At 43.9% G+C, this 144,179-nt stretch overlaps 1 pseudogene; it reads right to left on the bottom strand.

The window, feature by feature from the left end:
• Positions 1 to 57,241: 57,241 nt before the first annotated feature.
• LOC127328763 (uncharacterized) lies at positions 57,242 to 138,200 on the bottom strand (annotated as a pseudogene).
• Between the last annotated feature and the right edge of the window lie 5,979 nt (positions 138,201 to 144,179).

Here is a 144,179-nt window from a genome sequence, read left to right as displayed (position 1 = left end):
AGCCAAAAAAATAGGATCTTTGTTTTTGGCTTCCAAAATCCAAAATCCAAAAAAGCACCTATTTAGGTGCTTTTTGGCTTTTGCCAAAGCCAAAAAGCCAAAAAAAGCCACAACAAAAGGGCCCTAAAAAAGGTGACGCTGAAAGTTTCATTGTCTATGTTTTCACACGCAGTACACCTTATATGATGGCCAAAAATGGGATATGAAGATTTTCTCGAAATATCAAAAAAAAAAATAGATTGATGTTTGACATATGTGTGATGTTACTCAAAATTGAACTACATGTTACGAATGGACGGTCGGCAATTTTGAAGGAAGAAAATGAATTTTAAAATATTGAAATACTTTGAGTGTCTCTGTGTGAAGCCTTGCACTAAGATCATAGAAATTTCCATTACCCTTGTACGGATGGTGTCAACACCCGGATTTTTAAGTCCAGATGCCTATTATGCCGTACATCGCAATCCCAGGAATAATGTTTTTGCGAGACATAATAGTAAGTAGCATAGAGTCATCATTTATTACAACACATATTGTCTTACAACCATAGATCACATGATCCAATATTACACGAATATATTGTTCAACATCACAAATAGTAGCGGAAGCGAAGTAGTAGTGGACGATCTATTCCACAGGCAACGCTTGACGTTAGAAGACGATCCTAGTTATCGTAGACGTCCTGTTGTCCGTCATCCTGATACTGGTGCTCTCCTTCATAGTCTGGCATTTGAATAGCCAGGGCAAAGCCATGAGTACTTTTTAAAGTACTCGCAAACTAACTCTAAGATAAATACTCATTAAGTGAAAGGGGGTGCTAAGCTCTAGGTTTGTTTGCATAAAGCCAAGTTTTAGTTTCATAAATCTTTGGTAAAGCCTTATCATGTCCTAGACTAACTCAAGTGGGAACATTAGTGTCATTCCCACAACTCATTATGGATCACCCTAATGTCACCTTTCAAACCACCATTCATTTCTAGAATCAAAACATTTTAATGATAACGGAGATAGTATGGCCTTTCCAATCGTCCGTAACCGTGGACACGGCTATTCGAATAGGTTTAACACTCTGCAGAGGTTGTACTCTTGTGCCACAACTTTTGATTACATCCGTCGAGGGTAACCTCGAATCATCGTAACACAGTACGCGGATCATCAATCGAAACCTTTCACTTATATATGCTAGTATGAGCACCTCTCCCCATGAGCTTGGCCTCCCGGTGGAAACCGCAGTTAACCCGGGAACTGCACAGGGCTTGGGCCGTACATTCACCTCATTTCAACCTCAATCCACAAGTAACGGAGGCAGCCGCAGCGTAACCCCTATGATGTTTGTTCAGAGGGAACCCATACTAAAATACACAAGTTTCTAGTTAAGCCCTACCCATAATCAGGTATTGTGGGGTTACTTGTATAATTGGAAGGGTATCGCATTCAAACTCAATCATCTATTTTATCAAAAATCACCATCTCCTCAAGGTCACATTCACCTTCAAAATCTTTCACTTTAGTTCATTTCACAAATGTTCCCATCTAGAGTAGTCAATTTTAGTTCTTAGCGATAGCAACTAGTCATGAGGGGGTGCTATCTAGCTTTATTTGCTTAGGCTAACTTTGATACTCTTGTTCTATTCCAGACAAGTAAATCATAAATCAAAAAGTACTTTGAAATAAATAAGCAAAAGCAAATGTAAGTAAAAACATGGGATAGGTAATATATAAAAGTAAAGGGTAAAGATGCCTTTGCTCTTGTAGAGCTAAGCACTTGTTTTCAGCAAGGGTTAGCTTGCCTTGAGCTGGGTAGTTATCGAAGTTCTCTTCTTCTTCCTGAGAGTAGCCCTCCTCCTCTTGGTACTCCTCGTTACTAGCGTCTATATACGAATACGAGGTATAAATACTAAACCAAGCTCACATACTAAACTAGAGGCACTCAAAATAGTTCACACACTAGTCCTATCATCAATCAAACATGGCATGGTGGATTATTGGATTTGTCTTTATTTGAAAGAAAAATAATTTCCTCTCATCATTCCTCAAAGTTAAATTTGGTAGGTAGGTCTTTAAAAGAAATCATTTCTTTTCACTACCTCTTATTAAGATTTAATCTCTTCATATAATAATAAGGTATGAAATATAGGTTGACCCAAAGTCAACATTTCATATCTATTATATGTGAGTTCAATTTAATTGAAGTGCTATACTTCACATAGTTTTAAAACTTAACATTTAAATGAATTAAAATCTCTAAGTAGTAATTCTCAAGGGTTCATTAGCCTAAGTCATTCCCCCTGGTTATTAGTACTTAGGATCAAAATTTAAATGAGAGGTAATTCTCATATTAGGGTTGAGTTTGAATTCCACTTTAAAAAGCTCTAGAAATGACTACATAGCCATTTTATTTGATCTAGTCCATGATCATACAAACAAAAGGGCTATGTTATTGCATAATCAATTAGAGGACATCATTTGTGATTTATTAGAATTGGAATTACTTAAAAATCTATTCTGGTTGAATTTTAAATAAAGTTTGAATGTGCAAAAGTCCCTATCTTGTCTTTTTTGTCAAATTAAATCTACAAGGAAAATGGAGATGGGGCCAGTGGCATTGGATAGATAAATTCATGGGCTTTCCAACGGTATAAAGTTTGCTAGATTTGGTTTGGTAGAATTCAAATTATTCAAATTTTACTAAACATTCAGCAGAGCAATTTGAATAAAGAATAAACTAGATTTGAATTTGTGGGCTTAGGCGGGAAGAGTTATTGGGCCGAAACGAAATTCAACAGCACTTCGCAGCCCAACACGCGTCTGGCACGCTCGGGCCACGCTGACAGGGTGGGGGCCACCTGTCGGTGCCTCTTTAAACGCCGAAGCGGTATTTTCTATCTCGACCGTATGATTAGAAAGAGGATCGACGGCGGGTGAGCGTCGTCGTCACCGACGGGATTCCGACGAGGTCACGGCGGCAGTAGGGGGTCGGAGAGCCTACCAGGCCGATGCAGGTCTCAGGCAGTATGCGTGGTGAAGGTGTAGTAGATGGGGAAGAGCTTGGGAGCAGCGGCGGCGCTCGGGGTGGCGCCAATCGTCGACGGTGAGCTGCGTCCCCCGGCGGCTTCGATCTTGAAATTGCTTCTCCTCCGGCGGCAATCGAACGAGCTATGGTGGTGAGGAAGATCAGTAGTGAGAGGGGAGTCGATTGGTGTGAGGAGAGCTTGCGGGGAGGGCCTCTATTTATAGTGTCGAGGGGTGCCGCGGGGTGCTGCAAGGGCGCGGCCATGGCGTGGCGTTTCCGGCGAGCGAAAGGGCAAGCGAAGGACGGCAGCGTGTAGGCCTTGTCCTGGCGATGCTCGAGGAGTAGCTGGCGCAGAAAAAGGGAGATGGGATCGATCGGGCGCGTGTGATGAGTGTGGCGGTACCCGCGGTACTTCGCCGGCGAGGACGACGGCGACAAGGCTTCTGCGCGTGCTTGAGCATGTCTAGCGTGTAGAGGGCGTAGAGGCGGTTCTCGTTCCAGGCGTAGGGATGCAGGGCGAGGACGGTAGCGGTCGAGTCCGTGGCGTCCTGGCGCGTCCAGGGCGTGATCACCACGCCGGCTGGCACGTCCTGGCACGTTTTGGACGCGCTGCTGCTGGCCAATGCCAAGCCTTGGCGAGCTGGGGCTGCGTACCGTTGGCGTCCTTGTGCTGCAGGGATGCTCGAGGACATGGAGAAACGACGAGGGAGAGGCCAGGGAGAGGAGTGCCAAAGGTGGCCGGCATGGCATTGTTTGGCATGTTTTAGGGTTTCTCCACGACTTTAATCGACCATGCAAGTACTGGGCTAGAGGCAGGGGGTGTAGGGGAGGCTGATGATCACATTGCAAAAGTGGTTTAGGCTCAAATCTGCTGGACAATAGCATGTAACACAAATTCCAGATGCTGCCTGCCACCTGTTCGACAAAATGCCCGCATGAAACTTTCTTTTGAATTTTGAAAATCTCTTTGGTGAATCTCATTTATATAATTATTGTGATGTATTGGTGGTGGTGGCACTCAATTTGGAAGTGATTTGCAACATTTCAAATTTGAGGTGATCTTCTTCTCTCTCTCGGGTTCCCTCTTTGCCCTCTTATTTTGGTCAACCTAGTCAACTTTAGGGAGGGTGGTCAACATCAAAGTTACTCACCTTGACATGTTCTTGGATGACCTGGCTTTAGTTGACCTTGCTTAGTTTAAGATTTGAGAAATACAGAGGGGTAAAGTAGTGAAGAAAATAATTTTGGGTTAAGTGACCATTATCACATGTATGATGAAATCTTGATTTCTTTTGATTTGATTCTTGATCCAAGGATGCAAAAGTGTTAGTTTATCACATTGAAGCATTTTAGAAGCAATGGGGCAAGCAATCTTGGCCTTGGTTGAGGATTTGCTAAAATGCATATTGTGTATGTGAGTGAGAAATGAGTTTTTCTCATTTTCTCCATTTCCCCTCAAATTAGGGTTTAGTGATCTTGCTTAGGGTTCACATAACAATATTTAATCATACTAACACTCATCATGGCAATTGCACAAAAGAATATCACTCAAATGCATATATCTATATGTGGCACTATATGCATGGAAAAAGTTTTTGTTAATTGCAAATTTTGGGTTTGGGGAATTTCTCTTTCTTGTTTATTAAGGTTGAAACTTGGGATGTTACAAACCCTTCCCCCTTACAAAAGATCTCGTCCCGAGATCTGAGAAAACTAGGTACTAAAGAGATCTGGGTACTCAGTCCTCATAAAGTCTTCTCTCTCCCAAGTGGCTTCTTCTTCGGTGTGATTACTCCATTGGATCTTCAGAAACTTGATACTTCGAGTACGGGTGGTTCTGAAAGCTTCCTCCAAGATGCGAATAGGTACTTCGCGGTATGTCAGATCTGAGTTGATATCGACAGCTCGATGGTCGATGTTCTTGAAAACTTCGGTCTTCTCAGGCACTTCTAAACACTTCCGGAGTAGCGAGATGTGAAACACATTGTGCACCGCTGACATTTCTTCCGGTAGCTCCAGCTGATAGGATACTTCTCCTCGGCGACTCAGGACCTTGAAAGGTCCGAGATATCGGGGTGCGAGCTTTCCTCTAAGCTGGAATCTCTGCATTCCCTTAAGAGGGGACACTTTGAGATATACGAAATCTCCGATTTCGAAGGTCATCTCTCGGCATCTCTTGTCGGCGTAGCTCTTCTGTCTTGATTGGGCTGTCTTGAGGTACTCACGAATCTTGTGAACCTTCTCTTCGGCTTCTCAGAGAATATCTGGTCCAAAGATTTGACTCTCTCCTACTTCCGACCAATTCAGAGGGGTACGGCACTTCCTTCCATACAGTGCTTCGAAGGGGGCCATCTACAAGCTGGCTTGGTAGCTGTTGTTGTACGAGAATTCTGCGTACGGCAAGCAGTCTTCCCACTTAGATCCATACTCTAGCACACATGCTCTCAACATATCTTCTAATATTTGGTTGACTCTTTCTGTCTGTCCATCTGTCTGCGGGTGATAGGCTGTGCTGAAATTCAGGCGAGTTCCGAGTCCTTCATGGACTTTCTGCCAGAATCGGGAGGTGAATTGGGATCCTCTGTCGGATACTATCGACTTCGGGGTTCCGTGAAGGCTGACTATCCTTGAGATATATAGCTCTGCGAGTCTCGGTCCTTGATAGGTGGTCTTGACGGGGATGAAGTGGGCGACTTTGGTCAGTCTGTCGACCACTACCCAGATGGAATCATTTCCTTTATTAGACTTGGGCAGTCCGGTGATGAAGTCCATTCCTACGGAATCCCACTTCCATTCAGGAATCTGTAGGGGTTGCAACAGTCCTGCGGGGCGTTGGTGTTCTGCTTTGACTCTTTGACAGATGTCACACTTGGCGATGTAGCTTCCAATTTCTCTCTTCATTCCATGCCACCAGAATTGTTCCTTCAAATCCTGGTACATCTTGGTTCCTCCGGGGTGAATGGAGTATAGGGTGTCGTGAGCTTCTTTCAGGATAACTTGCTTCAATTCTGAGTCTGACGGTACGCAAAAGCGCTTGTTATACCATAGCACTCCTTCTTCATCTACGGTGAATCCTGGTGCTTTTCCGGCGGCTATTTGGTTCTTGATTCCGTCAATGCTAGCATTTCCTTTCTGAGCTTCTTTGATCTGACTAATCAGGGTGGGTTGGAGTTCAATGCTGGCGAGGTATCCTTCGCTAACCAGTTCAAGTCTAAACTGTTCAAACTCTTCAAACAGGCTAGGTTGCTCAATTGCTAACAGGGAGTTCAACTGACACGGCAGTCTACTCAGAGCATCCGCTACCACATTGGCCTTGCCGGGGTGATAGTGGATTTCCATGTCGTAATCCTTGATTAACTCTATCCATCTGCGCTGTCTCATATTCAGCTCCTTCTGGGTGAAGATATACTTCAGGCTCTTGTGATCCGAGTAAACCTCGCATCGATTACCCATGAGGTAATGACGCCATACTTTCAGCGCTAACACCACCGCTGCTAGCTCTAAATCATGGGTTGGGTAGTTCTGTTCATGTGGCTTCAGCTGTCTTGATAGGTAAGATATCACTTTGCCTTCTTGCATCAGCACACATCCAAGACCAATCTTGGAGGCGTCACAGTACACATCAAAGGGCTTGGTAATATCCGGCATCACCAATATTGGGGCTGTTGTCAATCTTAACTTGAGCTGTTGAAAGCTCTCTTCACACTTGTCGGTCCATTCGAACTTCCGGTCCTTCTTCAACAATTGGGTCATCGGTCTTGCTATACTCGAGAACCCTTCAACGAATCGGCGGTAATATCCCGCCAATCCAAGAAAAGCACGGACTTCGGTCTGAGTGGTTGGGGCTTTCCATTCTTCAACAGTCTTGATTTTTGCGGGGTCAACGGCAATTCCTCCGGCTGACAAGATGTGACCCAAGAATCCTACTTCTTTCAACCAGAATTCACACTTGCTGAACTTGGCATACAACTGATGTTCCCGAAGGGTATCTAGGACCACTTCCAAATGTTGCTCATGTTCTTCCTCGGACTTGGAGTATATGAGGATGTCGTCGATGAAAACAACGACAAACTTGTCCAGGAAGTTCATAAAGATCTTATTCATGAGATTCATGAAGTAAGCGGGGGCATTGGTCAATCCAAATGACATGACATTGTACTCATACAATCCATATCTGGTGGTAAAGGCAGTTTTGGGGATATCGGTGGCACGAATCTTCAACTGATGGTATCCTGTCCGCAGATCAATCTTTGAGAATACTCGGGCTCCGGTCAGCTGGTCAAACAGATCTTCTATCTTGGGCAATGGATACTTGTTCTTAATGGTGACATCGTTAAGCTTACGATAGTCCGTAACCAAACGAGTGGCACCGTCCTTTTTATCCACAAACAAAACTGGCGATCTCCAGGGTGACGCACTTGGTTGAATCAGACCTTTGAATAGCATATCATCCAGCTGCTTCTTCAGTTCCACTAACTCTGCCGGGTTCATGCTGTAGGCTCTCTGGGCTATAGGTCCGGTTCCGGGGATTAACTCGATGATAAACTCGATATCCCGATCTGGGGGCATACCGGGTAGATCATCCGGGAACACATCAGGATATCGACAAACGACCCTGATCTGATCCAAGGTGGGTTTGGCTAGGCTTTGGTTACAGATAAATTTTCGGGGCATCTTTTCGGATATGTGTTCGACTATTATTCCGGTGCTACTAGTCATGGTGATGGCCTTCTTGGCACAATCAATCAGTCCATGATGTTTCGCCATCCAGTCCATTCCCAGGACTACTTCCAAACCTTTGGCTCCCAGAACAATCAAATTTGCATAGAATTCTATTTCATGTATTCTGATTGGCACATCTTTGCAAATTTTTCTAGCTTTAGTTGTTGATCCAGGTATTTGAACTATCATGACATGCTTCAAACTGATGGGTTGAATCTTACTAGTGCATGCAAAATCTTCGGTAATGAATGAATGCGATGCTCCAGAATCAAACAGCACTCTTGCGGGTATTGAGTTAACGAGAGAACATACCCGGCACAACGTCGGGGCTTCCTGAGCTTCTTCGCATTCATGTGGTAGAGGCGGCCGTTGCGGTTGTTCGGGTTGTTGGGGGCGAACTTCTTGTTGGTGGTGACACGACGCTGCTGCTGCGCAGGGCCTGAGGTGTTGGCGGCAGTCTTGGCGAGCTTCTTGGGGCACTCATAGGAGAAGTGTCCAGCCACTCCGCACTCGTAGCAGTTGTAGGTTGACTTGTCCTTGGGGGTGATGGGAACAGCGTTGCTCCCAGTCCTTGGAGCAGTGTTGGAGTTATTGTTGGGGGCGCGAGGTGGGGCGCGGTTGAAGTTGCTGTTGTTGTTGTTGTAGTTGTTGTGTCCTCCTGACCTGGGGTTTCCTCCACTCCGGTCCTGATAACTCGGACGTGGATTCTGCATCGGGGGCTTGTTGTTTCTTGGGGCAAACCCTCCACCTGAGTTGGGGCGATACTTGTGGTTGTTGCTGGGCCCACTCTGGTTCATCATACGGCGCTTGCGGTTCTCATTGGCTTGGTGTATCTTCCCCTCCATCTGAATGGCGGAGTCAACAAGGGCTTCTAAGTCAGCAAAGGGGATGTTGATCAGTACAGTCTGCATCTCATCATGCAGTCCATTCAGAAACCTCTCCTTCCTCTTCTCGACGGTGTCCATCTCATCCGGGGCGTACCTTGACAAAGTGAGGAACTTGTCGCGGTATTCTACCACGGTCATTCTGCCTTGCTTCAGTTCCCTGAACTCATCCCTCATCTTTTTAATCAAACCCGGGGGCACATGATACTTGCTAAACTTGAGTTTGAAGTCCTCCCAAGTCATCAGGTTCCCCGCATGTAAGGCGCGGGTACTTGTCCACCAGGCACGTGCAGGTCCAGCCAGATAGTGGGTGGCGAACAACACCTTCTCGTTGTCCTCCACTCCGGCAACCTCGAGATTGTTCTCCATAGTCTGGAGCCAATCATCAGCATCGAGGGGTTCCTCTGTCTTGTTGAACACAGGTGGGTTAGTGTTCTGGAAGTTTTTCAGCTTTGACCCTGGGTGGTCGTGGTTTCCGTGGCCTTGATTGCCCTGAGCAAGTTGTTGAAGTGCAGCTAGGTTGGCTTGCCGTTCAGCTCTCTCAACTTCTCTATCAGCCAACATCTGTTGCAACATCTGCAGCATTGCCTCCTGAGTCATGTTGCGAGTTGGGGGTGCCATCTGAGCAGTGATAGGGATCATGAGATAAGAGGGAAATGTCTATGGCTCATTTTGGGATAAAATACAACTTAAACTTGATTCATAATAATAATAATATTACACACACACAAACATAGTCATGGAGGTAGCACATATTACAAGCCAAATGTTCAGGAGGGTTTTAAGAACCCTTTCAACAAACTACGATACATGGGGCGGGTACAAAGGACCAATACATAACACGGGGCGCAAGTGCTCAGACGGGACTACTCGCCATCGACGTTGATAGGGTAGACATTGTCTACCCCGGCATCGAGGTGCTCGTGGCCATCCTCGTAAGGGTGGAACTCCAGGTCGTCGTCTTCCTCCTCCTCGTAGTCGTCGTCGTTGCTGACGTAGGAGTAGCCGTCCCCCTGGATGTTCTCCCCTTCACCTTCGCCTTCCAGCTCCTGGATCTGCTCAGCTTGTGCAGCGATGGTCGCCTTCAGAGTGGCGATCCTGGCCTTCAGGCGGTTGATGGCGTGATCCTTCTTCTGGTTGGCACGGCGGAGTGCCCTGCGTTCTCCGGCGATGACCTTGATGGTCTCCGCCTGCTGCGCCAACTGGATGTGAGTGTGGTTGGCGTATTCGCGGGAGTTGTCGAGGTCGATGCGGGTCTCACTCAGCATGAAGTCAAGATGATCAACATGGTGGCGAAGCTGCGGGTGTGACGGCAGGTTCATTGGCACTCCGAGTGAGTTGTGCCTTGCATAGTGCACAAAGCGACTGTCGGTGAAGTCCATGAAGTTTTGCCCGCACAGACGTGCGAGTCCTTCCTGAAGTCCCCTTGCGAGACCATCCGCCCAGTTGTTCTCCCTGAAGGAGAACTGGATCCTTGCGCTCATTGGGAGCGTGAACCTTCCACGAAGGTCCACCATGATCACCCACTGAAGTTGACCACCGGGTTGGTCATTCAGCATTCCGCCAAAGACTTCCGGTGGTGGGCGCCCGAGGAACTCTGAGAGGGAGAAGAGGTCCCTCTCGAAGATGATCTCTCCATCGTTCCCCAACTGATAGAACTCAGTCTGGAGAAAGGGCTGCGCGTCCACGACGTGATCCATCTGTAGAGAGATGAGATGATTAAGTTAGATAAGTGCAAGTGTTCCAAATTTTTAATTCTCTTAGAAGAAGGGCATGAATTTAAAGTTTGTAAAAGACTCTTCAAGGTAAGGAGGTGAATAAGATTTTCATAACTAGTCAACTCATGAAATTTGAAACTAAGTTTTTGAGCGTCCATTCTAACTAGGGTCTCCTAAGGTCAAACCTGGCTCTGATACCAACTTGTCAACACCCGGATTTTTAAGTCCAGATGCCTATTATGCCGTACATCGCAATCCCAGGAATAATGTTTTTGCGAGACATAATAGTAAGTAGCATAGAGTCATCATTTATTACAACACATATTGTCTTACAACCATAGATCACATGATCCAATATTACACGAATATATTGTTCAACATCACAAATAGTAGCGGAAGCGAAGTAGTAGTGGACGATCTATTCCACAGGCAACGCTTGACGTTAGAAGACGATCCTAGTTATCGTAGACGTCCTGTTGTCCGTCATCCTGATACTGGTGCTCTCCTTCATAGTCTGGCATTTGAATAGCCAGGGCAAAGCCATGAGTACTTTTTAAAGTACTCGCAAACTAACTCTAAGATAAATACTCATTAAGTGAAAGGGGGTGCTAAGCTCTAGGTTTGTTTGCATAAAGCCAAGTTTTAGTTTCATAAATCTTTGGTAAAGCCTTATCATGTGCTAGACTAACTCAAGTGGGAACATTAGTGTCATTCCCACAACTCATTATGGATCACCCTAATGTCACCTTTCAAACCACCATTCATTTCTAGAATCAAAACATTTTAATGATAACGGAGATAGTATGGCCTTTCCAATCGTCCGTAACCGTGGACACGGCTATTCGAATAGGTTTAACACTCTGCAGAGGTTGTACTCTTGTGCCACAACTTTTTGATTACATCCGTCGAGGGTAACCTCGAATCATCGTAACACGACGCGGATCATCAATCGAAACCTTTCACTTATATATGCTAGTATGAGCACCTCTCCCCATGAGCTTGGCCTCCCGGTGGAAACCGCAGTTAACCCGGGAACTGCACAGGGCTTGGGCCGTACATTCACCTCATTTCAACCTCAATCCACAAGTAACGGAGGCAGCCGCAGCGTAACCCCTATGATGTTTGTTCAGAGGGAACCCATACTAAAATACACAAGTTTCTAGTTAAGCCCTACCCATAATCAGGTATTGTGGGGGTACTTGTATAATTGGAAGGGTATCGCATTCAAACTCAATCATCTATTTTATCAAAATTCACCATCTCCTCAAGGTCACATTCACCTTCAAAATCTTTCACTTTAGTTCATTTCACAAATGTTCCCATCTAGAGTAGTCAATTTTAGTTCTTAGCGATAGCAACTAGTCATGAGGGGGTGCTATCTAGCTTTATTTGCTTAGGCTAACTTTGATACTCTTGTTCTATTCCAGACAAGTAAATCATAAATCAAAAAGTACTTTGAAATAAATAAGCAAAAGCAAATGTAAGTAAAAACATGGGATAGGTAATATATAAAAGTAAAGGGTAAAGATGCCTTTGCTCTTGTAGAGCTAAGCACTTGTTTTCAGCAAGGGTTAGCTTGCCTTGAGCTGGGTAGTTATCGAAGTTCTCTTCTTCTTCCTGAGAGTAGCCCTCCTCCTCTTGGTACTCCTCGTTACTAGCGTCTATATACGAATACGAGGTATAAATACTAAACCAAGCTCACATACTAAACTAGAGGCACTCAAAATAGTTCACACACTAGTCCTATCATCAATCAAACATGGCATGGTGGATTATTGGATTTGTCTTTATTTGAAAGAAAAATAATTTCCTCTCATCATTCCTCAAAGTTAAATTTGGTAGGTAGGTCTTTAAAAGAAATCATTTCTTTTCACTACCTCTTATTAAGATTTAATCTCTTCATATAATAATAAGGTATGAAATATAGGTTGACCCAAAGTCAACATTTCATATCTATTATATGTGAGTTCAATTTAATTGAAGTGCTATACTTCACATAGTTTTAAAACTTAACATTTAAATGAATTAAAATCTCTAAGTAGTAATTCTCAAGGGTTCATTAGCCTAAGTCATTCCCCCTGGTTATTAGTACTTAGGATCAAAATTTAAATGAGAGGTAATTCTCATAATAGGGTTGAGTTTGAATTCCACTTTAAAAAGCTCTAGAAATGACTACATAGCCATTTTATTTGATCTAGTCCATGATCATACAAACAACAGGGCTATGTTATTGCATAATCAATTAGAGGACATCATTTGTGATTTATTAGAATTGGAATTACTTAAAAATCTATTCTGGTTGAATTTTAAATAAAGTTTGAATGTGCAAAAGTCCCTGTCTTGTCTTTTTTGTCAAATTAAATCTACAAGGAAAATGGAGATGGGGCCAGTGGCATTGGATAGATAAATTCATGGGCTTTCCAACGGTATAAAGTTTGCTAGATTTGGTTTGGTAGAATTCAAATTATTCAAATTTTACTAAACATTCAGCAGAGCAATTTGAATAAAGAATAAACTGGATTTGAATTTGTGGGCTTAGGCGGGAAGAGTTATTGGGCCGAAACGAAATTCAACAGCACTTCGCAGCCCAACACGCGTCTGGCGCGCTCGGGCCGCGCTGACAGGGTGGGGGCCACCTGTCGGCGCCTCTTTAAACGCCGAAGCGGTATTTTCTATCTCGACCGTAGGATTAGAAAGAGGATCGACGGCGGGTGAGCGTCGTCGTCACCGACGGGATTCCGACGAGGTCACGGCGGCAGTAGGGGGTCGGAGAGCCTACCAGGCCGATGCAGGTCTCAGGCAGTATGCGTGGTGAAGGTGTAGTAGAGGGGGAAGAGCTTGGGAGCAGCGGCGGCGCTCGGGGTGGCGCCAATCGTCGACGGTGAGCTGCGTCCCCCGGCGGCTCCGATCTTGAAATTGCTTCTCCTCCGGCGGCAATCGAACGAGCTATGGTGGTGAGGAAGATCAGTGGTGAGAGGGGAGTCGATTGGTGTGAGGAGAGCTTGCGGGGAGGGCCTCTATTTATAGTGTCGAGGGGTGCCGCGGGGTGCTGCAAGGGCGCGGCCATGGCGTGGCGTTTCCGGCGAGCGAAAGGGCAAGCGAAGGACGGCAGCGTGTAGGCCTTGTCCTGGCGATGCTCGAGGAGTAGCTGGCGCAGAAAAAGGGAGATGGGATCGATCGGGCGCGTGTGATGAGTGTGGCGGTACCCGCGGTACTTCGCCGGCGAGGACGACGGCGACAAGGCTTCTGCACGTGCTTGAGCATGTCTAGCGTGTAGAGGGCGTAGAGGCGGTTCTCGTTCCAGGCGTAGGGATGCAGGGCGAGGACGGTAGCGGTCGAGTCCGTGGCGTCCTGGCGCGTCCAGGGCGTGATCACCACGCCGGCTGGCACGTCCTGGCACGTTTTGGACGCACTGCTGCTAGCCAATGCCAAGCCTTGGCGAGCTGGGGCTGCGTACCGTTGGCGTCCTTGTGCTGCAGGGATGCTCGAGGACATGGAGAAACGACGAGGGAGAGGCCAGGGAGAGGAGTGCCAAAGGTGGCCGGCATGGCATTGTTTGGCATGTTTTAGGGTTTCTCCTCGACTTTAATCGACCATGCAAGTACTGGGCTAGAGGCAGGGGGTGTAGGGGAGGCTGATGATCACATTGCAAAAGTGGTTTAGGCTCAAATCTGCTGGACAATAGCATGTAACACAAATTCCAGATGCTGCCTACCACCTGTTCGACAAAATGCCCGCATGAAACTTTCTTTTGAATTTTGAAAATCTCTTTGGTGAATCTCATTTATATAATTATTGTGATGTATTGGTGGTGGTGGCACTCAATTTGGAAGTGATTTGCAACATTTCAAATTTGAGGTGATCCTCTTCTCTCTCTCGGGTTCCCTCTTTGCCCTCTTATTCTGGTCAACCTAGTCAACTTTAGGGAGGGTGGTCAACATCAAAGTTACTCACCTTGACATGTTCTTGGATGACCTGGCTTTAGTTGACCTTGCTTAGTTTAAGATTTGAGAAATACAGAGGGGTAAAGTAGTGAAGAAAATAATTTTGGGTTAAGTGACCATTATCACATGTATGATGAAATCTTGATTTCTTTTGATTTGATTCTTGATCCAAGGATGCAAAAGTGTTAGTTTATCACATTGAAGCATTTTAGAAGCAATGGGGCAAGCAATCTTGGCCTTGGTTGAGGATTTGCTAAAATGCATATTGTGTATGTGAGTGAGAAATGAGTTTTTCTCATTTTCTCCATTTCCCCTCAAATTAGGGTTTAGTGATCTTGCTTAGGGTTCACATAACAATATTTAATCATACTAACACTCATCATGGCAATTGCACAAAAGAATATCACTCAAATGCATATATCTATATGTGGCACTATATGCATGGAAAAAGTTTTTGTTAATTGCAAATTTTGGGTTTGGGGAATTTCTCTTTCTTGTTTATTAAGGTTGAAACTTGGGATGTTACAGATGGTGGGTCCTAAAAGTTGAAGTAATTTGAGTGCAACAAAAAGAACTTCAATGAAATTAAAAATGTGGACTAGCTTGTGTCGTCATATGAGATATATATGGTATAAAAATAACAAACTACAATCCTAAGAGTGATTTATATAAATCAAGTTTGATTTCTTGCTTTCATGTATGAGTTAATTTATTAACATGGCTTTCTACCCCACCCCCACCCCCCCCACACACACTCTCTCTCTCTCTCTCTCAAATGGGGGTGAGAGGAGAAGAAGGATGTTCGTAAATCATGCCTCACCATCCTACCAGACTTTGGTCGATGCCCAAGACATTCATGACCTAAAAAGGTGACGTTGACTATTTCATAGTCTACATTTTCACAAGCATTATACAATGTATATTGGCCAAAATGTGATGTGTAGATTTTCTCGAATTGTACCTTATTTGGATTCATGTTTGATGTATGAGCGATTTTACTCAAAATTCAACTACATGTTCAAATTGCCAGGTCGGAAAATTTGAATGAAGAAAATATAGTTTAAATATTGAAATAAGTGAGCATATGTGTGTGCGTGTGTGTGTGTGTGTGTGTGTGTGTGTGTGTGCGTCTTTTGTGCACTACGATACGTAAAATTGGCACTACCATTTTACGAATGTGGTGGGTCCTAGAATATTGAAGCAAATTCAAAAAAAAAATGTGCTAGCTTGAGTCATCGTATGAGATAAAATTGCTATACAAATAACAAACTTACAACCTTAAGGTAATTTAAGAAAGATTTATTTTCTTGCTTACACATGTGTAGTCATGTTGATTGCATTGTATATTAGTATGAACTTACTAATAATTATCCCAAATATTGGCAGCAATGTGCATCTTACCATTCACATATATTTTATTCAACTTCATTTCACACAAAAATACATTCTACTTTATTAGTGTAAAATAAGAGCTTTATGTGAGCTTTATTGTGAAGTGGCTGCCTGAGAGAAGGGCCAAATTTTCAACGTAACAATTTCGAAACATGGCATACTTCATAAGATGACCATTTAGGTGATATATATGTTGATTATTTCTCGAGTTTGTAATATATGTGGACTTATGTTGAGTTTTAACCAATTTTAGTCAATTTAAAATTGCATGTTCTTTAAAGTTCGGCACGAGTTTTGGTAGAAAATATGCAGATTTTACCATGGTAAGGTGTTATGCTTCATGCATGAAAAAACTACAAAGAAAAGATGAACAATTTGTACGAATGGTGAAGCCGGTGAATTTGAAGCAAATTGAATGCAACCAAAGAAATTCATTAAAACTAAAAAAAGATGAAGAGTTCACGAGGAAATGGTATGGCGATTTGAAAAGAAAATGAATCACTACATATGTGAATCTGGTCATAGTAAACGAAAATGCCAAGTAGAGTTTCCAATTTTGTTCATAAAAATAGATCAAATTTGAACTAGATTTGTGATGTAGATTGGTCATAGAAACCGCTATAAGCCATCGCAATGTGCGGAAGTGAATAATTCTAGGCATCCATATTTTAATTACTTCATGTAATGTAATTGAACAAGCTAGATTGGGTATTGCCCCATGAAATTGTACCACACATGCCAACAATAGTAAACCTGATTGCTTACAAGTACGCCAACATTATGTGGCTTGATTAAATGTGCATTAAACTTAAAATGCCTATTTATTTATTTTGTTTTAGTAGTCGTATGACAGTGAAGGATCCAGAGCATGGACGGACCCAGCATCCCTCTTGCCTGGGCACTTGCCCGGGCTTAAGTGTTGGTTCCCTTGGGAAAATATGGCCTCGTTTCTTGCCTTTTCCTTAGAATCTGACTGCAGTTTGTTCTGTGCCCAGGCTTCAAAATAATTCTGGGTCCACCTTTGATCCAGAGTTGCATTAATCGGCGAATTGGGTTACATATTACATAGACTAATTCATGGTAAACATAAAATACATCCAATCCCTCAACATTTTTAGATAAAGGTCTAAGTAGTCCTTCCCCACCGAAGTAGATGACCACCTCCAACACTACGGCCGTCCTGACAAGAACCATCAGCAAAACGTCTCTTTTAGTCCTTGTACTGAGTACTTTGAAGCAGGAAGCCCCATACACACCCTTCCTTTTACGGTGATGAAGCAATATAAACATCAAAAGAAGAGGCAGAACAAGATCTCCTACTCAGGGACACTTGGTGGACGCCGAGATATAGGTCGCTAGCTGTGCACGGAGATCCTCTTCTCCTTGCTAATCGCCCTGTCACAAGAAAAACAAATTAATTCAGCATTACTTAAATCCGCATTAGCATCGTCCCAGTAAGATTGAGGGTAGTGTTATGTTCACTCACTCCTTATCGATGCGCAAATAGATAGTCAGCTGCTTCGATGATTCATTGCCGCACAGGTACCGCGGCGGCACCGAGAGGAAGGAAGTGACATCTCCCAAAGAAACTGTGCCCGGAGTCGGGCTGCTCGTCGGCTCTAATACCGCCTTCACCACGTCAAACAAGTGTTCCCCGGTAAGCTTACGCGGCCCCAGCATCGGTGGGCCGTTCGCCCACATTGTCACCCTATACCTGGGCAAGTTGCACACCGCCGGCCTGACGCACATGAAGGATACCGCGGTGTCCATGCCGCAAGGGTGGATGTGCAAGGCGAACACTGCGCCATCCGTCCCGTAGCCGATGAGCTGTCGTTTTGGCGAGCCCGGTGCCGGCACCTTCAGATGAACAAATCCGAAGTCCTCGTCGTACGGGAACCTATCCACAGCGGTCAAGTGGGCTTCTCTGAGGTGTAGGATGAACGGTACCTTCGAATCGGAGAATTCGCAGCCGGGGTGCGTGTAGAAGCAAGAGCCGTGCGGGCACGCCATCATGTGCTTGTCTTCCTCGTTGTAAGGGATCTCCCTCCCGCACCAGTCGTTGATACACTGGATCGTCGGCTTCAGAGGGTGCTTCTTCGGCACAGGCAACTCCATAGTCTAAGGTCTGATGAGGGATCGAAAAGGGGCCCGGGGGGTTGTGGCGGCGGTGGCGCGAGCGAGGGGGGAGCAGTGAGAAGCTGGGAACTGAGAAGGGAGATTGATGTTTATGGAGATTGATGTTTCTTTATAATAATATAGAGGGCTCTTCTTTTAACGGGAGCCTCTAGACTGGTGGACACATGACCTGTGCTCACTGAAGTGTGGGACCTCACGCATGGGAACCACACGTAAGTGACAGACCAGTTGGTGTACTCGGGTGATTATTATAATGTATTAGTACCCCATAGTTTCCTATAGATCCAAGGGTAGGAAAGCCAAGTTATCTCATTTACAAGACATTATTTTTTCCATGAAGCCAAGTTAACTCATCAATCAATTGGTATATTTTGGTTATATTCAAACTTTTACTTGAAACTAGTTGGTCATGCCATTCTACTACTCGCCTAAAACTTTTACTGGGGGGGGGTGATGCTACCCTGAATTTGTGGGACCCAAAAAAAACTCGGAAATACGAGCTAGCGATGCATCAAAAAGAAACACATTCATCCCCCTCCCCCAGTGATTTGACCTAGATTTGAAATCAAGGCACACGTGATTCAAAAAAGGCAATCTAAAAACATGGAGTATTCATCATTTTGTAGTACATATATCTAGGGAAAATACCAAACATGCCATACCAGTGTTTTAGAGAAGAACCCTCAAGTAGATTGGCACCATGTTGGAGTCCGTCCAGCTAAATTTCCTCCCACATGCATGTGAGCTTGGTACCACTACACAAGAACCATGCCAAACTTTTGAATCATGGCCCAATTTTATGTATATATTTGCAACTTTTCATCATGCACGCATGAATACTTTGCAAAATATGTGCATTTTGGGTTGTCGCCCATAAATGTGTTTTTGCTTGTCTGCCACCAATCAAGTTTTCATTCGCGGGGAAACATGCATGACAGGATGACCATTTCCAAGGTTTCATGAATTATCTCAATGTGCATCCATATATATACAATTTCTTGGGCTAAATCCGATAAAATGCAAATTTGACACAGTGTGTAGATGAAGTACAGATCAAACAAATAATTTAAAAAATACATGGGTGTGTGGCCTGAATGTGTGGATCGAGCCAAGTACATTTTATATAATAATGGCCAAACACATGCACGCACCCTCTTACTAGAACAAATTAAAACAAGCAGGGTGAGAGCATCGTGAGATTGCTCGACCTAGCTAAATTTTAAAACAAGCCAAATTAATAAGTTATTGTGGGGATTGATAGAAAAGATCGAAACAAAGCATGCATAGTCATATCATTTGTGGTTTACATAATACCTCTATGAACAGTACCAAATAAACATGGCATATATACACTTCTATGTTTAGACAAGAACCCTGCATATTTTTTTGCACCATGTGTTTGAGGCCTCGCTTCCCTAGAAGTGTGTGTGAGAGCATTTTGCATGCTACGAGAAAACAATGCCAAACATTTGAATCGCATGACTCATTTTTTGGTAGTGATATATAGGTTTATGGTTTATATATATACAAGGTTTAGTGTTAGGGTCTAGGGGTTTAATATAATTAGGGTTTAGGGTTTATAGAGATTCACATCATCTGTTTCATTTCACATTTGTGATGTACAATACTACATACCTAAGTAAAATCGATCCTTCTTAGTCACTCCAAAATGGAGCTCGTGGCCGGCGGGAGGTTTTTGGAATTTCCATGTTTGAAACCCAATACCACTTCTCTTCATGCTTGACTTCATAATTAAGACAGAGTTTAGGGTTAGGGGTAGATACATGATTTTTCTGGTTTGAATATGTCTAGATCGAGCTTTGTACGTTTATTATCAACTTTTGAATGCTTACTGTATAACATAAGAAGGCAATGTGCTTTGGTTTTTCATTTTTCATTTTTTGAATTTTTATGCCCATATGAATTTTGGTCAAATCCTAGGTTAATTTGACCAAGAGTAAACCAAGTTTAAAAACATGAATATGAAAAAGTAAGCTTGTATCCTTCTTAATCACTCCAAAATGAAGCTCTTGTGAGGTTTTTATGCCCATATGAATTTTGGTCAAATCCTAGGTTAACAGAAAAATGAAAAACCAAAGCACATAGTCTTCTTATGTCTATAGTTAGCATTAAAGTTGATAAACAGGTCTAGACATATTCAAACTAGAAAATCATGTATATATCTACACCCCTAACCCTAAACTCTGTCTTATGAAGTCAAGCATGCATGAAGAGAAGTGGGTTTTTTTTGTTTCAAACATGGAAATTTCAAAAACCCTCCCAAGAGCTACAGTTTGGGGTGACTAAGAAGGATAGATGCTTATTTTTTCATATTCATGATTTAAACTTGTTTAAACCATGGTCAAACCTAGGATTTGACCAAGATTCAAATGAGCATCAAAATTGAAAAAAAATCAGCAAAAAGAAAAACCAAAGCAAATAGTTTTCTTATGTTATATAGTAAGCATTAAAGTTGATAAACAAGGTCTATACATATTCAAACCAGACAAATCATGTATCTATACCCCCTAACCCCTAAACTCCATCTTATGAAGTCAAGCATGAAGAGAAGTGGTTTTGGGTTTCAAACATGGAAATTTCAAAAACCTCCCAAAAGCCCCTTTTCAAATATTTCAAACTTATTCAAATTTGGTTCAAATTTGAAAGACATACAAGTTATAGCACACATATTGCATACATTTTCACACAAACTGCACTAGATGCTAACCCTATAATTTGAGGCCATTTGGATGAGGTCGAAAAAATTCTTGGATTAGAATCGTGTTGTTCGAACCCCGTAGTTGGATTTTTTTTTTGAACCCTTGATCTGTAGAACTGGGCAAAACCCGAGTTTAACCTATTTAATTATAGATTCGTATATCGATTTTTCTACTACCTTTTTATTATTACTATGCAGCACATGGGTGTTTGCCCGTCGAGTGAAACTCGGAGGAAGAGGGATCACTCGGAAGGAGAGAAGAAGGGAGAGCATTATGGTGTCTCCCCTTTTTCGGGTGATGATGTTGACTTTTGTGCAGGGTTTGTCAGTGAGCAGGAGGTGCGAGCGAGCGAGCGAGCGAGCGAGTCGAGCGAGGCCGAGAATGAGAGAGATTTGTTTTTTTTGTGAGAGGGACAACCGAAGGATCCAGAAGGACCCACAGACTTCCAATACGCATCCTGATGCGTCTTCTCTTGACAAAGAAGATGGCTGGGAGTTTGCGTATCTATTGCACGTGACTTGTGCTCACTGAAGTGTGGGACCTCAAGCGTGGGCACCACACGTAAGTGACAGACCTGTTGGTGTAAAAACTCGATTGATTATTATAGTGCATTAGAACAAAGTTTCCTATGGATTCAAGGGTATGAAATCCAAGTTAACTCATTTACATGTTAAACTTGTCTAAATCTTGGTCAAACCTAGGATTTAACCAAGATTCAAATGGGCAGAAAAATAAAAAAAACAGAAAAATGAAAAACCAAATCACATAGTCTTCTTATGTCATATAGTAAGCATTAAAGTTGATAAACAAGGTCTAGACATATCAAACCATACAAATCATGTATCTATCCCCTAACCCCTAAACTCTGTCTTATGAAGTCAAGCATGAAGAGAAGTGGTTTTGGGTTTCAAACATGGAAATTTCAAAATCCTCCCAAAAGCCCCTTTTCAAATATTTCAAACTTATTCAAATTTGGTTCAAATTTGAAAGACATACAAGTTATAGCACACACAGTGCATACATTTTCACACAAACTGCACTACATGCTAACCCTATAGCTTGAGTCCATTTGGATGAGGTCGAAAAAATTCTTGGATTAGAATCGTGTTGTTCGAACCCCGTAGTTGGATTTTTTTGAACCCTTGATCTGTAGAACTGGGCAAAACCCGAGTTTAGAGTGACTAAGAAGGATACATGCTTCCCTTTTCATTTTCATGTTTTAAACTTGTTTAAATTATCTTGGTCAAACCTAGGATTAGACAAGATTCAAATGGGCATCAAAATTGAAAAAAAAATTAGCAAAAAGAAAAACCAAAGCAAATAGTTTTCTTATGTCATATAGTAAGCATTAAAGTTGATAAACAAGGTCTAGACATATTCAAACCAGACAAATCATGTAGCTATACCCCCTAACCCCTAAACTCTGTCTTATGAAGTCAAGCATGTGAAGAGAAGTGGTTTTGGGTTTCAAACATGGAAATTTCAAAAACCTCCCAAAAGCTTCATTTTAGAGTGACTAAGAAGGATCCATGCTTCCCTTTTCATTTTCATGTTTTAAACTTGTTTAAATTATCTTGGTCGTCAAACCTAGGATTTGACAAGATTCAAATGGGCATCAAAATTGAAAAAAAAAATCAGAAAAAATAAAAACCAAAGCAAATAGTTTTCTTATGTCATATAGTAAGCATTGAAGTTGATAAACAAGGTCCATACATATTCAAACCACACAAATCATGTATCTATACCCCCTAACCCCTAAATTAATTAACTATGTCTTATGAAGTCAAGCATGTGAAGAGAAGTGGTTTTGGGTTTCAAACATGGAAATTTCAAAAACCTCCCAAAAGCTTCATTTTAGAGTGACTAAGAAGGATCCATGCTTACATTTGCATTTTCATATTTTAAACTTGTTTAAATCATTATCAAACCTAGGATTTGACCAAGAGACAAATGGGTGGGCACAAAATTCAAAAAAATCAGAAAAATGAAAAACAAAAGCACATAGTCTTCTTATATATGTCATATCGTAAGCATTCGAGTTGATAAACGAGGTCTAGGTATATCCAAACCAGACAAATCATGTATCTACCCCCCGTCGATCTTATGAAGTCTAGCATGAAGAGAAGTCATTTTGGGTTCCAAACATGGAAATTTCAAGAACATCCCAAAAGCTTCATTTTAGAGTTACTAAGAAGGATACGTGCTTACCTTTTAATTTTCATGTTTTAAACTTGTTTAAATCTTGGTTGAACCTAGGATTTGACCAAGATTCAAATATATGGGCATAAAATTAAAAAAAAAACAGAAAAATGAAAAACCAAAGCACATAGTCTTCTTATGTCTATAGTTAGCATTAAAGTTGATAAACAGGTCTAGACATATTCAAACTAGAAAATCATGTATATATCTACACCCCTAACCCTAAACTCTGTCTTATGAAGTCAAGCATGCATGAAGAGAAGTGGTTTTTTTGTTTCAAACATGGAAATTTCAAAAACTCTCCCAAGAGCTACATTTTGGGGTGACTAAGAAGGATAGATGCTTATTTTTTCATATTCATGATTTAAACTTGTTTAAACCATGGTCAAACCTAGGATTTGACCAAGATTCAAATGGGCATCAAAATTGAAAAAAAAATCACCAAAAAGAAAAACCAAAGCAAATAGTTTTCTTATGTCATATAGTAAGCATTAAAGTTGATAAACAAGGTCTAGACATATTCAAACCAGACAAATCATGTAGCTATACCCCCTAACCCCTAAACTCTGTCTTATGAAGTCAAGCATGTGAAGAGAAGTGGTTTTGGGTTTCAAACATGGAAATTTCAAAAACCTCCCAAAAGCTTCATTTTAGAGTGACTAAGAAGGATCCATGCTTCCCTTTTCATTTTCATGTTTTAAACTTGTTTAAATTATCTTGGTCGTCAAACCTAGGATTTGACAAGATTCAAATGGGCATCAAAATTGAAAAAAAAATCAGAAAAAATAAAAACCAAAGCAAATAGTTTTCTTATGTCATATAGTAAGCATTGAAGTTGATAAACAAGGTCCATACATATTCAAACCACACAAATCATGTATCTATACCCCCTAACCCCTAAATTAATTAACTATGTCTTATGAAGTCAAGCATGTGAAGAGAAGTGGTTTTGGGTTTCAAACATGGAAATTTCAAAAACCTCCCAAAAGCTTCATTTTAGAGTGACTAAGAAGGATCCATGCTTACATTTGCATTTTCATATTTTAAACTTGTTTAAATCATTATCAAACCTAGGATTTGACCAAGAGACAAATGGGTGGGCACAAAATTCAAAAAAATCAGAAAAATGAAAAACAAAAGCACATAGTCTTCTTATATATGTCATATCGTAAGCATTCGAGTTGATAAACGAGGTCTAGGTATATCCAAACCAGACAAATCATGTATCTACCCCCCGTCGATCTTATGAAGTCTAGCATGAAGAGAAGTCGTTTTGGGTTCCAAACATGGAAATTTCAAGAACATCCCAAAAGCTTCATTTTAGAGTTACTAAGAAGGATACATGCTTACCTTTTAATTTTCATGTTTTAAACTTGTTTAAATCTTGGTTGAACCTAGGATTTGACCAAGATTCAAATATATGGGCATAAAATTAAAAAAAAAACAGAAAAATGAAAAACCAAAGCACATAGTCTTCTTATGTCTATAGTTAGCATTAAAGTTGATAAACAGGTCTAGACATATTCAAACTAGAAAATCATGTATATATCTACACCCCTAGCCCTAAACTCTGTCTTATGAAGTCAAGCATGCATGAAGAGAAGTGGTTTTTTTGTTTCAAACATGGAAATTTCAAAACTCTCCCAAGAGCTACATTTTGGGGTGACTAAGAAGGATAGATGCTTATTTTTTCATATTCATGATTTAAACTTGTTTAAACCATGGTCAAACCTAGGATTTGACCAAGATTCAAATGGGCATCAAAATTGAAAAAAAATCACCAAAAAGAAAAACCAAAGCAAATAGTTTTCTTATGTCATATAGTAAGCATTAAAGTTGATAAACAAGCTCTAGACATATTCAAACCAGACAAATCATGTAGCTATACCCCCTAACCCCTAAACTCTGTCTTATGAAGTCAAGCATGTGAAGAGAAGTGGTTTTGGGTTTCAAACATGGAAATTTCAAAAACCTCCCAAAAGCTTCATTTTAGAGTGACTAAGAAGGATCCATGCTTACATTTGCATTTTCATATTTTAAACTTGTTTAAATCATTATCAAACCTAGGATTTGACCTAGATACAAATGGGTGGGCACAAAATTCAAAAAAATCAAAAAAATGAAAAACAATAGCACATAGTCTTCTTATATATGTCATATCGTAAGCATTCGAGTTGATAAACGAGGTCTAGGTATATCCAAACCAGACAAATCATGTATCTACCCCCCGTCGATCTTATGAAGTCTAGCATGAAGAGAAGTCGTTTTGGGTTTCAAACATGGAAATTTCAAGAACATCCCAAAAGCTTCATTTTAGAGTGACTAAGAAGGATACATGCTTACCTTTTAATTTTCATGTTTTAAACTTGTTTAAATCTTGGTTGAACCTAGGATTTGACCAAGATTCAAATATATGGGCATAAAATTCAAAAAAAAAAGAAACATGAAAAACCAAAGCACATAGTCTTCTTATGTCTATAGTTAGCATTAAAGTTGATAAACAGGTCTAGACATATTCAAACTAGAAAACCATGTATATATCTACACCCCTAACCCTAAACTCTGTCTTATGAAGTCAAGCATGCATGAAGAGAAGTGGTTTTTTTGTTTCAAACATGGAAATTTCTAAAACCCTCCCAAGAGCTACATTTTGGGGTGACTAAGAAGGATAGATGCTTATTTTTTCATATTCATGATTTAAACTTGTTTAAACCATGGTCAAACCTAGGATTTGACCAAGATTCAAATGGGCATCAAAATTGAAAAAAAATCAGCAAAAAGAAAAACCAAAGCAAATAGTTTTCTTATGTTATATAGTAAGCATTAAAGTTGATAAACAAGGTCTAGACATATTCAAACCAGACAAATCATGTATCTATACCCCCTAACCCCTAAACTCCGTCTTATGAAGTTAAGCATGAAGAGAAGTGGTTTTGGGTTTCAAACATGGAAATTTCAAAAACCTCCCAAAAGCCCCTTTTCAAATATTTCAAACTTATTCAAATTTGGTTCAAATTTGAAAGACATACAAGTTATAGCACACATATTGCATACATTTTCACACAAACTGCACTAGATGCTAACCCTATAATTTGAGGCCATTTGGATGAGGTCGAAAAAATTCTTGGATTACAATCGTGTTGTTCGAACCCCGTAGTTGGATTTTTTTTGAACCCTTGATCTGTAGAACTGGCAAAACCCGAGTTTAACCTATTTAATTATAGATTCGTATATCGATTTTTCTACTACCTTTTTATTATTACTATGCAGCACATGGGTGTTTGCCCGTCGAGTGAAACTCGGAGGAAGAGGGATCACTCGGAAGGAGAGAAGAAGGGAGAGCATTATGGTGTCTCCCCTTTTTCGGGTGATGATGTTGACTTTTGTGCAGGGTTTGTCAGTGAGCAGGAGGTGCGAGCGAGCGAGTCGAGCGAGGCCGAGAATGAGAGAGATTTGTTTTTTTTGTGAGAGGGACAACCGAAGGATCCAGAAGGACCCACAGACTTCCAATACGCATCCTGATGTGTCTTCTCTTGACAAAGAAGATGGCTGGGAGTTTGCGTACCTATTGCACGTGACTTGTGCTCACTGAAGTGTGGGACCTCAAGCATGGGCACCACACGTAAGTGACAGACCTGTTGGTGTAAAAACTCGATTGATTATTATAGTGCATTAGAACAAAGTTTCCTATGGATTCAAGGGTAGGAAATCCAAGTTAACTCATTTACGTGTTAAACTTGTCTAAATCTTGGTCAAACCTAGGATTTGACCAAGATTCAAATGGGTAGAAAAATAAAAAAAATAGAAAAATGAAAAACCAAATCACATAGTCTTCTTATGTCATATAGTAAGCATTAAAGTTGATAAACAAGGTCTAGACATATCAAACCATACAAATCATGTATCTACCCCCTAACCCCTAAACTCTGTCTTATGAAGTCAAGCATGAAGAGAAGTTGTTTTGGGTTTCAAACATGGAAATTTCAAAATCCTCCCAAAAGCCCCTTTTCAAATATTTCAAACTTATTCAAATTTGGTTCAAATTTGAAAGACATACAAGTTATAGCACATACAGTGCATACATTTTCACACAAACTGCACTACATGCTAACCCTATAGCTTGAGGCCATTTGGATGAGGTCGAAAAAATTCTTGGATTAGAATCGTGTTGTTCGAACCCCGTAGTTGGATTTTTTTGAACCCTTGATCTGTAGAACTGGGCAAAACCCGAGTTTAGAGTGACTAAGAAGGATACATGCTTCCCTTTTCATTTTCATGTTTTAAACTTGTTTAAATTATCTTGGTCAAACCTAGGATTAGACAAGATTCAAATGGGCATCAAAATTGAAAAAAAAATCAGCAAAAAGAAAAACCAAAGCAAATAGTTTTCTTATGTCATATAGTAAGCATTAAAGTTGATAAACAAGGTCTAGACATATTCAAACCAGACAAATCATGTAGCTATACCCCCTAACCCCTAAACTCTGTCTTATGAAGTCAAGCATGTGAAGAGAAGTGGTTTTGGGTTTCAAACATGGAAATTTCAAAAACCTCCCAAAAGCTTCATTTTAGAGTGACTAAGAAGGATCCATGCTTCCCTTTTCATTTTCATGTTTTAAACTTGTTTAAATTATCTTGGTCGTCAAACCTAGGATTTGACAAGATTCAAATGGGCATCAAAATTGAAAAAAAAATCAGAAAAAATAAAAACCAAAGCAAATAGTTTTCTTATATCATATAGTAAGCATTGAAGTTGATAAACAAGGTCCATACATATTCAAACCACACAAATCATGTATCTATACCCCCTAACCCCTAAATTAATTAACTATGTCTTATGAAGTCAAGCATGTGAAGAGAAGTGGTTTTGGGTTTCAAACATGGAAATTTCAAAAACCTCCCAAAAGCTTCATTTTAGAGTGACTAATAAGGATCCATGTTTACATTTGCATTTTCATATTTTAAACTTGTTTAAATCATTATCAAACCTAGGATTTTACCAAGAGACAAATGGGTGGGCACAAAATTCAAAAAAATTAGAAAAATGAAAAACAAAAGCACATAGTCTTCTTATATATGTCATATCGTAAGCATTCGAGTTGATAAACAAGGTCTAGGTATATCCAAACCAGACAAATCATGTATCTACCCCCCGTCGATCTTATGAAGTCTAGCATGAAGAGAAGTCGTTTTGGGTTTCAAACATGGAAATTTCAAGAACATCCCAAAAGCTTCATTTTAGAGTGACTAAGAAGGATACATGCTTACCTTTTAATTTTCATGTTTTAAACTTGTTTAAATCTTGGTTGAACCTAGGATTTGACCAAGATTCAAATATATGGGCATAAAATTCAAAAAAAAATAGAAAAATGAAAAACCAAAGCACATAGTCTTCTTATGTCTATAGTTAGCATTAAAGTTGATAAACAGGTCTAGACATATTCAAACTAGAAAATCATGTATATATCTACACCCCTAACCCTAAACTCTGTCTTATGAAGTCAAGCATGCATGAAGAGAAGTGGTTTTTTTGTTTCAAACATGGAAATTTCAAAAACCCTCCCAAGAGCTACATTTTGGGGTGACTAAGAAGGATAGATGCTTATTTTTTCATATTCATGATTTCAACTTGTTTAAACCATGGTCAAACCTAGGATTTGACCAAGATTCAAATGGGCATCAAAATTGAAAAAAAATCAGCAAAAAGAAAAACCAAAGCAAATAGTTTTCTTATGTCATATAGTAAGCATTAAAGTTGATAAACAAGCTCTAGACATATTCAAACCAGACAAATCATGTAGCTATACCCCCTAACCCCTAAACTCTGTCTTATGAAGTCAAGCATGTGAAGAGAAGTGGTTTTGGGTTTCAAACATGGAAATTTCAAAAACCTCCCAAAAGCTTCATTTTAGAGTGACTAAGAAGGATCCATGCTTATATTTGCATATTCACATTTTAAACTTGTTTAAATCATTATCAAACCTAGGATTTGACCAAGATACAAATGGGTGGGCACAAAATTCAAAAAAATCAGAAAAATGAAAAACAAAAGCACATAGTCTTCTTATATATGTCATATCGTAAGCATTCGAGTTGATAAACGAGGTCTAGGTATATCCAAACCAGACAAATCATGTATCTACCCCCCGTCGATCTTATGAAGTCTAGCATGAAGAGAAGTCGTTTTGGGTTTCAAACATGGAAATTTCAAGAACATCCCAAAAGCTTCATTTTAGAGTTACTAAGAAGGATACATGCTTACCTTTTAATTTTCATGTTTTAAACTTGTTTAAATCTTGGTTGAACCTAGGATTTGACCAAGATTGAAATATATGGGCATAAAATTCAAAAAAAAACAGAAAAATGAAAAACCAAAGCACATAGTCTTCTTATGTCTATAGTTAGCATTAAAGTTGATAAACAGGTCTAGACATATTCAAACTAGAAAACCATGTATATATCTACACCCCTAACCCTAAACTCTGTCTTATGAAGTCAAGCATGCATGAAGAGAAGTGGTTTTTTTTGTTTCAAACATGGAAATTTCAAAAACCCTCCCAAGAGCTACATTTTGGGGTGACTAAGAAGGATAGATGCTTATTTTTTCATATTCATGATTTAAACTTGTTTAAACCATGGTCAAACCTAGGATTTGACCAAGATTCAAATGGGCATCAAAATTGAAAAAAAAAATCAGCAAAAAGAAAAACCAAAGCAAATAGTTTTCTTTTGTTATATAGTAAGCATTAAAGTTGATAAACAAGGTCTAGACATATTCAAACCAGACAAATCATGTATCTATACCCCCTAACCCCTAAACTCCGTCTTATGAAGTCAAGCATGAAGAGCAGTGGTTTTGGGTTTCAAACATGGAAATTTCAAAAACCTCCCAAAAGCCCCTTTTCAAATATTTCAAACTTATTCAAATTGGTTCAAATTTGAAAGACATACAAGTTATAGCACACATATTGCATACATTTTCACACAAACTGCACTAGATGCTAACCCTATAATTTGAGGCCATTTGGATGAGGTCGAAAAAAATTCTTGGATTAGAATCGTGTTGTTCGAACCCCGTAGTTGGATTTTTTTTGAACCCTTGATCTGTAGAACTGGCAAAACCCGAGTTTAACCTATTTAATTATAGATTCGTATATCGATTTTTCTACTACCTTTTTATTATTACTATGCAGCACATGGGTGTTTGCCCGTCGAGTGAAACTCGGAGGAAGAGGGATCACTCGGAAGGAGAGAAGAAGGGAGAGCATTATGGTGTCTCCCCTTTTTCGGGTGATGATGTTGACTTTTGTGCAGGGTTTGTCAGTGAGCAGGAGGTGCGAGCGAGCGAGTCGAGCGAGGCCGAGAATGAGAGAGATTTGTTTTTTTTTTGTGAGAGGGACAACCAAAGGATCTAGAAGGACCCACAGACTTCCAATACGCATCCTGATGCGTCTTCTCTTGACAAAGAAGATGGCTGGGAGTTTGCGTACCTATTGCACGTGACTTGTGCTCACTGAAGTGTGGGACCTCAAGCGTGGGCACCACACGTAAGTGACAGACCAGTTGGTGTAAAAACTCGATTGATTATTATAGTGCATTAGAACAAAGTTACCTATGGATTCAAGGGTAGGAAATCCAAGTTAACTCATTTACGTGTTAAACTTGTCTAAATCTTGGTCAAACCTAGGATTTGACCAAGATTCAAATGGGCATCAAAATTGAAAAAAAAATCAGCAAAAAGAAAAACCAAAGCAAATAGTTTTCTTATGTCATATAGTAAGCATTAAAGTTGATAAACAAGGTCTAGACATATTCAAACCAGACAAATCATGTAGCTATACCCCCTAACCCCTAAACTCTGTCTTATGAAGTCAAGCATGTGAAGAGAAGTGGTTTTGGGTTTCAAACATGGAAATTTCAAAAACCTCCCAAAAGCTTCATTTTAGAGTGACTAAGAAGGATCCATGCTTCCCTTTTCATTTTCATGTTTTAAACTTGTTTAAATTATCTTGGTCGTCAAACCTAGGATTTGACAAGATTCAAATGGGCATCAAAAATGAAAAAAAATCAGAAAAAATAAAAACCAAAGCAAATAGTTTTCTTATGTCATATAGTAAGCATTGAAGTTGATAAACAAGGTCCATACATATTCAAACCACACAAATCATGTATCTATACCCCCTAACCCCTAAATTAATTAACTATGTCTTATGAAGTCAAACATGTGAAGAGAAGTGGTTTTGGGTTTCAAACATGGAAATTTCAAAAACCTCCCAAAAGCTTCATTTTAGAGTGACTAAGAAGGATCCATGTTTACATTTGCATTTTCATATTTTAAACTTGTTTAAATCATTATCAAACCTAGGATTTTACCAAGAGACAAATGGGTGGGCACAAAATTCAAAAAAATCAGAAAAATAAAAAACAAAAGCACATAGTCTTCTTATATATGTCATATCGTAAGCATTCGAGTTGATAAACGAGGTCTAGGTATATCCAAACCAGACAAATCATGTATCTACCCCCCGTCGATCTTATGAAGTCTAGCATGAAGAGAAGTCGTTTTGGGTTTCAAACATGGAAATTTCAAGAACATCCCAAAAGCTTCATTTTAGAGTGACTAAGAAGGATACATGCTTACCTTTTAATTTTCATGTTTTAAACTTGTTTAAATCTTGGTTGAACCTAGGATTTGACCAAGATTCAAATATATGGGCATAAAATTCAAAAAAAAATAGAAAAATGAAAAACCAAAGCACATAGTCTTCTTATGTCTATAGTTAGCATTAAAGTTGATAAACAGGTCTAGACATATTCAAACTAGAAAATCATGTATATATCTACACCCCTAACCCTAAACTCTGTCTTATGAAGTCAAGCATGCATGAAGAGAAGTGGTTTTTTTGTTTCAAACATGGAAATTTCAAAAACCCTCCCAAGAGCTACATTTTGGGGTGACTAAGAAGGATATATGCTTATTTTTTCATATTCATGATTTCAACTTGTTTAAACCATGGTCAAACCTAGGATTTGACCAAGATTCAAATGGGCATCAAAATTGAAAAAAAATCAGCAAAAAGAAAAACCAAAGCAAATAGTTTTCTTATGTCATATAATAAGCATTAAAGTTGATAAACAAGGTCTAGACATATTCAAACCAGACAAATCATGTAGCTATACCCCCTAACCCCTAAACTCTGTCTTATGAAGTCAAGCATGTGAAGAGAAGTGGTTTTGGGTTTCAAACATGGAAATTTCAAAAACCTCCCAAAAGCTTCATTTTAGAGTGACTAAGAAGGATCCATGCTTATATTTGCATTTTCATATTTTAAACTTGTTTAAATCATTATCAAACCTAGGATTTGACCAAGATACAAATGGGTGGGCACAAAATTCAAAAAAATCAGAAAAATGAAAAACAAAAGCACATAGTCTTCTTATATATGTCATATCGTAAGAATTCGAGTTGATAAACGAGGTCTAGGTATATCCAAACCAGACAAATCATGTATCTACCCCCCGTCGATCTTATGAAGTCTAGCATGAAGAGAAGTCGTTTTGGGTTTCAAACATGGAAATTTCAAGAACATCCCAAAAGCTTCATTTTAGAGTGACTAAGAAGGATACATGCTTACCTTTTAATTTTCATGTTTTAAACTTGTTTAAATCTTGGTTGAACCTAGGATTTGACCAAGATTCAAATATATGGGCATAAAATTCAAAAAAAACAGAAAAATGAAAAACCAAAGCACATAGTCTTCTTATGTCTATAGTTAGCATTAAAGTTGATAAACAGGTCTAGACATATTCAAACTAGAAAATCATGTATATATCTACACCCCTAACCCTAAACTCTGTCTTATGAAGTCAAGCATGCATGAAGAGAAGTGGTTTTTTTGTTTCAAACATGGAAATTTCAAAAACCCTCCCAAGAGCTACATTTTGGGGTGACTAAGAAGGATAGATGCTTATTTTTTCATATTCATGATTTAAACTTATTTAAACCATGGTCAAACCTAGGATTTGACCAAGATTCAAATGGGCATCAAAATTGAAAAAAAATCAGCAAAAAGAAAAACCAAAGCAAATAGTTTTCTTATGTTATATAGTAAGCATTAAAGTTGATAAACAAGGTCTAGACATATTCAAACCATACAAATCATGTATCTATACCCCCTAACCCCTAAACTCCGTCTTATGAAGTCAAGCATGAAGAGAAGTGGTTTTGGGTTTCAAACATGGAAATTTCAAAAACCTCCCAAAAGCCCCTTTTCAAATATTTCAAACTTATTCAAATTTGGTTCAAATTTGAAAGACATACAAGTTATAGCACACATATTGCATACATTTTCACACAAACTGCACTAGATGCTAACCCTATAATTTGAGGCCATTTGGATGAGGTCGAAAAAATTCTTGGATTAGAATCGTGTTGTTCGAACCCCGTAGTTGGATTTTTTTTTGAACCCTTGATCTATAGAACTGGGCAAAACCCGAGTTTAACCTATTTAATTATAGATTCGTATATCGATTTTTCTACTACCTTTTTATTATTACTATGCAGCACATGGGTGTTTGCCCGTCGAGTGAAACTCGGAGGAAGAGGGATCACTCGGAAGGAGAGAAGAAGGGAGAGCATTATGGTGTCTCCCCTTTTTCGGGTGATGATGTTGACTTTTGTGCAGGGTTTGTCAGTGAGCAGGAGGTGCGAGCGAGCGAGCGAGCGAGCGAGCGAGTCGAGCGAGGCCGAGAATGAGAGAGATTTTTTTTTTGTGAGAGGGACAACCGAAGGATCCAGAAGGACCCACAGACTTCCAATACGCATCATGATTCGTCGTCTCTTGACAAAGAAGATGGCTGGGAGTTTGCGTACCTATTGCACGTGACTTGTGCTCACTGAAGTGTGGGACTTCAAGCGTGGGCACCACACGTAAGTGACAGACCTGTTGGTGTAAAAACTCGATTGATTATTATAGTGCATTAGAACATAGTTTCCTATGGATTCAAGGGTAGGAAATCCAAGTTAACTCATTTACGTGTTAAACTTGTCTAAATCTTGGTCAAACCTAGGATTTGACCAAATTCAAATGGGCAGAAAAATAAAAAAATAGAAAAATGAAAAACAAAATCACATAGTCTTCTTATGTCATATAGTAAGCATTAAAATTGATAAACAAGGTCTAGACATAACAAACCATACAAATCATGTATCTACCCCCTAACCCCTAAACTCCGTCTTATGAAGTCAAGCATGAAGAGAAGTGGTTTTGGGTTTCAAACATGGAAATTTCAAAATCCTCCCAAAAACTTCATTTTAGAGTGACTAAGAAGGATACATGCTTCCCTTTTCATTTTCATGTTTTAAACTTGTTTAAATTATCTTGGTCAAACCTAGGATTTGACAAGATTCAAAGATACATGCTTCCGTTTTCATTTGACATGAATCCTTGTGGCACGACCATGTTGGGGTCACTCCTGGCTGTCTACCCAGCCGAGCATGCGGGCTCTATTACCTTGCACGAATCCTCGTTTTAAACCAAGAAGAAGTGAACAATCTCCCCCCCCCCCGCCACGGACACACACACACTCTCTCTCTCTCTCTCTCTCTAACCGGCTTTAGATATCGCATCATTTGTCTGTCAGACTCCATTGATTTGCCCCAAGTTCAACAAGGTCGCCCCCTTTTCCTCTGAGAGTCCATTGATTTTTATTTGCTGGTGTCACTTGTGCTAAACTGTCATTCCTTGTACTCCCTCCGATTCATATTATTTGATGGTAATATAGATGCATCTACACACATTATAGTTGTAGATACATCCATTTTACCATCAATTAATATTGATCGGAGTTGCAGCGTGGTATGAGGCCTGCCGCCTGCCACCGTCGGCGAGGTTCCAAGTAAACGGCGCCAGAAGAAGAGTAGTGCGCTCCGGATTCAACCAACTGGCGGCGATGGACGGCACTATGGAAATAAACGCTACGAATTTGGAGGCCATCGCGTACAACATCGCTGGAACGGCGCAGGTCATGTGCTCCCACGATGGCTGCGGGGTCATCGTCAGCTACCACGAGTCCCTAAGGCACCAGATCGCGTGCCCGCACGACCGGTGCAACTGCACGGAGCAGGGCTGCGACTTCGCCGCCCCACCATCAGCGCTCCTCGTTCACCTCGCAGAGGCCCACTCGATTCAGGTGCACAGGTTAGAGTATGGCAAGTCCATAGAGTTCCGGGTGACCATGATGCACCCGTGCTCGCCGTGCAGGCTGCTCGTCGTCGAAGGGGATGACGGCTCCGTGTTCGTTCTGTACATCGACGCGCTCGGCCCGGCCATTGTCTTGTCTTTGGTATGCGTCAGTTCGGCCACATCCGTGTGGCCGCTCTACAGGGTGAAGACCTGGGCGCACGGCCCGCCGCCGTCCTCGAAATCGGACTGCAGGCGGGATGTCGTGAAGATGTCTGCCGATGCTTCTGGCAGCGCGTCGCTGGGCGCTGTCGTGTTTGAGGAGCTCACGTCGTTCCTCATTGTGCCGGGGCCATACCTCGTTGGTGCTGGATCGTCCAAGGAGCTGCGTTTCTACATTCGCATATGCAAGCAGATGTAGCTACTGCTACTTTGCGTAGTTGAAAAAACTGTCAATTTGTCATGAGGAATGATAAATTTCGCTGAAAAGTACTTGATTGTTCGTACGGCTGCTATTTTTTTTATGGATTCTTCGTTTCATATTTGTGCTGAACTGTTTGTAGTAGTACTTATACTTAATAATAATGCAGCGTGGAAGTGAATACTCCTTTTTTTTGTGAATCGGAAGTGAATACTCCAACTATATGTAATTGTAACCCCTCCATCTGATTTATCTAAAACTATGTGCACTTCCAGATCATTTCTCCTGTTTTTTAGATGTCCTTTCACTTACTATAATAAACAAAGAAGCACTGCTTCTTTGATTCAAAGGAATGTGGAGAGTGTAGAAATAGGAAAGGTGTAGGATTGAAATTTTCCCATAGGAATCAAATCCAACATAATTCCTATGTCAATCCTATGAATCAAAGAAGCCCTAAGTGGTTACCGGTGCTTAATGCACAGTTCCAAAAAGTTCATCCCGCAGTCCAAATAACTAATAATCAGATGATGTCAATTTTTGTGTATGTAGTTGTGCCTATTACCATCACAAATATAGTCTCAAATAGTATGATGGTGGAGATACACATTTTTTAACTACCATGATTTTCGGTAAATGCTTAGTCAATTTTGACAGAATTTGACTTTCTAAAAATAATATAAGCCTTAAGCTTTGAGATGGAGGTACTATATTGGGTTTTCCTCGTCTTAAGCAAAATCCCTTCCCATCCCCTTAAATAGAGTACTCCAGCCTCGAGGCTAGGAGATAAGAGAGGCCATCGATAGGCCATACTTCTCGCGCGCTTGCAATGCTAGAAACTGTCACCGTTACCCTGAAGATGGACTCCACCGTGCTTCACTGCATTTTCTGCTCCCAGCCCCTCAAGCCCCCCGTCTTCAAGGTCGATCCCTTTCCCTCCCACACTCCATTGATGTTTCTTCTGTGGGTTCACTACTGCAAAAATGGCAATCCACGAACTTTGATTTGTGCAGTGCAAGGGTAATCATTTGGCCTGCGGCCGCTGCCTCAGCGAGCTTCCCGGGAACCGGTGCCATAGGTGCGTGGAACCCCGCGGCGGATTCGAGCACGACCCGGCAATGGACGCCGTCGTATCAGCGGTGACGGTTGAGTGCCCCCACAGTAGCTGCGGGAGCTTGGTGGCCTACCACCAGGTCCACGACCACAAGATTGCATGCCCGCACGCCCCTTGCGCTTGCACGGAGCCCGGCTGCGACTTCGCCGCCCCGCCAACAGCGCTCGTCGCCCACTTCGCAGCGGCCCACTCGATCCAAGTGCACAAGCTCCCGCCGTACAACACGACCAAAGTGTTCGAGGTGCTGGTGCTGGTGCCGGGTTCGCCGTGCCTGCGGATCATCGCCGAAGGGGAGGACGGCGCCGTGTTCGTCCTGATCATCGGCGTGCTCGGTTCGACTTCGACCACCATCGAGTCTACCGTGTGCGTTAGGGCGGCCGCGTGCGTGTGGCCTCTGTACACGGCAAAGATGTGGGCGAATGGGCCAGCGTCGTGCTCGTTGGCGCACTCGACGAGCAGGGCGGACACCATGAATGTGTCATTGGAGGCGTCGAGCTGCGCCTTGCCGGGCGACGTCGCGTTTGATGAACTCACGTCGTTCCTCTCGGTACCGCCGCTGTACCAGGTGCTTGGTGGACCTTCCAAGCTGCTGCGTTTCTACATTCGCATCGAGAAGGAGAACAATTAATCCTCAAAATAAGTACTCCTCTATATGATGATACGTACTAGTATAGTGCTAATGTGGATGTAACCTCTAGTAAAGTACTAGTACTAACACTGTGTGAGTACTATTATTTTAGTTTCGCTTCTATTGTTGGGTAACATCATCAGGAACATAACTTGAACTTATTGGTTTCAAATATGTGACAACAAAAGAAAAAGAACAAGAAAGGGAGTAACTGTTTTTCGTCCTGCTAATGCAACCTTGAGGTGACCGGGACAACTTTGTACAAAGCATCGTGCTCATATAAATATACGTACTCTACAAAATCATCAGCAGTGGAGTACCTCGATAGGTGCCATGTCCATGGATCGACAAGACAAGACACACACATAGACTGGGTCACTGGGAGATGGATATTACTCTTTGGATAGCTGTCTCCGACGTGATAGGATGCCTACATACACCCTACTCGGCAGGTGACGATACCTTCCCAACAAAGGTATCCAGTCCCATCCATTGATTATTTTATTATGGACGGAGAGCATTCTACTAGAAGAGATGTCATGTCTTGGGGCAGAGGTTCGGCTTAATCATGGTTTAGATATGGCCATGACTTTTGTCATTTAAGGCACCACCTATGGGAACCACAAGATTACTGAAACAACAACTACATTACTTGACTCTAATGTAGATGTATCTAGACATATTGTAGCTATAGATACTTCCATTTTAGCATCAAGTAATGTGGATCGGAGGGAGTAATACTATACAATATACTCAGTATAAGGTTAACTTTGGCACACGCTGGGACGCACATATTTGTTAGAAGTACACACATGCAAGACAGAGCACAGAGTAAAATAATTACTATTTACTTATGGGCAACCAAAAGCTTGTACGTGTCCACTATATATATGGGCATGGACTACACTTATTGCTTGTGGACGAGGATAGCTGTTGTGGACAACACAGTGGATGCTGTTAGAGTGAAACGGCACACTTATTATGGATCGTAGGGAGTATGCAAGATCTACCATACATATTAGTATTATTATCATCAGTTATGTACTCATGACACTGGGAGCATACACACACGATCGTACATACTACAGTAGTACTGTACTACTTTTAAAACTACTTGCAAGATAAAATATAGCTGGATGTACAGAACTACTTATCACTGGGTGCATACACACACGATCGTATACATACTAGTACTGTACTACTTTTAACACTAGGCTATCCTTTTCAGTGGTCTTCCTCTTCAGCTTCCACAGCCTGTACCATGTTACTCTTCTTCTTCTTCTTCTTACTCCCGCTATCCTGGAATTCCGCCAATTTTCGTTGACCCTTCTCAAAGTTCACTATTCACCTGTATACCTCATATGTCGCGTATGCGTCGATGCTTGCATACAGGATATGCTTCATGGACAAGGGCACCTGCTTCCACAGCTTGTGTTCCTCTTTCGTAAGTTTTTTCATGATAGATTTGTACTGGCTGTCTATAATGACCGCAGCATAGTCAGCCAACGAATCCTTATTGTTACTAGTGGAATCGGCAGGCTTCCACCTTTTCTGGATGTCCACGAAGTTCGCCACTGAGAGGTTGCAACGCCCAAGCCTGGTAATGTCGTTGCCGATGTCAACACCTGCAAATGTTATGTCAGGCCTGCCAAGAAAGTCAGCGAGTTTGGGGCAGTGCTGGTCGGCCGAGGAAATCTAGTACAGGAGGCAGTCTGTGCCCATGCACAACTGTATGAGGGCAGCCTTCTGTTCAGGCCCATAGGTGTACTCTACGTCTAGGCCAACAATTTTGTACGAGTCTTCTTTCTCCAGTATCAACTCGATTTTGTTGATGTGTTCCTCCACCTTAGACGCCATATTGGTATAGTTCGCCGTAATGGTGGTTGTTCCATGAGCGAGGAAAGTGTGTCCTTGGTAGAACGCTTCCATGGAGGGTAGCGAGAGAGGGGCACAGGCGAGAGTGTCAAGGAGAAGACGAAATGAGGAAGACGAATGTTAACCGCCACGCCAGGGCCTGCAAACCGCCCGTCGCTAGATGCATGCATTTGGACGGTTTTGAAGATGACGGGCCATAGGGCACGAATGCGCTTTCCGTTAAAATAATAATAACCGCCCACGTACTTAATTAATTGTATGCTTATTTGTTTCTCGAGAGGAGCCTAGTTTTTTTCTACGAAACTCTGAAGATCTATTAAAAATCATCAACATTAGTACAAAGAGATTCAAAATTAATATTACCTTCGTCTAAAAGGAGGTGTCTTAGTTTTGTCTAATACGGATGTATATAGACATATCTTAGTTGTAGAAATTACAAATATGTCTTCTTTGCACCACTTAGCTACCACTACAAAGTACAAACACTAACGCAAGGTAGATCAGCATCATGCGATGTAGACATTACAGTATTTTTGTTCTACTGTACTTGTCTTCCCTGGTCTATGATTCAATATCTAGTATACTGTACTGCTTATACACCAGGGAGATTCAAAATATGAGTTGAGCGCCAAAACTCCCGCCTCCATACACATATTTCGAATTCCCTTTCGACCCCTATTAGCAATGACGCAAAGGCAGACAAGTGAAGCCGGCGTTGGTTGGGGTCTCGTTCGTAATTTACACATCCCCTCTGATATATATTGTCTACCGCCTTCCATTCGTCTTCCCCATTTCCGCAAAAAATCTGTCGCAATACTGCAGGCCCATCATCTCTCACCTGCCGGACCACCGCATCGGAATATCCCAGCCGTACTTAGCCGGCATACCACCTCACCTACCTGAGGCCACCGACTCCCTCGTCCGCAGCACCAGATCCGCTTCACCAACGCCGCCGTGTATTGCATCGGATCTGCTTCACCGACTGCTTCATCCGCAGCACCAGATCCGCTGCACCAACGCCGACGTGCACTGCACTATCTGAGTTCACCGACTCCCTCGTCTGCCGTACCTGATCCGCTTCACCAACGACGCCGTGCACTGCACCGGATCTGCTTCACCGACTCCCTCGTTTCAGATCTGCTTCCCCGAACCCATCATCGACCGCCCCAGATCTGCTTCCTCGACGCCGACGCCGACGCCCACCGCAACCGCAGCACCCCCGCCGTCGTCGACGTGACCCGCAAGGATGCCGAGTATGACTACACGAAGCTGCCGTCGAGGTAACCAGACCCCCTCCCCCCTACACGTTTTGGTCTGTTACCATAGAAGGTTCAAGCATGTCTTGGTCAACTAGAATGTGTCTATATACTGATTCGTCCGTCTAAAAAAGCATCGACAGAGAAGTCCCATAGATCCAGCTCCGCCCCGCTCTCAATGCGCGTGGCAGATGGCAGGATCCTGCGCATTTGCCCATGCCACTCCTCGAGCTCTCTGTTTTGATGTGCTTCACACACAGGGCTTATAATACTAGGAAGCTTGTGCCTCACATACACTTACACACAGGGCTACTACTACTACTAGGAAGCTTTATTGGATATCTCAGTGGTACAAAGCTTACTTACATGGGACGGGTGATACTCTATTTAAACTTTTGTACATGACCCTTTAGATTGTTGCCATGTGCCAGAATCCAAACCCTATACCATACTTCTAGAATACTCTACAAACTCTAGATATTTCATACTACTCGTAAATATCTTACTCTAGAACATTCCCCATTCTACAGTTCTCTCTACATACCTTGGATACTTCATGACTAAGCTAGCTCCTTTACTAGCCAACCACATTGATAAGATTACTACTAACAATCCCCCCCATAATCTTGTCATATAAACTATCTTTACTATTAAATTTAAAATAGGCCGCGGTGGTTGGTGATGGTACGTCAAACGTGTATACAACTCACCCCGAACATAAAAAGTAAGGTCAGCGTGACCGGCTCCATGAGGAGTTCTTATCAGGATTAGTTAGGTCACGACCAAAATCCAATCCGTAGCACTAGGTAGCAAAATCAGCATCCCTTTCCTAATTCTAATCGGTAAGACAAGCATAGATCGGTTCAGCCACACATCTTTTTCGTTCGCTCCCCTTTTTATTCTCTAAGGAACCCTCTCCTTAACGAGCGTAGATTGATGGAGATGGTTTTTGTACCGGTCAATCTTTATATCCTTTCTGGCATAGTTCTGTAAAAGATCGGCAGGTGATCCGTCCTTTCTCCTCTGCCGTAGTTCATCAACGCGTGTCCAGCAATCCCGGTTAGATCGACACAATCGGCAAAAAAGAAAAAGGCCAAAAGAGACCCATTGATTAGGCTCCTCTTGCCGTGCTACTTTAAATTTTCTAACTTTTCTTTCATTCGCAAACATACAGTGACAACCTATATGACTCTAGGTTTCTTTTCCTAATTTTTGCACGTGCATGCATTTTCCCTTTAAAATTCGTAGGACATACAAATCTCAACACTTATGCAACTAAAAATCCTTAAAAAAACAAAGCTTTCATACCCTGCAGCTTTTAAGAGGTTAGTGACAAGAATCAACCACATGTTTTGGAGCGCAGTGACATTCTCCCTAAAAAAACCATGTTTCATGCGTGGGTGTTTCATTAATAAAGAGAAATATCTGTTCAGTTGGGGCCACGTTTCGACGTGTGTTCTCGACAAATCAGTTTCTCAGACAAAGTATCTCGAAGGTGTTCATAGAGATTGCATGTGCATTTGTGCGTTCGTAGGAGCGAGTATGCATTTAGTGAGCATTTATATTGTACCGTGTTTTGTTAAAAAGATGGTGTAAAACGGGCACCTTTTACGATATACTCCCTCCGTCCCAAAATGTAAGGCGTCTAAGGATTGGTCAAAAGTCAAACCTTACAAACTTTGACCAAATATTTTAAAAAATATTTACATCTACAATATCAAATTGACATATTAAGAAATTATACTTTAGGGTGACTCTATTGATAATGATTTAGTATTGTAAATATTTATATTTTTGTGTGTAAACTTGGTCAAACTTTAAAAACATTGACTTTTAACTAATCCTTAGACGCCATATTTTTGGCACGGAGGGAGTATCATTCAATAAATACTATGAATTATTCGATCGTTTGTTCAAACATGTTAATTAGATCGGTCGATTGATCAACTCGGATCGGTCGATCGAGCATCAGAGTTGTCTCAGTGATGACAAAAAATAATGCACATTGTATGATACTGACGTACCACCGATTCTAAAGAAAAATGAGGACCATGTGGCCACACATCCTGGACATAGACATTGCGATTATATTCCATTTATTCTATATTTGGAGGGAGCCATCTTTCGTTATTAACCCGTTGCAACACACGGGTATTATGCTAGTATCCCCTAATCCAGATCACATGGACCATGCACTTCATCTTGTGATGGCATCACACCGACTCACGTCAAGCAACGATGCCACACCCTGCTTGTTAGCCTGACACCGACTTCATTTTAGATATCATGTAGTACATGTCAAGTACCAAATCACTGAGAACCAACCTGTGGTTGGATGGTTAGGAGGGCAGTGGCACCCCCAGATTTAACGCTTTGGTGTCTCAAAAATCGAGGAATATTCTTCTGTGGGATGCGGTGTTCCCGATGACATTGTGGTGCTAGTGGTGACTTCGTCAATCTCAATACCCGTCGGAACAGTTTCTTGGATGCAGTTTCCTGAAGGTGCTCGAAGGGGTAGTGTGCGTGCTTGAGTGATGAGTGTATGTACGTACGTGTGAGCGTCTATGATTGTACTGTGTGTTGCAAAAAATAGTATTAATTTTGTCTTGTTCATACTAAGACTAGCAAAGCGTTCCCTGCTCTATAAACTCTCAAGAAACACCCCTATAATATCTATCTAGTTCGTCCTAATGTTAGAACAGTAATTGCATGCTATGTAATTCATCTATTTTTGTTAGGAAACCTACATGTTTGTTTGCTTTTCTTATTCTCAGGTGACAGGTTGTGTGCTGGGACCATAGCCGCCGTCTGTTTTGTTCGTTGCAAAATGTTGTTTTATATTCCGCCATTCTGTGCTCTTCTGTGTTCACAAGGTTTTACGTTATAATTTCCATTTGTTTTGTTGTAAACAATGACGGTAAATGCCAATTACTATTTCCTTTCTGCTATCCTTTTGCCATCCTGTAGTACATGTGTGAACTCATTGCTCTGGTACATTTAAATTCTTCATTGTTTTTGTTCTTCAAGAGCTGCAACCCTAACTCTTTGCTGTAATTTCATGTTGCACTATCACATGGAACACAGCAAATCGTGGAGTGAATCACCCCTATAATCCAGTAAGTACCTTTCATTTTTGTATTGATATGCTTATCGTCCGGAACCAGTTTGTGTTTAACACATTTACTCTCCATATAGATAGGATAACTGGTTTGAAATAAATCATGCTATTTGTATGACTGCACGTCTTCGTTCATTTTCCTGCTAGCTTCTCAAACTTGTTCTATTGCCTGTCTAATCTTTTTTGTTTGATCGTGATTAAACCAATTTAATTGTTCTGCTTAACTTAAATGATCTGGCATTTTATTCCAGCCACATAATGTTTGATTTCTCATGCACTTCCTCATACCGTTATGTCTTCTGGATTTCTTCCATAATGATAAGAATGTTTTGCTTGGTGAATATGAGTCAGATGATGATTCAATTGGTTATTAGTCCTTGATTCATTGAGTTGATTGATGATTAAAACATATAAACCTTGCGACTATCTGGCATGCTTGTTGTGGGATATAATGAGCATATTTGTTTTTTGTAAGACTTTTTTCGGATTTCACTGTTGATTAATCCAATGCCATCTTCTGTAGTAGGAAATCCACCTTCGTAGGTATCATAAATAAGATTTGTTGTTACTTTTTGGCTGACCCATCTTTTATTTTTAGGCACAAAATGGTTCATTTGTTTGTTTCTCCTTCCCTTATATTGCGCTCATGGGTTAAACATTGAAATAATATGTCAGTTTATATGAATCCCAGAATGGTTGCTGTCTAATCTGTCTTAATTGGTCCTGCTTTCGTTTATATTTGGCACCAAATGGATATATTTCTCTTTTATCCGAGGCATTCCCATGGCTGGCCGATGATTAAAATAATGAAATTTAGGGTTGGAGATTCTCCAACCGCACAATGTCCGGCTAGTTTTGTCCACATGACCACTTTTGTGGAACTTAAGGGATCTCGTCTTCCAAGTGTCAATTTTAATAGACATTGTTATGCGGTTTCCAGGCTTATTTTATTAGGCACAGATCGTCTAGTTACTTGATTTATTTTGTTCATATTTGCCATCCGGTTGCTCGCCTGTTGCATTGGGGTTGATAGCTTGCTTTGTTATATTATGCCTTGTGCTTTGTGAAAATCTGCCATCTGTTTTGATGCTTTGCAAAAATCAGACAACTAATAATATGGTTGTTTTCTCAAATTGTATGGTTCTCAGAACTTGCACCGTCTTGTTTTCAGCCCCTGAATAGAGCAAGGAAGGCAGATGGCATGGCATGTACATCAAGTGTCCAGGTCTTTCCACAAAGACAAACTCGTGACAATGCCAATTCATCCGATTGTCACATGATAGCTACTGTCCCAAATGCATTCCAAAACAGAACAATCGCTGCCTTTGCACACGAATCAATTGATATAATTCAGCAGCAAAGAGATGAAAGAGATTCAAATATCATCATAACAGTCAATGAGATACATGAATTGAAAAATAGGCAAGCTTGGATTGAGCAGATCCTTAATAATCTACTCTGCAGATCTAATGGAAAGCCAGCTGTTACTTGCACTCCGATGAATTCTACCTAACAGAAATGCAGTTTTGCCGATGATGCCATTTGTATGGCTTGTATCATTTGAGTTATTTCGACTTGTTGTTGTATTTGAGAATTTTTGCTGTTATTGTAATCCTTGAGCATTTTTTCCTGTTATTGCTATAGTTTGCAATCATTGTAACAAATTTTCAATGTAATGATTATTTTATCTTGCACTCGGCCTTAAACAGAACTACTAGTATGGTCTCACAATTTTTTATCATTATACTATGCAAGATTTAGCGGTTGCCCCAAATTCAGAGCACCCATAGCGATTTGGGGACCGGCGTCGTTTTAGGGCTCGCACCGGTGCGCTCCAAACGGCGCCAGCCATTTGTCGAGCCCAGTAGAATCGCCGGCATCCCCGAGCCGGCCCCTTCGCCAGGGGCGCGAATCAGGCGCTCCGGGTGCCTCGCGGAACGACGGTTTTCGCTGGTGGAGGCGCCTTGTCAGCGAGAGGACGCGACGGTTCACATCGACTGGCCACGACGCGGGAAGGTTGGTCGTCGGCGTTTAAATGGCCTCCCGCACGGAAAACGAGGCAGCGACTGGCCATGGGGGCAGCGACTAGCCACGCGGCGTCCAGTCGCCGTAAATGTGGGTAGTTGCCACCGCTAGATATATAGGACGTACGCCGTCCACCACCGCCGCTCCATTCTCTACTCTCCACATCAAGATGCCGCGCCGTCTGAAGACCACCTACTCGATGCTTGGCCTCAACGGCCGCGCGCTTCCTCCACCACCACGGCAGCCGCAGCCGGAGCCGGAGCTGCAGGCCGACGACGAGCACAGCTCCGACGAGGACGAGGACCCACGGTTCGAGTCCTGGCACGATGTCTACGTAGCACAAGCGGAAGCAGAGGCGGCGGATCGAGGAGTCAGCGCAGTCGGGCGAGCCGCCGCAGGCCCCCGCCGACCCGGAGCAGGCGGCGATCCTCGCGTCGCTGAACGCACAACGATACCAGCGGTTGAGGGAGGAGGAGCGCGAGTTCGTCAACGACGCGAACCTCGAGCACGTCCTCGAGATATCGCGCCAGCGAGCGTTCACGGAGGAGGCGGGACGCCGCCTCAAGGAGGCGGAGCGACAGAAGCTCGCAGAGCTCAACGCTCATCGCCACCAGGACGCGTTCGCTCGCCAGCAGGCGAGGCGCGCCAAGATCGAAGCTTCTCGGGAAAGGCTGGAAGCGCGGGGACAGCGCCGCCGGCAAGCCCCTGCGACGCCGGCCGCCATGCTCCACCGCTAGATGCGCGAAGCAACGAAGGAGAAGCGGGCACGGACGCAGGCGGCAATGGCAAAGAACAACGACGAGGCAGTGCCGTCGAGCGCCCCAACCGACGGCCCGTAGACCAGGATTAAGTTTAAGTTTAGTTATGTTTAAAGTCGAGCTACTTTGGTATAAATTTCGTATGATTTTGGGTTTTTAAATGTCAATTTAAATTTTAAAATGGCTGCCGTTTGGGGCCGCCGGTGTGGTGTGGGAGCAGCATCCCCAAATAGAGGATCATGGTAACAGAAATCGTCAACGTGATGATGATTTGATGTTGCACTCGACCTTGAACATAAGTACTACTACGGTCTCACAATTTTTTTAATCATTATACTTTGCAACATTTAGCGCGGATGCGCCAAATTCAGAGATAGATCATGATCATGGTAACAAATTTTCAACGTGATGATGATTTGATGTTGCACTCGGGCTTGAACAGAAGTACTACTACTGTCTCACAAATTCTTTATCATTATACTTTGCAAGATTTAGCGGATGCGCCAATTTCAGAGATAGATCATGATCATGGTACGTAACAAATTTTCAACGTGATGATGATTTGATGTTGCACTCGGCCTAGAAGAGAAGTACTAGTATGGTCTCACAATTCTTTTTATCATTATACTTTGCAAGATATAGCGGATACGCTAATTTCAGAGATAGAACATGATCATGGTAGTGACCGATATTCAAGGTGATGATGATTTGATTTTGCACTCGGCCTTGAACAGAGGTACTAGTAGTCTAGTACGGTCTCACAATTTTTTATCATTATACTTGGACCTTAGCCAAATTCAAAATCTCATAGCGGCAAAACTTCCCACCCACAAAATACAAAAAATTCACACGCTTTCAAATTCCCATTCTACCCCTGTGGAGATGACAGCAAAGTCGGTTGGTGGGGGGGTCTGGCCGTCATTTTTTGGATCACCACCTCCCTAGCCCCGGAAACCCTCCCCAAAAAAATTCATTTCCCTCAGTCTCTCATCTGAGACCACCCACCGGAACTTCTCAAGTCCCTCTCTCTACCACCTCCACAACCATCGCACCGGAACATCCCCGCCGGACTTCCCTGGCCTACCCGAGGCCTCGCGATCCTCGTCATCCGGCTGCCTGCCGGAGCCGCTTCATCGACGCCGTCATCAACCGGACCGGATCATCCCTGCCGAACCTCGAAACCATATGCTCATCCAGCAGTCTACCGCAGTCGCTTCAGCTGCGGCATCGTCCACCCCACCGGAGCCGCTTCGCCGGATCCGTCGTCCACCGCATTAACCGGATCTGCTTCACCGGCGCCTTGCATGATCTAAACTCTTCTACTGTCGCTTTTCTATTGCTTGCCTGCAAGTTCTTGTTTAATCTTGGGGGAACCTGTTTGTGCTAACGACGCGCCATTACGTCTTTGCAGATGAGATGAGTAACCATGAAGTTTAATGGCCGTCTCTCCAACCCCAAGTAGCACATGTAGTGTACTGCATCACCGGATCTATCAACCCCAGGAAGATCTGCTGTGAATCCCACAGAGTGCTTCTCCTAATGTAAGTCCCTTGTTTTAGCGCCATGTTCAGGGTTCAGATGCTTGTTTGTCTGAAGCTCTTTTAGTTCATTCCTAGCTATGACGTTAACACCTTGCTATTTTCTAGTTCATTGCTAACTTTAAGCGATTGAACATTTTGGTTTGCATTCCCTGCTCTGTAGATGTAGCCATCATAACTTATATCTTGCTCAGTCGTTGATACAAAAATTATAGGCTGCTACTATTTTGTTCATGCCAATCTTGTTCTCCCTGAACATGTTGGTTTGCATTCCCTGCACTACAGGTGATGCCATTGTTATTTCTATTGACTTCGTCATAAGCTAACAAAGTAACTGCCTGCTATTAGTTCCTGGATGCTATCGCTCTACCATCCTGCAGTACAAATTTATTTGAACTCGTCACAGCAGCTACTTCCATCGTAATTTTGTCTGCCATCTGATTCTTCAAAAGCTGCAATATTAACATGTTTCTCTTAATTGGCATGGCGCTCGCATATAGAATTGTGAACATATTGGTGTGCATTCCCTCTTCTACAAGTTAACAGGTGATCCCACTATATTCCGTTTCTGGTCCATCCTAAGCCGTAGCATTAACTATCCTCTATGTGTTGCTCATTACAACTTTATATCCCGAAACAAATTGATTTGTTTCCCTTATCTACAAGTTAATGAGTGATGCCATTATAACTCCTATCTGTTTTATTCCTAGCTATTATAGTAACATCCTGCTATTAATTAGTTCATGGCCAATTTTAAGTAATTGCACATGTTGGTTCGCATTCCCTGCTCTATAGCTTTTGGCATCGTAACTTCTATATTTGGTTTACATTCCCTGCTCTGTAGATATAGCCATCATAACTTTATCTTGCTCAGTTGTTGTTACAAAAATTATGGCATGCTACTATGTTGTTTGTGCCAATTTTTTACTCCATGAACATGTTGGCTTGCATTCCCTGTACTACAGGTGATGCCATTGTTTTGTATCTAGTTCATTGTAAGCTAACAAAGTAAGGACTTAGTTTGGCATGCTATCACTCTGCTATCTAGCCTGTAGGACAAATAAACTTGTCATACTACTAGATAATAATTTTGTGTGCCATCTTGTTCTTGAAAAGCTGCATTATTGACTTGTTTCTCTGACTTGGCATGACGCTCACATATGGAATGCTGAACAAATTGGTTTGCATTCCCTCTTATACAAGTTCACAGGTGATCCCACTATAATCTGTATCTGGTCTATCCTAAGCTCCAGCATTAACTATCATCTATGTGTTGCTCATTACAAGTTTATATCCCAAAACATCTTGCTTTGCATCCCCTTCACTATAAGTTCAGGAGTATTATTTAGTTGACGGCCAATTTGAAGTAATTGCACTTGGCACATGTTGGTTCACATTCCCTCCTCTTTAGCTTTTGCCATTGTAACTTCTATTTTTGGTTTACATTCCCTGCTCTGTAGATGTAACCATCATAACTTCATCTTGCTCAGTCGTTGTTACAAAATTTATAGCCTGCTACTATGTTGTTCATGCCAATTTTGTACTCCCTAAACATGTTGGTTTGCATGGGACTCGACAGTAGTAAGTCTGCTGTTTCATTCTAACGTGCTCTGTTATATTGGTTGTTGGTATCCGGCATGCACTCTTTGTTTGCTTATTGTGCGCATTACAATGATGTTGTTATAACGACGAAATGATGATGTCTTTATTTCAGATATAGGTGGTGCATGGACAACTTAAAAGATTGCCGAATCGCTTCATCATTGTATTGCTAGGTTTAATTACCATTCAATTTCTCTGGGTTCTGTAATATTTTTTCAAAGCCTTGCAGCTGATGTAATATTTAGTTAGTTTTTATAGTTCTTTCGCGCATTTTTTCTATGGTGCTTGTGGTAAGTGAGGCTATCCGACAGAAATCATGTGCTGCGTAAATATTCTCAGTATCTAAATCACAAATTCCCATCCCTTAAACGGCCCAATTAAGCGAAATCACATATGTGCCGGCCCGCAAAATCCTAAAGCGCCTATTATGCCGGCATATAAACAGCGACTAAACTAGTGGGCCATCCCAGTTGATTTATGGTGGACCCCACCCTCTAATTGGGCCGGCCCACTTGCTTCAAGGTGGACCCCACCCACAACTGGGCCGACCCTGTAACAGAAAAGCGGGCCCCACAAGATTATTGGGCCGGCCCACTAACTTGTTGGGCCAGCCCAACTGCTTTTATGGTGGACCCCACTTGCTAACTGGGCCGGCCCGGTTACAGGATAGTGGGCCCCACATTTATTATTGGGCGGCCCGCGAACCTGTTGGGCCAGCCCACTTGCTATATGGTGAACCCCACTTACTAACTGGGCCGGCCCATTAACAGGAATGTGGGACCCACATTTGTTTTGGCCCGGCCCACTATCTTGTTGGGCCAGCCCACTTGCTATATGGTGGACCCCACGACTAAATGGGCCGGCCCTTTAACAGGAAAGCGGGACCCACCTGTGTTTTTGGCCCGGCCCACTATCTTGTTGGGCCAGCCCACTTGCTATATGGTGGACCCCACATACTAAATGGGCCGGCCCTTTAACAGGAAAGTGGGACCCATCTATGTTTTGGCCCGGCCCACTATCGTGTTGGGCCGGCCCACTTGCTATATGGTGGACCCCACATACTTAATGGGCCGGCCCTTTAACAGAAAGTGGGTCCCACAAGGTAATTGGGCCGGCCCACTAACTTCTTGCACCGGCCCAGTTGCTTTAAGGTGGACCCCACTTGTTAAATGGGCCGGCCCGATAACAGGAAAGTGGGCCCCACATGCCTTGTGGGCCGGCCCTTTTGCCTGTTGACCGGTCAAACGAGTGCATTCGGCCCGGACCACATGCTTAGTGGGCCGGCCCGTTTAAATTTTGACCAGTCAACCTTAGAGGTTAGGCCCGGCCCACGTAACTAATGGACCAGCCCAGCTATATAGTTGAGCGGTCAAACTAAGTCAGCTGGCCCGGCCCGCAAACTTAATGGGCCGGCCCGCTTAAGACGTGGCAGGCCTCGTGTGGGCCTACCATCTACCACGGGGTTTCAGCCGGTTAACGCCGTTAACTGCCAGTTAACGGCGTCTGCCACGTGTCAGTTTGCATGACGTCAGCAGTCAACGGGCTCCCGAAAACACTTGCGCAACGGTCCGATTTTCCGTGGCGGAAGGGCGCCCAAACGCGACGGACCGAAAAAACGTCGTAGGACTTTGCCTGACGCAGTTTCGACAACAGAACCCATATCGTCGGGTTAGGCCCATAGGCGACGAAAAATACCCCTTAGTGGACGATTTTGGGACGTTGTCTATCAGAACTTTTCTTGTAGTGTATCTATCTTGGATTTTATGGCGCATAACCATTTTAACGGAGTCAGGGCCCATCTTAACTTCTTTGTTTGCAGTTGGTTTATCATTGTTCAAAATCAATCCTTTGTCCACAAATCATTTATTTGATCACAAAGTAAACCATACCTACAAGGTTAAATATGTACTTCGATCTCCATGGCTAAAACACTTTGTAGTCATGGGAGCCATGATTGTCGTAGCCGCTTCCGGAACCATTTCCGATGCTGCGCTACTCTGATCATTATGCTCAGGTTCATAAACCTTATCAAGTTCTATTGTCCTCCCACTCAAATACTTCGCTAGAAAACAATTTCTTGGAAATAAACAAGTAACATTAACAAACACTTTTGTCTTTTACTTCATAGTGGGAAGAATTCCCAATCCATTCTCTTGGGATAACCAACAAAGACATTTATCCGGTTTTGGTTGTAAACTCATTTACTTATACCAAAATTTTAAGAAAGGACTATTAGGGTTTATACCCATGCCATAACTTGTATGGTGTCATTTCAACGGATCATGATGATGCTCTATTCAGTGTAAGAGCGGTAGTCTCTAAAGCATAATCCTAAAAAATATAATGGCATCAATATTTTATCTCATCTTTGATCCAACAAGGTTTGGATACGTATCTCGGATACTTCATCATCTCTATGATACTCCAAGAAACGTGAGTTGTAGAACAATTTCATAACTCTCTTAGATGTTCGCTAAAACTCGTAATTCAAATATTTCCACCATGATCTAATCTTAGATATTTGACTTTTCTATTACGATGATTTCCACTTCATGCTGAAATTTATCTGAATCCATTCAAATGTTTCAAACTTCTTCCTTATCGAATATATCCACATATATATACTCAATTCATTGTTGGAAGTTTTGATGAAGTAAAAGAATCTCCCGCACACAACTATGCCCAGTGAACCACATACATCATCATGTACTTTTCCACTAAGTTAGTTGCCCGTTCAACTCTTGGCCTATGAACGGTATTTAAGTCATTTCCTTTTAGAAGAGATTTGCAAGCGCCAAATGATTCAAAAATCATATGACTCCAAAATTCCATTCAAATGGAGTTCCTTCATGCGTTCCTTTCTAACATGACCTAAATGGCGGTTCCACTAATGAGTGGAATTCAAATCATTTGCCTTATGGCATTTTAGCGTCAGTGTTATGTATGTGTGTTTCACCATTAAGATTTATAATAACTTATCCATCGTACATGGAGCAATGTCATAATTTGAACAACTCATTGTTTTCATTTGATCAGAGCAAAATAACAATTTATTAAGTTCTTTATTATAAATTCTAAGGGCTAGGTAGAATGCCAACGACAAACATAATAACACTTTATTATGTTCCAGACGTGCATTATTACCATATTCCTTATCAGTCACTTAGGCCATCGTATTCTTGTATTGTGTTGTATTGTATGACATCTCATACCAACCAATCTGGTACAAATACCCAAGAATTCTATTATGTGACCAAACAAGGAATACATCCATAACATGTATATCATCTATATACATCTGAGCTAGACTTTCTAGTCTTTTTCTTTCTTTTTGCCAAAATATCTTTTGTGGTTTCTCTTTTAGCTTTCCCCATTCTCAGAAAACACTTCACCTTCAATAACTTCTAGGTCCATTGGTCAAATACCAATAACCTTGAGGTTCTTACTTTGAAGTTGATCATCAAATGACAAGTGTTCCAGACTTCACTATTAGTAACTTTGTAATATGATGAACAATTTCACTCATAATTTTATCCATCATATCATGATGACTTTCCGAGACCATGTCTGTACATGCTAGGCTCGTAAAGTTTAACCTCAGTACTCGCATGTGCAAATCTGGCTTGCACCCATTGTATGTACACGTAGAATCTATCATACCCGATCATCACGTGATGCTTCGAAACGACGAGTCTTAGCAACGGTGCATACTAAGGACGATTACTTCATGGATATGCGAATATCGTTAGTGCCCAACTTAGTTGGAGGATCGGGAAGCCTAGCGTCTTCAACCTTCGTACATTCCCATAAAACTTATGAGTTTATGTAGTCTCACTAGATTATATTCTATCATCTTGCAATAATGTCTTAGATATCACATATATCTCATACCTCGCTTATTTCTAAAAACAAAATTTTCAGCTCCTTACTTTTCAAACGGATTTGAACTTCAAGTTTCACGGAGACAAGATGATTTTGTACTAATTGAAACCATTGCTCTTTGAATCATCAATGTGAGGTTTACTAAAAGTTTGCATTAGGAATTAATCATATCTTGATTCTTTAACAATACGGTACCAGTCCGTAAAGTTACTTGTCAGACTTAACAGTATTTCTATCTCAATTACAAGACTAGTGTATGGTAGAAAACGGATGCCAATTCTACAAACTTTAATTCAAAATACTATTCAGACTATGTTCATGATAATTAGTTCATGTTTTAATATAATTACTGATGAACTCCCACTTAATACAACATCCCTCATGGTTGTTAAGTGGTACACGATCCAAATCCACTACACCAAAACCGATCATCACGTGAGATGATGTAGCTTCAATGGTGAACATCAACATGTTGATCATATCATCCATATGACTCGTGTTCAACCTTTCGGTTTCCTGTGTCCCGAGGCCATGTCTGTACATGCTATGCTCACCAAGCAAACCCAAGTATTCCGCGTGTGCAAACATGGCTTGCACCCGTTGTATGCACACGTAGAATCTATAACACCCGATCATCACGTGATGCTTCGAAACGACGAGTCTTAGCAACGGTGCATACGAGGGGAGAACACTTTATTATCTTGATATTAATGTGAGGGATCATCTTATAATGCTACAGTCGCGATCTAAGCAAGATAAGATGCATAAAGTATTAACATCACATGCAATTCATAATATGTGATATGATATGGCCTTTCTTCTTGTGCTTTTGATCTCCATCTCCAAACACACGAGCATGATCTCCATCATCACCAGCATTGCACCAAGGTCCATGGCACCGCTTCATGGTTGTCCATCACTTATAGCTACTATAACAACTACTTGAAATAAAGCTATTACATGATGAATAGACACGTAGGTCTTAACAAATTTAAAGACAACCATTAGGCTCCTGCCGGTTGCCATAATACAATAATGAACATCTCATATATCAAATATAATCATCATCACATCATGGCCATATCACATCACCAAACCCTGCAAAAACAAGTTAGACGCCTCTAATTTGGTTTGCATATTTTACGTGGTTTAGGGTTTTCGAGTAAGATCCAATCTACCTACGAACATGAACCACAACGGTGATACTAGTGTTGTCAATAGAAAGAGTAAATTGGATCTTCACTATGGTGGGAGAGACAGACACCCGCAAAGCCACTTATGCAATACAAGTTGCATGTCAAGCGTGGAGCAAGTCTCATGAGACGCGGTCATGTAAAGTTAGCCCGGGCCGCTTCATCCCACCATCCCGCAAGATGCAAAGTACACAAACTAAAGCAACAAAAGCATCAACGCCCACAAAACCATTGTGTTCTACTCGTGCAACAGATCTATGCATAGACATGGCTCTGATACCACTGATGGGGTTCGTAGCATAGAAAACAAAAAATTTCCTACCGCAAGACGAATAAATCCAAGATCTAATCTATGGAACACCCAAGATCTAATCTACAAGATCGAAGCAACGAGATTGATATGAGACTAACCCTCGAAGATTTCCAAAGCCTACGAGATTAGATCTCGTTGTTGGTGTAGACGATCATCCCCAGTGCTGCAATCCGGCACCACTTCCGTACTCGGTCGCGCGTACGGTGTCGATGAAACCCTTCCTCTCCCCGTTCCAGCGGGCAGCGGAGGTGTGGTAGATCTCCTCCAAGTTCCAGCAGCACGACGGTGTGGTGATGGTGGTGGAGGAAGAAAAGCTGCAGGGCTTCGCCTAAGCCGGAGCAGCAAATGGTGGAAGAGAGAGGCGGCCAGAGGAGGGACAATGGGATGGGGCTGGCCGGCCACCCCCTCCCCTCTTTATATAGGGGGCCAGTCGGCTGGGGTGGCCCCTTTCCCATCTAGGGTTAAGGGGGGCGGCGGCCAAAGGGGGGAGAGGGCTTTCCCCTCCCCCAAGTTGATCCCCCCCAGGGAAACCCTAGGGGGTTGGCCGGCCTGGGCCTTGGGGGCATGTGCCCCTGGCCCATTAGGCCAGGGAGCATCCCCTCGGCCCATGCTAGGCCTCCTAGGTCGTGGGCCCCATGGTGGACCCCTCCGGAACCTTCTAGAACCTTCCAGTCAACCACCGGAAAAATCCCGAACATTTCCGAAACCCAGAAATCAACTTCCCTTATATGAATCTTATTCTCCGGACTATTCCGGACCTCCTCGTGACATCCTGGATCACATCCGAGACTCCGAACAAACTTCGTCTCCATACCATATTCAAATCTACTTATGCGACATCGAACCTTAAGCGCGTCACCCTACGGTTCGTGAACTATGCAGACATGGTCGAGACTCCTCTCCGAGCAATAACCAATAGCGGGATCTGGAGATCCATAATGGCTCCCACATATTCAACGATGACTTAGTGATCGATTGAACCATTTACATACGATGCCGATTCCCTTTGTCACGCGATATTTTACTTGTCCGAGGTTCGATCATCGGTATCTCCATACCTTGTTCAACCTCGTTACCGACAAGTACTCTTTACTCGTACCATGGTATGTCATCATCTCTTATGATCCAATCATATGCTTGCAAGCTAATCAGACGACATTCCATCGAGAGGGCCCAGAGTATATCTATCCGTCATCCGGATGGACAAATCCCACTATTGATCCATATGCTTCAACTCACACTTTCTGAATACTTAATCCCATCTTTATAACCACCCATTTACGCAATGGCGTTTGATGTAATCAAAGTACCCTTCCGGTGTAAGTGATTTATATGATCTCATGGTCGAAGGACTTAGGCAACTATGTACCAGAAGCTTATAGCAAATTGAACTTAATGACTTGATCTTATGCTACGCTCATTTGGGTGTATGTCCATTATATCATTCACCTAATGACATAACCTTGTTATTAATGACATCCAAAGTTCATGATCACGAAACCATGATCATCCATTAATCAACAAGCTAGTTATACAAGAGGCTTACTAGGGACTCCTTGTTGTTTACATAACACACATGTACCAATGTTTCGGTTGATACAATTATAGCATGGTATGCAAACATTATCATAAACACAAAGATATATTATAATAACCATTTTATTATTGCCTCTTGGGCATATGTCCAACACATAATATGTCGGGCCTACGTGGGTCCCAGGTGCCATTCCCGCCGGGCCCACATGGAGATGTGTCGTGGCCCCGCATGTCAGAGCTTTGGTAGGCCCGGCATGTTAGACTTGCTAGGCCCGCATGTCAGAGCTTGCTGGGCCCGGTATGTCAGAGCTTGGTGGGACCACAAGTCAGAGCTTGATGGGGCTACATACTTTGTCGGGCCTACATGGGTCCCAGGTGCCATTCCCATCGGGCCCACATGGAGATGTGTCAATTCTGGACGTGTGGCCCCGCATGTCAGAGCTGGACCACCGGTCATGTCGCCAAGGTGGATCCCATATGTCAGTTTACACATGTCGAACAGATTGGGCCGAAATAACTATCCCACATTGTTGGGCTGAACCTACAAAACAATCTGGTTTCCAAATTTCAGGATAGAAGACAACAAAGGCCTATTTTGCTAAATTAGTATGGCCTAATTTAGGCCCCTCTAGCCTCCGGACACTTGATTCTTGGATCCAAATGAACAGCGAAACACGGACCACCTTTTGCTTGGGCCGGTTTTGGATTGTTGTCTAAAGAAAGTGAATGTACTTTTGTGTTCAACGGCCTATAAAGACCTATCACCTATTACTTGGTATCCAAATGAACTGGGTGTTCTTTTATATATATGATGCAGATCCTGTGTTTTAAACTTTACTCCAAAAATGCACATAATTTTTTAAAATTTTCTACCTCAACATAACAAACATTTCGCATAATAAATGTTTAAATTATGGATCTACTGGCCAACACATTCGTCTATAACTATCAAGAAAAGACACATCGTAACTACAATGAACCCTTCAATGAGCCCTTCCATCACGTACAGAGAAGAGAATATTAGCTGCCAGAAAAGGGATGGCTAACCGAAGCCTTGATAAGAACAACAATTCATCTACTCGACAGTACCATCAACATCCTCCTCTACGGGTAGCTGGCCGCGCAGGTCCTCGATCCTCATTAGCAGCACATTGATATAACCCAAGGCGGATCTTACATCTGTGTTGGACTCCTGCAATGTTTCGTGGGCCTCATTGAGGTCCCTGCATTTCGACACGAGATCAATTATAGCCCGATTCCACTTGCCAACAACGTCGGCATTCTGTTTGCGGAGGTCCTGGATGGAAGTCTTATCTCTTTCCATCGTCTTGATGTTCTCCTCCTGAAACTTGAACAACTTGTTAATCTCCAAACGAAGCATGTTGTGTTCCATGCGAAGATCGTTCGCCTCTTACTTATAGAAATTAGCGCATCCAACAATTTCATCCAGGTCGTACTTGAGATAGGTAATATTCTCTTGAAGCCGGTAGGTGTTGGCGATGAACTGCAATAAAACAGAGAAACAGCATAAGCCTGAGATGGGTAATATTCTCTTCACGAAAAGTAGCATACATTCCAGATTTGTAGACGCGGCTATTTTCTGCAGAAATGTGGGAGCCTACACGGTTTAACGAGTCTAGATAAATGCGTATCGAGAATTGATCTGACATGGCCGCGTCAACTAAATTGAGAGGGTGCTTGGATCCACACAAATAAATCATTTATGGGGGGATTAGATGACGTTCAGTATCTACAGCAAATTGTCTCTGAATTTGAAAATAGACGGCACCCCGAAATTCAGTGCCCATATTTAGGGATCCTTTGATTTGAAGGAAATATGAAGGAAACGGAAGGGAATAGGAAAATTTCGTGAGCTGCTACTGTGCACGAGGAACTAGGCAAGGATTGCACCCACCATGTTTTCCTATTCCTATGTGCTCCATATTCCTTTAAATCAAAGAGGCCCTTAGAAAGAATTAAGTACCTTAGGCGGCAATTTCGAGTTAGTGGTATCCATCCTCCTTGAGCTTCTATATATAGATCTCCTATATATGCCGTGTATCTGTCGCTTCCATCTCCTCGTCAAGTCTTGGTGCGGCGCAGGTCTCGACCCGTCCTCTGAATATTGAGAAAACATGGCGTCGGAATCTGAATCTGATCAACATTCATGAAAGAAATAGAATGCAACAAGCAATTAAACTAACATTACGTTTCTGTGGGCATGTTTCCTGTAACATCCCAAGAATTTCAAAATAAAACAAATGAATTTCACTAGTTCCAAATTTTGGAACCAACAAAAACTTTTCTTAAATTAAGTATGATCCATAGTGACCTTGCTTAATTCTTGTGCTATTGCCATGATTGCTTGTTATTAGTATTTGAAATGATCTTAAACCCTAAACCCCACCCCTCTTTTCATCATTCTAGTTAAAATAAAATAAAAGGAAGATAAATAAGAAAAAGGCATATGTGCCTATGGCTATAATTATAAATCTTTACCCTAGAACTTTCCAATTTGTTTAGAGATTTGGAAAACCTTCATACACCTTACCTAAGGCTTATCAAACCAATTCCAAGTGGTTTCCAAAGAAAATAAAAAGAAACTAAAAATGCCATAGAGGCATATGAGAGTAAAATGCAAATTTGTGAATTTGAGAAGATTGACCCTAGGACTTGTTGTGAATGGTTGGATCACTTCCATATACCATTTCAACACTCCACAACACCAAATGGGTCAAGCCAAGTCAAATTTAAAATCAAATGCAACATATGCATAGAGGCATATGTGACACATAGCCATAATACCCAATTCTTGCCCTATGACTTTAAACCTTGACCAAATGGTGTGCAACCATTTCTAAACTTCATATAACCCTAAATTGACCCTAACCCATGTCCAAGTGAAGCAAGATCAACACTTTACAAAAATAATAAAAAGTGACACATCCCCTCTTATGTGTTATGGCCATTTTTGCAAACCTTTGACCAAGACCTTTTGAAATGGATTCAATGGTTTGAAAATGTTTCTAAACCAATAGGAATCACATTAGAGTCAACCAAAGTCAATTCCAATGAAGAGAAATCACATAGTGAGAAAATCCCCAAATTTCACTCACATACACTTAGCCCAATTTGCAAATCTTCAACCAAGGCCACCATTGCTTGATCTCTTGCTTGTAGAATACTTATATATGATAAACAAACACATTTGCATCAAAGAAACAAGAATCAAATCAAAGGAAAATTCAAAACTCACATACATGTGATAATGGTCATATGACCCATTTATAAAATCTTCCCTACTTTACACCCCTGCATTTGACTTTTCTTCAACTAAACTTGGTCAACTATGACCATGTCATCCAAGACCATGTCAAGGTCAACAACTTCCATGTTGACCATCACTGCTGAAGTTGACTAGGTTGACCAGAACAAGATGGACAAGTGAGGACTTTGAAATAAAGAGAAGATGACACACTTTTTGAAATCTCACAAAACTTCACCAAATGACCACCACCACCTCTCTTTCTCTTTAATTATATGTTAGAGCTCCACCAAAAAGATTCTCAAAATTCAAAACTTTTTCTCATGCGGCCATTTATACAAACACTTGGCAGGCATCATTTCAGAAATTACACACACCCTTTTACACACTGGATTTTGGCCTAAACCACTTTAAACTTGTGATGATCACACTCCCCTGCATCCCCTGCATCAGTGCATGTCCTTGCTGGTGCTGAATAAAGTGGGGAGACAACAAAATTTTGGCCATGCCGTGCACCATGCTCACCCACATACACTCATCCTCTCTACCCCTCCCCTATCCCTCTCACCATGTCAAATAGGTAGCCTACCCTCCACTGAGCACGCCTGTATCAGCCCAACGCAAAGAAACACACACATGTGTCCAGAACGCGCGCGCCCAGACGCGCCAGAACCGTGCCAGCGCACGCGGTGAGCGCGCCCCGACGACACTCTGGACGCCGCAGTACACGTCGTCGCCTGGAGCCTCTCGTCCTCCCCTCGCTTTGCCCTCTTGCACGCGCCATCCCTACACTACCAGCTAGCTCCTGGACAACCCTACTGGCACGCGGGAGAGCCCTAGCCGTCGCCATGATCGCACCTCTGCCGCGCCGGTACCGCAAGGACGGCAATGATACCGCACGCCCCCGTCCTCCCCTGGCCGTCCCTTCACGCGCGCTAGCTTCTCCTAGCCGACGCCTACACGACGCCCCCATCGCCTTGCCCCTTCGCGTCCTGAATCGCCGGCGCCACCGTCGACCTCGCAGCACCCGCCGGCCACCCAGCGCATCTATAAATAGAGACCTCCTCGCCCTTCCTTTCCCACACCATTCCTGCTCCACTCCCTCTCCTCGATCTCCTCCACCTCTTCTCCAAGCCAATCACGCTCACCACCGCCGGAATTTGATCGGAATCCGCCACCACAGTAGCTCGTCACCGTCGTCAAATTAGTCCACCCCACGCCTCGCCGACGGTACCAGGAGTTTCCTCGTCCTCGACAACGACGCCCAGCACCCAGCAGAGCCCCGCGGGAACCTCCGTCGCGCCGCCGACCCCCTACCTCACCGGCGCAGCAAGCCTCCTCCCCCGACGTGGATGACGAACCTCCACCGCCCGATTCAATTCTAATCCGACGGTCGACGTTGCCAGGTACCGATTCGGAGTTATAGTGAGACTGACACACAGGCCCCACCCTGTCAGTTGGCCCGCGGCGTGGTCAGCACTAGTGGGCCGGCCCAGTCTGTTTAGTCTGTTTAGCCCGTTTACTTTCCCGCCTAAAGCCCAGATTTCAAATTCGTTAAATTCTTTTGTGGTTTAAATTCAATACTGGTCTGTCCTATAAATTAAATAGTTCAAATTCTACAAACCCAATTTTAGCAAATCCAAATGTTCTGGAAAGATTATGTTTTGCTCTAACTAACCCCACTGGATTCAACCCCATAGGTTGTGTAGTTTTTGAATAGCAAAAATAAAAAAACAGATACTTTTCTGTATTCAAATAAATCTTAAAAATCAACCAATTTGAATTTTGCAGTAAATCCAATTGCAATAATTCACCTATAACAAACCCTAATTTACTATGTAAAAATATGATATGGGTTCTGTACATGATCATGGGCTAGATTCAAAATATTGGCTATGTAGTCAATACTAGCCCATTTAAACTATTTCAAATTTTAAGAATTTAAACCAATGAGGTGTAGCACCTCATTTAAATCATTCTCACAAGTGTTATGAAGTATTGTGTTGACCTTTAAATGCTTAGGCTCATACTTGCTCACTTGTAGATTTTTTTTTAAATCTAAATAGTATTTACCATTGCCATAGTTATTTAAATCACATGAGATGATGAATCTCATTTAAATCCCTTTTCTCAAATACTAAGTGTGAAGTGTTGACCTTGGTCAACATGGGATCATCCCTGGTTATTTGAGAATATTGAATCACCTCAATAGTAGTTTTTACTAAATTAGTTACAACCATGTGTTAAATCATATGAGAGGTATTCCTCTCATTTAAATCTTGTTCTCAAGTAATTCAACATGAGGTAATGACCATGGTCTAATAATCTCATATTGAATTATTTGGTGGCATTAAATCACTATCATGTTAGTATTAAATTGCATGAGGTATGGAACCTCATTTAAATCATTTTTCTCAAATGATAAGTATGAAGAGGTTGACTTTGGTCAACCTAGGTCATATATTATTCATAAGAGAAATTAAATCTTAAGAAGAATTCAATGAGAGGAAATTATTTCTCCAAACCAAAGATAAACCCCACTTCCAAATTTCAATGAGAGGAAATTATTTTCCTAATGTTAAATCAGGAAACCCTAGAATAATGGGTTGATAAATGTTAAGTAGTGATGCTAGATCCTTTGTGTGTGAGCCAATAAGGCTAATTAAGATTACTTAAGTGTTGTTTGGTGATTGTATCCTCGTATTCGTTTATAGACGCTAGTACCGGAGACTATCAAGAGGAAGAGGTCTTCTACCAAGAGGAAGAGCAAGAAAACTTTGATCACCTCACCAATCAAGGCAAGCTAACACTCTTGCAAGGTTCCCTGGTGCAAAGCTCTACAAGAGCAAGGCATCATTACATTTTACTTTACGAACCTATCCCAAGTTTTTACCTTACAAGCTTTATTTGATTTTTATTTATCAAAGTTACTTTTTGATTTATGATTCACTTAGTGGAGTTATAGAGTAGTACAAGAGAATCACACTTAGCCTAGCAAGCTCCAAGATACTTAGCACCCCTCATGACTAGTTGCTAGTGCTCAATATTAAAAGTAACTACTCTAGTTGGGAACTTGTGAATTTGAAATGACTTTGAAAACCTTGGAATGATGAGTCATTCTATTGAGAGATTTTGAAGGTGATTATGACTGGTGAATGACTTGGTAAATTTTATCAAAAACACGGATGGTTGGGTTCGGATGCGATACCACTCCAATTTTACAAGTACCCCCACAATACCTGAATCTGGGTAAGGCTTAGCTGGAAACTTATGTATTTTAGTATGGGTTCCCTCTGAACAAGCGTCATAGGGGTTATGCTTGAGGCTGCCTCCGTACTGGTGAAGTAATGTGAAATGACGTGAAATGAGGTGAATGTCCGGCCCAAGCCCTGTGCAGTTCCCGGGTTGACTGCGGTTTTCACCGGGAGGCCAAGCTCATGGGGAGAGGTGCCTATACTAAAGTATGTAAATGAAAGGTTAGGATTGGTAGTTCGCGTACTGCGTACGATAAATCAGGGCCAGTTACCCCTGACGAACTATTGCAATTGTTGTGGCACAAGTGTACAACCTCTGTAGAGTTAAAACTATTCGAATAGCCGCGTCCTCGGTCATGGACAGTTGGAAAGGCCATACTGTTCCGTCATCAGAATTTTTCTAAAAATATGAATGGTGACTTGTGATTTGAATTGAAAGGTGGCTTTGACTTTGAATCACAACTGAGTTGTGGGAATGACACTAATGTTCCCACATGAGTTAGTTGAGCAAGTAAAGGTTTTTGATAAATAAAGTGTTTACGAAATAAAACTGGCTTTATGCAAATGAAACTAGAGCTTAGAACCCCCTTACTATAGTTGATAGTGTTTACCTTAGTATTAGTTTGCGAGTACTTTAAAGTACTCATGGCTGTGTCCCTGGCTATTCAAATGGCCAGACTATGAAGACGAGTACCGGAACCCGGAAGAAGGACAGCAGGACGTCTACGACAACTAGGATCACTCCTGACGTCAACGATTGCTGTGGAATAGATGGACTACTACTACGCTACTTTCGCTTCCGCTATGTGTTATGTAATGAATAAATAGAACTTCTATTATTGTAATGAGACTGGATCATGTGATCCTTTATTTGTAAGACGATTATGGTATGTAATGAATGATGTGTTGTGATATCAATCTATTATGTCTCGCAAAAACAATATTCCTGGGATTGCGAGGAATGGCATAATAGTCATCTGGACTTAAAAATCCGAGTGTTGACAAGTTGGTATCAGAGCCATTGTTGACCTTAGGAGACCCTAGTTAGAATGGACGTCTGAAAATTTGAGTTTCAAAACAAATGAAATGACTATTTAAGAAAACTTATTCTCCCTCTTATCATTGAGATCTTTTTCAAATAAGAAAGTTATGCTCTATTCTTCTTATACTATTACCTAAAATTTTGACACACTTCTCTAACTTACTCATCATAATTCTTCACAGATGGAGTACAATTGGGAGTGCTATCAGCTTGGTCACGGAGGAGAACTACGGTTCGAAAAGGATTTGAAACAACTGGTTGAATATCTAGGACACCCGTATCCCGAATTCTTCGGAATACCCCTCAAAGCTCAGTTAGGAGAACCACCTCGGTGGGACATTTCTACTGATCTACGAAGGAAGCTTGATGCCCCGGTATGGGAAACCATCTGGTTTTCTGTAACGGGAAACACTTGGAAGGAAGGACTAGACAAAGCTATGCAAGAAGCAATGTTCCGTCTGTGTGGACAAAATGAGGACAAGATCAAGAGCACTCGTTTCATCTACTACCCAAGACATGACTCCATGGGAAGACCGATGACCATGCCCCCACCACAACCCAAGATGAACCCCTATGAAGCACCTCAGGACTTCAGGCAGTACAAAACCCGCAGGGATTTGAACCATGCCCTCGCCTCTCGCCAAGCACATCACCCGTGAAGATGAAGAATCCCCCCCTAAAGAGTAGTTTCATTTAAAGCACTTTCGTATGTGTGAGTTGTATCAGGATCCCCTTGTATCGTAGAGCGATGAATGGTTCTTCAAACCAACGGTGTGTTAGCTTTGTAATGTATGATGCTTGGTATGAATGAAAAAGTGTTGTTGGTTTTTACCCCCGCAACACTACTCAAGTTTTTTTTATATTATGAACTTTTTAAACTTAACAAAACAAACCATAGAAATTTCCCTCTTATCTTATCATCTACATCAATGTTTAGATGGCCCCACCAACCCGCAACGCCACCCAGGATGCCATGATGCAACTGCTGCAGACAATGATGGCAGACCGAGAAGTCGAGAGAGCTGAACGCCAAGCCAACATTACCGCACTGCAACAGATAGCTCAGAACAATCAAGGCCACGGAAACAACGATCACCCTGGATCGAAGCTGAAGAACTTTCAGCACACTAACCCTCCGATGTTCAACAAGACTGAAGAGCCCCTTGATGCTGATGACTGGCTCCAGACCATGGAGAACAACCTCGAAGTTGCGGGAGTTGAAGCCGCAGAAAAAGTACTGTTCGCCACCCACTATCTGTCAGGACCTGCCAGAGCCTGGTGGACAAGTGCCCGTGCAATGAATGCGGGACAGATGATGACATGGGAAGACTTCAAGCTGAAGTTCAGCAAATACCACCTACCCCAAGGACTGATCAAGAAAATGAGAGACGAGTTCCGTGAACTCAAGCAAGGAAGAATGTCCGTGGTAGAATACCGCGACAGGTTTCTCACTCTGTCAAGGTACGCCCCGGATGAGACCGACACCAATGAGAAGAGAAAGGAAAGATTTCTGAACGGACTACACGACGAGATGCAGACTGTGTTAGTGAACATTCCGTTCGCTGACTTAGAAGCCCTCGTGGACTCAGCCATACAGATGGAAGGAAAACTGCATCAGGCCAATGAGAACCGCAAGCGCAGAATGATGAACCAGAATGGACCCCACCATACCCAGAAGTACCGCAACAACTCCTCTGGAGGATTCACCCCAAGATACAACAAGCCCCCTACCCAGAATTATCGCCCCAACTACACCAACAACAACGGAGGACCCCCGAAGCCCGGAGGCAACAACAACAACAACAACCACAACAACCACAACCACCCCAACAACAGCAACAACAATGGAAACAACAACAACACCAATACTGCCCCAAGGACTGGAAGCAATGCTACCCCCGTCATTCCCAAAGACAAGTCCACCGTCAACTGCTATGAGTGTGGAGTTGTGGGTCACTTCTCCAATGAGTGCCCCAAAATGCTTGCCAGGATTGCCGCCAATACCGCTGCACCTGCTCAGCAACAGCGCCGCTTTGCTGGAAGAAGGAACCAGAACAACAACAACGGCCGTCTCTACCACATGATCGCCATCAAGCTCGTGAAGCACCCGCACCATGCCAAGTATGTCTTCCTGTTAATAAAATGCTCAATCTCTCTTAGGAACCTAACTTTTCTTAAAATCTCGGGACGAGATTTGTTTAAGGGGGAAGGGTTTGTAACATCCCAAGAATTTCAAAATAAAACAAATGAATTTCACTAGTTCCAAATTTTGGAACCAACAAAAACTTTTCTTAAATTAAGTATGATCCATAGTGACCTTGCTTAATTCTTGTGCTATTGCCATGATTGCTTGTTATTAGTATTTGAAATGATCTTAAACCCTAAACCCCACCCCTCTTTTCATCATTCTAGTTAAAATAAAATAAAAGGAACATAAATAAGAAAAAGGCATATGTGCCTATGGCTATAATTATAAATCTTTACCCTAGAACTTTCCAATTTGTTTAGAGATTTGGAAAACCTTCATACACCTTACCTAAGGCTTATCAAACCAATTCCAAGTGGTTTCCAAAGAAAATAAAAAGAAACTAAAAATGCCATAGAGGCATATGAGAGTAAAATGCAAATTTGTGAATTTGAGAAGATTGACCCTAGGACTTGTTGTGAATGGTTGGATCACTTCCATATACCATTTCAACACTCCACAACACCAAATGGGTCAAGCCAAGTCAAATTTAAAATCAAATGCAACATATGCATAGAGGCATATGTGACACATAGCCATAATACCCAATTCTTGCCCTATGACTTTAAACCTTGACCAAATGGTGTGCAACCATTTCTAAACTTCATATAACCCTAAATTGACCCTAACCCATGTCCAAGTGAAGCAAGATCAACACTTTACAAAAATAATAAAAAGTGACACATCCCCTCTTATGTGTTATGGCCATTTTTGCAAACCTTTGACCAAGACCTTTTGAAATGGATTCAATGGTTTGAAAATGTTTCTAAACCAATAGGAATCACATTAGAGTCAACCAAAGTCAATTCCAATGAAGAGAAATCACATAGTGAGAAAATCCCCAAATTTCACTCACATACACTTAGCCCAATTTGCAAATCTTCAACCAAGGCCACCATTGCTTGATCTCTTGCTTGTAGAATACTTATATATGATAAACAAACACATTTGCATCAAAGAAACAAGAATCAAATCAAAGGAAAATTCAAAACTCACATACATGTGATAATGGTCATATGACCCATTTATAAAATCTTCCCTACTTTACACCCCTGCATTTGACTTTTCTTCAACTAAACTTGGTCAACTATGACCATGTCATCCAAGACCATGTCAAGGTCAACAACTTCCATGTTGACCATCACTGCTGAAGTTGACTAGGTTGACCAGAACAAGATGGACAAGTGAGGACTTTGAAATAAAGAGAAGATGACACACTTTTTGAAATCTCACAAAACTTCACCAAAATGACCACCACCACCACCTCTCTTTCTCTTTAATTATATGTTAGAGCTCCACCAAAAAGATTCTCAAAATTCAAAACTTTTTCTCATGCGGCCATTTATACAAACACTTGGCAGGCATCATTTCAGAAATTACACACACCCTTTTACACACTGGATTTTGGCCTAAACCACTTTAAACTTGTGATGATCACACTCCCCTGCATCCCCTGCATCAGTGCATGTCCTTGCTGGTGCTGAATAAAGTGGGGAGACAACAAAATTTTGGCCATGCCGTGCACCATGCTCACCCACATACACTCATCCTCTCTACCCCTCCCCTATCCCTCTCACCATGTCAAATAGGTAGCCTACCCTCCACTGAGCACGCCTGTATCAGCCCAACGCAAAGAAACACACACATGTGTCCAGAACGCGCGCGCCGCACGCGCCGTAACCGTGCCGGCAAGCACGCGGTGAGCGCGCCCCGACGACACTCTGGACGCCGCAGTACACGTCGTCGCCTGGAGCCTCTCGTCCTCCCCTCGCTTTGCCCTCTTGCACGCGCCATCCCTACACTACCAGCTAGCTCCTGGACAACCCTACTGGCACGCGGGAGAACCCTAGCCATCGCCATGATCGCACCTCTGCCGCGCCGGTACCGCAAGGACGGCAATGATACCGCACGCCCCCGTCCGCCCCTGGCCGTCCCTTCACGCGCGCTAGCTTCTCCTAGCCGACGCCTACACGACGCCCCCATCGCCTTGCCCCTTCGCGTCCTGAATCGCCGGCGCCACCATCGACCTCGCAGCACCCGCCGGCCACCCAGCGCATCTATAAATAGAGACCTCCTCGCCCTTCCTTTCCCACACCATTCCTGCTCCACTCCCTCTCCTCGATCTCCTCCACCTCTTCTCCAAGCCAATCACGCTCACCACCGCCGGAATTTGATCGGAATCCGCCGCCACAGTAGCTCGTCACCGTCGTCAAATTAGTCCACCCCACGCCTCGCCGACGGTACCAGGAGTTTCCTCGTCCTCGACAACGACGCCCAGCACCCAGCAGAGCCCCGCGGGAACCTCCGTCGCGCCGCCGACCCCCTACCTCGCCGGCGCAGCAAGCCTCCTCCCCCGACGTGGACGACGAACCTCCACCGCCCGATTCAATTCTAATCCGACGGTCGACGTTGCCACGTACCGATTCGGAGTTATAGTGAGACTGACACACAGGCCCCACCCTGTCAGTTGGCCCGCGGCGTGGTCAGCACTAGTGGGCCGGCCCAGTCTGTTTAGTCTGTTTAGCCCGTTTACTTTCCCGCCTAAAGCCCAGATTTCAAATTCGTTAAATTCTTTTGTGGTTTAAATTCAATACTGGTCTGTCCTATAAATTAAATAGTTCAAATTCTACAAACCCAATTTTAGCAAATCCAAATGTTCTGGAAAGATTATGTTTTGCTCTAACTAACCCCACTGGATTCAACCCCATAGGTTGTGTAGTTTTTGAATAGCAAAAATAACAAAACAGATACTTTTCTGTATTCAAATAAATCTTAAAAATCAACCAATTTGAATTTTGCAGTAAATCCAATTGCAATAATTCACCTATAACAAACCCTAATTTACTATGTAAAAATATGATATGGGTTCTGTACATGATCATGGGCTAGATTCAAAATATTGGCTATGTAGTCAATACTAGCCCATTTAAACTATTTCAAATTTTAAGAATTTAAACCAATGAGGTGTAGCACCTCATTTAAATCATTCTCACAAGTGTTATGAAGTATTGTGTTGACCTTTAAATGCTTAGGCTCATACTTGCTCACTTGTAGATTTTTTTTTAAATCTAAATAGTATTTACCATTGCCATAGTTATTTAAATCACATGAGATGATGAATCTCATTTAAATCCCTTTTCTCAAATACTAAGTGTGAAGTGTTGACCTTGGTCAACATGGGATCATCCCTGGTTATTTGAGAATATTGAATCACCTCAATAGTAGTTTTTACTAAATTAGTTACAACCATGTGTTAAATCATATGAGAGGTATTCCTCTCATTTAAATCTTGTTCTCAAGTAATTCAACATGAGGTAATGACCATGGTCTAATAATCTCATATTGAATTATTTGGTGGCATTAAATCACTATCATGTTAGTATTAAATTGCATGAGGTATGGAACCTCATTTAAATCATTTTTCTCAAATGATAAGTATGAAGAGGTTGACTTTGGTCAACCTAGGTCATATATTATTCATAAGAGAAATTAAATCTTAAGAAGAATTCAATGAGAGGAAATTATTTCTCCAAACCAAAGATAAACCCCACTTCCAAATTTCAATGAGAGGAAATTATTTTCCTAATGTTAAATTAGGAAACCCTGGAATAATGGGTTGATAAATGTTAAGTAGTGATGCTAGATCCTTTGTGTGTGAGCCAATAAGGCTAATTAAGATTACTTAAGTGTTGTTTGGTGATTGTATCCTCGTATTCGTTTATAGACGCTAGTACCGGAGACTATCAAGAGGAAGAGGTCTTCTACCAAGAGGAAGAGCAAGAAAACTTTGATCACCTCACCAATCAAGGCAAGCTAACACTCTTGCAAGGTTCCCTGGTGCAAAGCTCTACAAGAGCAAGGCATCATTACATTTTACTTTACGAACCTATCCCAAGTTTTTACCTTACAAGCTTTATTTGATTTTTATTTATCAAAGTTACTTTTTGATTTATGATTCACTTAGTGGAGTTATAGAGTAGTACAAGAGAATCACACTTAGCCTAGCAAGCTCCAAGATACTTAGCACCCCTCATGACTAGTTGCTAGTGCTCAATATTAAAAGTAACTACTCTAGTTGGGAACTTGTGAATTTGAAATGACTTTGAAAACCTTGGAATGATGAGTCATTCTATTGAGAGATTTTGAAGGTGATTATGACTGGTGAATGACTTGGTAAATTTTATCAAAAACACGGATGGTTGGGTTCGGATGCGATACCACTCCAATTTTACAAGTACCCCCACAATACCTGAATCTGGGTAAGGCTTAGCTGGAAACTTATGTATTTTAGTATGGGTTCCCTCTGAACAAGCGTCATAGGGGTTATGCTTGAGGCTGCCTCCGTACTGGTGAAGTGATGTGAAATGATGTGAAATGAGGTGAATGTCCGGCCCAAGCCCTGTGCAGTTCCCGGGTTGACTGCGGTTTTCACCGGGAGGCCAAGCTCATGGGGAGAGGTGCCTATACTAAAGTATGTAAATGAAAGGTTAGGATTGGTAGTTCGCGTACTGCGTACGATAAATCAGGGCCAGTTACCCCTGACGAACTATTGCAATTGTTGTGGCACAAGTGTACAACCTCTGCAGAGTTAAAACTATTCTAATAGCCGCGTCCTCGGTCATGGACAGTTGGAAAGGCCATACTGTTCCGTCATCAGAATTTTTCTAAAAATATGAATGGTGACTTGTGATTTGAATTGAAAGGTGGCTTTGACTTTGAATCACAACTGAGTTGTGGGAATGACACTAATGTTCCCACATGAGTTAGTTGAGCAAGTAAAGGTTTTTGATAAATAAAGTGTTTACGAAATAAAACTGGCTTTATGCAAATGAAACTAGAGCTTAGAACCCCCTTACTATAGTTGATAGTGTTTACCTTAGTATTAGTTTGCGAGTACTTTAAAGTACTCATGGCTGTGTCCCTGGCTATTCAAATGGCCAGACTATGAAGACGAGTACCGGAACCCGGAAGAAGGACAGCAGGACGTCTACGACAACTAGGATCACTCCTGACGTCAACAGTTGCCTGTGGAATAGATGGACTACTACTACGCTACTTTCGCTTCCGCTATGTGTTATGTAATGAATAAATAGAACTTCTATTATTGTAATGAGACTGGATCATGTGATCCTTTATTTGTAAGACGATTATGGTATGTAATGAATGATGTGTTGTGATATCAATCTATTATGTCTCGCAAAAACAATATTCCTAGGATTGCGAGGAATGGCATAATAGGCATCTGGACTTAAAAATCCGGGTGTTGTCATAGGGGTTATGCTTGAGGCTGCCTCCGTACTGGTGAAGTGATGTGAAATGACGTGAAGTGAGGTGAATGTCCGGCCCAAGCCCTGTGCAGTTCCCGGGTTGACTGCGGTTTTCACCGGGAGGCCAAGCTCATGGGGAGAGGTGCCTATACTAGAGTATGTAAATGAAAGGTTAGGATTGGTAGTTCGCGTACTGCGTACGATAAATCAGGGCCAGTTACCCCTGACGAACTATTGCAATTGTTGTGGCACAAGTGTACAACCTCTGCAGAGTTAAAACTATTCGAATAGCCGCGTCCTCGGTCATGGACAGTTGGAAAGGCCATACTGTTCCGTCATCAGAATTTTTCTAAAAATATGAATGGTGACTTGTGATTTGAATTGAAAGGTGACTTTGACTTTGAATCACAACTGAGTTGTGGGAATGACACTAATGTTCCCACTTGAGTTAGTTGAGCAAATGAAGATTTTTGATTACTAAAGTGCTTATGAAATAAAACTGGCTTTATGCAAATGAAACTAGAGCTTAGAACCCCCTTACTATAGTTGATAGTATTTACCTTAGTATTAGTTTGCGAGTACTTTAAAGTACTCATGGCTGTGTCCCTGGCTATTCAAATGGCCAGACTATGAAGAGGAGTACCAGAACCCGGAAGAAGGACAGCAGGACGTCTACGACAACTAGGATCACTCCTGACGTCAACAGTTGCCTGTGGAATAGATGGACTACTACTACGCTACTTTCGCTTCCGCTATGTGTTATGTAATGAATAAATAGAACTTCTATTATTGTAATGGGACTGGATCATGTGATTCTTTATTTGTAAGACGATTATGGTATGTAATTAATGATGTGTTGTGATATCAATCTATTATGTCTCGCAAAAACAATATTCCTGGGATTGCGATGAATGGCATAATAGGCATCTGGACTTAAAAATCCGGGTGTTGACATTTCCTCGGACGACCGGATGAAGAGGATCTGCCGGGCAACCTCTTCCTCAAAGATAGGTCCGACCTGGCCTCCGGCGCTGGATCATCAGACGACGGCCGGGTAAAGAGGACATGACGAGAAGCTTCCGGAGTGGAAGCACCACGCCTCTTTCTAACTCGACCCCAAGGATCCACGACAGGAAATGAAGGAGTGGCGAAAGAGAACAGGTTCTTCCCCTGTGGAAGTGTGTAGAACTATCCTAAAGACCGGAAGTAAAGTGAGGAAGAATGTGGAGTGTGGCGGATATAGGTAAAATAATGGTCAGATCTACTTTCCCGAACGAGGGACACTCGACAGTAAAGTATATTTCTACCGTCCCACATCCAAAATGAAGGGCAAAATGTAGAACACACGGGTGCTACATGGAAAAGCAGGAATTGGGTGGTATATTTTGAAACTTCGGCTCACAGTAGTGGTAATTTGGAAATTTCCGTTTTGACATCTACAATGCAGTCTCTTAAATACAGGTGCTAGGATTTTATTAGCAGTTCGCATAATAAAAGGCATCGATGCAAAAATCTCCACCACACGCTTCACTAGAATCAGGCTTGCGGCCAGAGAATCAGAACCACACTAGCTAGCCAAACAAGCGTTGAATTGGAGGCTCCGTTGTAATTGTAGACTCTTCCTGAAGACATATTAGTTTCCTTTCTCTCCTCCTCCTCTTAAGCGCCTAAAAATCTCGTTGTTTGGCATACATCATTACATTTAAAATGAAAAGCAATTGATAAATCTCTGAATAACAAATGAATTCTTGTATTCCAACCCCAAATGATGACAAAAAAGTTGATTCTCAAATCACAAATGAATTCTTTGAATCCAACACTAATTCATGAGCCAAACAAACTACTCCAAAACTGAATAACAATGGATTTGGACCACATGCAACAAGACTTAAAGAAGAGACGACCAACATAATTGCAGCAAAATTCAGCAGAACAACATGGTTCATAGGTACAATCAACAAAACTAAACATAACTATACATAAAACCTTGACAACGGATTTGCAAAGATGGAACCAACATATTATTTCTCACGGATAATAGGTTTCCAGAGCAGACGCCAAGGGATTCTTTCCTTCTCAGGAAAAACAGCTTTTCAGAGATGACACCAACTGATTTCATGTCTATCTTTATCACAGCGTATAATCAGCTTGGGTTACAACAATCTGAAGAAAAAAGTACATTAATAAACAAGGGATTTCTATTTTCGTGCCCTCGGGTCCTTAGTTGTACTCAGTTTTCCCCAGCTCCTTAGTTTTCCTCAGTTTTCCCCAATCCCTTGTCTGAAACACGTAGAAGGAGCTCGGACGGAGGATTCCCGTTTAGTTGACCGTTGGTTGGTGCTGGCAAGTGGGGCCGCTGTTGGTGCCCCGCAGTGGACACGTCTCCACTTATCCAGATCATCGTGGGACCCACAAGTTGTCCACGTTAGCGCGCCGGACCCACAGGTTACCCAGGTGACTGTTGCAAAATGGGAGCCCGAGCCAGTCCCGCGCCCGTGCCCATGCCATTGCTTCCCCTTTCTTTCCTCGCGCCCCATTGTTCTTCTTCTCCGCCAGCGGCAGCCCTTCTCCGGCAGGCAGGTGATGTCTAGTTTCTCTTCGACCTCCCGCTCTTCATGGCCGCAGTATGGACCCGTGCCTTTGACAAGATACCCTGACTGCCCACGTCAGGAGCCTCTGAAGCGGTTGATCTGTAAGACAGACGACAACGACAACCGTGGACGTGAGTTCCTTGCATGCGAGAGCTTGCCATATAGAGAGGGGATAAGGTTAGATCTCGCTCCAATTTCTCTGTTTTCTCTCGATTTTCTTGTTATTCCCTCGAATTTGGGATTTAGGGTTCACGTTGTTGTTTTCAGATCCTGAAGAAATGCAGGCATTTCGAGTGGATCGATGTGTACGTTCAGAGGCTTCAATTGCAGGAATCAATTGGTGCTATTGGGGAGCGCAATTTGGGAGGGGAGGGGGCGGAGAGAGGAGCCGTTTCGATTATGCCTAATGCTCCCAATGCAGGACTGGTGGAAGTGAAGGGAGAACTAAAGAAAATGAACAAGCAGTTATGGCAGCTGATCGAGTTGAAGAAGCAAGCTAATCTGATGGCTGGTTGTTTTTTTGTTGTATAATTGCGATCGAATTCTTATCATTGCTCACCAGGTGCTAGAAGTTGTTACAAGGGATACCTTGTTACAAATCCATTATTCAGTTACATGTACTTGTAGTTGTTTTCAGAGTTAGTGTGTGCATTCACCGAAATTACCAACTATATTCCCTAAATGAAAAGGAATGCTAAAGAAAGTTGATAATTGTTAGAGGGGTGACAAATAAGACATTCACCGAAATCCCCCAAGTATGCCAAATATGTATGTTTCATGTTTCTACCAAAATTACCAAGACTATATTCCCAACTATATTCCCTAAAAGAAAAGGAAAGCTAAAGATAGTTGATAATTGTTAGAGAGGTGACAATAATGCATTCACCGAAATCCGCAAATATGTACGCCTCATGTTTATACCAAAATTATACCACTTTTGAGCCGTTTCAAATTACCAAAACTATATCCCAAACTATATTCCCTAAAAGAAAAGGAAAGCTAAAGATAGTTGATAATTGTTAGAGGGGTGACAAATAATGCATTCACCAAAATCCGCAAATATGTATTCCTCATGTTTATACCAAAATTATACCACTTTTGGGCCGTTTCAAAATAGGGATTTCTATTTTCGTGCCCCTGGTTTGTTAGTTGTACTCAGTTTTCCCCAATCCCTTAGTCTTTCCTCAGTTTTCCCCTCCTCTAGTTTGAAACACGCACAAGTGCTGGAACGGCCGGTAGCCGTCAGGTTAGAGGCCTTGACCGTTAGTCTGACCGGGTGGGGCCGCACAGGGGCAGCTCCTCCCTGACCGTCTCGTGCTGACGGGTACGGTCAGGAGACACGTCGGAGCAGCCATCCATCTATCGCTGACGTGTGGGCCGTTTTATTTCATGATTTTATACGCGGTGCTGCCAATCACAAATGGGGCCGCTCTATAGGGCTGCCGCAGCCAATGACCAGTGGGGTCGTATATTTTTCAGGAAAAGACATATATTGCCGCTTTGTGGGGCTGCCGCAGCCAATGACCAGTGGGGTCGTCTATTTATTTAGAGAAAATCATATATTGCCGCTCTGTGGGGCCTCCGCAGCCAATGACCAGTGGGGTCGTCTATTTTTCAGAAAAAGACACATATTGCCGCTCTGTGGGGCTGCCGCAGCCAATGACCAGTGGGGTCGTCTATTTATTTAGAGAGAAAAAATCATATATTGCCGCTCTGTGGGGCCTGCGCAGCCAATGACCAGTGGGGTCATCTATTTTTCAGGAAAACTCACATATTGCCGCTCTGATATATGTCTTTAGAGAATATCATAGAGAGAAGCAACAAGTTCGCTAATTAATTATTCTTAAGCTAGACCGGAGAACCGCTGGCAGCTCGTTCCCCACCGTCGGACGGAGCAGCCATCGCCGGCGCCTCGTCGCGCCACCGGCTCTGTCCCCCGGCGGCGTCGGACGAACTACGGCGCTGCACGTCAACCACGGCTCCAGCACTTGTTTCGTCCGCACGCATTGTACCCACCGCAGAAAGTCCGCCGCAAGCAGATCCGCCGCCCACGACGACCGGGATTTGTTCCGCGCACCAATTGGTATAGCTTGGTAAGACCTCCGCTTCTGCCTCCCCCGCCCCCTAATCGATTCGGTTCCCGTAATTTATTGGAGTTTGCAGGTACGAAATAGTCCTCAATGTCTGGTCATAGCGGGTACACCGGCGAGGGTGGGGATTCGATCATGTCGTGGCCACGTTCTACTTCTCCTACCTCGTCGGAAGTGCAGGTATCTAGCTTCAGCTCTCTGTACTACCGTTGAATTTGAAGTTCCGCCATGGCCTGTTGGAGTGATTTCAGTTGTTCTTTTTTCCATTATTGTTACGATTAGCTGTGCAAGCCGATGATCCATGGTACATTGCATACCAAGATGAATCAACCCAGTGGTGTAGCCAGAGGATGGATTTGGAGGAGAAGGTGGCCAATTTAGGTGATGAATTGGCCCGTAAAAACCTGATGATATTCGAGCTGAAGCGTATTGTGGAGGAAGAAAAGAAGAATTCAGAGCTTATTCGCAAGGAGAAGTTGAGAGTTGAGACAGATCTTGCCGTATTTGATCAAGTGGTAGAAAATCTAGAACATGAACTTAAAGTGATGGGAGAGGAGAAAAGTAGATTCATCTGTGCAGTTTTATTAGGTGTCATCCCTGTCCTAGCAGTTATGTGGTTCTGGTAGACGATTTAGTATAGAATTGTTATTCAGTAGATGGCTCTAACCACTGTATTTTGTTGTGGCTCTAAGCACTGTATTTTGGTGTACAATTTCCTACTTGTGCTAAGTAATGTGCACGATAGTTTTAGCATGCATGAACATTTTATAAAAGTGAAGGGATCCCAAAAGTGAAAGCATGTACTAGCCTCCGGATCAAATACATATCAATATCTTCCCAGTCAAGTTGGGATAGAATTCAAATCATACATACGGATGTACATGGACACATCAAGAACGTGGAGAAGCTTTTTTTGAGACGGAGGTAGTAGTTCAAACAATTTTATCCCAATTGGAAATTGAAAGATACAAATTTATCATAATTTATCCCAATTTGCGGCGTCGAACACGGCCGCGCAGCGATGGGCAAGAAAGGCTGGGACGACGGGCGGCTGAGGGGTGGTCATCTGCGCCATCCGCCGTTGAAGCGATGTTATCGGCGATGGCTTCAATGTTCGTGGCATCGATGACCAGTGTTGGAACCGCCGTTGTCTTGGTGTACTTCATCAGTGACGGATCTGCGGAGGGCTGGATCGGCGGCTTTACAGCGCGGTTGTAGACGATGGCTTCAATCGTCTTGGCATCGATTCACACTCTCGGCACCGGAAGTGAGACATCAACAGGCTCCGACATTGAAGGCTGGGTCTACACCATCGAAGCGATGTTGTAGGCGATGGCTTCAATGTTCGTGGCATCGATGACCACTGTCGGCACGGCCGCCGTCTTGGTGTTCTTCATCATTCAACAGATCTGAGAATAAAATCGAAAGTGAGACAGAGAGAGACATTTCAACTATTTCTGACGGTTAGATCCTCACCAGCACTCTTAGATCCACGGCGCACGCACGGTTAGATCCGCGCCGCCGCACGCACGGTTAGATCCGCGCCACCGCACGCCACCGCACGCATGGTTAGATCCGTGCCGCCGCACGCCGCCGCACGCACGGTTAGATCCGCGCCGCCGCACACCGCCGCACGCACGGTTAGATCCGCGCCGCCGCACGCCACCGCACGCACGATTAGATCCGCGCCGCCGCACGCCGCCGCACGCACGGTTAGATCCGCGCCGCCGCGACCGCCGGAGTAAGAGAGGAAATACGAGAGAGGAAGATGCGACTAGAATATGCGACTAGAATATGCGACTGCCAGGGTTGGTAGGTATGTGCTCTACTTTTGTCTCCGTATGCGTCCATCGTGGTAGAGAGAGATATGCAGGCCGTCCGATCATAAATGATCGAACGGTGCAAGCGTTCGTTGAGCTTTCAACCAACCAAGATCCGTGTGACATACATCTCGACCAATCAGAGATCAGCCAGTGAGTACAAGTTAGGAAAACTGAGTAGAACTAAGAGGGGGAAAAGTGAGGAAATGTTTATCGGAAGGGCAAAACTGAGTAGGACTGAGTAAAACAAGTGGGCCCGGAGGGGGAAAACTGAGTAACACTAAGTAAAACAGGGGCACCCAAATAATAAAGGGACTAAGGGAAATTGAAGCTTTTGGCATAAAAATTGTAAAGTTGTGTTATTTGAACAATATATTACATTTTGGCCGACTAGATATTGTTTGCAATTCAAAGATACACAAGTGTGACGAATTTGGACTCATTTGGACAAAGTTTGTAAGCATAGTGGGTATTTGGGAGGTGTATTGAGTAGAAAGCCCTGCATCTTCATATCTAGTAGCTCATGGACTAGGAAGTGGTTTTGAAGCTTTTGGCATAAAAACTTCATATCTCTATATTTCCTTTTCCATTATTATTTCTCTAGGTTGTAGGTAACATAAGAAGGCTCCATGGGAAGGTTCCACCATGTTTTGAATTATTTTGAATTGAACCCTAAAACCCTAAAACCCTAAAACCCTAAACCCTAGAGAAAATGATAAATGTGGCTTAAATGTGGCATACAAATTGTTCATACAAATTCAAATTGTTGAACACAAAGGGATCCCCAATACAAAGGGAACCCCAATATGAATTGTTCATACAAATTCAAATTGTTCAACACAAAGGCATCCCCAATACAAAGGGAACCCCAATACAAATTGTTCAACACAAAGGGATCCCCAATACAAAGGGAACCCCAATACAAATTGTTCATACAAATTCAAATTAGTTGTTCAGAATAAAATCTTTCTCTTGCTCCTGGTGTGACTCGCCGGGGCCACCACCTTACTCCGGGTAACCCTACCAGGGATATTATCGGTGTCTACCTTCCTTTTGCCCTCTTTCTTGTTCTTCTTCTTCTGTGAAGCTTGTGCTTTTTCTTCTGCCATGTGCTCTTCGAAGTTAGCATCTATCATGGCCTTACAACTATCGAGGCAATCTCGATTATACTGTTCCCTCTCCTCTGGACTCATCGATTGAAGCCATTCTACATCCATCTGTTCCCTCTGCTCTCGATCCATCGGTTCAATCTCCTCATGTTCAATTGCTGCTTCAATCTCCTCTGCATTTGCTGCTTCAATCTCCTCATGTTGAACTGCTGCTTCAATCTCCTCTGCATTTGCTGCTTCAATCTCCTCATGTTGAACTGCTGCTTCAATCTCAAGTTGAATTGCTGCTTCATTCTCCTCTGCATTTGCTGCTCCCGCCTGATCTTCCATTCCAAAAGCTGGGTCAACTCCATTTTTACAAAGCCGAGCAATGTGTCCAGGGATTCCACAACGTTTGCACTTATGTTTTCGAATCGGTGCACCACCCTCTGCACTAGCTCTGATCCTATTCTTCCTCGGCCTACCTGCCGGTCTAGTCAATACTGGAGAGTACAGTTTGAAGCCTGGATCGACTTTCATCCATTGGTCTTTTCCCAACAAGGTAGGAACATTCATAGCATATGCAGCCCTAAATTTGGCAACAGAGAAATACTCTGACACATACTGATCAACTTCACCATCTTCACCCCCTATAACACTCATGAAAAACAATGCGTGTATGCAGGGTATCCCACGGATCTGCCATCCCCTACAATGGCATGTCCTATCAACCAAACTCACTGGATACCTCCACTGCCTGTTTTGTTTGTCAGTGTAGGTTACCTCAGCCTCCATTCCTTTTCTGACGCATTGCATCCTCAATTGTTTTGCCCTCTCATGCAAAGACTTAATCAAAGATGGGAGCATGAGATGGCCAACATAATTTGTGGATGCAATTCTTTGACGCAGATCGATCTTTATCATGATCATCTGCCTAATCTTATCAAATATTTGCCACAACATAAGCCCTTTCAATGACTTGACCTTTGAATTGAAACTCTCCGCAAGGTTACTTGTTACATAGTCTACCTTGCAAATTTCATTGAATTGGCTTCTTGACCACACCCTACCATGATGTTCATCCAAGTACTCCTTCACCCCAGGTTTTTGTTTATACAACACATCCAAATGAAATAGATGCTTCCTAGAGCTGCATGTGTATGAAGCTAGCCATAGGTTGTCAGTCTAAACTTTACCCTTGAATTTCTTTGTAAAATTCTGTACCAAGTGTCGCATACATTCCCTATGCTCCACTCCAGGGAATACTGCTTCTACTGCAGTCTCCAAACCTTTGCAAGCGTCTGTGTGGATAACAAGTCCTGGTGGATGACCTATAAGGTCGCGCAAATTCTGCAGAAACCAAGTCCAACTTTCCTGTGACTCAACCTCCAAAACCCCATAAGCAACATGGAACATCCAATTATGTCCATCAACTGCAGTAGCAGCAACTAGCTGTCCTTTAAACCTGCCATGAAGAGCTGATGCATCCACGGCCAAATAAGGCCTGCAACCATCCAAAAAGCCTTTCCAGCAAGCTTTGAAACAAACAAAAGCCCTTCTGAAACATTCCTTGCGCATTACCTTCCCGCTTTTCAATTTGTAGGGAACTGTATGCTTGTCTATCGCTACAACACTGGCTGGACTAGCCATCTCCACTTCAGCTTTGAAAGTGTAAAGCAACTGAAAGCTTTCATTCCATGGACCATTGATCTTGTCAAGAGCCATTTCCTTTGCATAGAACATCCTCATGTAAGGTACTTTCATTTTATACTTCTCAACCACCTTTTTTACGAGTGTTGTTGGACCAAGTGAAGGATCTTCTCTCAGCCAATCTAGGATTATATCTGCCAACCACCTAGTCTTCGCTAGCTTTGTTTTCAGCTCTGGCTCTCCCCCTAGAGGTGGACACCTATGGATCTCCTTATTCTTCTTTATCTGAAACATAATGATAAGGGATGTCAGTAATAGATAACAAATTTTACACCGTGATCTAAATACACAACTGGTTGGCGTAGTACCTGAACCAAGCTGCTTCTACGCATTGTGGATGCATGCAGCCTAAACCTACACCTTAGGTATGGGCATTTAATTGTGAACCTACCTGGCTCACTTTTAATAACCTCATAATTATTCTTAGTGAGAATGTGATATGTAGTAATTGCATTACGGCAGTCCATCATCGTTTGAAACACGGTGCCTTCTACAAGCTGGGGATCCTCCCTGTTCCACTCAATTGTTGGCAAGTCTTCACCTTCATAATCGGCTAAAACGAGGTTGTCATCATTCTCATTCTTCTCTTCATCATCAGTGTCATCAAATCTGGCACCAAAAGCAATATCTTCCATGTATTGATCCTCCATTGCCTCGCTATCGCATCGATCTACCAATTCAGGAAACATCAACTCATCCTCATCATCTCGAGGAGACTGATCCTCAATGTCTGCATCGTCCTCCACATCGACCGTACGAACGATCTGGCTACCACTAGCACTGGGGACAGATGGTGCTGCTATGGACCTACAAGGATCGCCGCGGCGCACACTGTTAGAAGAGGCAGCAGCAGTAGAGAGACATGATGCCCGACCACCTGATGATGCCCCAGCACCAGAGAGAGATGATGCCCGGCTCCTGTCCACATGGATACGAATTTTACCGAACCGGCAAGAAGCATTCAAAGAAAAAAGAATTCCCAAATCGTCGTCAGAAATTAGTGGAACAAATCTTCCCTCCTTGTTGTAGAAATATTTGAAATGAACTGCATCGTCAGAGCTCCAGCTGTACTGAGCGCAGATGTTAGCTTTCAAATTCCTCAACGAGATGGTGGTTGCAACCACCGCAGGGAAGTAAAACCCATTCTTATTGCGTTTAGAATCATGCGTAAAGCTAGAATCCAGCCTAAGCACCAGCCGAAAAGCCAGCGCTGGATCAATCCTATTCGAAAAGCAACGCAGTTAGTTGAGCAACAACGATTGGCGCTCAAAAACTGCCTACTGTTAATTCACATAGGCAGACGATGCTTACCCAGATGGAATCCATGCGTTAGATCACTCTGATTCCCAATCTTCTCCGCGGCTGACGCGAACAGTTGGCACACCAGATGGACATACAAACTCCGTGAAAGGGGTAGATCTAGATCTGGTGGAGGCGGAGCCCTCTCCGCCTCCCAGGGGTGGTGGTGGGGGCGGGGGCGGCTCGGCGGCGGACGACGCCATAAGGTAGGAGGGCAGGACGGCGTGGCGGCGGAGGGGCGATGTGTGAGCTCCTCCAGTCTCGGGCGGAGTGGAAAGCTTCGGGTGAGCTCACTCAACAGTCAACACAGTTCAAAAGAGAAACGGTCAATTCAACACCAACGCGGCTCCCTAGCCGTCACCGGTAACGGTGAAGGCCTCTGACCAGACGGCAACCCTCCCGTCTGAGTGTCTGCGACGGGTTTCAAACTAGAGGGAGGGGAAAACTAAGGAAAAACTAAGGGGCTGGGGAAAACTGAGTACAACTAACGAACCAGGGGCACGAAAATAGAAATCCCTTCAAAATACCAATACTATATCCCAAACTATATTACGTGGCAAACTCGTTATTGCACATAAATAGAGGGGTGGCACTCTCCACCGACAGAGAGAGAGGGGTGGCCAAGAAGAGAGAGAGAGAGGGGTGGCCACGAAGAGACGGAGAGGAGTATATTGCCCGTTAGATCAGTGGATCAACGGTTCGTGGAGTCGATCCGTGTGACAACGGCTCAAGCAATCAGGATAAGTTTGGGCTTCTGAGAGCATTTGTGACAGTACTTGAGGGCAAAACTGAGTAGTACTAAGAATCCAAGGGCACATAAATAGTAAATAGACTAAGGGATTCAAACAAAATAATTACAAAATGAAAAATGCGTGTTTTGTACAATATAATTCATATTGGGCTACATCAAATTATTTGCAATTCAAATATACATGAGTGTGACAATTATAACATCATTTAGACAAACTATGTTTTTGGGGAAGATGTTTTGCAAAGGGGTTTGAGTGGAAAACTATGCATCTTCATAGCTACACTAGTGATTCTGAGAAGTGGCAATTTGTGGTAAAACTTGATTTATATATGTTTGTTAAGGTTTTCTAGGTGGCAGGTTGCGTAGGAAGACTCCATGAGTAGGTGCCACTATGTTTTTATTTTTTTGGATTTTTTTGCGCATGAAATGACTCAATTGGCTATGTTAATCTCATTTGTTGACTCTCTGTTGACCAGCTACTTGAGGGTAAAACTGGGTATATTGCACTTGCCAGTGTAAGTACTCGAGGGGAAAACTAAGTACAGATAAAAAATTTGTATAAGGCCCGATGTTATAACTGAGTACACCAAATGTCCCAGGGTTAGACTCGTGTCATGGTGCACACTGCAGCCGTGCATAGCGGACGCGTGTTGCGGTACACGCCACCTTCATCTTTATAGAGCCCCTCTTTCTCTCCCTCGACGCACGTTCTCACTACAACCGCCTCTCCTGTCCCACCATCTTCTCCACAACCGAAGAAAAAACCCTGAAGAAAACCGCCGTCGATGGAGAATAATGAGATGCCCATTGTCGGTGCATCAACCACCGGTGCATCGGCCGCCGCCCCCGTCCAGGCCCCTGTCACTGCTTCCAACGTAGCAGCCGGCGCATCAGCCACCGGCGCATCGGCCGCCGCCACCGTTCAGGCCCCCGTCGCTTGGGACCCGTACGAACCAGTGACGTACGTCTGAAAGTGCATGGAGCCCCCATGTGTGGTTTTGGTAATTAATGGCAATCCCTATGGACTAATGTTTGCATTGAGTTATATTTGTAGGAGTTGTCCATAGGCAATTCTTGAACCATTTGTTGGCTTCAAGGTTGCAATAAGAAGAAATTGATGAAGGATATCAAGTGTCAAGTATGTCTTGAAGATGAAGATGAAGTGAGCCCTCAAGTTACTTCAAGACATCAATATGATGAAGAATGAAGAATGAAATGCAAGTTCAAGATGAGCCAACTCGAAGAGTTCATAAGCTTGAAGCTTGCCATGGAGAAAAGAAGTGCAAGTTCAAGATGAGCCATCTCGAAGAGATCCTTTGCTTGAGTCTTGCCATCCATATGGTGATCATGGATATGTGAAGATGCGCCGAAGAAGAAGCTCTCCCATGGTGGATTATGGGGGAGCAATCCACATGGTGGTCATGGTTATGTGAAGATGCGCCGAAGAAGAAGCTCTCCCATGGTGGATTATGGGGGAGCAATCCACAAGACTTCGTCAAGCAAGCACAAGCAAGAAAGGCGTTCCATCTTGTTGAGGTCAAGATCATCGTCATCGAGCTCAAGTGGAATGCGCAAGTATAAGGTTTGCTCTTGATAGGGTTTCTTTCTCACCGGTCTCATAGTGTAGTTGGAGACCGGTTTATAGTTTAGTTGCCGTACTATCAAGAGGGCTCTCGAGTGAGTAACTCGATCGTATCGTTCGGAGAGAGCTCAAACCTTTGCATCCTTGCATCATCTTTCTTGGTTGTTATTTGGACCTTATCCATGTGATGTTTTAGAGCTTGTGCTTATTCTCATGACAAGTTCTAGTTCATCGAAAACGGATTTCGCATAGATCACTTGTTGCGTTTTCGAGTTTGATTCATCATCTTTCTTGGTTGTTATTTGGATCTTATCCATGTGATGATTTAGAGCTTGTGCTTATTCTCATGACAAGCTCTAGTTCATCAAGAATGGTTTTTGCACGGGCAACTTGTTGCATTTTCGAGATTGGAGGTTTTACCGGTATGTCTTTTTTAGATAGGTCAAACCTTTCATCATTTGTTTCTATCCTCCCTTGTTGTACTATGATGGTTTCCTGCATGATCTTGTAGAGCTTGTTCCTAGCTTCAAAACAAGCCCAAGATCATCAAAATCGGAGTCCGGATGCTAAAGTTATGCCCGTTTTAGTTTTGGTGTTTCTGTAGTTTGCCAGACCGGATTTTCCGGGCCGGATTATCCGGCCCGGATATTTCGGAAATATCCGGCCCCCTCGAAATCGGCTAAGGACCAGAAGAAAAGCAGCTCTGGACAGGGGCCGGACTTTTGGCCGGATTTTTACCAGGTTTTGTCCCTGAGGCCGGATTATCCGGGGGGGCGGATTATCCGGCCCTTACTTAGGCTGGATTATCCGGCCCTGGTTTTGCCCAACGGCTCGATTTTCTTGGAGGGGGTATAAATACCCCCCTTCTTCCTCCTTGGGCTGTGGCTTCTCTCACTCTCTCTCTCCTCCATTGTTGAACTAGAGAAGCTTGCACTATCTCTCAATCCCTCCATGATTCTTGCCCCCATTTGAGGGAAAAGAGAGAGGAGATCTAGATCTACATTTTTACCAATCAAATCCATCTCTTTGTGAGTGGAACTCTCTAGATCTTGATCTTGGTGTTCTTTGTGAATTCCTTTGTTCTTCCTCTCTTTTTCCCCCAATAGCTTTTGTAGCTTTGTTGGAATTTGAGAGAGAAGGACTTGAGCATCTTTGTGATGTTCTTGCCATTGCATTTGGTGCATCGGTTTGAGTTCTCCACGGTGATTCGTGGAGGTGAAAGCAAGAAAGTTGTTACTCTTGGGTTCTTAGAACCCTAGACGGATTCTAGGCCTTTGTGGCGGTTTGTTGGGAGCCTCCAATTAAGTTGTGGATGTGTGCCCCAATCTTTGTGTAAGGCCCGGTTTCCGCCTCGAAGGAAATCCCTTAGTGGAATCGTTACCTAGGCCTTTGTGGCGAGGGTCACCGGAGATTTAGGTGAGGCGCCTTCGTGGCGTTCGGTGTGTGGTGTGAGTACCGCATCTTGCGTGAGGCCTTTGTGGCGTTGGTGTGCATCGAGCAACCACACCTCAAGGTGATCCTCTTGTGGCGTTCGGGAGCACTAAGCAACCGCACCTCTCCACCGAAGATTAGCACTCGCAAGAGTGTGAACTCCGGGATAAATCATCGTCTCCCGCGTGCCTCGGTTATCTCTATACCCGAGCTCTTTACTTATGCACTTTACCTTGTGATAGCCATCGTGCTTGAAGTTTTATATATCTTGCTATCACATACTTGCTTGTATTGCTTAGCTTAAGTTGTTGGTGCACATAGGTGAACCTTTGCTTAGAATAAGTTGTTGGTGCACATAGGTGAACCATAGTATATAGGCTTTGGGCTTGACAAAGTAAACGCTAGTTTTATTCCGCATTTGTTAAGCCCATCTCGTAAAAGTTTTAAACCGCCTATTCACCCCCCCTCTAGGCGACATCCGTGTCCTTTCAACGTCGCGCCGGAGAACCCCTGCGACACCAGCATCGTCTACGACGAGCCGGAGGTAACCCTTTGTTCCCTTGTTCTTATCCCATTTCAATCCTTTTGTATTCGATCTAGCGTTATTAGGGTTCGTCTGCTCCTAGTTCAATCCATTTGTGTTAGATCTTGCGTTATTAGGGTTCGTCTGTTCCTAGTTCAATCCTTTTGTGTTAGATCTTGCGTTATTAGTGTGTGTGATTTTCTTTTGTTTAAGATTTTTGCCGATGATGATGAATATTTGGGCACAAATTTATTCAGGGTTTGGTCAGTAAACAATTGGTGTGTACAAATTTGTTGTGCATGATCTTTGGTTTACTGACTCAAATCCTGGATATAAGTGTGTCCAATGTAACTGAGGCTACCTCTTTTTTTTGAGCCCATATTATCATGCATGATCTTTTGTTCACTCTCTATTCCATCATCGTTGCAATTGACTCCGTTTTTTTTTGCACGATCTTTGGTGCTACGTGATAGGTGCAGAGCAGCGATGTCGACAGCGACGACGAGTCCTTCCACACTAAGACTCGTCACGTCCCCAGGAGGCTGCAGTCCGGCCATTACGATGGCCCCTTTGCTCGGGGCATTTACAAGTGCCCCTTCTGCAACAGGAAGCTCCGCGCCACCGACTTCAACTGTCTGGTGAACCATGCTGAATCCATTGGCAGATGCGGCGCTAGAGTTGGAACGATCGTGAACGTGCATGCGTTCATGGCCAAACACAAATCACTTGGGATTCACCTGCGCAACCTCCAAGCAAGTCACATGCACTACCTGGAGGCGTTGAACATGCTTACTGCACTCTCTGTATGTGACTTCTCTATCTGTAGAGCAGCTTAAATTCATGCAAAATGTAGCTTATGTTGTATCCATCGGTACTACTGTTGGATCTATCATAAATATATCTATGATATGTACGCTACGGCCACACAAACACGGTCTCGTCCTGTCCCACGCGGTCCCTTCCTATCAGCCCCACACGACGCGGCCCCACAAATGACGCGATCCACTCATCAGCACAGAACGGTCAACTTAACGGATTCCTTCCGTCCGAGCTCCTTCTACGGGTTTCAGACAAGGGCTTGGGGAAAACTGAGGAAAAACTAAGGAGCTGAGAAAAACTGAGTACAACTAAGGACCCGAGGGCACGAAAATAGAAATCCCAATAAACAAATATCAAACAATGGAAGCTAGATTAACAGAATTTTAATGAAAGAAGTCAAGTGAAAATTAATAGAAGGAAAGACATACATCATCATCCATTCACGTTAAGATTACATAACCATGGTTAGAGCTACTATAGTACCAAACGCGTGGTTGACTAGCATAGCCTTTTGTGCAGTGTCACCGAAATAGTTTCAGTATCAGCAGCTTGGACGATACAACAATCTGAAGAAAAAAGTACATGAATAAAAAAATATAAAAAATTGAAGCTAGATTAACATAATCTCAATGAAAGAAGTCAAGTGAAAGTTAACAGAAGGAAAGTCATATATCACCGTCCGTTCCCGAGAAGATCACATCACCACGGCTAGAGCTAGCGTAGCACAGACATCATGGATGACCAGCATAGCCAGACTTTGTGCACCGAAATAGTTTCAGTACCAGTAGCTTGGACGATACAACAATCTGAAGAAGAAAAGTACATGAATAAAAAAATACAAAAAATAGAAGCAAGATTAACAGAATCTCAATGAAAGAAGTCAAGTGAAAGTTAACAGAAGAAACAACATACATCATCGTCTGTTCCCGTGAAGATTACATCACCACGGCTAGAGCTAGCAGCACAGACATCATGGATGACCAGCATAGCCAGATTTTGTGCAATGTCACCGAATTAGTTCTGTTTCAGTATCAACAGCTTGGACATAACAAAAGAGTTGACAAAAGGTAAGAACAAATTTCAAAACAATAGGACGTGAAGTGTAAAGCTAGCAGCACATAATACGGAAACAATATAAACCGTACCTGCTATATGACCCCTTCAGCTACTACAATATCAGCCAAAATATATATTCATATTCAACAGCTGAGAAAGAGCTGACACAATCCATGGCTTTGAATGGATCTGGAAATATTTATTCAGAATCATGCGTCCCAAACATCGGTCAAGTCCTCGTCGCCAGTCGGCGCATAGGCTAAGCTTCTAGTGCTTGCACATCATAACCAGATTTTGTGCAGTGTCACCACGTATCGAGTGGAAAGAGATGTTTTCAGTGGAATTAAAGAGAACATTGCTTGCAGAAAGTAACAGAACAGGATTGCAGTAGATGAATATATTAGTGTAAAAGAAAGGACCGGGATCCATGGTTCAGTAGAGGTGTCTCTCCATAAAGATAAATAAAATGTTGGGTGAACAAATTACAGCTGGGACCATACATGACAAGATGATTACTATGAGATTCGTTTTGGCATTACAACATAATACATAAACCGTAATCCAACTGCGTCTATGACTAATAATCCATCTTCCGGTTATCGTCCGAACGCCTTCCAGATAAATACTATAAAGCTCTCTAATTTTGTTGTTGTTTTCCATTAAGCCTAACTAGTCAAAATAAAAAATAAAAGATGTAATTGCAGAATCTAAAGGAAATAACTTCGAGCACTCACTAGCAACTAAAAGACTAGTAGCTAGAGGATGTGAGTACCTTTTACCTTACCTCCTCGGCAACGACACCAAAAAAGAGCTTGATGTCTACGCACGTTTCTATTCTTGTAGACAATTGTCGAGGGTACTCCTCGGTAATGCCCTCCGTTTGGGGCTTAGGGTTGATGGAATCCTGTAGGCTGACATGAGATATCGGTTAACAGACAAGCGGGGAGAGCGATTTACCCAGGTTCGGGGCCCTCGATGAGGTAAAACCCTTACGTCATGCCTGTCTCATCTTGATTATGAAAATATCGGGTTACAATGGGGTGTCGAAGGTTTCGGCTGTGATCTCGTCGAGAGGCTAAGTGCTACGGCGACCTAGCTCTAGACTTATGGTGGCTAAAGTTGCTAAGATATATTCCGTCCCTTGGCAGCCCCTCTCTTGGCCCTTATATAGGAGGCCAGGTCTCAAGAGATCTGTCCGGGTACAACTAGGTTTACAAAAGACCTAGCTCTAAACTTTCCTTGTCCGGCTTCTCTCCGTCTTGTTCTTCAAGGAATCCTTTTCAGTGTCGTCCTAGTGACCCACCTTGCCATCGGGTATCTTCATGGGCCTCCAGTTGGGCCCGTACAGGATAGGGCAATGTCGGTTACCCGAAGGGTAATACCCACGTCAGTAGTCCCCGAGTGTCTAGCCGAAGATATTTCGGGTAGAGACTAAAGCATGCCTCCACTGAAGAAGATGCTTGCGATCCGTGCGTAGACTCAAGTTGTGTTACTCGAACGTCTTCTTCTGCCGAAATTTTCTGCAGGTCTTTATAGGTCACCCGATACATTTGTATCAGGGCTTGTATTTTTCAATAAGGTTTTAACGCGTAAAGGATATTGAGTAACGTGCCCAGCTTTGTTGGTTAACTGCCGATGGCAAAACAACGTTACCCTACACAGAATCAAGTCCCCGGGCATGATCCTGGAGTGCAAAAAAGTTTTATCGGGTGCGCGTCCAGCGCTCCCGATGGGAGTAGCCCCCGAGTCTGGGCACGGGCACTTGTGACTGGGTGCAGACTCGAGCTGAACATTCCGTCTTTTTCTTCAAACCTTTCCTCAGGCCCTTCTTTGCAGGAATATCTTCGAGTTCACATTTATCGGGTGCGCGTCCAGCGCTCCCGATGGGAGTAGCCCCCGAGTCTAGGTGCGGATGCTTGCGATCCGTGCGTAGACTCAAGTTGACCACCCGATGCTTTTCGCCTTTCTTTGGATGCTTCCGGCGGGCTTCACGACATCACCGATGACGCAGTCGCAGCTGTGGTTTGATTGACAAGACGTGACCTGACGGGCCCACCCTAGTTCTGCGCGGGGAGTTTTTAGGAAATGACCAGTGCATGCGCATTGACCGAGGCGCCTCCTCGATTTTTTCACATCGTGGGAATAATGGGTTGCCGGTTCCGTTCTCCTCTAGGGCGACACGTGTACGACTAGATCTCGTCCACCTCCCACGATGTCTTTGAAGTTATGGCCACGATTTCCCATCAATCCCGTGGCATAAATAGGTAGCCTTCCGTCGTTTTCACTTTTTACGTTTCCACACTGCTCATCTTCTTCCCTAACCTTTTTTTTCACCTCTGTCCCTTCTCTCAAGAACTCCGGGCGCCATGGGCAAGAAGAGCACCAGCGCCTCAGGCGCAACCAAGGTTAGCCGCGATTGGGGCACCTCTACCATTTCCAACTGCGAAGTGAACAAGCTGCGCACCCTCGGCCTCATCTCCCCGTCCGACGACGACATTCGTCTTCTAGGTCCAGCTTCTCGCCCAAAGCCCCGAAGGGCTTTACTGTTATGTTCGTTGCCTTTCTGTTTCGCGGGCTTTCTCTTCCTACCCACGAATTTCTTCGTTCTCTTCTTTTCTTCTATGGGATCCAGCTCTGGCAGCTGACCCCAAATTCCATTCTCCATCTTTCCATCTTCGTCACCGTCTGCGAAGCTTTCCTCGGCATTGATCCCCACTGGGGTCTTTGGAGGAAAATCTTCTATGTCAAGCGTCACAACGACAATAATGCCCCCCCCCCCCCCCCGTCGTTGGTGGCGTTGGTTTCGTTGTTAGAAAGGAAGTTGATTACTTCAACTTCCCGATGAAAGAATCTGTCCAGGGTTGGCGCCACAAATGGTTCTACCTGCGAGACATTCCAGTGTCTGGGCGGCGTTCCAACCTTCCTCCGTTTAAAGATGTCCTGGTGGCTCAGCCGAAGAAATCTTGGCGTAACACCCTATCTCCCGACGAAAGCGCTAAAGCCGACAAGTTGTTCGAGCAAGTTGTTGACCTGAAGAACGCGGGAGGGTTGACGATGTGCGGCACTGAGGTAGTGTCAGTGTTCCAGAAACGTCGGGTGCAGCCACTGATGTCCCGGCCCCACAAATTGTGGATGTACAACGGGAAGAATGATACGTCGAGAGTAAGCTCTACCGATCTGTCGGATGAAGAACTTCACGACGAAGTGCGGCGTCTTACTTGCTACAGCATGAAGGACATCATCGTTCTGACTTCTGCCCGCTCTCCATATGACCTCAAACATCTTCCGGCTGAGGTAGCCTTTACTGCTTTTGCTTTTATTACTATCATTGTGCCGCTCGTTGACTTTTCACTAATTTTTCTCCTATCGACGGGCCTCCACCGTGGCTCAATGTTATCCTCCTACACCCGAAAGTGGTGTGGAATCAGAGGATGATGATGATGACTCTGAGGAGACCGAGGATGCCCAGCATACTCTTGAGGACAGCAACGTCCAGGAGGACGAAGCTCCCGAGGATGATGCTCTCACCAGGAGCAGGCGGTGTAAGAGGATAAACGAGGACCTTATCACAACGGCTGAATCAAGTCCTAGCGGGCAAGATAATGATGCCGATGAAACCGCATCGCCTCCCCCTGCTGTGAAAAGTTCGACAGGCTTTTTTGCTGTCGAAGATGACCTGGACCTGTGAGTATCTATTTTTCCCTTCGTAACTATCCTTCTTTATTCTGCATGCTGATCATCCTTGCTTTCCAAGCAGCTCTAATGATGACGATGATGTTCCTCTCGCAAAGAGGGCTAAGTTATTCTCTGGGAAGTCTGAGTCAGCCAAGGAGTCAAACCATTCGCCTGCCAAACCAACGCCGCCCCCAAGGACGGCCGTGGAAAAGATTCCGGTGTCGAAGGTTATCCCTTCTGGCAACGCTCCCGTTCCATCGGCTGCTCGCGACCATGTAAGTGATGTACCCGACTTGGCTTCCTTCTTTTTCGATGAATTTCCATATTCGACTGAGGTTTCTTGGCCTTTCGCCTCGCAGCCGATTTATGCCACAGTTGACGCAGTGGCAGATTTTGCTAAGCAATTCACCCGTCTGGAGTCTGAAAATGCTCACCTTTGAAAGACCATCAAGACTTCGGCTGACCAGGTGCTGGAGGCCAACAGGCTTGCAGCCGATGCTAAAATGAAAACATCTCGATGAAGGATGAACTGAAGAAGCTGAAGCAAAAAATGAAGGATGAGCAAGATGCTAGACGCGAGGCTGCAGTTGCAGCCGATGAAAAAGAAGGCGTCCTCCGTGAATCCATTGCAAATTTATTGGGTAAGTTCCTCGGCGCATATCTTTTTTTCAGTACTTTCCTCCAGGTTGCTTATCTATCTTCTTCCAGGTGCTGCCGATATAACCATCAATCGGGCTCGCAAGCTTTGGGAGGATTCCATGTCTGACGCCTTGTCACTCGCTGCTGAGTCCAACGTCCAAGTTCTTGGACTTTTGCAAAGAACCAAGGGGGCGTTATCGAGGTTATTCTCGATGATTTTCCCAAAGATGAAGCAGGACAAGACCCTTGGCGAGATGGCAGACGCTTTCCTCGTCGGCCCTTCTGAGCCTGTGGAGGTACTAAAGCGTCGTTCCCGTTTGTTTGGAGCGGTACTTACTTTCCAGCTGCTAATGGGTCATGGGCTGGGCTCTGAACTAGAAAAGTTGTCTAAGGCATTGCCTATAGATGACAACAATTTCCTAATCAATCTTGAGCCCTTCAAACAATCGGCAGTAACATGTGCTAATAAACTCCTCAATCTGGTTGACGAGGCGAAGACCAAAACTGCGCCCGAAGCTGCCCCTGGCTCATCATCAGCTCTTCCTTGAATGAATGCTTGCTCTGTCAGTTGTAATTAAGGCCTGATACAGTTTAACCCAATCCTGTTTTATTCTGGCTCTGTTGCCAGCACCAACAGTCTTTTGAATGTAATATATACGCTTCAGCGCTCCCGATGGGAGTTTTTATTAATGCTATTCTGAACTGAGAATTGTGATGCAGATTCCTTCATCTTCTTCTCGTGTCGATCCTTCTTTAAATCCTTCGGCTAGCGGTGAATCTGATCTTTTTTGTCGTTTGCATGATCAAATATCCCGATTGAACAAAGACATTACCACCCTTCACGCGATGGCGGTGTTGGTGAAAAGAAAGAGCGAGATTGCGACTGCCATTGAACAACACTTTCTCGACCGTCTCCGTGTTGCTACTGAAATCTTGAGCTGTAAGTTGATGACGCGTGAAGCACACGTCCGTTGGGAACCCCAAGAGGAAGGTGTGATGCGTACAACAGCAAGTTTTCCCTCAGTAAAAAACCAAGGTTATCGAACCAGTAGGAGATGAAGGCCACGTGAAGGTTGTTGGTGAAGGAGTGTAGTGCGGCGCAACACTAGGGATTCCGGCGCCAACGTGGAACCTGCACAACACAATCAAAATACTTTGCCCCAACTTAACAGTGAGGTTGTCAATCTCACCGGCTTGCTGTAAACAAAGGATTAAACGTATGGTGTGGAGAATGATGTTTGCTTGCAAAGAACAACAGAGAACAATGATTGCAGTAGATTGTATTTCAGATGTAAAAGAATGGACCAGGGTCCACAGTTCACTAGTGGTGTCTCTCCAATAAGATAAATAACATGTTGGGTGAACAAATTACAGTTGGGCAATTGACAAATAGAGAGGGCATACCAATGCACATACATATCATGATGACTACTATGAGATTTACTTAGGGCATTACGACAAAGAACATAGACCGCTATCCAGCATGCATCTATGCCTAAAAAGTCCACCTTCGGGTTAGCATCCGCACCCCTTCCAGTATTAAGTTGCAAACAACAGACAATTGCATTAAGTATTGTACGTAATGTAAACAATACAAATATCCTTAGACAAAGCATTGATGTTTCATCCTTGGACTATGGGTCCATATCAGTCCGGAGGCGGGCATGGTGATGTAGAGCCCTCCGGTGATGATTCCCCTCTCCGGCAGGGTGCCGGAGGCGATCTTCAGAACCCCCGAGATGGGGTTGACGGCGGCGGCGTCTGTGGAACTTTTCTCGTATCGTGGCTCTCGGTGATAGGGTTTTCACGACGGAAGGAATAAATAGGCGAAGGGGCAGAGTCGGGGGACGCCCGAGGGGCCCACCCCATATGGCGGCGCGGCCAGGGGTAGGGCCGCGCCCCCCTATGGTGTGGCCGCCTCGTGGCCCCTCTTCGTCTCTTCTTCGGTGTTCTGGAAGGCTCCGTGGAAAATAAGACCGTGGGCTTTTGTTTCGTCCAATTCCGAGAATATTTCCTGTGTAGGATTTTTGAAACCAAAAACAGCAGAAAACAGGAACTGGTGCTTCGGCATCTTGTTAATAGGTTAGTACCGGAAAATGCATCAAAATGATGTGAAGTGTATATAAAACATGTGAGTATTGTCATAAAACTAGCATGGAACATAAGAAATTATAGATACGTTTGAGACATATCAAGCATCCCCAAGCTTAGTTCCTACTCGCCCTCGAGTAGGTAAACGATAACAAGGATAATTTCTGAAGTGACATGCTACTATCATAATCTTGATCAATACTATTGTAACATATGAGATGAATGAAGTGATTGAAAGCAATGGTCTAAAGTTTGTTAACAAATAGATGATGACTAAACAACTGAATCATATAGCAAAGACTTTTCATGAATAGTACTTTCAAGACAAGCATCAATAAGTCTTGCATAAGAGTTAACTCATAAAGCAATAGATTCAAAATAAAAGGCATTGAAGCAACACAAAGGATGATTAAGTTTCAGCAATTGCTTTCAACTTGTAACATGTATATCTCATGGATAGTTGTCAACATAAAGTAATATAACAAGTGCAATAAGTAAACATGTAAGAATCAATGCACACAGTTGACACAAGTGTTTGCTTCTAAGATAGAAAGAAGTAGGTAAACTGATTCAATATAAAGTAAAAGAAAGGCCCTTCACAGAGGGAAGCAGGGATTACTCATGTGCTAGAGCTTTTTATTTTGAAAACATGGAAACAATTTTGTCAACGGTAGTAATAATTCATATGTATTATGCATAAAACCTCCTATAAGTTGCAAGCCTCATGCATCGAATACTAATAGTGCCCGCACCTTGTCCTAATTAGCTCGGATTTCCATGGATTATCATTACATTACATATGTTTCAACCAAGTGTCACAAAGGGGTACCTCTATGCCACCTGTACAAAGATCCAAGGAGATAGATCGCATTTGATTTCTCAATTTTGATAGATCTCAACTTGAGGACATCCATACCGGGACAACATAGAAAACAGATAATGGACTCCTCTTTTATGCTTTAAGCATTCAACAACAGATAATATTCTCATAAGAGATTTGAGGATTAATGTCCAAGCAGAAACTTCCACCATGATACATGGCTTTGGTTGGCGGCCCAATGTTCTTCTCTAACAATATCCATACTCAAACCATTTAACTCATGGCAAATCTCCCTTACTTCAGACAAGACGAACATGCATAGCAACTCACATGATATTCAACAAAGGTGTAACAGGTTGATGGCGTCCCCAGAAACATGGTTACCGCTCAACAAGAAACTTATAAGAACTAAGATACATAAGAGACATATTCATTACCACAATAGTTTTTTAGGCTACTTTCCCATGAGCTATGTATTGTAAAGACAAGGAATGAAATTTTTTAAAGGTAGCACACAAGCAATTTATGTTGGAATGGCAGATAAATGCCACATAGTAGGTAGTTATGGTGGACACAAATGGCATAGGTTTTGGCTCAAGGTTTTGGATGCACGAGAAGTAATCCCTCTCAGTACAAGGCTTAGGCTAGCAAGGTTGTTTGAAGCAAACACAAGTATGAACCGGTACAGCAAAACTTACATAAGAACATATTGCAAGCATTATAAGACTCTACACTATCTTCCTTGTTGCTCAAACACTTTTACCAGAAAATATCTAGACTTTAGAGAGACCAATCATGCAAACCAAATTTCAACAAGCTCTACGGTAGTTCTCCACTAATAGGTTTAAACCACATGATGCAAGAGCTTAAACATGATCTACTTGAGAGCTCAAAACAATTGCCAAGTATCAAATTATTCAAGACAATATACCAATTACCACATGAAGCATTTTCTGTTTCCAACCAAATAGCAAAAAATGAAGCGACTTTCAACTTTCGCCATGAACATTAAAAGTAAAACTAAGAACACCAGTGTTCAATATGAAAAAGCAGAGCATGTCTCTCTCCAACACAATGAATGCTAGGATCCGATTTTATTCAAACATAAACAAAACTAAAAATACACAGACGCTCCAAGTAAAGCACATAAGATGTGACGAAATAAAAATATAGTTTCACTAGAGGTGACCTGATAAGTTGTTGATGAAGAAGGGGATGCCTTGGGCATCCCCAAGCTTAGATGCTTGAGTCTTCTTGAAATATGCAGGGATGAACCATGGGGGCATCCCCAAGCTTAGACTTTTCACTCTTCTTGATCATATTATATCATCCTCCTCTCTTGATCCTTGAAAACTTCCTTCACACCAGACTCAAAACAATCTCATGAGAGGGTTAGTGCATAATCAAAAATTCACATGTTCAGCGAGGACAAAATCATTCCCAACACTTCTGTACATTACCCAAGGCTACTGAAAGTTAATGGAACAAAGAAATCCACTCAACACAGTAAAAGAGGCAATGCGAAATAAAAGGCAGAATCTGTCAAAACAGAACAGTCCGTAAAGACGAATTTTTTCGAGGCACTTAACAGGCTCAGATGAAAAATCTCAAACTGAATGAAAGTTGCGTACATATCTGAGGATCACGCATGAATTGTTTCAGGATTTTACGAGTTTCCTACAGAGAGATCAACTCAAATTCGTGACAGCTAAAAATCTGTTTCTACGCAGAAATCCAAATCTAGTATCAACTTTTCTATCAAAGACTTTACTTGGCACAACAACGAAATAAACATGATAAGGAGAGGTTGCTACAGTAGTAACAACTTCCAAGACACAACAAAACAGTAGCAAAATAAAAACATGGGTTATCTCCCAAGAAGTGATTTTCTTTAACGCCTTTCAGCTAGGCGCAGAAAGTGCAAATCAAGTAATATCAAGAGAAGAAGCATCAACATCATAATTTGTTCTAATAATAGAATCAAAAGGCAACTTCATTCTCTTTCTAGGGAAGTGTTCCATACCTTTCTTAAGAGGGAATTGATATTTAATATTTCCTTCTTTCATATCAATAATAGCACCAACAGTTCGAAGAAAGGGTCTTCCCAAAATAATAGGACAAGATGCATTGCATTCAATATACAAGACAACAAAATCAACGGGGACAAGGTTATTGTTAACCGTAATGTGAACATTGTCAATCCTCCCCAAACGTTTCTTTATAGAATTATCAGCAAGATAAACATCCAAATAACAATATTTCAGTTGTGGCAAGTCAAGCATATCATAGAGTTTCTTAGGCATAACAGAAATACTTAAACCAAGATCGTATAAAGCATTACAATCAAAATCATTGACCTTCATTTTAATGATGGGCTCCCAACCATCTTCTAACGTCCTAGGAATAGAAGCTTCAAGTTTTAATTCCTCTTCTCTAGCTTTAATGAGAGCATTTGTAATATGTTTTGTAAAGGCCAAGTTTATAGCACTAGCATTAGGACTTATAGAAAGTTTTTGCAAGAACTTAATAATTTCAGAGATATGACAATTATCAAAATCAAAATCATTATGATCTAAATCAATGGGATCATTGTCCCCAATATTCTGAAAAACTTCAGCACTTTTATCACAAACAGTTTTAGCAGTTTCAGGCAATTTTGCATGCTTTGTATTAGAAGTAGAAACATTGCCAACGCCAATTATTTTACCATTGATAGTAGGAGGTTTAGCAACATGTGAAGAATCAACATTACTAGTGGTGGTAATAGTCCAAACTTTAGCTACATTATTCTCTTTAGCAAGTTTTTCTTCTCTTTCCCACCTAGCATGCAATTCAGCCATCATTCTAATATTGTCATTAATTCGAACTTGGATAGCGTTTGCTGTAGCAAATGACTTAATATCTTTATCTTCATTAGGCATAACTTTCAATTTTAAAAGATCAACATCAGCAGCAAGACTATCACCTTAGAAGCAAGAACATCAATTTTACCAAGCTTTTCTTCAACAAATTTATTAAAAGCAGTTTGTGTACTAATAAATTCTTTAAGCATGACTTCAAGACCAGAGGGTGCACTCCTACTATTGTTGTAAGAATTACCATAAGAATTACCATAACCATTACCATTATTAAAAGGATATGGCCTATAGTTGTTACCAAAATTATTCCTATAAGCATTGTTGTTGAAATTATTTTTTTTAATGAAGTTCACATCAACATGCTCTTCTTGAGCAACCAATGAAGCTAAAGGAACATTATTAGGATCAACATTAGATCTACCATTAACAAGCATAGACATAATAACATCAATCTTATCACTCAAGGAGGAGGTTTCTTCAAATTTACCTTCTTACCTTGAGGAGTCCTTTCAGTGTGCCATTCAGAGTAGTTGATCATCATATCATCAAGAAGCTTTGTTGCAGCACCCAAAGTGATGGACATAAAAGTACCTCCAGCAGCTGAATCCAACAGGTTCCTTGAAGAAAAAATTAATCCCGCATAAAAGGTTTGGATGATCATCCAAGTAGTTAGTCCATGGGTAGGGCAATTCTTTACCAAAGATTTCATTCTTTCCCATGCTTGGGCAACATGTTCATTATCCAATTGCTTAAAATTCATAATGCTACTTCTCAAAGATATAATTTTAGCAGGAGGATAATATCTTCCAATGAAAGAATCTTTACATTTAGTCCATGAATCAATATTATTCTTAGGCAAAGAAAGCAACCAATCTTTAGCTCTTCCTCTTAAGGAGAAAGGAAACAATTTCAGTTTTATAATACCCCATCTACATCCTTATACTTTTGCATTTCACAAAGTTCAACAAAATTATTAAGATGGGCAGCAGCAGCATCAGTACTAACACCAGAAAATTGCTCTCTCATAACAAGATTTAGTAAAGCAGGTTTAATTTCATAAAATTCTGTTGTAGTGGCAGGTGGAGCAATAGGAGTGCATATGAAATCATTATTATTGGTGCTAGTGAAATCACACAACTTAGTGTTTTCAGGAGTATTCATTTTAACAGTAATAAAGCAAACTGAATTAAATAAAGTAAAACAAGTAACTAGTTTTTTTGTGTTTTTGATATAAAGAAAGCAAACAAGACAGAAAATAAAATAAAGTGAGACAATAAACAAAGTAAAGAGATTGGATGTGAGAGACTCCCCTTGCAGCCTGTCTTGATTTCCCCGGCAACGGCGCCAGAAAATATGCTTGATGACGCGTGAAGCACACGTCCGTTGGGAACCCCAAGAGGAAGGTGTGATGCGTACAGCAGCAAGTTTTCCCTTAGTAAGAAACCAAGGTTATCGAACCAGTAGGAGATGAAGGCCACGTGAAGGTTGTTGGTGAAGGAGTGTAGTGCGGCGCAACACCAGGGATTCCGGCGCCAACGTGGAACCTGCACAACACAATCAAAATACTTTGCCCCAACTTAACAGTGAGGTTGTCAATCTCACCGGCTTGCTGTAAACAAAGGATTAAACGTATGGTGTGGGGAATGATGTTTGCTTGCAAAGAACAACAAAGAACAATGATTGCAGTAGATTGTATTTCAGATGTAAAAGAATGGACCGGCGTCCACAGTTCACTAGTGGTGTCTCTCCAATAAGATAAATAACATGTTGGGTGAACAAATTACAGTTGGGCAATTGACAAATAGAGAGGGCATAACAATGCACATACATATCATGATGACTACTATAAGATTTACTTAGGGCATTACGACAAAGAACATAGACCGCTATCCAGCATGCATCTATGCCTAAAAAGTCCACCTTCGGGTTAGCATCTGCACCCCTTTCAGTATTAAGTTGCAAACAACAGACAATTGCATTAAGTACTGTGCGTAATGTAAACAATACAAATATCCTTAGACAAAGCATTGATGTTTTATCCCTAGTGGCAACAGCACATCCACAACCTTAGAACTTTCTGTCACTGTCCCAGATTCAATGGAGGCATGAACCCACTATCGAGCATAAATACTCCCTCTTGGAGTCACAAGTATCAACTTGGCCAGAGCCTCTACTAGCAACGGAGAGCATGCAAGATCATAAACAACACATATATGATAGATCGATAATCAACTTGACATAGTATTCCATATTCATCGGATCCCAACAAACACAACATGTAGCATTACAAATAGATGATCTTGATCATGATGGGCAGCTCACAAGATCTAAACATGATAGCACAAGAGGAGAAGACAACCATCTAGCTACTGCTATGGACCCATAGTCCAAGGATGAACTACTCACGCATCAGTCCGGAGGCGGGCATGGTGATGTAGAGCCCTCAAACCGCAAGCAGTGGCAATTAGAATCTGGCGATGAGTGTGTTCTTTGCATGTCACATCACCTAGAAACCAGAGATCATTTGTTTTTTGAGTGCTCTTTTGCAAGTCATTGTTGGGAGGCCATTGATATTCACTGGGATCTGACGAAACCTATTTTTAATCGAATTTTGCTTGCTAAGCAAACGTTCACTGGCCCTTGCTTCATGGAGGTAGTGGCTTGTGCAGCTTGGAATATTTGGAGAGTTCGAAATGATTTCATATTTCAAGAGCAGGCTTCTTCTTTTGGTAGATGGAGAGTTGGTTTCTCAAGTGATCTGATGCTTCACCAATTCAAAGTTAAAGCAGCTTTAGTTCAACCACTCATTGACTGGTTGCTTCATATATTTGTATAAGTTTTCATGTATCTTCTTTTTCACTATTTCCTACCTTGATGTAACCCCTATTCTTTTGTACAATGTGAGTTTATATTAATAAAAATTACACCGTACGGGCTTCCCCTACGGTAAGGTTGTCAAAAAAAAATGTAGAGCCCTCCGGTGATGATTCCCCTCTCCGACAGGGTGCCGGAGGCGATCTTCAGAACCCCCCGAGATGGGGTTGACGGCGGCGGCGTCTGTGGAACTTTTCTCGTATCGTGGCTCTCGGTGATGGGGTTTTCGCGACGGAAGGAATAAATAGGCGAAGGGGCAGAGTCGGGGGACGCCCGAGGGGCCCACCCCATATGGCGGCGCGGCCAGGGGTGGGGCCGCGCCCCCCTATGGTGTGGCCGCCTCGTGGCCCCTCTTCGTCTCCTCTTCGGTGTTCTGGAAGGCTCCGTGGAAAATAAGACCGTGGGCTTTTGTTTCGTCCAATTCCGAGAATATTTCATGTAAAAGATTTCTGAAACCAAAAACAGCAGAAAACAGGAACTGGCGCTTCGGCATCTTGTTAATAGGTTAGTACCGGAAAATGCATCAAAATGATGTAAAGTGTATATAAAACATGTGTGTATTGTCATAAAACTAGCATGGAACATAAGAAATTATAGATACGTTTGAGACGTATCATAAGTGCCTATCCATCCGTCAATTTTTATCGAAGCTTGAATATCCTTTAGCTGATTTTTGCCTCTCGACAGTCGTAGCTTCTGACGAATCAGAGGAAAACAAGAGGATCCATGAAAATATCAAAGCAATGACCGATGTCGCTCACCCGAAGCATGAGTTGTGGTCCCATCGACCGAAGGCTGTTGCCGTGGCAAAATTTGAACATCGAGCAGAGAAGGTGCACTACTACTTCGACAAGTTCCATGCTCATCTCTCGATGGTCTGGAGAACATTGTTTCCTTTGGACCAAGCACCCGAAACATTATCTGCTCTATTTACTCGATTCAAGACCCCTGAAAGGATTCGACTGCTGGTGCGAAAAGAGCTCCTGTCCGGCGCTGAACTTGCCCTCGCTTTTGTGTTAGCGTGCCATCCGACCTTTGATTTAGAGGCCATAGCGAACACCAATAGGAGTTTAGACCAGTATTACGACATTGCTAGAAATCCTGCGTATACTATCATCTCTCGGATGGAAACAAGTATTGAGAGGGATCTGAAGGCCCGAGAGGACCAGAGAAACCTGCCATGAATTTATGCATTCATATGTATGGAATGACCTTGTACCTGCAAAGAATAATCTCATATAATTTTATTGTGTGTTTTGTACATCATGTACTTTTGGTGAATTTGCTAATTCGATTAGTATTTTTTTGTCGGGGGTGGCCGAGTGATCAAGTTAGCCTGCTCACCCGACGACTCCGTTGTAATTGCAAGTTTATTGCGGAGTCAATACGTAAGTTCTGTAAGAGCGACACCCGTCGAATAATCGAGGGATTTAGGCGCTTGGCTTCGTCACGCGGTGCACCGGTTTGAGCCTTGTTTGTGATAGTACGTCCATCGACTGCAGCACTCGCGTATTTTCTCGAGGCTTGGATGGGTTGTTATGTGTCATTAACCTTAGCTCCCGATGGGAGTATTTAATTAACCTGTGCGAGCGTGTTTCTGGCATGCGCTCTCGATGGGAGTAAGAGCCAATGACAAGGGCCCCGAACAATTTGTTCGGATGATGAGGCCTGGAACAATAAATGTAGGAAACCTGATCAGAATTTTATTCATAAAATAAGACAAGCTTAGGAGCTGCCAAATAACAGGAAGGGGGTAATTATATCCTATGTGTAGAACCGTCGCAAATGCGCAACATTCCATGGATTTTCAACGTCTTGACCCGAAGCTGGATTCTTGAGCCGATAAGCTCCCCTGGTATCACTTTAGTGATGATGAATGACCCTTCCCATGGAGATTCGAGCTTCAAAGGTCTCTCTTGCTTCAGTCACAGTACCATATCTCCAACATTGAAGCTTTGATTGCGTACTCGTCGACTGTGATAGTTTCTTAACGCCTGCTGATACACCGTTGTTCTTGCCAAGAGCCAATATCCCGAGCTTCGTCAAGGAGGTCCACGGCATCTTGCAGCGCGCTGTTGGAAGTAGCTTCCGTGTACGCGGTCATCCGAGGGGCTTCGAACCGAACGTCGGCTGGCAAAACCGCTTCGGCTCCATATACCAAGAAGAACGGGGTGTACTGGGTTGACCTGTTGGGTGTAGTACGCAAACTCCAAAGCACAGATGGTAATTCTTCGACCCAGGCTCCAGCCGCACCCGTAAGGCGTTTCTTGAGGCTGTATCCTATTAGACCATTGATCCTTTCGACCTGGCCATTGGTCTGGGGGTGTGCCACCGATGCGAATTTTAGCTTAATGCCACCGTCGTTGCAAAACTTCCGGAACTTTTTGGAATCAAAATTAGTTCCGTTGTCTGTGACGATACTGTGAGGCATGCCAAATCGACAAGTTATTCCCCTGAAGAACTGAACGGCGGTTTCGGCTTTCTGATTTCGAACAGGTACAGCCTCAATCCATTTGGTAAACTTGTCGACTGCAACCAATAGATACGTGTGACCCCCAGGCGATGATCTCGGCAGCGGTCCAACTTGATCGAGTCCCCACTGTGCGAAGGGCCACGCGAGTGGTATTGTCATCAGATCTGTTGCGGGAGCATGAGGTCTTGGTGCGAAACGCTGACAAGGATCGCACTTCAGGACCAGGTCCCGTGCGTCCGATGCTGCCGTTGGCCAGTAAAATCCTGCTCTGAAAGCTTTCACCACAAGGGCCCTACTACTTGCGTGGTGCCCGCAGATTCCTTCATGTATCTCGCGTAACAGAGCCTTTCCGTCGTCGATGGCTATGCACGTTTGAAAGATGCCAGAGATACTACGTTTGTAGAGTTCTCCGTTTACCACGGTGAAGGCTTTTGACCATCTCACAATTCTCCTGGCTTCCACCGGATCCTCTGGTAGTTGCTGCTTTATCAGGTATGCTAAAAAGGGTTTGGTCCACAGGGTTTCGAGGAGGAGCACCTACTCTGTAGATCGAGATGGAGATTCTTTGACATTTTGTTGCAAGCTAGTCTCTGAATCGTCAGCCGATGATTTTGGAGGTGCCAATGCTTTCTCCTTTATCGACCGCTGAGTGATAACTTCGTAAAATACTCCGTCTGGAATGGGAGAGCACGTGGATCCAATGTTCGCCAGAGCGTCGGCTTCGTCGTTGTTGGCTCTGCCGATATGCTTGAGTTCGCACCCTTCAAATTTGGCTTCCATATTCTGGTATAATTGACGGTAGGCGATCATGTTGTCGCTGACCGCGTCACATAAATTAATCGACTGCAGTACCACCAGGTTTGAGTCTCCATAGATCTCCAGGCGAGTTGCTCCACATGCCTTTGCCATCTTCATTCCGTGCAACAGCGCTTCATATTCTGCTTCATTATTTGTCGGGAGGGAGAAATTCATACGTAGGATGTACTTCATATTCTGCTTCATATTCTGCTTCATTATTTGTCCCCTTGTGGCGATATTAGTATCACCCCTGCTCCTGCGCCTGTACTCCGCTTAGATCCGTCAAAATATATTGTCCATGATCCAGACATGTCGGGTGCTGCAGGTGTTTGTGACTGGATCCAATCTGCCACAAAATACGGAAGGACTTGAAATTTAATCGCTGTCCGGTTGACGTAGGTTATGTCATGTGGCGCTATCTCAATGGCCCATTGGGACACTCGACCCGTAGCTTCTGGGTTAGTGAGTATATTCTTCAACGGCGCCTCGCTTACGACAATGATCGGGTGCTCCGTGAAATAGTGGCGTAGCTTGCGAGCCGTTCTCCATATCGCATATGCCAACTTCTGGTGATGAGGATACCTCTGTTTTGCTGGTGTGAGTACTTCGCTGAGGTAGTAAACGGGCCTTTGCACGCCGTGAACTCTTCCTGCCTCCTCTCGTTCAACAACTAGAACGCTGTTGAAGACTTGCACCGTTGCTGCTATGTACATGAGCAATGTTTCCTTTTCGTGTGGGGTTACGAGTACTGGAGACGTCGACAAGATCTTCTTCAGATTATCAAAGGATTCATGCGCCTCATCTGTCCACTCGAATGTTTCCGACTTCTTCATCAGGCTATAGAAGGGCAAAGCTTTCTCTCCCAGCTTGGCAATGAATCTGCTGAGTGCTGCCAGCCGTCCTGCCAATTGCTGCACTTGGTGCAAAATCTTTGGTGGCTCCATGTCGAGAATAGCTTTGATCTTTAAGGGATTGGCCTCTATCCCTCTGACTGAGATTAAGTACCCGAGTACTTGTCCTCCTGGCACCCCGAAGAAACATTTCTTCGGGTTCAGCTTGATTTTATACCTGTCGAGATTGTCGAAAGTTTCCCGCAAATCATCGATGAGAGTGGCGGCGTGCTTTGTCTTCACCACGATATCATCAATGTAGACTTCGATATTCCTTCCGATCTGCTGTCCAAGACAGGCTTGCATACACCGCTGATAGGTTGCTCCTGCGTTTTTCGACCCGAAAGTCATGATGTTGTAGCAAAAAACGCCGTGCGGCGTGATGAATGTGGTCAACTCTTGGTATTCCTTCTTAAGCTTGATCTGGTTGTACCCGGAGTATGCATCGAGAAAAGAGAGACGATCACATCCTGTTGTGGAGTCAACTATCTGATCGATGCGAGGCAGTGGGAAGTGATCCTTAGGGCAATGCTTGTTAAGACTTTTGTAATCGATACACATGCGAAGAGCGGTTGTGTCTTTCTTTGGCACCATGACAGGATTGGCCACCCACTCGGCTTCCTTGAGCTCCCGAATGAATCCTGCCTTGCGGAGCCGACTAACCTCTTCGCCGATTTCTTTTCTCTTCGGCTCAGAAAACCGGCGCATCGACTGTTGTACTGGTTTGGCTTTTGGGTCAACATTGAGGGCGTGCTCAGCGAGTTCCTTGGGAATACCTGGCATGTCGGATGGCTCCCATGCAAATATTTCCCAGTGCTCACGGAGGAACTTGATGAGCGCGCTTTCCTATGTAATAGTAAGGTCTACCGAAGTATTGACTGTTTTCTTTGGGTCAGAGGGGTGCACCTGCTGCTTCTTTGCTTCCTTTGCAACGTAAAACTCATCGGATCTTACGTTTCGATTATCGGCTGGTGGCTTTGTGTGGTCCGTGATGGCATTGACTGCATTAAGTTCTTCCCTAGCCCCAAACTTCGAGGCGATCTTTCGGAAATCCCTGTCGCAGCTGTCTGAGCGGGAGAAGCTTCCATGGATGGTTATCATTGTCCCTTTATTGCCTGGCATCTACAGTTTCAAGTACGCGTAATGGGGTACTGCCATGAATTTGGCAAATGCAGGTCTGCCGAGGATGGCATGGTACTGAGATTCCCAGTCGACTACTTCAAACTCGATTTTCTCCTTCCTGAAGTTGCTAGGTGTGCCGAAAACTACGTCCAGTGATATTTTTCCAAGGGAATAAGCGGGTCGAGTCGGTATGATGCCATGGAATCCTGTGTCGGACTCTCTTAGCATGTCGACTGTTAGGCCCATTGCTTTCATTGTGCTGGCAAATAACAGATTCAGGCTGCTTCCTCCATCCATAAATACTTTTCTCATGTTGTATCCTCCGATCTGCGCTTCAAGGACTAGGGCCGCATGACCAGGCCTTGGAACGGCCTTCGGGTGATCCGCCTTGCTAAAAGATATGCTTTGATCTGACCAGTCGATGAATTCGGGTTTGTCGACCATGGCAACTTCCGTGTACTTTACTTCCCGTGAAAACTTCTTGACCTCTCTCTTCGAAAAACAGGTTTTATCGATCATGCTGACCTATCCGCGAGTCTCTGGAAACACCTCGGTTGGTACGTACTTGTCTCCTGTTATCACCAGAATTTAGCCATAGCAGGAGATGGGCCGTAATTGAGATGGGCTTGGAGGATATACACGTGGAGCGTCTCTGAAGCGGCCTTGCACGAGAGTTTGGGCTAGATTGCCCGTGTATCTGTATATTATAGTAGATTGCATCTTAGTTTAGAATTAAGAGATAGAGTTTAGCTCGTACACGGTTAGGTGTATTCCAAAGATAGAAAGTCTACGGACAATAAATATGTACCTAGGGTTATTGAGAAAAAAGGACGACCACGTTCACAACAAACACAATCTAGGCGCATCGCCACCTCTTGTTTCGAGGGTTTCTTCCGGGTAAGCATCATGCTGCCTAGATCACATCTTACGATTGTTGCCTGCCAAAACCCACCGGCGGGCAGCGGCTGTCAACACTGTAGAGCCGGGAACAACCTAGAGCTGCGGCTGGCTGAGGTCCCTCCGAGCGACGGCCCGCAAAGCACTTCTGGTCACACGTCCGATGCTGGGTGCAAGGGCGTGCCACCTGACCTATACCTGGTCAGGAAGGTGATGGAGATGCCTCGCTTAGTTTCCTGCATGGCATACACGTAAACATTAAATACGAGCCTCGATCGGCTCTCAGGTTATCCTGTGAATCGGCTCAAAGAGCCGATCCACCCATGATTCGTACGGGGTGCACGAATATATGGTGGTCCTGCTTGATCAAGATAAAGCTAATGAGATCTACGACGATTTAGGGTTTTCACCGCATAATCGGATCATCCTACTCCAGGTTGGGCCTCGCGGCCACGCACGGTGATCGTAAGCCGATCCTAAACAAGGCCTAAAAACCAACACGAGGTTGATCCCCGGAACATCCTGTTTAGGGCCAACGAACGACACCCTACGTGCCGCTGGATCCTCCACCCCTTTGTAAGGCCTAACTATTGCAGATATTAAACTAATCCTTGCGGAACAAGGAGCAATCGTAACGGATCAGATCTACTCAATGGTGATCAAGCGGGGTGCCGCCCCCACACCTAAGATAGGTGTGAGGGCGGCTAGATATGCAAGGGTTGCACTACGCTAGCATGTTACGCGAAGAACTATGCTAACCCTAACAAATCTATGATAACTACGTTGCTCGCCATCAACAAGGCTTCAGTACGAGCAACGCATGAACAACGTGGAGCTTGTGCTGCCTAGATCGCAAGATGCGATCTAGGCAGCATGTCGCTTACCGGATAGAAACCCTCGAGACGAAGGAGTTGGCGATGCGCCGAGATTGGTTTGTTTGGGTTGAACGTGTGTTGTTGTTTATTCCATAAACCCTAGATACATATTTATAGTCCAAGGGACTTTCTAACTTTAGACGTGCACCTAACCGTGCACAGGCAAAACTCTAACTAATCGACACGTATCTTAATACGTTACGGATACAAGGGCAAACTAGCCCAAACTTTAGCATATAAAGGCCGATTCACGCATTTCTTCTATATATAATCTTCGAATCCATCTCGATCGCGGCCCACCTCTGACTTGGTCAAATTCCGGTGATAACAACGATCTAGGCAGTACAGGTTTATTCGTTATCTGGTGTTTGATAACCCACAAGTATAGGGGATCGCGGCAGTCTTCGAGGGTAGTATAACCCAAATTTATTGATTCGACACAAGGGGAGGTAAAGAATACTTATAAGCCTTAACAACTGAGTTGTCAATTCAGCTGCACCTGGAAAAGCACTAGCAACAGGGGTGATGTGAAAGTAGCAGTAATATGAGAGCAATAGTAACAAGAATACAAAGCAGCAGTAATAGCAATATGAGAGCAATGGCACCAGAAGATAGTTGATACTACTTCCAATGACATGTAGAACGAGTATATTATGATGAGAGATGGACCGGGGTTCCCAGCGATCTACACTACTGGTAACTCTCCGATAAGTGACAAGTGTTGGGTAAACAAATTACAGTTGGGCAATTGATAGGAATCAAAGCATTAAGAAAGAACATCAGGCTTATTAATTATGTAGGCATGTTTTCCGTATATAGTCGTACGTGCTCGCAATGAGAAACTTGCACAACATCTTTTGTCCTACCAGCCGGTGGCAGCCGGGCCTCAAGGGAAACTACTGGATATTAAGGTACTCCTTTTAATAGAGTACCGGAGCAAAGCATTAACACACCGTGAAAACATGTGATCCTCACATCACCGCCATCCCCTCCGGTTGTCCCGATTTCTGTCACTTCGGGGCCTTTGGTTCCGGACAGTAACATGTGCATACAACTTGTAGATACGATCTAAGCAATACATATAGAGCTCAAATCTAAGATCATGCCACTCGGGCCCTAGTGACAAGCATTAAGAATAACAAGATTGCAGCAACAATAACTTCACAAACTTTATAGATAGACTAATCATAATGTATCATCCATCGGATCCCAACAAACACAACATCGATTACATCAGATGAATCTCAATCATGTAAGGCAGCTCATGAGACCATTGTATTGAAGTACATGGGGGAGAGTATACCGACATAGCTACTGCTAGAACCCATAGTCCATGGGGGAACTACTCACGGAGCATGGCGGAGGCGATGGCGTCGATGGAGATGGCTTCCGCGGGCACTTCCCCGTCCCGGCAGGGTGCCGGGACAGAGTTCTGTCCCCCGAATTGGAGTTTCGCGACGGTGGCGGCGCCCCTGGAGTCTTTCTGGAGTTTCGTCAATTGGTACGGTGTTTTTAGGTCGAAAGGGGTTTTATAGGCGAAGAGGCGGCGCAGGGGGGCACCTGAGGGCGCCTCACCCTAGGCCGGCGCGGCCAGGGTCTGGCCCGCGCCGCCATGTGGTGTGGTGGCCCCCTGGCCCCTCTCCGACTCTTCTTCGGTGTTCTGGAGCCTTCCGGGAAAAATAGGAGGTTTGGCGTTGATTTCGTCCAATTCCGAGAATATTGCCCGAACAGCCTTTCTGGAACCAAAAACAGCAGAAAACAGGAACTGGCACTGTGGCATCTCGTTAATAGGTTATTTCTGGAAAATGCATGAAATCATCATAAAGTGCAAGCAAAACATGTAAGTATTGTCATAAAACAAGCATGGAACGATAGAAATTATGGATACGTCGGGGACGTATCAGCATCCCCAAGCTTAGTTCCTGCTCGTCCCGAGCAGGTAAACGATAAAAAGAATAATTTCTGTAGTGACATGCTACTTACATAACCTTGATCATACTATTACAAAGCATATGAAATGAATGAAGTGACTCAAGGCAATGATCTATAGTTGCTAACAAGTAGATAACATATAGCAAAACTTTTCATAAAGAGTACTTTCAAGACAAGCATCAAAAGATTGCACAAGAGTTAACTCATAAAGCAATAGATTCAAAGTAAAGGCATCGAAGCAACACAAAGGAAGATATAAGTTTCAGCAGTTGCTTTCAACTTTCAACATGCATATCTCATGGATAATTGTCAACATAAAGTAATATGATGAGTGCAAATAAGCAAGTATGTAAGAATCAATGCACAGTTGACACAAGTGTTTGCTTCTAAGATGGAAGGAAGTAGGTAAACTGACTCAACATAAAAGTAAAAGAATGGTCCTTCAAAGAGGAAAGCATCGATTGCTATATTTGTGCTAGAGCTTTGGTTTTGAAAACATAAAGAGAGCACAAAAGTAAAGCTTTGAGAGGTGTTTGTTGTTGTCAACGAATGGTAGTGGGCACTCTAACTACCTCGCCAACCGGACTTTCAAGAGCGGCTCCCATGAATTATTTGCATATTTATGTGGCACTCCTTCCAACCTTTCTTACACAAACCATGGCTAACCGAATCCTCGGGTGCCTGCCAACAATCTCATACCATGAAGGAGTGCCTTTTTATTTTAGTTTTATTATGATGATGACACTCCCCCCAACCTTTGCTTACACAAGCCATGGCTAACCGAATCCTTCGGGTGCCGTCCAACAATCACAAACCATGGAGGAGTGTCTATTTAGGTTAATTAATTTGGGACTGGGAATCCCGTTGCCAGCTCTTTTTGCAAAATTATTGGATAAGCGGATGTGCCACTAGTCCATATGAGAGTCCGTCAAAAGTAAATGACAAGGTTGAAAGCTAAACACCACATACTTCCTCATGAGCTATAAAACATTGACACAAATTGAGAAGCATTTTGAATTGTTTAAAGGTAGCACTCAAGCAATTTACTTTGGAATGGCAGGAAATACCACATAGTAGGTAGGTATGGTGGACACAATTGGCATAGTGGTTGGCTCAAGGATTTTGGATGCATGAGAAGTATTCCCTCTCGATACAAGGCTTAGGCTAGCAAGGTTGTTTGAAGCAAACACAAGTATGAACTGGTACAGCAAAACTTACATAAGAACATAACGCAAGCATTATAATACTCTACACTGTCTTCCTTGTTGCTCAAACACTTTACCAGAAAATATCTAGACCTTAAGAGAGATCAATTATGCAAACCAATTTCAACAAGCTTTACGGTAGTTCTCCACTAATAGGTTTAAACCACATGCAAAAACTTAATCATGATCTACTTGAGAGCTCAAAACAATTGCCAAGTGTCAAATTATCCAAGACATATGAGGCATTTTCTTTTCCCAACCAAATAATAATAAGTGCTATAGCTTCCAACTTTTATCATTGAACATTAAAAGTAAAACGAAGAACAAGTGTTCATATGAAAAAGCGGAGCGTGTCTCTCTCCCAAACAAGGATTGCTAGGATCCGAATTTATTCAAACACAAACAAAAATAAAAGCACACAGACGCTCCAAGTAAAGCACATATGATGTGACCGAATAAAAATATAGTTTCAGGGGAGGAACCTGATAAGTTGATGAAGAAGGGGATGCCTTGGGCATCCCCAAGCTTAGACGCTTGAGTCTTCTTGAAATATGCAGGGATGAACCACGGGGGCATCCCAAGCTTAGACTTTTCACTCTTCTTGATCATATATCATCCTCCTCTCTTGACCCTTGAAAACTTCCTTCACACCAAACTTCTCATAAACATCATTAGAGGGGTTAGTACTCAAAAAATTTGAATCCACCTTGATCCTGTAGTGGCACATTGCAAGAACTCAATAAAACATCAGCTACAGCTGTCTACGTCTAGAAAACCTCGCTTAAAGTCCACAAGAGACAATGCAAAAAACAGAGACAGAATCTGCCAAAACAGAACAGCCAGTAAAGATGAATTTTAATAAAATACTTCCGTTGCTCAAATCAGAAAACTCAAAACTAATGAAAGTTGCGTACATATCTGAGGAACACGCACGTAAATTGGCATAATTTTCTGAGTTTCCTACAGAGAATTAGACCCAGATTCGTGACAGATAGAAATCTGTTTCTGCGCAGAAATCCAAATCTAGCATCAACCTTCGATTAGAGGCTTCACTTGGCACAACAAAACACAAAACTAAGATAAGGAGCGGTTGCTACAGTAGTAAACAACTTCCAAGACACAAATATAAAACAAAGTACTGTAGTAAAATAACACATGGGTTATCTCCCAAGAAGTTGCTTTCTTTATAGCCATTAAGATGGGCTCATCAGTTTTAATGATGCACTCGCAAGAAATAGTATTTGAAGCAAAAGAGAGCATCAAGAGGCAAATTCAAAACACATTTAAGCCTAACATGCTTCCTATGCAAAGGAATCTTGTAAATAAACAAGTTCATGAAAAGCAAAGTAACAAGCATAGGAAGATAAAAACAAGTGTAGTTTCAACAATTTCAGCATATAGAGAGGTGTATTAGTACCATGCAAATTTCTACAACCATATTTTCCTCTCTCATAATAATTTTCAGTAGCTCCATGAATAAACTCAACAATATAACTATCACATGCAGCATACTTTTCATGATTTCCAAACACATAATTTTCATCAAGTTCAAGAATAGTGGAATTAAAACTTTCAAACTTACTTTTATTAATAATATAACAAGGTAGTTGATCAATCTCAAGAGATACGGGACTCATAGAGTAAGTCAAGAATTCTCCAATCCCATTTTCATTAGTAGCACAATTAATATTATCAAGTAACATAGGACCATCATCTAGAGCTTTATCATAAACATTTGCCAAGAAAAATTCTTTTGTACCATGCATTTCGACATCAGGCTCAAACAAAGCATTATCATAAGATTTATCAAAGTAGCATGGATTATCATAAATAATAGTAGCATAATTATTCTCACAAGTTTTACTCATAGGGAATATTTCAAGAGAATCCACAGGAACATAACATTCAACCTCTTTCGGTAAGCATGGAGGACAATCAAATAGTGTAAGAGATAAAGAGTTACTCTCATTAGAAGGTTGGCATGGGTAGCTAATCCATTCTTCCTCCTTTTGTTCGTCACTCTCCTCTTCTTTTTCATCCAATGAGCTTTCAGGTTCATCAATTTCCTCCTCTTTTTTATCCAATGAGCTTTCAGGTTCATCAATTTCTTCTTCCACCGGTTCCTGCAAATTGTGAGTGCATTCTTGTGCATTAATGTGTCTCTCTTTATAATCAAGGATATAAGGATTCCTACTGTAGCATTCTATGCAAGAATTAAGGATAGTAGAGACATAATCTTTAAGGTCCTTACAAATAGCACAAGTTTCATAATTCTCAACCATGAAGGATTCTATCTCGGAGGCTCCCATAAATAAGACAAATTGTTCTACCTCTTCGAACCCATAATGAATATAGCAGTTCCGATTATAGCTCTTAATTAAAAATTCCTCACTAGAGCCACATTGAAATTTAAAATGCTTATCCTGTTGAGAGCAACAGTTTATATCATGACGTCTAAGCAAGATTCTAGCCATTGTATTCAATTTTTCTATCATAGCACTCATTATTTTACCAGTTCTTGATTCTCTATAATTATTATAACATTCTATAAGCTCCAAGTAGGTTGTTGGTTCTCCCATAACAGCAGTTTTTAATTTTTTGGTTTTTCAAATTTTTATGGATTTTTGGGTATATGAGACAAATAAAACAAGACAAAAATAAACTAAGCAAAAGTAAACTACGCAAAATAATACTAGACAGAAATAAACTAAGCACAAATAAACTAGACAAAAGTAAACTAAGCAAAACAAAATAAAATAAAACAGAGAGAGAGGTAGAGTGTACTCCCCAGGTGAACTTATGAGTAGAGCTATGCCTCCCCGGCAACGGCGCCAGAAAACAGTCTTGATAACCCACAAGTATAGGGGATCGCGGCAGTCTTCGAGGGTAGTATAACCCAAATTTATTGATTCGACACAAGGGGAGGTAAAGAATACTTATAAGCCTTAACAACTGAGTTGTCAATTCAGCTGCACCTGGAAAAGCACTAGCAACAGGGGTGATGTGAAAGTAGCAGTAATATGAGAGCAATAGTAACAGTAACACAGCAGCAGTAATAGCAATATGAGAGCAATGGCACCAGAAGATAGTTGATACTACTTCCAATGACATGTAGAACGAGTATATTATGATGAGAGATGGACCGGGGTTCCCAGCGATCTACACTAGTGGTAACTCTCCAATAAGTGACAAGTGTTGGGTAAACAAATTACAGTTGGGCAATTGATAGGAATCAAAGCATTAAGAAAGAACATCAGGCTTATTAATTATGTAGGCATGTTTTCCGTATATAGTCGTACGTGCTCGCAATGAGAAACTTGCACAACATCTTTTGTCCTACCAGCCGGTGGCAGCCGGGCCTCAAGGGAAACTACTGGATATTAAGGTACTCCTTTTAATAGAGTACCGGAGCAAAGCATTAACACACCGTGAAAACATGTGATCCTCACATCACCGCCATCCCCTCCGGTTGTCCCGATTTCTGTCACTTCGGGGCCTTTGGTTTCGGACAGTAACATGTGCATACAACTTGTAGATACGATCTAAGCAATACATATAGAGCTCAAATCTAAGATCATGCCACTCGGGCCCTAGTGACAAGCATTAAGAATAACAAGATTGCAGCAACAATAACTTCACAAACTTTATAGATAGACTAATCATAATGTATCATCCATCGGATCCCAACAAACACAACACCGATTACATCAGATGAATCTCAATCATGTAAGGCAGCTCATGAGACCATTGTATTGAAGTACATGGGGGAGAGTATACCGACATAGCTACTGCTAGAACCCGTAGTCCATGGGGGAACTACTCACGGAGCATGGCGGAGGCGATGGCGTCGATGGAGATGGCTTCCGGGGGCACTTCCCCGTCCCGGCAGGGTGCCAGGACAGAGTTCTGTCCCCCGAATTGGAGTTTCGCGACAGTGGCGGTGCCCCTGGAGTCTTTCTGGAGTTTCGTCAATTGGTACGGTGTTTTTAGGTCGAAAGGGGTTTTATAGGCGAAGAGGCGGCGCAGGGGGGCACCTGGGGGCGCCTCACCCTAGGCCGGCGCGGCCAGGGTCTGGCCCGCGCCGCCATGTGGTGTGGTGGCCCCCTGGCCCCTCTCCGACTCTTCTTCGGTGTTCTGGAGCCTTCCGGGAAAAATAGGAGGTTTGGCGTTGATTTCGTCCAATTCCGAGAATATTGCCCGAACAGCCTTTCTGGAACCAAAAACAGCAGAAAACAGGAACTGGCACTGTGGCATCTCGTTAATAGGTTAGTTCCGGAAAATGCATGAAATCATCATAAAGTGCAAGCAAAACATGTAAGTATTGTCATAAAACAAGCATGGAACGACAGAAATTATGGATACGTCGGGGACGTATCAGTGTTGCTCGTACTTAAGCCTTGTTGATGGCGAGTAACACTACTTATCGTAGATGTTTTGGGGCTTGCATCGTTGTTCTTTTGATATGCTTGCTTAGCTATGCTGCCCCTTGTTTAGGTGTAAGGGCGGCATCTTGCTTCATCTTTATTTAGTAGATTTTATCTGTTATAGTTGCTCCTTGTTCTGCAAGGATTAGTTTGATATCCGTATGGTTAGGCCTTGCAAACGGGTTGAACGATCCGGTAGTGCGCTAGGTATGGCTTACCGATCCTAGAAGGGATGTTCCGGGAATCGACTCTATGTTGGTTTTTAGGCCTCTTTTAGGGTTAGTTTTCCATCATCTTTCGTATCTGCTAGGCTCAACTACGTGTAGGATGTTTCGGTTATACGGTGAAAACCCTAAACTGTCGTAGATTGATTTAGCTTAATATTAATGAAGCAGGATACCCATGTTATTGCAAGATCTATACGAACCATGGGTCAATCGGCTCTTTGAGCCGATGAGCAGGGTAACCTGAGAGCCGATCGAGGCTCATTTAATGTTTACGTGTCCACCATGCAGGAAACTAATCGAAGCGATCCAACACCTCCCTGACCAGGTATATGTCAGGTGGCACGCCCTTGCGACCGTCAGGACGTGTGCCAGAGCATTGCGGGCCGTCGACCGAGGGACCAGGGCCCACCAGCAGTCTTGGAAGCCTCCCGGCTCTTCGTGTTGCTTGTCGCTGCTCGCCGGTGGGTTTTGGCAGGCAACACATTCTGGCACGCCCGGTGGGACAATCTGCAACAACCACGTCAACATCTGCAGTTGAGATGTCAGGCGAACCAGTCAAGTACGAAGATCTGCCTGAAGAGCACAAGAAGAAGTATGATGAGCTTAAGGCTCTCTTCGAAGCCGATCTCATCGGCTCTTTCGAAAAAACCCGTTCACATGGCATTAGGTTTAAAGGATTCACACCCGAAGGTGTGCTCGATGGAGTAGATCTGTCTCTTCCTTCGGAGGAGCGCACCAGAGCCCTGCACCAGGAAACCAATTATATGGTGGCTCATTCTCTACATCGTCATTCTTAGAGCCTGGTGAACGCTTTCGAGCGTGTTGCGCTTCGTGTGGTTCAGGAAATCATGAAGCATCAGTATTCTCCGTCAGGACCTACCTTAGGGACTCACCAGGGAGAAATACCGTTCCACACCAGGCCGCAACTACCATTCACGCTTGCGGCTCAGCAACAAGGTTCACCGGCATACGTCGTCTACAAGGTTGGAGGTGATCCTGGCGATTACCAATTCCTGTATGAGCCGCCCAAAGAGATCCCACATGGATACGTGTGCACATACGTGCCGGACTGCAACAACTGGGCGCACACGAACCAAATTACAGCAGGAGGGATTGCTGGAGCAGGAGGGAGTTCTGGAGCAGACGCTGAGAAACAGGCGTGGCTAGCTAAATATGCCACCGGCACAAGTCATGAAAGCTCAACCCCTGCAGCTCATACCGTGGATCAAATCAGTGCAATCCCGAGAGACCAGTTTGGTATCCTGCCAAAGAGGAGAACAATCGGCTATTCCAAGCCGTATCCCAACGAATATGACCTGATCCCGCTGCCGCCCAAGTATCGGCTCCCTGACTTCACAAAGTTCAGTGGATCAGAAGGATCTAGCTCAATTGAGCATGTGAGCCGATATTTGGCACAGTTGGGCATGGTTTCAGCATCAGACCCGCTACGTGTAAGGTTCTTTGCACAATCTCTCACGGGTCCAGCTTTTGGGTGGTACACCTCGTTGCCACCAGATTCAGTTCGGACATGGAAGCAACTGGAAGAGCAGTTTCATGTACAATACCACTCAGAAGCTACCGAAGCTGGCATTGCCGATCTGACGGAGGTGCGGCAAAGGCGGGGAGAGACGGTGTCTGAGTATATTCAGCGTTTCAGAACTGTCAAGAACCGATGTTATTCGGTTCGTTTAACTGAGAAAGAAGCAGTCGAGCTGGCAGTGGCAGGCCTCGCAGCGCCACTCAAGGATCTGACTTTCCAAGTGGAGTACAATTCACTGGCACACATGGTTCAGAAGTTAACATTATATGAACAGCGCCACCCAGAATTGTACCAAGACAAGTTCAAGCGCCCGATAGGCCTGGTCGAGGCAGATGAAGTTGAAGACTTTGCAGAAGATCAGGAAGTCGTCGTGGCTGAATGGACTCGGGGGGAGGCCCTGTGTCCTGCAAATGGGTGAAACAACCAGGGCCTGCAAAAGGGTTTGACTTTGATTTAAGCAAAACTGAGCAGATTTTCGATTTACTGCTGAAGGAAAAACAGCTGAAGTTACCCGAAGGCCATAAAATCCCTACGGTGCAAGAGTTGAACGGGAGACCATACTGCAAATGGCATCACACGTTCACCCACGCCACCAACGACTGCAAAGTGTTGCGTGGACAGATTCAAATGGCGATAGAACAAGGCCGATTAATCTTCGGTCAGTTTGCCATAAAGTGGACATGCAACCGTTTCCTGGCGTCAACATGGTGGAGCTCAACCATGCCACGAATCGTCAGCCGGGTTTCTCTTTCGATATCAACATGGCAGGGCCTGTAGACCGCCATGGTAAAGATAAAGAGGAGAGCAGTCACTCCCGTGGCAAGGATAAGAAGGAGGCCGATCCACGCGACCGGTCCCAATATGATAACAGACGGTACCTCACCGAGGAAGAAGTGAGAAGCATGCTGACGTGGGCATAACCCTTCGGGTACTCGACATTGCCATACCCGGTGCAAACTATGAAGATGGACCAGCACAAGGACTCGGCAAGCTGGACTTGCACGCGCCTCAACTTGGACTACAAGGAAAGAAGACTCCAATATAAATCCTACTAGGACTCTTGTAAACCCTAGCTTGGCTGATATATAAAGCCAGGCAGGGGCACCCCTTAGGGATATATACAATCAGAAGCATAATCATAGAGGCGATACGCCTAGACACCGCAACCCGCGGATTAGAACTAGACTAGATCCAACAACTCCGCCTATGGCGGCCCCCTGTATACATATATTCATATAGTGGATTGCTAGCAGGACGTAGCGATCCTCCACCGTGGGGACGTGAACCTGGGTACGTCGTGTACCGCCTCGCTCCCGGAACTTCCGTCGTCGCCTTTCTCTAAAACCCAAGCCCTCATGATGGGCATTGCCGAGGAACCGCCTCGTCAATTGGCGCCGTCTGTGGGAAAGCGACGCTGGTTTTCGTCATCCGGGCGAGATCTGTACTCATCAAGAACAAGATTACGTCGGATCGAGTTCCGCAATAGATTATTCCTGGCATGTTCACTTCTATGCGCACGGAAGAGGCAGAGTTATTCATCGGCTGAGGAGAAAAGAAAATTAGATCCGATCTGACCAGCAGCCCACTTTCGCGTTGGAGCGCCTATGTTTGATTTGATTTGAAGTCAGGCTGGCATCATCTGTTTGTCCGGGAAATTTCAAGGGAAAAGGTACGATCCAATTCTACTGGAGCCTGCAGCCACCACGTGCAAAGTTCCAGCACAAATCCAATAAACATACATACTTAAAGCCAATTGGGTTGTTGGCTCCATTAATCGATGGACATCAGCGCGCTCGGTTCCGAACGAAATACTCCCGAGGATTAACAAGTCCCGAGGACTCTTACTTCATGCAAGGTCGATGGATCCATAAGGGAAAGCAGCCGCGTGCAGTCACCTAAGGAATTCGGAGCAATTCATCTCTGTCGATCAAGAAAAGCCTACACGCTCTGGGAAACATCGGAAGCACTCGAAGAAAAGCCAGGATGAACCACTGCTACTATAGATGGAAACATTCAAAACACGTTAGGAAAAGAAGGAAAGGAAACTTACTCTCAGGATAGAAGTCACCCACGTGATTCAAGGAATTAAAGGATGGAAAGAAAGGCTGTTGCTTCCGTAGAGATCGGGACAAGTCCAGAGAAGGAAAAATTGCACGGGTAATGTAGCAGGCTACAGCGTGTATGGCACCGGCCAACTTCGCCCCGCACCCGATTGATTCCAAAGATCGGAACAAGATTTGACTGCTTCACCGCGCACAGTCGCCACGCTCAGGAGCTCGCTTGTTGCATCGTGGACTTGATATATTCGGGAGCTCTCCCGTCGACTGCCCTGCTCGGCTGACCGCGCCCGCCATCACGCACTCTTCTTGCTCGGGGGCTCGCCTGCCGCGGACCTGACATTACGGAACCGATATATTCGGATGCTCACCCGCAGCGGATCAGCTATGTCAACCGCGTCCTCTTCATCGGCCACGTCAGCTAGGCGCCGCGTGGACTATCTCTGGCCGCGGAATTATTGCGGCTGCGCCTGCCGCATGGACTATCTCTGGCCGCGGAATTATTTCGGCTGCGCCCGCCGCATGGACTGTCTCTGTCCGCGGAATTATTTCAGCTGCGTCCGCCACATGGACTGTCTTTGTCCGCGGAATTATTTCGGCTGCGCCTGCCGCATGGACTGTCTTTGTCCGCGGAATTATTTCGGTTGTGCCCGCCGCACTGACTATCTTTGGCCGTGCAACTATTTCGACTGCGCCTGCAGAACTAAGTGTTCCTCTTTATTTCGCCACACCCGATGATTGGGGAGGCGCCATTACATCGTTACCTCCAGTACTCTTGATTACTCGGTGGATTTATTTTCCCCGAATCAGTGGATTTATTTTCTCCATCATCTATGATTACTCGATGGACTTATCTTCTTCGGCTCTGGATATATCTCCTCCTGATGCACTCTCGGGTTGGTGGATTCATCATCTGGAATATTCAATGGATATCATCTTATTTAATATCGACCCGATGCGATCCCATCGGGAGCGCTGGAATTACTCGGGGGTTCCTTGAATATCTTCGAGCTATTGCGGTTACTCCCATCGGGAGCGCCGGTGTATTGGAATTCAAGAAGATATGAAGACTATTACTCCTATCGGGAGCGCCGGTGTATTGGAATTCGAGAAGATATGAAGACTATTACTCCCATCGGGAGCGCCGGTGTATTGGAATTCGAGAAGATATGAAGACTATTACTCCCATCGGGAGCGCCGGTGTATTGGAATTCAAGAAGATATAAAGACTTCTTATACCTGAAATTATCATCTAAAAGCCTCTGAAAATACGAGTGCTGCAATGGACGGTAATCAACGGGGACCTTGCTCTTTTCCTTTGCTATAGATGCCTCAAAGAGTGCCGCAAATAGCAAGGATCATGAAGCAATGAAGACCTTGCTCTTTTCCTTTGCTATAGATGCCTCAAAGAGTGCCGCAAATAGCAAGGATCATGAAGCAACGAAGACCTTGCTCTTTTCCTTTGCTATAGATGTCTCAAAGAGTGCCGCAAATAGCAAGGATCGTGAAGCAACGAAGACCTTGCTCTTTTTCTTTGCTATAGATGCCTCAAAGAGTGCCGCAAATAGCAAGGATCATGAAGCAACGAAGACCTTGCTCTTTTCCTTTGCTATAGATGCCTCAAAGAGTGCCGCAAATAGCAAGGATCATGAAGCAACGAAGACCTTTCTCTTTTACTTTGCTATAGATGCCTCAAAGAGTGCCGCAAATAGCAAGGATCATGAAGCAACGGGGACCTTGCTCTTTTTCTTTGCTATAGATGCCTCAAAGAGTGCCGCAGATAGCAAGGATCATGAAACACGTACGAAAACGACCCACGGTAAAAACATACATCGGTTGAAAGCAAAGTTGCACATACAACGGGTTTAGCAAGATCTGCAACACGAGCTGATCACTCAAACAATTTGCTGACAAACGAATACACATACGCTTAAACGGGCAATTAAGATTTGCTCCTTCAAAATTTGCCAACGGCATTGACACGGTAAAAGTGCATATACATGTACCTACCAAAAAACTTACAAACAATGGCATCAACGATGCTCAAGGTGCGTTTTGCCCCTTGAAATAAACAACAATGTGTCAACGGCACCTGAAGAAAACTGTAAACATCGGGTTGCTCGACTTGAGTCTACTCACGGTTGCAAGCATCAGTGCCCAAACTCGGGGGGCTACTTCCATCGGGACCGCTGGATGCGCACCCGATAAAATCATCGGCTCCTCTGGGCCATCACCCCAATCATCGGCTCCTCTGGGCCATCATCTAAATCATCGGCTCCTCAGGGCCATCATCCGAATCATCGGCTCCTCAGGGCCATCATCCGAATCATCGGCTCCTCAGGGCCATCATCTCAATCATCGGCTCCTCTGGGATATCATCTGAATCATCAACTCCTCTATCTATGGCATCACTAGAGTCATCGGCATCAAGTTCTCGGAACTTGAAAAAGTCTACGGTGTTTGACTTAGCATTTTTTACACCCTATACGTAACTATTTCATATTTATCTACAGGCTCGGGGGCTACTCCCATCGGGAGCGCTAGTCGCGCACCCGATAAAAAATATGGCAACCTCGCCAACAAAGAAGAATAAAGTTGAAGACATCGGCATCAACAATCAAGATCTTCGAGTAGTACAACTTGAGTCTATGCGCGGCTGCAAACACCCGCCCATAGACTCGGGGGCTACTCCCATCGGGAGCGCTTCGCGCACCCGACAGAAAGCAACTTCGACTCTACATCAAGCACAAGATTCAACAGATGATCAAGACATTCGGCGAAGACAACTTTAGTCCCTGCCCGAAGCTTCACTTCGACCAGACACTCGGGGGCTACTGACGTGGGCATAACCCTTCGGGTACTCGACATTGCCATACCCGGTGCAAACTATGAAGATGGACCAGCACAAGGACTTGGCAAGCTGGACTTGCACGCGCCTCAACTTGGACTACAAGGAAAGAAGACTCCAATATAAATCCTACTAGGACTCTTGTAAACCCTAGCTTGGCTGATATATAAAGCCAGGCAGGGGCACCCCTTAGGGACATATACAATCAGAAGCATAATCATAGAGGCGATACGCCTAGACACCGCAACCCGCGGATTAGAACTAGACTAGATCCAACAACTCCGCCTATGGCGGCCCCTGTATACATATATTCATATAGTGGATTGCTAGCAGGACGTAGCGATCCTCCACCGTGGGGACGTGAACCTGGGTACGTCGTGTACCGCCTCGCTCCCGGAACTTCCGTCGTCGCCTTTCTCTAAAACCCAAGCCCTCATGATGGGCATTGCCGAGGAACCGCCTCGTCACGTGCGGTACCAACGGCCACTCTCCGCGCATCTCCTTAACAAATATGAGTACCAGTACGACCGACGCCAGCGGTACGATGTCGATGACGACAGATATCGTCGGTCTGGTGCAAACAACAGAAAACATCGTCGATATGATAGAGACGATGAAGGATATGAACGCCGCGCTAAAGGGAGATCAAGAGAGCAGGAAGACATGGACAGACACTGGGATTGTCCTTTCTTTAAGCACTGCTGGGACTCAGGAATGAGCCGATTGCCTACAATCGACAACTGCCCAGAATGTAGACAGCAGAGGAAGGGCACAAGTGAGGTTTCACTGTTCAAGCGTCTAGGGCCTCTCCCACCTCAGAGCGGACGAGCTGAGTCATCTCGAGATGAAGACTTCGAGGAGTCAGAAGATGAAGAAGAAGATAGGTACCACCGGCCAAGGTGGTGCCCTGATGGACTCAGTCATTCCCAGAAGCGTAGGGTTCAGCGGCTACGTAACTTGGAGGAAGCCGAAGCGCAGTACCTGTACACGTTAAGGAAAGCACGGCCCGATCTGGCCGTGAAAATTCAGCAGACATTGGAGACGGAGGCGCGGCCACATAAGAAGGAATGGCGCCCCAAGCAGACAAAAGCCGATGCGGAGGCATCGGCTGACACAAATATGGTGTTCATACTGCCGTCGGAGTTTCATGCTCCAAGAACTGAAGAAGTGCCAGTAGCACAGTTTGACTGCGGTCCACGGCCAGTTGTCTTTGAGAAGCCACGAGAGAGGAGCTACAGGCACTTGAAGGCCCTGTACCTAAGAGGTTATATCAATGGGCAGCCTGTCAACAAGATGTTGGTCGACACGGGAGCGGCAGTCAATATAATGCCATACTCCATGCTACGGCGTTTGGGACGCTCTAACGAAGATCTGATCAAGACCAACGTCACGCTAAGCGATTTCAACGGCCAAGCATCAGAGGCGCAAGGCGTGCTGAACGTTGATCTAACCGTGGGTCGAAAAACCATCCCTACGTCATTCTTCATCGTCGACAGCAAGAGCACCTACGCTGTCCTGCTAGGGAGGGATTGGATTCACGCCAACTGCTGTATTCCATCCACGATGCACCAATGCCTGATACAGTGGGATGGAGATGAAGTGGAGGTCGTTCATGCAGATGACTCGATCGAGATCTCACTAGCTGGCATGAATATTTGGGATGCAGACGATCAAGAGCCGATTTCTGGAATCAGTTTAGACGGCTGTGAGCGCATCGAAGCTTCAAAAAATGGGGTGAGGCTGGTCTTATCCACTGGCCTGACAGAGTAGCAAGACCAAAGTCAATAGACGTACGTGGCAAGGCCGATCCCTGCGATCGGCCCCAAAAAATAAAAAGCAATGATCTCACCACAAGCATGTCACGTAGTTGTCGTAGAGCATAAATAAGTTGTAAACCCTCATTGAGTAATGCAATGGAAAAGGAGGCCGGTTCAAGCAATCGGCCAATATTGTCCTCACCATATGTTTTGCCTGTGTGCAGCATCGATCTAGCAGGCGACGGAAAGCTAGGATATGGGTTTACATCAGCTGATGAGCTAGAACAGATTGACATTGGTCCTGGGGATAAGCCACGACCAACATTTATCAGCAAAAAATTAGATCCGCATCTGAGGAGCCTGATGATAGCTTTGTTGAAAGAATACCCAGATTGTTTTGCATGGGATTACACAGAGATGCCAGGGTTAGACAGGAGCATCATTGAGCATCGGCTCCCTCTGAAGAAAGGATTTCGGCCGTTCCAGCAGCGAGCATGACAGATGAAGGCCGAAATTCTGGTAGAAGTCAAGAAAGAGATCGAGAAAATGCTGAACGCCGGATTCATCAGGCCATGCAGGTATGCTGAGTGGATTTCTAACGTCGTACCTGTAGAGAAAAAGGACGGCCGATGGCGCATCGCCATAGATTTTCGGGATCTCAATAGAGCCACTCCAAAGGATGAGTACCCAATGCCGGTAGCAGAGACGTTGATCAATGCAGCTGATGGTCATAAGGTTCTAAGTTTCATGGATGGCAATGCCGGCTACAACCAAATTTTCATGGCTCCAGAAGATATACACAAGACTGCATTCAGAGTACCAGGCTCGGTGGGCTTGTTTGAGTATGTAGTCATGACATTTGGGCTGAAAAATGCCGGCGCGACGTACCAAAGAGCCATGAATTACATCTTTCATGATCTGATCGGCAAATTGGTAGAGATTTACATTGATGACGTGGTGGTCAAGTCTGTTGCAGTGGAAGGACACTTGGAGGATTTGCGACACGTCCTGGACCAAACTAGAAAGTTCGGACTAAGAATGAATCCAAAGAAGTGTGCTTTTGGTGTAACGGCCGGCCAATTCTTGGGTTTCTTGGTTCATGAACGTGGCATTGAGATCGGCCTGAAAAGCCAAGAGGCAGTGCGAACGATGAAGCCACCTACCACGAAGAAAGAACTCCAGTGTCTCATCGGCAAAATCAACTTCGTCAGAAGATTCATCTCCAATCTGTCAGGGCGAATCGAGCCGTTCATGGGCTTGGTGAAAATTAAATCTGATGAGGAGTTCTGCTGGGGGGCAGAGCAACAGCAAGCATTTGACGAGATTAAGGAGTATCTAACGAAGCCACCTGTGTTGGTTCCGCCACAGCAAGACAGGCCATTCTACATTTACTTGTCAGTAGCTGACACTTCCATCGCCTCAGTGGTGGTGCAAGTTTATGATGGTCTGGAGAGAGTAGTTTTCTACCTCAGCAGAAGGATGTTGGATGCAGAAACGAGGTACCCTGAGATCGAGAAGTTGTGCCTCTGTTTGTTTTTCACCTGCACCAAGATTCAGCACATCTTGCTGTCAGCAGAAATTATCGTCATATGCAAATCGGATGTCATCAAGCATATGTTGTCGGCTGCTGTGTTGAAAGGCCGACTCGGTAAATGGATGTTTGCATTATCGGAATTTGATATCCGGTATCAACCTGCGAAAGCAGTCAAGGGTCAGGCATTGGCCGATCTTATTGCTGAACGAATAAACACTGATATAGCAGCACTGACTGTGCGTGCATGGGCCAGGATCTTCGATGGATCGGTCTGTGAGGATGGTTGCGGCATCGGCATTCTACTCATGTCGCCTCGGGGGGCAACATATTCCTTCTCCATCAGGTTACCTACCCCTTGCACCAACAATGTCGCTGAGTATGAAGCAATATGCAAGGGAATGGAGTTGCTATTTGAAGCTGGGGCAGAAGCAGTGGAAATTTTTGGAGACTCCAAATTGGTGATTTCCCAACTCACGGAGGAATACAAATGTGAGAGCGAGTCGCTCTTCCCATTATGGATGCAATGCCGTGAGCTGATGACGCAGTTCAGGTATATAAATTTCAATTGGATCCCAAGGTCGCAGAATACCGAGGCGAACGATCTCGCACAGATGGCATCAGGATACAAGGATATAGCAGATGGAACCGATGTCCAGGTGCAGTTCATGGAACCAGATGACTGGAGAGCCGATATTTTCAATTACTTGAAAGATTCGGCTCGGGGGGCACCTAAACGGATAAGATACAAGGCCATGAAGTACGTCCTAATTGGGGATGACATGTTCTACAGGACGTTGGAAGGGTTACTTTTCAAATGTTTGGGACCAACCGAGTCCAATCGGCTCTTACATGAGGTACATGAAGGTGCCTGTGGAACGCATCAATCGGCTCATAAGATGAAATGGCTGATCAGGCGATCGGGATTTTATTGGCCCACCATGCTTGAGGATTGTTTTAATTATTATAAAGGGTGTCAAGCATGTCAGAAGTTTGGGAGCATTCAGATGGTACCTGCATCAGCGATGAATCCCATCATCAAGCCTTGGCCATTTCGAGGTTGGGGCATGGATATGATCGGCAAATTTAATCCTCCATCGAGCAAAGGCCATGAGTGGGTTCTGGCCATTACAGATTATTTCACTAAATAGGTGGAGGCCATCCCTATGAAGTCAGTAGCATCCAAAGATGTCATTAGTTTCGTGAAGGAGCATGTCATTCATAGATTCGGGATTCCCCAGACTATCACGACCGATGGAGGTTCGGTTTTCGTTTCTAAGGATTTTAGAAAGTTCTGCGAGGACATGGGAATCAAGCTGATCCGATCGTCTCCATACTATGCTCAAGCAAATGGGCAAGCTAAAGCGTCCAACAAGAGCCTTATCAAGCTGATTAAGAGGAAAATTGACGAGTACCCTAGACGTTGGCACGAGGTTTTGTCAGAAGCTTTGTGGGCGTATCGCATGTCATGCCATGGAGCGATAAAAACCTCGCCATACCATCTGGTCTATGGACAAGAAGCCGTATTACCCTGGGAAATCACGGCTGGCTCGAGACGGACTACGTTTCAGAATGATTTAACAACTGAAGAATATGCAGCCCTGATGAGTGACAGCATTGAGGATGTAACGGAACTCAGATTATGGTCGCTTGAGAAAATCAAGGAGAACAAAGCCAAGGTAGCTCGCGCATATAATAAGAAGGTGAGACCGAAGGAGTTCCACGTTGGTGATCTGGTATGGGAAGCTGTGTTGCCATTGGGGACTAAGGATAAAGCGTATGGTAAATGGTCTCCAAATTGGCACGGACCGTACAAAGTCGACCAAGTTTTAAAGGGGAATGCATACATGCTCGAGCAGTTGGATGGTGTGAAGTTCCCAGTGGCCGTCAATGGCCAGCATCTCAAGAAGTATTTCCCAAGTATGTGGGATGATGGGCAGTAAAATATGGAGGCCGATGCACGAAATCGGCCAGTAAAAAAAAATTCTCTTCCCAAGTATGGGGATGATGAACAGTGGAATATGGGGGCCGATGTATGAAATCGGCCGATAAAAAGAAATATATGTGCAAAGCAACAGGGTGTTAGGTATAGCCGATGCACAGACATCGACTTGAGAATAAAACAGCCGATGCGCAGCCATCGACTCTAGAGCTACAAAATATTATGAGCAGGTATCAAGTTATCATCTAAATTTTGGGAATGTCTGCTTGAACCTGTCTAATTTGGTTATCGGGTTAGCCTTATGGGCGTTTGATGGTGAAAGACCGATACGCTGCTATCAGTTCTTGGTGCGTTGACTTACTTTGACAATCGGAAGATTTGAAATTGGACAATTGGAAAATCAAATTGGAAGAACATTTTGCATTGATTCAAAGAGGGATTTTACAAGAAAGAGCCGATTGCTCTCAAAAGGATAAGCTACTGCCTAGTGCACTACTACTAGTCCCTAATCTACGGGCCGTCGCTGCCCTCATCGTCGCCGTCTGCGCCGCTGTCGATGCTGCTGCCAGCGATCTCCTCGTCACTGATGTCGAAGCCGCCGGCAGGGGCCTCATCTTCCTCGTCGTCGTCGTCGACATCGTCGTCCGACCCGGCGCGGAAGCGTTTTGCCGGCGGGTACTCCTCGGAGGTGGAGTCCTCCTCCGCTTCCTCGTCCTCCTCGTCGGAGAAGATGTCCGCCTCCCATGAGAAGAGGTCGTCGTCGCTCTCCGCCTCCAGCTCCCCGTCGACAAGGAACTGGAGGTCCTCCTCCCCGTCAGTTGGGGGCTCGTCGTCCTCCGACTCGATGGAGGAGTCCCAATCCCTCGCGTCCCAATACTGGGGGGCGAGGGCCTCGTATATCGCCATCAGGTTGACCTCCGGCTCTAGCTCACTGGAGGGGGAGGATTGGAAAGAAAGGCCTGAGGAGACAGAGGAGGAAGAGGAATCCATGGTGGCCGAGATGGGTTTTTTGCCGATGGCTAGTGCGGAACAGGGGAATGAAGAAGCGAACTGCCTGGACGAGTTTAAATAAAGGGATATAATGAAAGGCGATTCAATGTTGTGGCAGTTTCGAAGACATGGTGCCAAAACTGTCAAATCGTGCAGAGAAGTTGAGAAGACAAGGCATCATGATGATGGATACTGTGACGGTTCTGCTCTGCCACGACTTGACCCTACGAAGAAAAAACAGAGTGGTTTTGAAATTATCATTACCAAAACCAGGGGGCATGTGTTATCACCAGAATTTAGCCATAGCAGGAGATGGGCCGTAATTGAGATGGGCTTGGAGGATATACACGTGGAGCGTCTCTGAAGCGGCCTTGCACGAGAGTTTGGGCTAGATTGCTCGTGTATCTGTATATTATAGTAGATTGCATCTTAGTTTAGAATTAAGAGATAGAGTTTAGCTCGTACACGGTTAGGTGTATTCCAAAGATAGAAAGTCTACGGACTATAAATATGTACCTAGGGTTGAAAAAAAGGACGACCACGTTCACAACAAACACAATCTAGGCGCATCGCCACCCCTTGTTTCGAGGGTTTCTAGGCAGTATAGGTTTATTCGTTATCTGGTGTTGCTCGTACTGAAGCCTTGTTGATGGCGAGTAACACTACTTATCGTAGATGTTTTGGGGCTTGCATCGTCGTTCTTTTGATATGCTTGCTTAGCTATGCTGCCCCTCGATGTCTAGCCGTCCTTACACCTATCTTAGGTGTAAGGGCGGCATCTTGCTTCATCTTTATTTAGTAGATTTGATCTGTTATAGTTGCTCCTTGTTCTGCAAGGATTAGTTTGATATCCGTATGGTTAGGCCTTGCAAACGGGTTGAACGATCTGGTAGTGCGCTAGGTATGGCTTACCGATCCTAGAAGGGATGTTCCGGGAATCGACTCTATGTTGGTTTTTAGGCCTCTTTTAGGGTTAGTTTTCCATCATCTTTCGTATCTGCTAGGCTCAACTACGTGTAGGATGTTCCGGTTATACGGTGAAAACCCTAAACTGTCGTAGATCGATTTAGCTTAATATTAATGAAGCAGGATACCCATGTTATTGCAAGATCTATACGAACCATGGGTCAATCGGCTCTTTGAGCCGATGAGCAGGGTAACCTGAGAGCCGATCGAGGCTCATTTAATGTTTACGTGTCCACCATGCAGGAAACTAATCGAAGCGATCCAACACCTCCCTGCCCAGGTATAGGTCAGGTGGCATGCCCTTGCGACCGTCAGGACGTGTGCCAGAGCATTGCGGGCCGTCGACCGAGGGACCAGGGCCCACCAGCAGTCTTGGAAGCCTCCCGGCTCTTCGTGTTGCTCGTCGCTGCTCGCCGGTGGGTTTTGGCAGGCAACATCTCCTCCTGCTGGTACGTACGGCTCAGGTATGTATGGTTCTGGCGGGTAACTATAGGACGCCACCCTTCTCTCCATCGTGTGAACTCTTGCCGCTGCTTCATCCCTAAGATCGTCGCAGAACTGCCAAATTTCGAGGAACTGCCGACAATTTCTGAGCAAATGACTGGATTTTTCAAGGCCATCCTTCGGATCGATGTAAGAGTGTAGATAACACGGCGCTTCAATTTGCTCTGTGGCCGATAGGCAAGGTGTGCGAAGGCGATTCTTGCTCGATTGCGTGCTGTGGCATCCACGTTCATACTGTCGGGGGCGAGTCATGATTTGCTTTTCTTCTTCACGACGTGAGTCCCTTCGTCTTTTCCTTTGCTCCTCTACGGCGCCGAAGCTGCTTCGGCTACCCTCTCCCGCACTCCTGGATAGGACCGCAAAAGCTGCTGCTGGCGCGATATCTTCTAAAGCCGAAGTTCTCAGGCTTGATGCGTTCGAACTAGGGAGGCGAAGAAACCCTCTGGAATCGATGATGAAGTGAACACCACCGAAAGTAGTATCCATGTTGTCGCGTGATTCTGCAGAGATTGGACGCGACGCCTCGGTATGTGGTACGAACTCGAAGGATCCGCAGCGGACTGGATCTTTCGGATCTGACGGTGTTGGTGACTCCAGCACCGAACGCTTTAGACGTGACCGGTACTGCCGATGACCTGCCTTGTGCCGACAGGCTTCCCACAGATGGCGCCAATTGTCGAGGGTACTCCTCGGCAATGCCCTCCGTTTGGGGCTTCGTGTTGATGGAATCCTGTAGGCTGACACAAGACATCAGTTAACAGACAAGCGGGGAGAGCGATTTACCCAGGTTCGGGGCCCTCGATGAGGTAAAACCCTTACGTCCTGCCTGTCTGATCTTGATTATGAAAATATCGGGTTACAATGGGGTGTCGAAGGTTTCGCCTGTGATCTCGTCAAGAGGCTAAGTGCTACGGCGACCTAGCTCTAGACTTATGGTGGCTAAAGTTGCTAAGATTGATTCCGTCCCTTGGCAGCCCCTCTCTTGGCCCTTATATAGGAGGCCAGGTCTCAAGAGATCTGTCCGGGTACAACTAGGTTTACAAAATACCTAGCTCTAAACTTTCCTTGTTCGGCTTCTCTCCGTCTTGTTCTTCAAGGAAACCTTTTGAGTGTCGTCCTAGTGGCCCACCTTGCCATCGGGTATCTTCATGGGCCTCCAGTTGGGCCGTACAGGATAGGGCAATGTCGGTTACCCGAAGGGTAATGCCCACGTCAACAGTGTTGGGCCTCCAAGTGCAAAGATTTGTAGAACAGCAGCAAGTTTCCCTTAAGTGGATCACCCAAGGTTTATCGAACTCAGGGAGGTAGAGGTCAAGATGTCCCCAACAAATATGTAGCAGAACTGGTTGTAAACGGTGTTTCAATGCTTAGAAAGAAGGCCTAGGGTCATACTTTCAGTAGTGGACACTCCCAACAATGATACCGTAATTGAATACATAAATATTATCTCTTCACTGCGCTACTTTGAACCACTCTCTTGTTTGATAAAAATACAAATTCACTGCGTAGGGCTGCATAAGCACTCCTTAAAGTTCGCATTCCCAATCTATGGACACCCCATGCTATCACTTTGAGCATACAAAGATGGTACTAACTAGACACCACAATTCATAAGTATTTCTATAAAGTTTTGTCTAAGAGACAAACACGGTGTGCACATTGTCACCTTCACACCGCGAGACAAGGTGTCCCCGGAGATCACATAATAAAACCACTTGAGTAGCACAATAGTTGAAGAATAACATCTACTTATTCAACAAGATTACAAAGCTCATGATCACATAAAGATCATACATTGAGAGATAGATAGACCACATAGCTACCGGTAAAGCCCTCAGCCTCGGGGGAGAACTACTCACTCCTCATCATGGGAGTCACCAACGACGATGAAGATGGCGGTGTAGTCGATGGAGATGGCTTTGGGGCCAATTACCCGTCCTGACAGGGTGCCGGAACAGCTGTCCCCCGAATCGTGTCTTCGATGGCGGCAGAGCTACACAACTTTTCGTGGACAGAGGCTGGTTGATTTAGGGTTTTCGCGTCTGGAGGCTTCTTATAGGCGGAAGGGCGAGGTCGGTGGACGCCAGGGGGCCCACACAACCCCATGGCGCGACCAGGACCTGGGCCGCGCCAAGGCATGGTGTGGCCCCTCTCTGGCCCTCCCACGTGTCTGCTCTGGACTCCGTCTTTGTCCCGGGGAAAATAGGAGATTTAGCTTTTGTTTCGTCCAATTCCGAGAATATTTCCCGTACAACTTTTCTGAAATACAAAACAGCAGAAAATAGGGAACTGACACTGTGGCATCTTGTCAATAGGTTAGTTCCGGAAAATGCATAAAAGTGCCACGAAGTGTAAGCAAAACATATAACATTTGGTGTAAAACAAGCATGAAGCATCAAAAATTATAAATACGTTTGCAATGTATCAAGAATCAAATGTGTCGTCATGATATTGGTGAGGGATTTCTTGCCCTGAAACAGGTAGAGGGCCTCAAATAATGTCCAAACCGAGCTTGCAACACAACAAAATCTCTCTCAATGCCCTTTCGCAACGCTCCTTGACATTTGCCATACTGAGATTGCCTTTTTACCTTAAGGATTTGAAATTGTCTTCACAATTTTTGACCATGAAGGGTAGATGTTATCAACTCAACAGTACCACATGTTATATTCATGGCCATTGACCATGAAGTCGCAAGACGGAGCATCATCAATCGCAAGCCTAGCATATAGATGTGACCTCTACAAAACATTCATGTCATTGAGAGGACCTAGAAACCTAAATAAATGATTTTAAATCCAGAAGTCTTCGGACGTCATTCCTTCAAGCACGATAGTCGAATCCCGATGATGAATAGTGTAGTGTATAATGGTTGTGCCATGCCACTGGGAAGTTCTTCCACCTACAGTGTATGCAATCAATGCTCATATGCATGTCCGACCATCAATCATGACCGGAGACCTTGATAACCATTTTCGCAAACCTCCTCACACACTCGAGCATAGTATACTCATCGGTGCAATCAACCAAAATACCTTGCATTGCCACATATATCTTTTGATATGCACTAAATCCAATTTAGCCGACATAATTCCTCTGGAAAGTAAAAAAAGAAAGTTAGCATCGCAAACTTTGGCGATGCACATAAAGAGATCTCTTCCCATGTGATAACCCTAAGAACGAGATGTAACATGGTAGGTGCAAACCTCGACGAAATAATCCTTCGTCCGCATTCGGTTGAGAGATTTTTTTTAAGAAAAGGGATTGCACCCCGATTTCATTTAATAGAAACCATGTTCTGCTACATCTGAAACACATCAAAACCACCAAAGCCGCAGCTAATTCCAGAAGGTGCTTTCTAGCAAGACACATCTTGCAAAGAACAACAAAAGAAAGGATGAAAAAACCTTCAACAACGCATCCAGAAACAACTTCCAAACAAGTTCTAGCATTTTACACAGCAGCATCCAGTTCTTTTTTTGTCGTCCCTTCCTCACTTCACCTTCATTTCCCCCTTTTTCTACTCCTATGCACCAATCCTTGGTATCCATGATCTCCATCTCCCTCTAGCAGCGAAGATCTCCTCAGCGACTCTTCGCAACAACCTTGTACCCCGTTGTAGTTCCAGCTTTACGTCCTCCTTCACCTGCAAACCACTCCAGTAATCAATCCAGTATACCATCCTGTAAATAATGACAATTGGTTCAGCAAGCCATTTTTGGTCGAAGCATGTCGTGTTTCATGTTTTCCAGATTGCCCATAAAACAACAACCACTCATACCGCGAGTAGCCTCCGTTTCATTTTTGGGAAACCCTTCAGCCAGCCTATAAAGCAATCATCTACATATGTGAACTGACATGGGTAGCCAGTCGCAAAACAGACAATGTTCCAAATGTATCTAGCTACAGGGCACTCAAAAAAGAGATGGTTAATTGTCTCATCTTTGCCACAGAACAAACAATTTTTAGAGAAGGATCCTCTTCGTTTGAGAAATATTCCCCACATTAATCCGACAATAGGGCCAAAAAAGTTTCTTAACATCCATAAGGCCTTGCCAGAAATGTTAATCCCCATTTTTATCCGTGACTTGGCCCAAAGTGGTTTTACTCAAGTATTTTTTTCCAAAGAAGTTCTTGCCATGGTCATGTGTCATTCAACAATTGCCATAACCATTTTGCAGCAAGGAAATGTTCATGATTCCCAGATCCAGGATACCTAGGCCACCTTGATCTCTAGGAAGGCAAAACATTTGACCATTTCACCATATGATACTTTTGTTTACTCTTACCACCACTCCAAAGGAAACAATATTATATCATGTCAACTTTGTGCTTAATGCCAATAGGTATCCTATAGAAGGTAAGCATATACAAAAGAATGCTTGTCAGGGAAGAATTAATTAAAGTGGAATTCTTCCCTTGCCAACAACATAATATGTTTTCATGTTTCTCTAATATAGGTTTCCAATCTTTTAAGCGAATTCTTTTTTCATCAATTGGGATTCCTAAATATTTCATTGGGATTCCTCGAATTCCTTATTACTTTTTAGAGCATCACCAAGGATAACTTCACTTTTGTGGAAATTTATCTTCAAACCCGACATTTGCTCAAAAAGACATAAAATGAATTTCAGATTTCTTGCTTGTTCTAGGTCATTTTCTAAGAGAAGGATCGTATCATCTGCATATTGCAGAATCGATACACCCTTCTATATAAGCCTAGATCCTAGGCCCTTTAAGATCCCATTATCTACCACGCATTTTATCATGATGGATGAGGCATCTGTGGCCAGGTCAAACAACATAGGCGAATGAATATCCCCTTGTCATAGGCCTGGTGTGTGAAGAAATAAGGTCCAACCTCGTCATTAACCCTGATTCCAATATTATCCTCTTTTATAGGTTTCATGATTAAGTTGTTCCAGCCAGATGGAAAACCTTTCATCTCACGAATCTGTAAAAGGAAGGTCTAGTTGATCTTGTCGAAGGCTTTTTCAAAATCTATTTTGAAAAGAACCCCCAAAACATTTTTTAGCATGTATTTCATTTAAAGTTTCATGCATGATCACCAAAACAAACAAACAACAACAAAGCCTTTATTCCCAAACAAGTTGGGGTAGGCTAGAGGTGAAACCCATAAGATCTCGTAACCAACTCATGGTTCTGGCACATGGAAAGCAAGCTTCCACGCGACTCTTTCCATGGCTAGTTTTTGGGTGATACTCCAGTCCTTCAGATCTCTCTTTATGGACTACTCCAATGTCAAGTTTGGTCTACCCCGTCCTCTCTTGACATTATCAACACGCTTTAGCCGTCCACTATGCACTGCAGCTTCTGGAGGTCTGCCCTGAATATGGCCAAACCATCTTAGACGATGTTGGACAAGCTTCTCTGCAATCGGTGCTACCCCAACTCTATGTCGTATATCATCATTCCGGACCTGGTCCTTCCTTGTGTGGCCACACATCCATCTCAGCATGTGCATCTCCGCGACACCTAAATGTTGAACATGCCACCTTTTAGTCGCCCAACACTCGGCGCCATACAACATTGCGGGTTGAACCGCCATCCTATAGAACTTGCCTTTTAGCTTTTGTGGCACTCTCTTATCACAAAGAATGCCAGAAACTTGGCGCCACTTCATCCATGCGGCTTTGATCTGGTGGTTCACATATTTATCAATATCCCCATCCTTGTGCAGGATTGACCCCAAGTATCGAAAGGTGTCCTTCTGAGGCACCACCTGCCCATCCAGGCTAACCTCCTCCTCCTCGTGCCTAGTAGTACTAAAACCGTCATGTGCTCGGTTTTAGTACTACTAAGTCTAAAACCTTTCGATTCCAAGGTTTGTCTCCATAATTCTAACTTCTTATTGACCCCCGTTCGACTATCATTGATTAGGACCACATGATCCGCAAAGAGCATACACCATGGGATATCTCCTTGTATATCCCTTGTGACCTCATCCATCACCAAATCAAATAGATAAGGGCTCAAAGCTGACCCTTGGCGTAGTCCTATTTTAATCGGGAAGTCATCGGTATCGCCATCTCTTGTTCGAACACTTGTCACAACATTATCATACATGTCCTTGATGAGGGTATTGTACTTTTCTGGGACTTTGTGCTTCTCCAAGGCCCACCACATGACATGTCGTGGGTAGGACTTCTCCAAGTCAATGAACACCATATGCAGGTCCTTCTTTTGCTCCGTGTATCTCTCCGTGAGTTGTCGTACCAAGAAGATGGCTTCCATGGTCGACCTCCCAGGCATGAAACCAAACTGATTTTTGGTCACGCTTGTCTTCGTCTTAAGCGGTGCTCAATGACTCTCTCCCATAGCTTAATTGTATGGCTCATAAGCTTAATTCCACGGTAGTTATTACAACTTTGAACATCCCCTTTGTTCTTGAAGATTGATACTAATATATTGCGTCTCCATTCTTCTGGCATCTTGTTTGCCCGAAAAATGGAGTTGAAGAGCTTAGTTGGCCATAATATCGCTATGTCTCCGAGGCCTCTCCACACCTCAATGGGAATACAATCAGGGCCCATTGCCTTGCCTCCCTTCATCCTTCTCAACGCCTCTTTGACCTCAGACTCCTGGATTCGCCGCACAAATCTTCTACTGGTATCATCAAAGGAGTTGTCCAGTTCAATGGTAGAGCTCTCAGTCTCCCCATTGAAGAGCCCGTCGAAGTACTCCCGCCATCTATGCTTAATCTCCTTGTCCTTCACCAGGAGTTGTTCTGCTCCATCCTTGATGCATTTGACTTGGTCAACATCCCTTGTCTTCCTCTCTCTGATCTTGGCCATCCTATAGATGTCATTTTCGCTTTCCTTTGTGCCTAACCGCTGGTAGAGGTTCTCATACGCCTGACCCTTTGCTTCACTCACAGCTCGCTTTGCGTCCTTCTTTGCCATCTTGTACTTCTCCATGTTGTCTACAATCCTATCCAGGTACAGGCGTCTGAAACAATCCTTCTTCTCCTTAATAGCCTTCTGGACATTAGTGTTCCACCCCCAGGTATCCCTAACTTCGCTTCTACTTCCCCTGGACAGTCCAAACTCCTCTAAGGCCACCTTACGAATACATGTCACCATCTTCATCCACATATTTGTCCGCATCACCTCCTTCCTCCCAAGGGCCCTCCTTAATGACCCTCTCCTTGAACGTCTGAGCTACCTCCCCGTTGAGCTTCCACCACTTCGTTCTAGCGACTTTCGCACGCTTATCCCGCTGGACATGAAGTCAAAAGCGGAAGTCAGCCACCACAAGCTTATGCTGATAGACAACACTCTCTCCAGGTATCACCTTACAATCTAGGCACACACTCTTGTCTTCTCTCCTTGAGAGGATGAAGTCAATCTGGATACTGTGGTGCCACTACTAAAAGACACTAGATGTGATTCTCTCTTTTTAAAGAGGGTGTTAGGTACGATCATGTTGTACGCTAAAACAAATCTTAGGACATCTTCCCCTTCTTGATTCTTGATGCCATAGGCAAAGCTCCCATGCATCCCTTCAAAACCTATGTTAGATGTACCCACATGGTCATTAAGGTCTTCTCTTATGAAGAGCTTTTCACCACTGGGTACACCCCTAACCAAGTCCTCTAGGCCTTCCCGAAACTCCCTCTTGGTGTTCTCATTGTGGTCTATTTGTGGGGCATAAGCGCTAATAACATTGAGAACTAAGTCCCCAACTACCAGCTTGACCAGGATAATCCAGTCCCCACATCTCTTGACGTCTACCACTCCAGATTTGAGGCTCTTGTTGATCAAGATGCCTACTGCATTTCTGTTTGGAGTCGTTCCCGTATACCACAGATTGAAGCTGGTATCCTCTACTTCCTTCGCCTTCTGTCCCCTCCACTTGATCTCCTGGATGCAAAGGATATCAACACCTCTCCTCACCGTTGTATCAACTAGCTCCCGAAGCTTACCTGTCAGGGACCCTACGTTCCAGCTACCTAAGAGAAACCTCGTAGGCTTGGCTAGCTTCCTTACCCTTCGCACTCGTCGAGTCAAATGCAAAGACCCTTGCTCATTTTCCACTACACCCGAGCGCCGATGTAGCGCACCACTAAGGATGCGATGACCTGATCCTTGCTCACTTTCACCGTATCCAGATCAAGATACGGCGCACCACCTAGGGGGTGACGACCCGGCCCTTGCCCATTATTTGACACCACACCCGGGTTCCGATATGGCGCGTCGCTAAGAGGGTTACGCCCCAACGAAAATCTTTTGGGTTTCATCTCCATTAGAGTGGCTAGATTTTTTACCTTGGCTCGTCAAGCCTATCACAACCCTCCTCCTTTACCCGGGCTTGGGACCGACTATGTTGGGACAACATAGGCGGAGTTTCATGCATGATCACCACTCCTTCCAAAATGTACCTCCCATTGAAGAAGGCAGTTTGTCAGATCCTAATTACCTTCCAAATTATCTTGACCAATCTATTGACAAGAACTTTCGTGAAGATTTTGAAAATCACATTTAAGAGGCAGATGGGTCTATATTTTTAATACAGTCCGCATCTTTTCCTTTAGGAATTAGAGTGACCACGCCATAGTTAAATACTGATATCCAAGTCACCGGCATGAAATTTATCAAAAATATTTTTGATATCAATCTTTATCAGATTCCTATTCTTCTAGCAGAACTCTGCATTGAAGCAATCAGGCCAGTTGCCTTATTTGGTTTCATTCCAATACATCTTGCTCAATTTCTTCAAGCGAGAAACTTTCCAATAAGGATTTTTGATCATCACTAGAGATTTTATTAACTCCTTCCGGGTCAATAGATATATGAGAGATATCTAACTTCCCAAAAAGGGTTTTATAAAATTATATAATGTATTTTGTTAAGTTTGCTTGGCCTTCAATTATCCCATCCGCTTGGTTCAATCTAACTATATTTTTTCCTTCTTCGTCCATTAGCTTTTTGATGATAATATTTTGAGTTAATGTCCACTTCTTTTAATTCTAGATCCTTCGCCTTTGAACTCATTTAGCTTCTTCCTATTTATTAAGTATCCCCAGTTGTTGCTGGTATTGGATTTGTTTTTCTCTATCTAGAGCAGTTAAACCATTCAGCTCACTTCACTACAAGGAAAACAGCTACTGTCGGCGCACCTCAGCCCGCCGGTGCTTACGGGCCGGTGATAACTGGTCACCACCGGCGCACCACCATGAGCGCCGGCGGTAGGTCAGTTACTGCCGGCGCACCAGCCCAGCTTCGCTGGCAAAATGCTTGTTCCACCGGCGCACATGCCGCTGCGCCGGCAGTAGTGCTGCCAGCTCTGGCGCGTGCCATGTGCGCCGGCAGAAGGGCATTGAGGTGCGCCGGCAGTAATATTCGAAAATTCAATTTTTGCGCTTTTTCCAGCATATTACAATTCATATTTGCATATTTATACAGCAGTATATATTTACAACACAGTTCATATTTATAGAGCAGTACATGCAATATGAGAAGCACATAGAGAGCCAAGTCTCATTTCTGTATCAATACAACACATGTGCATATGCAACACCGAACGATGAAGTTTCACAAAGTTACAAGTCTCGGTACATAGTCGTTACAAGTGTCGTCATACACCTCACAATGTAGCTCCTAACCTAAACTACAATCACATAGAACATGACCAACATGGTCACGATGACCATCATCACGAAGGCCATGGTCTTCATCCGGTTCCTCCTCATGTCCCTCATCTCTCCCGCTAGATAACGGGCGTATCTTCCTTCCGCCTTCACCCTAGTGGGGTATCCCTTGTAGATGTTGCCGCTGAAACGGTGCACCTGTCTCCGAGAGTCCTCCCAGTCGTCGTAGACTCCAGGAACCCTCCCCTTGTACACGACATATGTCGTCGGCATCTCCGTGCACAAGACAAGTAAAACGTTAGTACCAATGCAATGAACAAGTGCCAACTCAAATAAGAGATAAGTAGTATGAACTAAATAGCATGTGCCTCATACTTTGTTGGTCGAAATAAATAATAACATACAGGGATGGGGTCAGCGAGGCTAGGTAGGATGCACAATAGATTGATATTTGTGGCCATCACACCAAGCCTCACTGGCCCCACCCCGGAGTGTACAAGTGACCAAACATTTTTAATCATCGGCCAATGCAATTAAAAAGTGCGAACTCAAATAAAAGACAAGTAGTACGAATTAAATAGCGTGCCTCATACTTTGTCGGTCGAAACACATATTAACATCCAGGGATGGAGTCAGTGAGGCTAGGTAGGATGCACAATAGATTGATACTTGTGGCCATCGCACCAAGGCTCACTGGCTCCACCCCGAGTGTACGAGTGACCGAACATTCTAATCATCGGCGAACTCCAAATACGAGGCAAGTAGGGGTCGAGTAAATGCAAATAATTATTAAGGTATCTACGCCATAATCTTAAAATATATAGCAAAGTAAATGAAACTATAGACACATGTTCACATGCACATCCATACAACTAAATAAAAGCAACAAGTCGATTCTATGGGAATATATAGCAATTATTACAATACGGAAGTTCAAAGACATATCGTTCAAGCTTTAGCAATAGTGTTCCCGTCGTAGGATCAGGTTGTACGCCTAGGGGGGAATGGACGGCAGCCCTCAAGTGAGTTGAACGGCCTCTCATCACGCGACATCTCCAAGCGGAGTTCTATCTCGTCATTAGGTGGTAGACCGTAGCCGTAGAAGAACTCGCTAGACCTACTGTTGACATCCTGCATGATTATCGTGCAAATGAACTGCTGGATGAGACCCCAGTTCTTTCTAATCTCTCTATCAGGGGCATCCGCCATGTTTGCAAACCTGTTTCTGAGATTCTCTGGCAGCAACATGTCATCTGCGTACTTTATGTACTCCTGCATCTGAAGGATGGTGTACCACGCGTCCATCCTATTGTCTTGCGTGACTGCCTGAGGCAGGGGAAGTTGGTTGTGTGGGTTAAGACCAAGCCTCCTCGGGATTTCCTCTCTACTTTGAGGGGGCCTGCCTTGTTGGCGAAGCCGGTGAGAGCATCATTGAGAAGGGCCCTGATGTGGGTGTAGTCTTTCTTGTGGTCCCTACTCGAGTCGAGATAGACTGCATGCGAGTGTTGCGGGTGCACGGCGATGAGGGTGCAGAACTTGTCTCTGCGGAAAACACACGGATTAACCTTTGGAAATGCAAATGGAGATATAGGAAAGAATGGTGATGGGGGACTAGCGAGTGATTACTTACTCGGGGAAGTAAGGGATGAGAATGGCGCCCTTTTTAATGTTCGCCAGCATGAAATCCTCGACCTGCTGGGTGGCAATCGCCCGATCCCCAGCGTTGCAGATGATGCTCTCCCGCATATAGAAGGGGTCCATTATCGCGATGGTCGGCGTCCCCTCCTTAACAATCTGGGAAGACAAGCTAAGAGCAACTAGGCAAACCACACTAAAGTGGAGCATTTGCATGCGATAGATGCTGAAGATGTCATTGAACCGGATGAAGCACAAGTCCGCGGGGTACTTCTCGACGAAGTTCATGCCAGTTGGCACCTTCGCCACGAAGAGAGGGTAACTAGGATTTTTTGATATGAGAAGTTGCTTCTCCACATGCCTGACAGTCTCATGCAAGCTCCTCATATCCGGGGTGAGTTTGTTGATGACATGCTCCGGCAGCATCGGTTCACCCAAGTGATGCAGAGGTCGCCAATTGTTTGGCAACTTGTCAAGGAGTGGGACCGTGTCCTTGGATTTGGCCGCCACCTTGTCTTTGGCGTCCTTCTTATTTTGCCTCTTCCTATTTTTGGGTTGTAGTACTGGACCATCCATCGCCGTATTGGCCGTAGCACGGAGTGTGTTTGGGCTCAGCATCTTTTTGACGGCGGCGGTGGCGACCTCCTCAGGATTTTCCTCCTCAGTCGTTTCTTGAGAATCGAACAGCTTCTTGGAGCACACATATTTCGAGGCCGGCGCATCTTCATGGACAACTTGTGAAGACGTAGGAATATCCCATTGGAAGTTCTCACGTTCGTATTCCTCGGCCTCTGGCGCCGCTGGCTGTTGTGGTGGGGCGCTGACCTCTGGCGCCACTGGCCGTTGTGGTGGGGCACTGACCTCTGGCGCCACTGGCCGTTGTGGTGGGGCGATGACCACCGGCGCCGCAAGCTGTCGTGGAGGGACGCTGACCTGTGGCGCCGCAAGGTGCTTGTCTTTGCTTGCCGTCGACCCCGAGTATGTGTTGATCCGAATTAGGGTCTTCGGCCATAGCAGTACCCAACCCTTCAGTGAAGCCAGATTCAACGGGCTATCGTCATCGGCACCATGTGGTTGATTAGGAGGAAACAAATCCTCATAGCCCGGTAACGCCCGATCCACTTCAACCCGGTAAACGTCATCCTCCATATCTCGTGTGTGCCACTTCTTATCCAGGGGCCGAAGGATGGACCCCCTCGCGACGTCTTTGAGTTCGTCGTTTACTCTCATCAGGAAGGTGCATGGCGTTGAGAGCGCCTGCGAGAACATGTGTATGGTGTTAGAGAGAGGGCAAGGATGATGAAACTAATATATTAACTTGATATACACATGAGTTAATTACCGTGAGGGCGTTGAGCTCGGCTAATGTCGACGGGCCGGCACATGCGGCGGTGGGCGTGCAAGTGACGGAGGGGCTGCTACCCGGCATGGACGGTGAATCCCTAGCACCAGCGACATTGCCGGCGGCCGGAGGAGTCTCCATTATAACATTGTCATTGCGGGCGGATGGCGGCGCCATCGAGTTGTGCATTTCCGGGGGGGCTTGTTTGCCACCCTCATACCACGCGTGTAGAGCGTTGAAATCTGCTTGGACTGAAGCGGCGACTTCAGCTTTGACTTCAGGTACGAGTGTAGCTTTGAGTTGCGGTACCAAACCAGCTTGGACTTGGGCTAGGATTGAGTCCCTCATTTCCTCCGCCTCCCGCTGCTTCCTCTCATTGCGCGCATTTTTATCGGCCGCAGACGACAAGCCGTAGTGACCATGCTTGTAGCCTGTACCGGCGCCAGCCACACGGCCTCTATGCGGCCTTCTCGTAGGTGAATGCTCATTAACGATGTTTAGCGCCCGTACGAGAGGCTTGTCCAGGCTACCCTGCCCATCGACGCCTGTGATGAGGAGCCTTCGTCATCTTGAGAAAGTCTTTGTCTTTCTTCTTCCTGCGGAAGAAACGTGAACCATTTAGAAATGTTGCTACTATTATATGAACGATACTTGATCTAATTAAACCGGTAAATTGCTTACCAGTTTTTTCTCCAACGACGGGACCTTCTTGTCATTCGTGAACCAGATTATGTCGGTTACGACCTTGGGGTCCGTGACAAGTTCCCCGGTTAGTTTCTTCTTATGGTACCGGGACCTGATGAATCTTCTTTCAAGCGGGTCCTTGTACTTGAGCCAGGGGTTCTCAATGCCGGCATTTACATACGCCTCGTCCTCCTTCGCCCAATATTGCTCCTTTCCCTCGTACCCACGGCTCCCAAGGTTGTGGTTGCCGATGTTAAGCTCCCGCATTTCCTTCCCCCACAACTTGCGATTATTGGTCGCTTGTAGCTCTTCATTGGCCACAAAAGCATCAAAGTCCGCCTGGGAGACATGCGGAAAGGCAGAGTGGACCTCTTCGAAACCTTTGCCCTCAGCAATCAGCTTCCGCACCATGTACTTATAGCTGCTGAGGTGTTTGGTGAACTTCAGGAGGGCTTGTGAGTTCACAATGTTCTTGGTTTGATGAGTGGAGGCGTAGCCGCCTAGGAACTTGTATCGTGAGTGCAACCTCGCAATGAGCTGGGCTCACAAATGCGCTTTGTTCTCAGCTCGGAGATCCGTCTCGTTGAGATTGATGACCTCTCGGAGGATACATGCCAGTTGGTTGCTGTACCCCTTGGCAACATCCTTAGGCTCCACCGGCAAACCACTGGCGGGGTCCACCTCTTTGATTGTGTCTCTTCCGGTGGCGACCGTGTTTGGGCGCCTTGCCTTCCGCGGCCTCTTGGAACCACTTGTCCCGGTGCCACTACTCCCGGCGGCGCCGCTAGGATCGTCGCCGCTTGTCTCGCCGCCACCCCCGGCGGCGCCGGTTGCCTCATCGCCGCTAGGCTCGTAGGTACTACCCCCGGCGGCGCCGCTTGCCTCGTTGCCGCTTGGCTCGTCGGCACTACCCCCAGCGGCATCCTCCATCTCATGGTCCTCGTCGCCGCCAACACCAGCGGCCTCGGCATCCT

Source organism: Lolium perenne, chromosome 1, assembly GCF_019359855.2.
Source record: "Lolium perenne isolate Kyuss_39 chromosome 1, Kyuss_2.0, whole genome shotgun sequence".
Lineage (NCBI taxonomy): Eukaryota > Viridiplantae > Streptophyta > Magnoliopsida > Poales > Poaceae > Lolium > Lolium perenne.
The sequence above is the reverse complement of the archived record's forward strand: the minus strand, read 5'-3'. Positions and strand labels throughout refer to the sequence as shown.